The 139399-nt window shown below is 39.6% G+C and overlaps 3 protein-coding genes and 1 pseudogene across 7 annotated transcripts in view; 1 reads left to right on the top strand and 3 right to left on the bottom strand.

The window, feature by feature from the left end:
- Window positions 1–17820: 17820 nt before the first annotated feature.
- Window positions 17821–77298, bottom strand: Cdadc1 (cytidine and dCMP deaminase domain containing 1). Of its 4 annotated transcripts, none has more exons than XM_076872552.1 (10): window positions 77109–77298; window positions 76344–76441; window positions 63330–63404; window positions 59195–59372; window positions 53712–54281; window positions 48863–48912; window positions 43021–43190; window positions 40714–40903; window positions 36580–36640; window positions 17821–20265 (listed from the first exon to the last, which is right to left on the bottom strand). In XM_076872552.1, exons 1-10 carry the CDS (start codon window positions 77170–77172, stop codon window positions 20159–20161), a joined length of 1563 nt encoding a protein of 520 aa, XP_076728667.1. In that variant the 5' UTR covers window positions 77173–77298; the 3' UTR covers window positions 17821–20158. The 4 variants fall into 4 exon arrangements, with proteins under 4 accessions (XP_076728667.1, XP_076728670.1, XP_076728668.1 ...); XM_076872555.1 differs by having other exon boundaries at window positions 20204–20265; window positions 40821–40903; XM_076872553.1 differs by lacking the exon at window positions 17821–20265 and adding an exon at window positions 27899–28748.
- On the top strand, window positions 64784–65776 carry LOC143411768 (WW domain binding protein 1-like pseudogene; annotated as a pseudogene).
- A 15876-nt stretch (window positions 77299–93174) lies between the features above and the next one.
- Window positions 93175–95098, bottom strand: Mlnr (motilin receptor). The gene is made up of 2 exons (XM_076872668.1): window positions 94201–95098; window positions 93175–93509 (listed from the first exon to the last, which is right to left on the bottom strand). Exons 1-2 carry the CDS (start codon window positions 95096–95098, stop codon window positions 93175–93177), a joined length of 1233 nt encoding a protein of 410 aa, XP_076728783.1.
- Window positions 95099–106218: 11120 nt separating this feature from the next.
- Window positions 106219–139399, bottom strand: part of Fndc3a (fibronectin type III domain containing 3A) — a 159683-nt gene continuing 126502 nt past the window's right edge. For both annotated transcript variants that reach the window (XM_076872029.1, XM_076872030.1), the window contains 15 exons: window positions 139086–139210; window positions 137172–137346; window positions 134786–134872; window positions 129273–129411; window positions 127495–127563; window positions 126548–126666; window positions 124291–124396; window positions 124030–124205; window positions 121773–121886; window positions 120466–120615; window positions 120076–120359; window positions 119764–119976; window positions 117478–117644; window positions 116287–116414; window positions 106219–108727 (listed from right to left, as the gene is read on the bottom strand). In XM_076872029.1, the coding sequence (XP_076728144.1) occupies window positions 108413–108727; window positions 116287–116414; window positions 117478–117644; window positions 119764–119976; window positions 120076–120359; window positions 120466–120615; window positions 121773–121886; window positions 124030–124205; window positions 124291–124396; window positions 126548–126666; window positions 127495–127563; window positions 129273–129411; window positions 134786–134872; window positions 137172–137346; window positions 139086–139210 (2367 nt within the window). In that variant the 3' untranslated portion in view covers window positions 106219–108412. The remainder of the gene's footprint in view (window positions 108728–116286; window positions 116415–117477; window positions 117645–119763; window positions 119977–120075; window positions 120360–120465; window positions 120616–121772; window positions 121887–124029; window positions 124206–124290; window positions 124397–126547; window positions 126667–127494; window positions 127564–129272; window positions 129412–134785; window positions 134873–137171; window positions 137347–139085; window positions 139211–139399) is intronic.

Raw genomic sequence — 139399 nt, 5'->3', positions numbered from 1 at the left:
GTAGGGCAGAGGCATTTGATCTTGAATTTCTCCATCATTTTGAGCAATCCTTGTCCTCCACAGAGGCAGGCATTGATTTCAGACTGCAATCCTGCACTTGCTGTGTTTTCTTGGCTTGCTTCATCAGTTGGACATTACAGTAGCCTAGATTTCCTGATAGGACCGGTTGACTCCCGGTCAACCATTCCTCCATTTCATGTTCCTCAGTGACCCAGAGCCATGGGGCTGCCTGGAGGCTGAAGGTCATGATGAATGTACATCAGATTCCTCCCTGGGCCACCTCCTTCCCTCATCACTCCCTCCTCCGGAAGGAGGATGTGCAGTTACCTTAGAATAAAATCAACACAAACACAAAGTCACACCCTTTGCCACCAGTTAATTCAATGTAACATCATTTAATCACTGCATTGTGAGCCATCTGTGTTATTTTAAAATGCTGTGACCAGTGCTTACTTAGGCAATGCATATCCTTAAAAATTGGAAGGACACAGCTGTAGACACACAAGTGTAATCCCAGCAAGTCAGGAGACCAAGACAGGAGGATCATAAATTCAAGGACAGCCTTGGCAACTTAGTGAGGTTTTTGTCTCAAAACATAAGGAATGGGGATGTAGCACCCCTGGGTTCTGTGATACCAAAATTCATAAGGAAGATAAACACGGCTCCTGTGCAAAGATGACATGTAAATTTGCGAAGTGTTCCATATTTTTTTTCTCATGTGCAGAAGCTAGAGAGATCAAAGGAAAAAAGGGATCTCACAAAAACAGAAGAGAGACCAGAAGAGGAGGGCAATTGAGGAAAAGGAAGGAAAAGAGGAAAAGGGGAGGTTGGTACTAGGGAATTAAATCAATCAAATTATCGATTGCATGTGCGTATGCATGTACAAATATATATCACGATCCACTTTTATGAATGATTATACTGCACCAATTTAAAAATAGAAGGGAGACTAGTAGAATAGAAGATTGGGGGAAGGGAAGGGGGAGGTACTAGGAGAATTTTTTTTTTTTTAATAAAGCACTGTGATCATATGAGTCTTTTGGGAAAACATGTTGCAATAGACACTAATAGTTTGTCTTTTAGGGAAGGTTGGGAAAAAATAAAATTACCTAATTGTAGTTCTGAAATTCAAAACTTAAAAAAAAAAGTAGCCAAAATACTCAAACACAAATCTATTCATTCATCTAACACCAGTTGAACTCTTTCTCCCTACTGGTTAGGGATGTATCCAAGGAAAAGAGCCACTGAGTGACACTCTGGAGTTACTGTAGGGGGCAGATGTGGGGTGGTGGTGGGAGTGGAGCGGTCACTGGTGGCTGACCCATAGAACAGCAGCACCATTCTCTTCAAGGACCCCAGGTAGGCCTGGATTGGGAGAAGCTGAGAGAGCAGGTTGAGGGGAACAGGAAACCCTGTCCACAAAGGAACCCAGCAGGTCTGTGACAACATGGGCCAGCTGTGACCACAGCAGCCCCACCCCTCTTCTCCGCTCAGGTCTGACCTGACTTGCTCCATTACATTCAGAAGAGAGACTTCTGGAAATGTACTGCAGCTCAGCTAAACCAATGTGGTGGGAACCCACCACAGGTGCTCTGGGGAGAGAGGGGATGTTAGCATGTCCTCTTACTGTCCCTTTCCACTGCAAGGAATTCAGACCTTTTTTTTTTTCCTTTTCAGTAACATCTACTCATGAGACATTTATGCTAAGCAAACAGAATGGTTTGGACTTGGGCCACAGCCACACCCAGCCTTCAATCCTGGTTCCACTACTAGCTATTTGACCTCAAAAATCTCTGAGCTTCAGTTTTCTACCTGGAAAATAGGCGGGGGGAGGACCTGCCTCACAGGATTGTTGTGGGTGTTGGTAAAGATGGCGCCTGGAGTGCTTGCCTTCCGGGAGCTCAGGTCCATGACGCACTGAAGGTGCGAGAACCATCACCTCCAATCCCTGTGAATGGCGCGAACTTTGAATGGCGCACCTCCAATCCCTGAAGTGGCCCGAACTCTCAGCCAATGAAGAAGTAACAGCCCCCTCGCCTTGCTCCTCCTCATCCTGCGTTGAGCCTATAAATATCAATACCCTGGTCATGCTCTCTCTCTCTCTCTCCCTCCCTCTCCCTCCCTCCCCCCTCTCCCTCTCCTTCTCTTACTCTCTCTCCTCCCTCTCCCCTTTCTCTCCCCCCTCTCCTCTCTCTCTCCCCCTCTCCTCTCTCTCTCCCCGTCCTCTCTCTCTCTTCCCCCCTCCTCTCTCTCTTCCCCCCCTCTTCTCTCTCTTCCCCCTCTCCTCTCTCTCTCTTCTCCCCCCCTCTCTCCCCCCTTCTCTTCTGTGACTGGCCACTAAGATCCTGCTAATAAAATCTCGGACAGGTAAACGGTTGTTTTGGCTTGTTGAGTTTACGGAGCTTTTCCATCGTCCTTTACAGTGGGAGTCAAAGAGAATAAAGCCTGTGACAGGCCCGGCTCACAGCCCCTGTGCCTATGGCATCTCCCTCCCAGGAGGGAGAGAGTGAGCTCCGGAGCCATGTGAAGGTCACGGCTGTGAAGCATGTGGTGGCCAGGAAGGAGGTGTGAGCTTGGTGCAGGGCGTGCGGACACCTGGAGGGGCGGGGCGAGAGCCTTGAAAGCCAAGTTGAGGTTCTGATGGTGTCCTAACAGGCGTCCACTTCATGCTTTGAACGTAGCCCTTTCTGCTCTGCCCTGCGGCTGACTTTAAAACTGACAAAGGAGGGAGATCAGGTGGCAACAGGCGCTCCTGAGGTCAGTGCCTTCTGTGCAGTGTCGTCCTGTGTCCTTCTGCAAGGACCGAGCAGTACCTAGCCAGTTCAAAGGAGGTGCTCTTTGAAGGTCCCTGAGGAATCGGGGAACCCTCCACCATATCAGTGTTACCGCTGTTGACCGGTGAGGAGTCCTTGCTTCCCTGATGTTGAAGAATAACACCAGGGAGCACGCTGAGGCAAGGTCAGAGTAGAAATTAGAAGTTTATTAAAGGACAGCAGAAAAGACTTCTCCCAGAGGAAGAAGGGGACCCAAGAGGTGGAATCTGTGGAAGTGCGGTTGTCTCCCCTTTTTATAGTTCTTTCAGTGATGGAATGTAGGTGGGAAGGCCCGAGGGGTGGGACACAGGTGGGCCACGCAAGTAATCTGGGCAGGAAGGACTTCATTATCACTTCTTGGGATGGGCTATCTCCAAATCTGTTGGGCTGTTTCCTGGGTTCCATTAACATTTCTTTGGGGTGGACTTTGGCCTAGGGCCTTTCATTAACATTCCATGAGTTGTCCTGCGTTTCTGGGAATCATTGAAGCATGGCCTCCATTTTAGATCTTACTCGATATTAGACCCGATTTACCTAACTACACTGACTGCCTAACTTTAAATCTGGCTTCATCAGGACTGAAAGGAAAGTGAGGAATTGGGAATGGGGCCAGCGAGAAGCGAAAGACAAGACCAGGCAGAGACACACCAGAGTTTGTCAGAGCTGACAAATAGAGGCCATCTCTCCACAGACGGGGAGAGGTGATACAGGTTTGAGGTTCTGCAACTTCTATGGGGCAGGCTCAGGGATTAGAGCTGGGCGGGTCCTAATGTGGCTGGTGAAGGGTGGGGCAGTGAGACGGTGTGGTGAGCCTTTCTCAGAAAGGTCCTTGGGTGGGGAAGCCAAACTTTTTGTTAAGATGGTGGCTGTCACTTAAGATCGCCATCCAGATGTTAAGCCAGGACCTTACATTCCTCCCTTCTTTGTTTGTTATTGGGCCCTTAAAGAACAGGAGTAGATCAATCGTCTGGAGCTTCTTCCTACTGGGAAGAGGTGGTGTCTGGACCCTTGGTAGGGGCGCACTGTGTCATGGAGGCATTGGTGATGGTCAGGAGGTGCTGGACGATGCTGACTCTGGACGGCCCATTTTGGTGAGGGATTGGAAGTCCTGTAGCAGAAGTCATGGTTCTCAGAGACTGAAGGAAGATTGGGGATTCTGACCTTAGACAAACACAGCTAGAGAGGGCCTGTGGGTGTCACCTGCCCTACGAACTCCCTCCTGAAGGAAGGAGGAGCCATCTGTGAACCATGTGTGTGTTGCCTGGAGCAAGGGCCTTCCTGTATGTGGGAGGGATGTGGAAGAAACTCCTCCAGAGTTTCAATGCACGAATGGGTAAGAGGAGAAGAGATGGAAGAGTCCTGAGAAGCGGGGAGGAGAGGAGCAGGGTTTTAAGGTGAGCATGTGTGACAGGTAAGACTGGGCCTCCCACCAGGGACACCTGTAGAGACAAAAGGCGACGGAGGTAAGGAATGTAAGCCCGTGTAGGTGGCGAGTTCCTTTAGGTGATGGGGAGCCAGGATGGTGAGTGGGGCCCCAAAGGTGAGTTTCTTTGACTCGTTAATGAGTAGAGAGGCTCCGGCCAATGTTCTAGGCAAGAGGCCCATCCCCGACCAGGGGTAAAGGTTGGTCCCAGCATGCGGTCTGAGGACCCCTAGAGCAAATTCCTGCTTCTCAGCCCCTTAAAGGTGAAATGGGCGTGTGAGGTCAGGAAGATAGAGAAAGTTTTGAAGTCAGTCATTCTTCTGTGTTGTAGCCAAGGGAAAAGTTAAATTGCCACTTTTTTTTTATCTTTCTGAAAAACCAGCCTCTATCTCAGAGCAAAGCCTGTCCAAGGAAGGGACATGACCTTTGTCCTTGAAAAAACCCACAGAGCGCTCCTAGGCACATTCCCACCCTGCTAAGTTGTTTATCTACAGGAGAGATCTGCTGCGCCAGGTTTTCCTGACTCAGGCTAGGTGGGGACCCATAGCAGCCCCCTAGCAGCCACCAATCAGCATGAGACAGGGAAATACCTGGGATGCCAGATGACCCTCCCAGTAGTTTATGGTGTTGGGAAACCAAGTAGTTCAGCACTTACACCCCTCTTGCTTAAACCAATCAGTTCAAACGAATACCCCCTTTGTACTGACCAATCACCCCTAGACAACTTGTTCCCACCAGTGAATGTGCTAATCATGTTTTAGAGTTGTTATTTGATTTTCCCGCAGTATGTGATGATTTACTAAGGAATGCTATGATGTATGTAAAGTCCCTGCCCTTTCCGAAGAATGTATATAAACTCTGCTTAAATTGTTCTCGGGGCTTTTTGTTCTTTGCTCCTCTGAAGTGAGCTCAGAGCCCCAGCATGCTGGACCCCCAATAAACCCTTTGCTGTTGCATGAGACAGTCTCTTGGTGGTCTTTTCCTCCGACGTTCGCCCGAACTTTTCATTTCTTTTTTCCTTAGGCCTCCTATCAAGCCTGCTGAGTCTGTCCTCTGTATTTCAATGTTAGCTTCAGTGTGGCCTTGGCCAGGGAGATTGCAGCTAGGGCTTTACAAGGTAGGAGACTTCTGGGTCCCTTGTTTGTCTAGAAGTAGGGTCTCTGGAGGAATCCAGCACTTTAGTGGCAGGTAGAAGCTGGGCCGGGGATCAAGAGGAGCAAAGGAAAGCCTTCCTTAGAATGGAGAAAGGAGAAAGCCTGCACATAAGGGATTTTCCCCCATTTTCCTGAGCACTTGCAAAAGTTATGAAGATTGAAGGTTGACTTGTGAGGAGGAGAGGTGGGGAAGGGCGAAGTCACTTAAATGAGTGTCGGTGAAGAAGAGCACTAGGTGAATGGAAGAAGGTATGTGTCCTTGTCCTGGGCCCTCAGGCCAGGATCCCAAAGCAGCTTAAGTCCCCAGAGGGGAGAGCAAAGCTGATGGGAGAACTTGATCCAGTCACTGGCATCAATGAAACAAAAGTGGCACAGGACTGATCACACACCACCTGGGGTAAGAAGCGGGTTTATTGTCAGGAACCTGACGAGGCTGCTCTGCAAACAGAGAGGGACAAGCAGCAGCAAGGAGGGACAGCAGGTATTGTGATTGGGCCAGAAAATGGAGGGGGGTTTTGAGACGGATGCGAATGGGCTCCTGGTGTGAGACAATCCCACACAGTAGGGTCCATCTTGGAAGGGGGTAATGGGAAGGCTCTGGCAAACAGAATAAGGGATGATCTAAGGTAAGGGTGAGGATCAGGAGAGCAGCAGGCGAGTCTGAATGGAAGCTCACGTGAGGGGAGAAGGAAAGCGTGGCTCCCAACTGTGTGAGGATGTCCCTTCCCATAAGGGGATCGGGGCACTCTGGAATGACCAAAAAGGAGTGGGTGAAAACTAGAGAGCCAAAGGCACAAACGAGGCTAGGAATTTGCAAGGGTTGGAAAGGTTTGCCCTCTACCCTGACAATAGAGGTCACAGAACAAGTAGTGGGCCCCCAGAGCTCCTTGAGGACTGACTATGTAGCCCCGTGTCTAGGAGGAAGGAGACAGCCCTTCCTGACACATGCAGAGTGACCTTGGGTTCCCGTGGAGTGATGGTAGTGGTCGGGTGATGGGGACCTGGGCCTCATCAGTCCTCTGCAGCCAGTCCTGAGAGTTGGGAAGGGGAACCAGAAGAGCTGAATGGCCAGGGGTTGCTCTGGGCTCAGGGACAGTCAACAGCCCAGTATCTCTCCTGATGGCATTTAGGACAAGGGCTCAGAGACATTCAAGGCTTGGGACATGTACAAGCCCAGGGATCCATTGGACCACATTTAAAACAGGGTCTGGGCCATCCCAAGGGACCCTTCCTTGGGCCAGTGGAACCATGGACAGATGCTGATGGATGACTTGAGCAAGCATTTCTGCTTCCAAGCCTTCTCGTCTGTCCCATTATATACCTTAAAGACCACTCCCAGAACCTCAGCTTGGGGAGTTAGGGGCCCTCTCTTGAGGCACCTTAGTTTGGCCTTAAAATGGGGAAACTCTCGGAGAAAAAGTAGGTCATTAGTAGTTGTCTCCCATCTGGACTCTCAGGGTCCAGATTAATATATTGTAATAAAGCCTTGTCAGGCGGACTAAAAATGCTGAAGTGTTTTCATTCTTATCTTGGAAGATTTCCTGGAGCTTTTCATAATTGATAGCCTTATGGGCTGCCTTTCTAAGTCCTGCCATGAGGTTCCTACTAGTTACTCCTCCAGGTGAATTATAATCCCAGATGGGGTTCCAATCAGGGATGGCGTCAGTGCCAATCGAATGGGCAGGGGAGGTCTGATGTACCTCATCAGCATAATTTCTACCTTGTTCCCAAACTCGCCTGCACTCCTCTGGCAGGAGGGTGTTAGACAAGATCATATGGACATCATGGAAGGTCAAATCATATGAGTGAGTCACATATTGAAGCTCTTTGATCTATGTGGTGGGGCTTAAAGTATAGGACCCAAGCTGCTTTTCTATCTGTGAAAGATTTGACAAAGAGAAAGGCACATGAACCCGGATTACAGGATCTACCCCAGCCACCTCGGGTGGGCAGTGGCAGCCCGTGACAGTGTGGCAGGAGGAGAGAAGGGTGGAGGGGCCGAGAGGACAGTTGGTGGGGCAGCTTCATCAGAAAGAGAATCGTGGTATGGTGAGGGCTCATCCGCTGAGTTGGAGGAGGAAGAGTAGGATCTTCTGTCCCTTTGGAAACAGGCGTGGGGAGGTGAGAGCTGAGAAGACTTGTGCAGAAGAGCAAGAGTTGCAGAGAGAGGGCTTAGAATGTAGAGAGAAGGCCTGAACATATGCTAGCTCTTTCCATTTTTCCCAAATGCTCACAATAGTTGAAAAGATCCTGATAATATTGGGATGAGTCCAAAGGATATTGAGGCCAGATCTGATGGCACAAGGGGATAAGTTTTGGGTGGTTTAGGTCCAGGGTGAGAGAGAGAACCTAGTTTAGCCAGGAGGCAGCCTAGGGAACTATGGGAGGAAACGGAGGAGGAACCTCCCCTGGTGAGATGTAGGAGGTGGGCATCCCCCAGTCTCTAGTATCACCCAGTCAAGAGGACAGTTATGCTCAGGGGGTTGTCACCACTGCTGGGTAAGCCTAGGGGCAGGAGCCCATAGAGGCCCTTGGGCGCCCAGCAGAGACTACGCAGGGGCCGATGCCAAACAGATTAACCCAGGGCTGAGAGGTCTCACCAGAACAACTCCCAATCACCCTCAGTGGTTTTTCTCCAAACTCAGGATCCAAGTAAAAGACCACCTATAGACCCGGTTGACGGTGGGGATCAGCCATAGCTGTGAAAGCTGTGGCTGGGGGTACCCCCATAATATGGTAACCCTGGGAGTGCCGACAATTGATGGTCACTTCCCAGAACCTGTAGGTCATTTTGGTCACCGGGAGACAGGACTCTTACCTGAAATGTCTGGTGGTGGGTGCAGAGTGTTCGGCAGAATAGAGGGCTTGGTCCCACAATGGAATTGGATCAGGGCCTGGGGTCGCTCAGTGACCCTCAAAGAGGAGATCGGGCACCCAGGAGAACCCGATCCTGGGTTTCAGCACCCATGAAAGGAAAGCAAGGAACCAGGAGACGGGCGAGTGAGAAGTGAAAGTCAGAGAGCAGGCGGAGACACACACGAGAGTTTATTTGTCAAAGCTGAGGCCATCTCTCCAAAGGTGGAGAGAGACAACACAGGCTTGAGCTCCTCCACTCTTAGGGGGCAGGCTCAGGGATTAGAGCCAGGCGGGTCCTAGAGTAGGTGGTGAAGGGTGGGGCTGGTATGAGGGATTGGTGAGCCTATCTCAGAAAGCTCCTTGGGCAGGACAGCGAGAAACTTTTTCTTCAGATGGCAGTTGTCACTTAAGATGGCTGTCCAGATGCTAAGCAAGGACCTTACAGGGGCCCCATACCACCGTATCCCCAACCAATGGGGCCTATGGCAGGGCCCCACCCACCTCCTCAGGGTTACCCTACCCAGAATTTCCACAGTAAGCCTGGCAGGTGGGCCTCAGGAGCCTCCTAAGACCACAGTGTATGTGGCAGGAGACCAGAGAAGAGATGACCTGGGCGCATATCCACCTGCCTCACAGCCTGCTGGGCTGCTCTCTGTTACTGCTGCCTCTGGGACGCGCTTACCCGACCAGCCCAGCCCTCCTGCCCGACAGCTCTGCCGCCACCTCTCTTCTGATGGCTGTAAGAAGTGACTAGCTCCGCAGACACCTCTACCTTCAGCACTCTGCGAATCTAGATTAGTGAGGGTTGCTGCTGTTTAATTCAGTGACTTGATCTTTTTAATGTTCAAAATCCATTTCTTAGAGATCTTTAACAAATGTGCATAGACTCTCCTTTTATTTATTTATTTATTGGCCAAAAGCTTAATATGAAATATATTTATAATTTTTAAATTATATATTCAAGGTAGTGATGACATGTATTTAATACCATTGAATGATTTCTCAGATGACCCTGTATGTTTCAATAAATTTGTCCCAACCTAAAAAAATAAAAAACTGACATGTGGCATTTTGGTTTTATTTCGTTTTGTTGTTCCTTTCTCTTCTCTCTCTGCCCCTCTTTAACCTTGGGGAAAGCAAGGTAACCTTTCCTGCCGTCCTAGGTTCTGTATCTGTCCTTGAGCACACACCCAGGCTCCAGAGATGGCTCCGGAAGACCTAAGAAGCAGCCATCTCCCAAATCTACAAGTGAATTACGACCCCTGAACAAGGCACAGCTGGAATGGAACCTTAGTCTCTCCTCTTTAAAAGCCCTCTGTTCCCCCTGACTGTCAGAATCATAGCATTTGGGACAGAAGTCCCCTATGTTTCTCCTTTTTTTCTCTTTATCTCAAAACCACTTCCTCATTATTGGATTGACATCAGGGACAAGGACTGAGCTTTTGGTAACAGCTTCAGGGGCCCTTAAGCAGGAAGTGATAAAACACCAGCACGTGTGAGCCAGAAGGCTCTGGGGATGCAGGAAGGGGATGGGGGGATGAGGACCTTCTAGAAACAGCCAAAGTGGACTCCCTGCCTGTATCCGGCCCTGTGAGATGCTCAACAAGTATTGGATCCAGTCCCTGGGAGGCACATACTGTTATTATCCCAGTTTTATGGCTACAGATACACACACAGAGAGGGTCACTGGCTTAAGATTGCATAGTAAGGAGGGTTGATGTTGCAGGATTCAAACCCAGATCCAGAGGTGACAGTGTGAGTGTGTGTGAGGGCGGGGTGTTGACTGGTGACCAGTCCTTGCTTCCCCAATGTTGAAGAATAACACCAGAGAAGCATACGGAGGCAAGGTCAGAGTAGAAATTAGAAGTTTATTAAAGGATAGCAGAAAAGACTTCTCCCAGAGGAAGGAGGGGACCCAAGAGGTGGAATCCGTGGAAGTGTGGTTGTCTCTCCATTTTATAGTTTTCGGTGATGGAATGTAGGTTGGAAGACCCGAGGAGGGGGACACTGGTGGGCCAAAGAAGTAATCTGGGCAGGAAGGACTTCATTAACACTTCTGTGGGATGGGCTATCTTCAAATCTGCGGGGGCTGTTCATTAACATTTCTTTGGGATGGACTTTGGGCCTAGGGCTTTTCTTGGGACTTCATTAACATTTCAAGAGTTGTTCAACTTTTCTGGAAATTCATTCTCAACAAGGCCTCCATTTTAGATTTCACTCGATATTAGACCCGATTTACCTAACTACACTGACTGCCTAATTTTAAATCTGGCTTCAACTGCTGCACCATTTCTACAGGAGAGAGGCCTGTTGCTTGGAGTAACCTGCTCAACAGATAGGGAACTGCAGGTGTAGGCCCAAGGGAGTGTCCAGTGCCTGGGTACATCACGTGCAGATGTCCAGGTAGCTTTGGACAAATGAATCTGGACACAGGAAGGCAAATCAAGTGGTGTCAATTTTGGGGTCACCAAAATTGAGGAAGCTGGTCCATTCCTCACTGTTGAGCTCCAGCCAAGGCCTCACTATGTGTCCTAGCCCACCCTCTTCCTGATCAGGACCCCAGCATCAGGGACAGATGATGTTCTCACAATCCCAGGGCTGGGGGTGGGGGGGAAGGGGCAAGGCCCTTACTGCAGACTGTTGTCCCTTCTGTGAAAGGAAGACTGACTCGGGCTTTTCTCCAGATGCTGAGCATGACATTCACATGGTTGTGACCTGCCCTGCTGAATGAATGAGACTCTGTGCTGCCCAGGGTGTGGGAGGAAGGAGGAGGGCACCACCCACAGCTGCCCGGCAGTGTCTGGCAGCACCAGCTGTGCCCTTCACCTTGACCAGGACCCTTCCTTGGCTGATCGGTTTTATATGGTTGTCAATTTGCTGTGCCCATCTGAATCCAGGTGTAGCATTTGATTGGCAGCCAGGAAACACATCTACGAAGGCCAGGGCAGGGAGGGCTGGGGGACCCCCACCGTCACAGGAAAGCCTCGGATGGCCCTGACCCAGCAGTGCAGCCAAACTCCATCCCTGCAGTCTCAGCTCCTCCCAGGGCTGGATGGTGTCCCATTTTTCAAGGTCACAGGAGGGGAGGTCCTCTCTGGGGAATGGGAGGCAAATCAACAAGTCACCTTGCCATAAAATGAAGTGTCCACGGGACTCCTGCTTGGGGAGGTGCTGGGGGTGGCAGCAAGACCCCTGCCAGTGCTTGTGAAGGTCAAAAAGCTGCAGACAGGGGCTGGAGTTGTGGCTCAACGGTAGAGCGCTTGCCTCATACATGTGAGGCACTGGGTTCGATTCCCAGCACCACATATAAATAAGCAAATAAAATAAAGGTCCATCAACAACTAAAAAATAAATTATATAAAAAGCTGCAGACAACCAAGCAAACCCCGACACCCCAATGATGCCTGTGTGTCCAGCTTGCGAGTGTCCTCTCTTCTGAAGAGGCTGAGCCACCAAGGCCAGCTCCCAGGTCACTGAGATGAGGTCCAGATCTCCAACGGGTATGTTCTCTGACACTCAGGATCATTCACTCCCATCTCCTGAAGTGGACGGGGCAAGGGGCTCCCTGTCTGCTGCCTCCACCTGGGTACACAGTGAGGGCACGTCTTGCCTTGAGGGGTGCATTTGGCCCTGAGGTGCATCAGCACGCTCCTGCCCAAAGCCTGACCCTCCTAACCTTTCAGGACTAGGCTAGATATACCTCCTGCTTAATGCCATCAAAGTCTAATTCAGAGGGAAGTGCCTGCTGCAGAGAGAAAGGTCTGTGTTTCAGAGGAATAGCTCCACCCGAAGCCACAGAACATGACAAATGAGTTGTAGCTAGGACGATTTTGATGAGACAGCTCTTGGAGGTGTTAATATAACTTCGGTTTTGCTGATTTCCTTGCAAACATTTCATGGCCACACTCCTCCAAACCCTCAGCCCAACTGTTTTATATAATACTGCTGGTGGGCTGGGGGTGTAAGTCACTAGTAGAGCCCTTACCTAGCATGCTTAAGGGCCTGGGTTCCATCCTTAGCACTGCAGATTAATCAACGATTTAAAAAAAAAAAAACAATTCTTTTAGTTGTAGGTGGACACAAAACCTTTATTTTGTTTATTTGTATGTGGTGCCAGGATGGAACCCAGTGCCTCACACATGCTCATCAAGCACTCTGCCACTGAGCCACAATCCTGGCCCTAATTAACAATTTTTAGAAAATAGCCAGGCATGATGGTTCATGCCTGTAATCCCAGGGAGGCTGAGGCAGGAGGATTGAAAGTTTGAGGCCAGCCTCAGCAACTCAGCCAGGCCCTAAACAACTTAGCAAGACCCTGTCCCCAAATAAAAATAAAAAGGGCTAGGGATGTGGCCCAGTGGTTAATTGTCTCTGGGTTCAATCCCTGGTACCAAAAATAAAAAAATAAAAAATAAGAAGTGTTTTCCATACAACACTGTGGAGGTGGAGCCCACAGACACAATTCTCTTCCTCTTCCCTCTCCACACACACATGCAGCTTCTCTGCTTCTCTTCTCCAAGCTGGGAGAAGAGACACCCTCTTTTTCCAAGAGTAACCCAACTACCTTTGCCTTGAATATTTCTCCTTCATTTTTCTGGCAAATAAAAAACTTATTCTCCATAGATAAATGAATAAATAAAATGTGCTGTAGCCATACAATGAAATATGACGTAGCCATAAAAATAATTGAAGCTCTAATATGTATTACAATGCGGACGAATCTTGAGGTCTTGAGGACATGAGGCTGAGTGAAAGAATACAATCACAAAGTCTTGGTCTATTTTTCGTCACTGCAACTATATCTGAGATGGGGTAATTTATAATAAACAGGAATTTATTGGCTCATAGTTCTAGAGGCTGGAATGGTCACTATCAAGGTGCTGGCATCTGGTGAGGGCCTTCGTATCATCACATGACGAAAGGCAAGAAGGCAAGAGTTTCAGTAAGGGGACCGAACTGCCCTTTATAACAGCATCATTCCTACCCACAAGGCAGAGCCCTCATGACCTCCTTACGTTCCCACCTCTTAACAAGTTATATTGGCAATTAAATTTGGAGGGTGTCAACATTCAAATCAGAGCTACCACATATTACATGAACCCATCTATATGAAAAGTTAAGAAAAGGGAATTGAGAGATAGAAATATTAGTGGTTGCCTAGGGCTTGGGGACAGGGGGACAGGAACATGGGGAGTAACATAGTGGGTACAGTGCTTCTTTTTGAGGTGATAAAAATGTTTTGGAATTGGCTGGTGATGAGTGCACATACCTATGAATTAATGTAATAAAATCATTGAATCGTACATTAAATCATTGAATTGTACATTAAATCATTGCATTTTATATTTTTTGTTTGTTTTCTTTTTTAGTACTTGGGATTGAACCCAGGGGTACTCTACCACTGAGCTACATTCCCAACCTGTTTCTTTCTTTTCTTTTTTTTTTTTTGAGACAGGGTCTTGCTAAATTGCATAGGCTGGGCTTGAACTTGGATTCCTCCTGCTTCGGCCTCCTCAATCACAGGGATGATAGGCGTGTGCCACCACAGCTGGCTGGACTTCTCTTTTTCATACTTGACCATAATCCCAAACTCATGGTTTAATCCGAATGGGTTCACCCCAAACAGATTCCCCTCTGTTACACATACTGAGGCGAACTTTAATGCCTCCATCAAACCAACCGCTGAGGCCTGTTGACCTCCAGTGCCTCTGAGAGAACAAATCTGCCAGGAATTGAGCAGCCCGATGCCCCTGGCTGAAGGCTCTGCTTCTTTCAGGGGATGTGTATCCACCACAGGATACACATCCCCTCACCATGACTAGGCCTCTCCCAAACTCTGCTCTCCATGGAACCCACTGTCACCTGTCATTAAACACACACACAAAACAACAACTACAACAAACAAACAAACCACCTTTCCTTTATCAGCTAACCTGCCCAGCCCAGGCCCTGTGATGGCAAAACCTGCCCTGGTTGTGAAATGAAATTACAAAAATGTTATGGTAAGAAACCAAAGCCTGGGGCAGGGGCAGGTTCTCCAGCCCTCTCTCAGCCTTTCTCCAGGAAGCCTGATTGGCCCTGGGTCCCTATCTTTTGGAGCACAGATAATTCTGCAGGGGAGTCTGACTAGTCCCCTTTGAAGTGTGGAGGCTGGGCCCAAGGCTGGAGATTTACAGAAGGCCTGGTCAGAGGAGCCAGTCCCTCCCCTTATCACATTCTGCTTCTGTAAACATGCTTCCTGCTAGAAACCCCAGGCACAACTGTATCTTGGGTAGACTAGAAAATTTATGACTCTAGGCAGCCTATAAATGTTGTGAGAAGCTGTGGATGGAGCTCAGAACCTGCAGTCTTGATTTCCTCTGGGCACGCTGGCATAAAATAAAGTTTGGAGTTCTCCTCTCCGAGTGCTGCTTGCTGCTTCTCCACTGTCTGTTTCCTGCCCCAGCTCCACTCCCCTCCTCACCTCTGGAGCACCCCATGGCCTTCCTGCCTCCCCTGAGAACAATCTTCCCAGGACCTCCAAGGTCTCAGTGGTGCCAGACCCACGGGGCCATGTTCCATCCTCATCTGACTCGCCCTCGCAGCTACAGGCGGACAGACAGGCTGTGTCACCGCACTCCTCCCCAGCTCCCACGGAACTCACCCTCCTGGCCTTCCCCACAGGCCTTCGCCTCCATTTCCCCACACTGGGGATCAGGGTAGCCGGGCTCTGTCTCCTCCCCTCCGCTCTCCATCTCCCCCTCTTCGACGCTTTGCATCTAGAATCTGTGCTCATGCCTGTGACCTAGACCGCCTGGGCCCGTGTCCAAACTCATGATATCTCGCAGGCTCTCAAAGGCAGAGGCCAAAGTACACCTGTGCCTCCTGCCCTCGTGTATTTCTGTCCCCAACTCCACTCATGGGTCTGCTATCCCCCCAATTGTTCATGCCAGAAACCAGAAGTTGTGTGAGAACCTACTCTCTGCCTCCCCACAGGCCTAACCTATGGGCACTTCTGCTTTTGAGACATGCACCAGATCTGAGCTCTGCTCTGTGTTCACCCTGCTCTGACTGCACCCTATCTCCCCAGCACCCAAAGAGCTCTGTTCATAAGTCAGATCTGGCCATGGTTCCCTGCTGCCCCCAAATTTCCAGTGGCTTCCCTTGCCACTCAAAATCAAACCCACTGTCTTCAAAGCAGGGCCAGATCTGGCCCCCACCTTCCCTCCCTAGTGAGGCCCAGCAAGTCTAGCTGCTTTTCAGGCTCTCCCCTCTGCTATTCCTTCTCCCTGGAACTGTCTACCCAGCATTCTTTGTGTGGCTGTTTCTTGTTCTCATCTGTCCTCTGTCAGCTTAAATAGTCCTTGCTAGGCTTCCCCGACCCACCCACTTTACTGGCTGTCAACTGGGGTGCAAATCTCTTGCTGAAAGGGGGTTGGGAATCAGGGTCTGTTTTCATCAAGAACACATCCCCAGGGATGCTTTGATTGGCTGAGTGATTCATTCTGTATGAATTATGACCTCACTTACTTTCCCCCTTCACACCCTGCCTCCTACTTCCGGCCTCTCTGCTGCAGCCCCACCACTGCCCTGCACACTGCCCTGGGTGGCTCCTGCCAATCGTGACTCCACCCTCTTTCTGTTTGGTTCACTTATATGCTTCTGTCCCATCCTTTATTCTTCGAATGCCACCCTTGCATGGACCCGCATCGTTCCTCATTTTGAACCACCTGCCAGCCAGTGCTCCTCTTGCTCCCTTCACTTCACACTGATGGGCTGTCCACACTGATCCTGGGGTGGTAGTTTTAAGGTTCAAATATGATTGTGTCCTTCCTTTCTTTGCTTAAAACCATTGCTTCTAAGAAGTATTCCTGAGGCCCTCAGGATTTCCCAACCTACTCCTGCCTCTTGATGCTACATCATCTGCAGTTCCGGGCTGTGCAGTACTCAATCTCTGTCCCCTCCATTTCTCCTTCTCAATTTCTAAATCCCGTAGAATCCAGCAATGCACATTCCAGTTTCTCCAAGAGGCTCCTGCGTCTTTCTGGGATATGCTGCCCTCTGGTGGCTAAAACAAGTAATGGTCTTTATTATATTCTTCCTGCTGGGCCCATCTAGACCTGCCATTAGTGACAGATGGGGCAGAAGTAATGCACTGATCAAATGACTGAGTGACAGAGTCTGAGAGGGATGCCAAATTGGACATAACAAAATTAACAAGGAGCTACAGGCTGTACAACTGGGCTAAATCTAACCATAGATAACCGTGAAGTTCAAAAACAAAACTCCTGGGGCTGGGGGGATAGTGAGTGTAGAGTGCTCCCTTGGCCCTGGGTTGATCCCCAGCACCACAAAATAAAACCAAACCCACAACTCTGCAAGTAGAAGCACACGTGCTCTGAAAAGGGATTCTGGTGACCCTAATGATCGGTCCCCGTCATCCGCCAGGCTGTATCACCTCTTGCCTGGATTCTTGCATTACCCTCCTGACTGGGGCCCTGGTCGCACTCTGTCCTCCATGACAGTTCTTCCCTACCTAAAACCGTCAGGACCCCTGGGGAGCTACCAGGTGCACGTGAACCTATAGTGGGAACTGGGAAGAACGTAGTAGTGGAGATGTGGTCAGCACTTAAGTGGTCCTCAAGGTGATCCTCAAGGTCATGGGAGAGGATAAGTTTCCGAGAAAGGGAAGCAAATCAAGAGGCAAAGAAGGCACAAGAAGCTGGGCACATGGCTCGTGCCTTTAAATCCAGCAATTAGGGAGGCTGAGGCAAGAGGATCCAAGCACAAAGCTAGTCTCAGCAACTTAGCCAGGCCCTGTCTCAAAATAAAAATAAAAAGTCTGAGCCAGGTGTGGCGGTGTTCACCTGTAATCCCAGCCACTCAGGTGGCTGAGGCAGGAGGATCACAAATCCAAAGCCAGCCTCAGCACATTAGTGAGGGACTTAGCAACTTAATAAATAAATGAATAAATGTATGTCTGGGAGACTGCCTGTGGTTGAGCACTCCTGGGTTCAATCCCCAGCACCAAAAAACAAAACAACAACAAATAAACCCAACAACAACTGCACAGGAGAGACCCTGAGGAGGAAGGGAGAGCGGCAAGGTGCACCTGGGCTCAGCCCTTAGGGGTGGAAGCAGCTTCCCAAAGGAGACAGAAAGACAGTGTCATTTGTGGAATACATGTAAAATGAGGATACCAAGAGAGCCAGTACAGGTTTTCAAGTAAGGCAGGGAAAGCCGCACAGTGGGGAAAGGGGAGTGTAGGCAAAAATAACCAAAATGGTTTTGACACCATAATAAAAGCACAAATAACTGGGATGGGTGCAGACTTCATGGATCAGCTGTGCCTTTTATTCAGTAGCGGAGTTAATCATTGAAGGGGCCCACAGTCTAGGCAGAAAATGGTCCCCGATTATAGGAAAGGTATGGGTTTATATAGGTTGAGAGGTGACTCAGTCCTTGAAGACTTTTAATAGGATGTGGGCAAAAGGTTGCAAACATCTGAATTTGTTTTTTCTGGACACAGGTTTTCTTTTTATTTTTTTATTAGTTCTAATCAGTTATACATGACAGCAGAAAGCTTTTCAATTCATTGTATATAAGTGGAGCACAACTTTTCATTTCTCTGGTTGTACATGATGTAAAGTCGCACCACAAGTGCAGTCATACACGTACCTAGCGTAATGACGTCCATCTCATTCCACCATCTTTCCTACCCCCGTGTCCCCTCCCCTTTCCTCAGTTTTTATTAGGCAGTGTTTTTACAGGGCAGGGATGGAGGGTTCAGAGTTCGGGGTCCAGTGCTCCTCTGACCTCTAGGGGTCATTGTATTGACACAGGGAGAAGATTGATGTATACTTTCACTGTCACTAGGAGAGAATTTACTTGGGAAAGGATCCCTCTTTCCAGGGATTGCTATTTTCGGATTGATGGTTATCTCCTTTCCAGGGTTTTCCTGTCACTGGGAGATGATTGATTGAAAGATCAAAGTTTTGGCTTCTCTCGCCCTCCCTCCTCCCAGGTCACACACTCTCTGGGGGCATATCCTTTAGGGAGTCTGCTTTTTTAAAAGTTGGAGACACACATCACTTGGTGAATACTGGGTAGAAAGTTCCTGAAGCACAATAATGGAAAACCAATTACTTTTTCTCACAAGCCTGTGAGCGGCTGTGTCCACCTATCTAGGCAGGGCTGGCCAGGGTGGCTCTGCCCACATATTTATTTGGTGGTGGCAGAAACACAAAAGAACAAGTGGAAACACGGGCTCCTTAAGGCCTGATGTCAGAACTGGATGGAGGGCATTTCGGCTGTTTTTGCTGAACCCAAAGTCAAGGGTGGAGCAACACATTCTCTACCTGCTATCAGAGGAGCTTGCAAAGCCATTTGATGAAGGGTGGGAATAAAGAACAGGTGGAAAATTGGGGCCACTGAAACCTCTACCTTAGGAGACAAGCAAAGTTTTGGGATGGAAAGAAAGAAGATGTCAGAGGGGAAGTGATTGAACCATATTTAATGAGTATTGTGAAGATTATGAATTTGGAGCAAAATAAATTAATGTACCAGCTCCGCCAATGACTAGCAGTGCAGTTTTGGGTAAATCATTTAATTGGAGACTGTATCTCCTCATCTTTTTTGGAGGGGGGATACTGGGGATTGAACTCAGGGGCATTCAACCACCGAGCCACATCCCCAACCCTATTTTTGTATTTTTATTTAGAGACAGGGTCTGAGTTGCTTAGCGCTTTGCATTTGCTGAGGCTGGCTTTGAACCTGTGATCCTCCTGTCTCAGCCTCCCAAACCACTGGGATTATAGATGTGCACCACTGTGCCTGGCTCATCTCTTAATCTCTTATTGATTGAAGGATCAAAGTTTTGGCTTCTCTCGCCCTCCCTCCTACCAGGTCGAAATGATAATCTCTACTTTGTGGTGTGAAAAAGTAAATGAAGTAATGTGACAAGTGCTCTTCCACAGCATGCAAACCTCAATGACACGGGGACCGTGGGAGGCTGCCATGGACAGTGGGAACACAATGGCCACTTTCAAGCACTAAGGGCATTCATGTGGTGGCGGAGGATGAGACAAAGAAGTCTGTGTTATGAAAGGACCAGAGATGGAAATGAGCAGAGGGAGGGAAAGGGGTGGCCATAACAATAACATTTTAATAATGAAATCAGTTATGCCAATATGGCAATTTCTTCATTGCTGGGGTGTTAGCACCAAGGCTGGCTGACCTGCTCTTTAGAGAAAAGCTAAAGAAGAAATGTCCCTGAGGACAGGTGGCTGGATTGATCAGCAGGCTCTGGACCAAGGGCAGTCCACCATCCCAAACCCCCAGGGTGTGTTCCATTGTTCTCAGGTTTTCTGGGTGATTCAAAGACATTTGGTGTTAGCAGGCCAGAGATGCTGAACTCCAGTGATTCTCAGGACAATCCCAAACAGTGGGGAATGATTGCACTCAGCCTGCCTGTGGTGCCCCTGTGGATAAACACCAGATTAATGACTTCAGAGTTCCAGTTCCAGTGGGCCATGTCAAGCAGGGAGAGCAGGCTGGGCTGAGGCCCAGGGACAGAGTTGGAAGTTCAGTCACCTGTGGACCTTTTGTTGCATTCATCTGAAGGTGATGAACAGTTGGTGTGGGCCACTGAAGCCCATCTCAGAGTGCTTCTGTGTGGGTTTCAGCTGTGTTACATCTGGTGTGTCTGATAAACTCTCCGGCCTGGTTTTTCTAACATAGGTTTAATACACCTTAGGTGCTTTGATTTAATCCCATTAGTTCACAGGTGGTCATTTTTGTTAGTGCAAGTATTAGTTTGTGCCTGAAGGTTGTGCTGGGCAGATGGTGGTTGTTTATTTGGACAAAAAAAGGCGTAAAGTCATTCTGTCTCAGCAATTAAAGTCAAAAGGGAGAACTCATGTCAAACGACTGCTTTATAAAATGGAGTCACTCATGGTTAGGCTCAGTCTGAAAACTGCTGTTCTGTTCATCATCGAGTGACTCCGTACAGGGCACAGCCTGCTGTCCACAGCCATCCTAACTGGAAAGGAAATTGACTTCAGAAAAATCTTCGATATGACTAACACAAGAGCAAAACTTTATAATCTAAATAGTAAAATTATACTCGAAGTTTTATAAAATGACCATGAATACATTTGAGGATTGTATAAGTGTTATGAGAAGGTTGTCAGGAACATAAAATCATCAATTATTCTATCATGTAGAAAGAGCCTACTTGAAGACAGCACACGGGGCCGGTGGTAGAGTGCTTGCCTAGGACACTCAAGGCCCTGGGTTCCCTCTTCAGCACCACATAAAAGTAGCAGCACAGGCCTGTAATCCTGTAATCCCAGGGGTTCCAGAGGATGGTGAGTTCAAAGCCAGCCTCAACAAAAGTGAGGTGCTAAGCAACTCACTTAGAGACCTTGTCTCTAAATAAATAAAGTACAAAATAGGGCTGGGGATGTGGCTCAGTGGTTGAGTACCCCTGGGTTCAATCCCTAGAACCCACCCCCTTCAAAAAAAAATATAGTAACACAGCAAAACACCAAGTTCACTGAAAGGAAGAGCACACATTTACTCCAAAGGCTCTCTGGAGAAACCTGGCCAGGCAGTTGTACTACTGCCTTCCTATTTTGCCAGCAGCATTCACATTTTCTTGATTTGAGGGCTTGAGTAGTATAGTTCAGCAAATATCTGCTGCTGCTCTTAGTTTCTGACACATTTTTCAAAGGACACCTTGGCCCTGCACCCTCGTCACCCTGTTCCCTTTAGTTTATCCAGAACCAGCATCATCTGCAGGCAGGAGGAGGAAGTGGCCAGAGAAGGACTGGCGGGCCATTCAGTTTGCCTGCAGGTGTTGACCAATTACCAAACCACCAGCAATGGATCCTTAAAAAGATTCTCAGAATTTTTGGGAGAGTCCCTGATGGTGTCCGATTCTGGGTAATCCCCAGGAAACAGGTGGGCAGGAAGAAATGAGGTTTGTCACTTTGGCAGCAACGTTAGCCAAGAAAGGGAGAGCCTCCCTGGCTGGAAATTATCTGAATGTGTGAGCCTTCTACCCAACAACGGGGAGATGGGTTGAGCATTATTGGATTGGCTATCACAGTGGCTTCTCCTTGCATGTGAAGATAAAGCTCTAAACTTTCAGGAACACACACACTTTTGTAGCAAAACACACTTGCCTAAAACCTCTCAGATTTGCCACTTAAGATTTGGGTTTATGGATTAGAACTGCAACTTCTTAGGAAGCATCATCAAAGCTTCAAATTGAAGGTCCCTGGACTGTTATCTGTAAGAATAAGAAAGGTGAAAAGTTCCACGACAAGTGGTAGGTGGTCTTGGGGACAACCCATCACCACGTACCCCTCTCAGGAATCTTCTGAAAGACGTGCTTTGCCAAACTGAGAGAGGGAATCAGATGAAAGAGAAAGATGAAGGCTCTCCCCAGGGTGGTTGTGGAGAGAGCCCCATAAAACATGGGAACAGAAGGTTGATGGAGCCATAGGTTCAGACTGAAGGTAGTCAGAAGGGATTTCTTCTAGAAGGATTTTTGAGGATACCTAATAGGTTGGAACATACTGGGAAACTGTACAACTGAGAGAAGAATTTGGCTACAGATTTGTAATTAAATAGAAGACCAAGCAACTCCCACCACCAAAATCCAAATTTTTAATTCAGGAGAGGGAGTTTTACATGGAAAGAAAAAGTAATCATAGAATACAACATGACAAAGCTCTGACTAGTATTTACATAGTCACAACAGTGAATTTTGGGACAACCACAATAAAATTCTAACAGTATTGGGAGGATGGAAAAAGGGAAGTATATGGAGAGCGGGTGAGGTGAAACTAAACTTTTCCATGGTAGAAATTAAAAAGATAATGCCTAAAACCAAAGAATAAAATTATTAAGGGACAACATAGGCACGTGAGTTGGATATTTGGAAATGAATACCAAAAATATCAGTTTGGTTCAAGACCAATGACTCAAGTCTATAGTACCACCTATGTCAGAGGCTGAGGCAGGAGGATAGTGTAAGACCAGGAGTTCTAGGCTGGCCTGGGCAGCACATTGAGGCCTCATCTAAAGTAAATAAATAAGTAAATAAATAAGCAAGCCTCATGTCTTTGAGGAGGGGTGACCTATAGGACAGGGAGATTATCATTTCAAAGTTTCTGAATTATATTATTATATAGAAATACGATGTTCTTAAGATGTTGATGGACTTTTATTTTATTCATTTATTTATATGCAGTGCCGAGAATCAAACCCAGTGCCTCACACATGCTAGGCATGCACTCTACCACCGAGCCACAACCCAAGCCAATAGCCTCATTTTTAACTGGGCCTATTGCATATTAGTGGGTTTTGTTTTACTTAGGTGCAGAATATTCATAAATTGTCTTACATGACAGAAAATTTCTGCATGATATAAAATAAATTCATTGATTTTTAAAATATCTTTATTTATTTATTTATATGTGGTGCTGAGGATTGAACCCAGTGCCTCGCACGTGCTAGGTGAGCGCTCTACCACTGAGCCATAACCTCAGCCCTCATTGAATTTTTAATGGTGAAAAGTAATTGCACTAAAAACATACATGACTTTTACATGTCAGTGCTAATTCAAGCAATTAAAGGCTACCTGGCTAACCAATAAGATAAAATTATTCTGAACAATATATTCTATCCATGCTGCCTATGCCAACTAAGACCATGTGGCAGATATTTCAGGTTTCTATACTGGGAATCAACTATAATAAATTTAATTATTTTTTCCAGAGAGAAGTAAGTCAAGCTTGATTCTTTATATGATATCCCCATTATGACCAGAACCCCACCCAATTCAATTTAATTGAATTTCTGATTGATTGATGTAGTGATTAAGTATAGCAACTCCTTTGGTCTTCCATTGGTTGGAAAAATTATTGCAGTTTAGGAGTGTTTGCAAAATTGTCTGGCTTATTCATATACATCAGTAACTTGGAAAACAAGCAAAACAAGACAGAAACTAAGGTTATTACTACTCCCCTCCTAATTTAAAATTGGGGTCTGGGGCCGGGCTTGGTAGCACATGCCTGTAATCCCAGCTGCTCTGGAGGCTGAGGCAAAAGAATCGTGAGTTCAAAGCCAGCCTCAGCAAAAGCAAGGTGCTAAGCAACTCAGTGAGTCACTGTGTCTAAATAAAATACAAAAAAAATAGGAGTGGGGGGGCTGGAGTTGCACATATGCGAGGGTTCAATTCTCAGCACCACATAAAAATAAATAAAATAAATATATTTAAAAAAAGTTAAAAAAAATAGGGGTGGGGAGGTAGCTCAGTGGTTGAGTGCCCTGAGTTCAATCCCTGGTACCTCGTGTAGGGCACGTCACATCAGAGAAATAGAAACCTATGATGGAGAAAAGGAAACCTAACTTGCAGACTGATGCTCACTTCCCGGTCTTGGGGCCGAACATGGCCAAGACGGCACCTGATGATCAGCCAGAAGGCGTTGCCTGGGTTGTGAAGAAAAATCGGACCACCTCTAGGATAGGCTCAGAACCCTTCCACCCTCGTGGACAGGTGGACAGCTGGTGTCTCCCCTTCTTGCCTGTAGGATGGGTGTACACGTGAACTCTCCTCACCCTGCTGACCTTTACCCTGATTGGCTCCTGTGCCTTATATTAGCTGCATGTGCTTCCTCAATAAAGAGCTCCAGCCTTGACTGGTCTCCCTGACGGATCTGATTGTCTTCCTGCGAGGGAGGGCTGGGTGGGGCTGTCAGTCGGCCCTCTCCTTTCTTGGCTCATCCTGGACGGGGCATGCTCTCCCCAATCTCTCCAGCAGGTCAGGAGGGGCTAACAACCCCGACACCTCCCACCAAAAAAAAAAAAAAAAAAAAAAAACATTGGGGCTGTGGCTATAGCTCAGTGGCAGAGTGCTTGCTAGCATGTGTGAGGTGCTGGGTTCAATCCTCAGCACCACCTAAAAATAAACAAAATAAAGGCACTCTGTCCATCTACAACTATAAATTGGATGTGGTTGAGTGGTGGGGTACTTGACTAGTAGGCCCTGCATTCAATCCTTGGTACTGAAGGGGGAACAAAAGCAAAAATTGGAGAAAAGTACAAACTATTTTTTACCTACTCTGTAATAAATATAAATATATACACACACACACACATACACACACACACACACATATATGTGGGTGTGTATTTTTGTACTGGGGATTGAACACAAAAGTGCTTAACAAACTGAGCCACATCCCCAGCCCTTTTTATTTTTTACTTTGAGACAGGGTCTCACTAGTTTGCCTACAGCCTTGCTAAGTTACAATTCTCCTGCCTCAACACCCAAGCTACTAGGATTAAAGACACGTACCATAGCGCCCAGCATAAACATAATTTTTAAAAAGACTTTTAAAAGATGATTCTGAGGAATTGGTCATTCTCAGATTTTGATACCTGATGGTAAAAAGCCCCCAGTGCAATTATTATACTAAATGAGATGTTCTTAGACCTAACATGGGTTTTTGCAGTTATGTACAAACTTCTTTGTGTCAGTGGTTTTCACTGGGGGCCAGGGATGTGGCTAACATTCTACAATGCACAGAGCAGCTTCACAGAATATCAGAATCCCAAGTGTCAATTGTGCCAAGTCTGAGAAACCCTGGTCCAACTTGATTTCCTTGTGTTATAAAAACAAACTGTAGCAAAGCCAACACAACAATTCCAGGATATCAATAAAAGGTTTCAAAATTGAGAAAAAATTCTGAATAACTCATTGCTTTGTGTAAACTTCAGCAAAATTTTTTTTCAGAGTAGTCTATTAATGGATGAATCAAACTTTTCAAAATTCCATTTTGTGAATTAAGATTTATATTTTTTCTGTTTCAAAAAGTATCCAAAGCAAATTACACTTTTCATTTCAAGCTGAGAGCCTAGCGTAGGGTGCCCAGGAGTTGAATAAATAAATGATTCCAAACATCTAAATGTTAGCCAGAAACAGGAAGCCTGTGTTTCAGGGGCTGTAACTCAGAATCTCCTTCCCAGGTGGTAAGGCAGATCTCCTGATCCCAAGTGAGGACACTTCTGCCACCAGGTTCTGCTGCAGGCCAGGCGTACCTGGTAGGGGGTCTGCTCCACCAGAGGAGTCAGAAAACCTTGGCCCAGTAGACCTCCCCTACCTCACATAAGGGCAGCTGGTTTCCTCTTAGGAAAACTATCATAGAATTATTAGAGAATTAAGAAATCAGATGCAGAAAGACTACAAAGAATGTTTTAAAAGGAGGCTTAGGGGCTCCTAAGCTCAATGGTACAGTGCTTGCCTAGTATGTGTGAGGCACTGGATTCAATTCTCAGCACCACATATAAATAAAACAAAATAAAGGTCCATTGACAACTTAAAAAATTTTTTTAAAAAAGGAGACTTAATCTCAGCTGTCTAGGTAACAGTCCTTGGAGGCTCTAGGGCTGGATTTTAAAACCCTGCTGCCCTGCAGTGAGCATGAATGATCTTTCAGAAAACCACAATGTGCTCTAAGGAAATGTAGAAAAGATGCAAAGAAAGGTTCTACCTCAGCTCTCAAAACAGGACTAAACTCCCAAATGGTAACATATACTAATTCTGCATATTAGGTACATGAGTAAAGTATTTGTTACAACTATTTGTATTTTTTTATGTATCTGAAATATTTTATAATAATGATAGCAAAAGAGCAACAAGACTTCAGGGATGTTACACATGAAATAAAAATACTGCATTGATGTTTACTTTAGTTCTAAAACATACTAGCAATGTGCTCAGCTCATTGCCATGTGACCATTACAGGCAATACCAGGACTCTTAAGGAATACTCGAAAGTGTGTCAAAAATAGGTTGTTATGATCAATCCTAGGACGGACCCATTCATGAATAAAAAGAGGAAGCCTTATGAGTAAATGGCATATTTTCAAACTAAGTTGAGGTAGAAAAAATAGAAAGGCCAGATTAAAAAAGTTTTACCAGTAATACAATAAAAACACATAAACCTGTATCTACTCCCATTATAGACATGAAGTAAACCAGGTGAGTGCTTAGCCACCTCCAGTAGGGCTATTCTTTACTAAGTATGAATTTACCATTACCTTCTTCATCTTGCTAAGGGATGAAATCTCTTGCCTGGGAATTTGCAGAGCTGAGTCAACACTGCCACATATAGTTTCTGCAAACCCAGGTGGGTTCTGGGTCCAGCTCTGCAATGCTTGGGGGCAACCCAATCATCTTCCCTTACCCCTCACAGAGTGATCTCCACCTCCTCTGCTTTCTCTCAGTTCACCTCAACCCTGGTGTTTGGAGAATGAAACAGCTCAGCACTGTGACCTCTACAAGGCTCTTTCCATGAAATATCAATGTTTTATTTCCATAGTTTCCTGATTATATACTTTCCTTTCTGATATCCCACCCCAATACAAAAATCCATAATTCTGGCAGTATATATTTGACTTTTGAGTCTCACAAAATATTTGTTGATTGGTGTATAAACTACTCAGCACAGATGAACTAATAGTATAAAACAATAAATCAAAGAACTTATGCTTGTATTACAATAATAAAGCAATTTGGGAGATGAGCAATCTTAGAATTTTTTTTCTTGTGGTGCTAGGGATTAAATGGAGTTTTTATATTGATAAGTATTAAAGAATAGCTTAACCAGTGTTTTTCAAATTAGCATTAGTTGTCTTTAAAGGTACCCCCCCCACACACATACACACACTCCATCTTCCATGATCTATGTCTATGGAAAATGTTTTTGGCAGTTCTCAACTGTGTGGTATGATGACTTTGAATTCCCAGAGGACCTAAGCAGGCTGCTGTGCAAGCCAGGCATCTGGTTGACACTTGGATTGTCCTGTGCCTAACTCTGAAGAAGTGGTAGGAGGCCCCACGTGATGCTGTGGAAAGGAGGGGGACAAAAAAGGGCAAATCTCACCACCTCTTCCCAGTCCTCGAGCCTTCTCATGAAGTATCACTCCCCAGGCCTGTTGGCCTTCCTCCTAACACCAGGAAAGTCTAAAACATGATGATTCCTCAGACTAATTTTCTGAGTTTCTCAGCAAATAAAAATTGAAGAAATCAGCGAGGTACATTGACACCTATAATCCCTGCTACTTGGGAGGCTGAAGCAGGAGGATTACAAGTTTAAGGCCAGCCTGGGCAACTTAGCCAGATACTGTCTCAACATAAAATTTAAAAAGGGGCCAGGGAGGGACTGGGGATGTGGCTCAAGCGGTAGCGCGCTCGCCTGGCATGCGCGGGGCGCTGGGTTTGATCCTCAGCACCACATACAAATAAAATAAAGATGTTGAACTAAAAAAAAAAAAAGGAGGGGGGGCGGGGACCTGACTCACTGGTAGAGCACATGCTGAGCATGTTCAAGGCCCTGGAGTAAATCCTCAGCACTGCGAAAAAAGAAATCAGAGAGAAGAATTCAGAAGGGATGTTTACTTTTAAGGCTTTGAGTGCTCTTGAGGTTTGCAAATATTCCCAGCAGGCCTCCCTTTTGCAGTTAGACACTGTATTGGTCATATGGAGGGGAAAATTATATTGGGGAAAGCATTTATTAATGGAATTCTAAAAATGCTGGTTTCAATATCCCACATTCACATATTTTTCTATTTACATAATGACCAAATTTGAGACTTACTGCCAGTAATCTCAAGATTTAGTGACATCAAACAGCAACACTGTCTCAGAATAACATTCTTTTTCTATTGCTACCCAAAATTGTAGTGTAACTGGCCTCTAGTCCAACAATCACTGTGAAATAAAAATTTAGGAGAAATTAACATCTTATTTATTTATTTACTTTTGCAGTGCTGGGAATGTAACACAGGGCTTCATACATGCTGGCTAGTACTTTATCACTGAGCTAGACCTCCAGCCCAAGAGATTACTAATTTTAAAAATATAGTTTCAAAATGGAGACTTTAAGACAGTCCCAATTAAGTAATTTTTGAATGCTAGAATGATTTTAGGTATAAACATGACCCTTCTGGTTATCTATACATGGATTCTTAAAATATGAACAGATTGTCACTTATTTCCCTGGACAATTTACTAATTGTCACCCTTGTAATCCAAAGGAATTAATACTTCTCAAAAGATATGTAATTCCCTGTTGAGATATGACTCCAGTGAGCCAGCCCCTTTCAAACTGGCTGTATAAATAGAAACTGAGATAAACAGAAATCCATCCCTGTTGGTGATGACACTGATCTCATTAAAGCATTAAACACATTGCCATATTCTGAAAAATACACAAATAAGTCTAAAATAAAAATGTCCACGTCAACATAATTCATATCCTAACAAACTTTTCAATGGTTCACGAAATCCATCCTCATTTTCTGAGTTAACAAGGCTGAACTTTAGAGGTGCAACAACCAACTCCTGAGGCCGTCACTGCAGCGTGGAGAGGCCCTCCGAAGGCTTTCCCAGACATAGCTTCTTGCGGTGCTGCTCCTCACTCCCAGGCAGGGCTCTCAACACACCGTCTATCATGCAAGAACAACTTCATGTCAGAAAACATCACTTCAGACTCATGGGGACTTGCTTCAGGCACACAGGTTGGAAGAGCAAAACAATGCTTCAGGTAAAGGACCATTCATTTTACTTTACCTTCAAATTCTCAACTGCTTCAATATTCCACTTAAATTTTGTTTCTCCAATCAATACTGAATCTAGATAACTCAAAGGTAATACAATGTCTGGTGATTTTTTTAAAAACTGGATTCACTCCACAGTATACGGCAAATACTAAATACACCTTTTTTTGGGGGAAAGGCACTATTATTAGGCTGGAAGAAACAGAAATCAATCCCTGTTGGTGATTACACTGGTATCAAAGAATTTTTTTTTTTTTTTTTTACGTTAGTAGAAAATCTGTTCTTCCAGGGGATGACTGGTCCTTTCACTTTCTTTCTTTTTTATTTATTTAATCTTATGTGGTGCTGAGGATCGAAATCAGGACCTCGAAAATTAATGCACTTTCTTATCCTCCAGAGAGAGGAAGGCAGCACCTGTGGGGCAGGGAGTACAGGGGGACTCTCCCATTTCTATTCCTCTATGTACGGAAGGTGGCCTTATCCAACAGGGCAGGCTGAGAGAAGAGCCTGCCTTAACACCTTCCTGGATTTTCTTTTTACTAGCTTTGTTGATACCAAACAACCTCTTATGTGTTTAAAGTATACAATAAACTGAGCATATTTACAGTGTTCAGTTTGATGAGTTTGACATGGTACACATCTATGAAACCACCACCACAGTCAAGTCAATGAATACACCCGTCACCTGCAAGTCTCCTCCTGCCCTTTGCTTCTGTGCTCTTGAGGTATCTGCCTGCCCTCCAAGCCGATGTGTTCCGCTCTGCTGTTTCCCAGTCCCAAGGACACCTGGACCAGGTTCTGGCTTGCTTTCCAGAGTGGATCTGGAAGCCCCCCTCTCTCAATTGTCTTTTTATGTAATATTTGAAACATAAAAAAAGAGAATATATGTAATACAGAAGGGAGGTCTAAAGCCCAATAATAAAAAAAAACACTTAAGAACCTACTGCTCCAAATAATTATCTTGCTTAAATTTGCAGTAACTGTTTGCATAGAAGAGAAAAAATTAAAAGCTACTGTCCCAAATAATGGCTACAACATTATCAGTTGCCTTCCTTCTCTCTTCTCATCCCCTCTCCCCATTCAGATGTAACCACTATCTTGAATTTTGTGTTTATCTTTCTATTGCTTCTTAAAAAACAATTTTACCGTATACATTAAACAATATGCTATTTGCTTTCTTTTTAAACTTTATACAGAAATTCAAAAGATAGTCTTCTGCATTTTTTTGTTCAACATTATCTTTTTGAGAATCACCTGTGTCAAAGAATATAGCAATAGTTCACTTATTTTCACTGTTATGTTGTAGTTCATTGTGAGAATACACTATATTTTAAATGTAATCTCACAAGCTAAATATCTGTGTCATTTTCATTTTTTTTAAGAATAACATTGCAATGAATTTGTTATATTTTGGTCTTTTATACAAGATGCAAGATTTCTTAGAAGTTGAAATTGCTGGGTCATGGGATACATGCATGTTCAGCATTACAAAGATAATGTCTAATTATTTTCCAAGGTGGCTGTAAAATTTTCAATCTCCCTAGCAACATACAAAAATTTCTAATAATCCACATCCTCACTAGCAGTTAGTATTGGAAATTTGAATTGTATAAATCCAACGGGCATAAAAACATTTCTTCAATGTGATCTTAATTGGTCTTTCTCTGACCACTACTGAGTATGATCATCTTTCATGTGTTTATCAGACTTTTACATTTCTGCTGATGTAAATGCCAAAAAGTAACATTTTTCTATTAATTTTTATCCTTATAAGTTAGTAAATTTTTTTTTTTTTTACGTTAGTGGAAAATCTGTTCTTCCAGGGGATGACTGGTCCTTTCACTTTCTTTCTTTTTTATTTATTTAATCTTACGTGGTGCTGAGGATAGAAATCAGGACCTCGAAAGTACTGTACCGCTGAGCCACACCCCAGCCCCCTTTCATTAATGTCTTTTGGAGAAGATAAGCCCTTACCTGGAATGTATTCTATAATTTGTTTTTCTTTTATAGTCAGCATTATTTGTATTCTGCATAAGTTGTTCTTCCTATTTCAGGTCATAAAAAATTCTGTATTTTCTTCTAAAACTTGAAATTTGCTTTGTCTCTTTAATTCATATGGAATTTTGAATATTATGTAATGTAAAAATTCATTATCAGTTTTTCTACATGCATAAACCGTTTTCCAGCACTACATATTAAATAGTTTATCATCGTGCCTGTGATTTGCATGGCCCGCTCTGTTAGGGATGCTAAATGTCCCATAATCCATGGGGCAATGCCCCAAAGTAGAAAGCTTTATCAATCAAAATACCAACAGTGTGCCCTTTAGTAAACAGTGGCTTAACTCATCCACTGACTTTTTAAAAACTGTACTTTTTTTCAGTGTTATAAGAGAAGTCTGAGTATAACATGATATAGGAATGTGCAGGAGAGAGATCTCTTCCAGTTAAGAGAACCAGAGAAGGTTCTGATGTAGTTCCTTGGACCATGGTAACACAGATTCTTTCTTCCCCAAACTCCTTTCTGTGCAAGTGAAATATCTCTAGTCTCTTTACAAACATCCCTTGGGAGAGAGATGCTTGCCTCCTAAATGCCACCTCAATCAAAGTATTACACAGAGGGAGGGTACCCATCAATATTCCTCCTGTGACATCTTGTGCTCACATCTCCATGATGACAGGGAGTTTACTGCCTCATGAGGGAGGACAATTCTGGACAATCCAGACTATCATTGAGAGTTTTTCTCTTTGTCAAGCCATGATGTGTGTCGCTGTGGTTTCCACCACTGGTTCTACATTCTGCGGTTTGTTGACTCCCATGATCGCAACACATCAAGACACACTTCACACACTTCCTGGACACTTCTCCTCATCAAGGTAGACATTTCTAAATCTTCTTCCTGGTTTAAAGAGGTGGTATGACAAGGCAGAAGAGCATGGATTCTAGAAATAGACTACTGAGCTTTGAATTCTGGCTTTACCACTCATGGGCTGTAGATCTTTGGTCTAGTTACTTCACTTCAAGGAGCTTCAGCTTCTTTATTTGCCTAATGAAGATAATAACATCTATCATAGAGGGTTACTGCAGAGATAAATTGCAATAATCCACAAGAAGGTACTATCAGCATGCCTATGAAATGAGGATGCTTCCCCAAAGCATGAGATGATTCCATAGATGACTCTGGTAGACACGTTTCATAAAATGCTCTCCATGTAAATTATCACCAGGAACTTAGCAAGTGCACTTTACCTTCAATTTCAGGGTTTCTCTCTCTCTCCCCTGACACTTTATGCCAAGATATACCCATGGAAGTACTATATTGGTCCCAAAGATGATAATGCCTGTAAAATGGGACTCAAAGCAATTAATGGAAGAAAAAACAAGCCTCTCAACTTGATAGCAAGTGCCCAATCTTGAACTGCCTTTTCTTTAAATTCTAGATTACACTGGGGCAACCTGTTAGAAAGAACACTGAAAATCTTGGAAAACTGGACCTTCAGAAACTGACCTTGCGCAAGTCACTCTGCCCTCTCTGATTCTCTAATCACTTCTAACAAAGGGGCTAGACCAGGTAGTTATTAACAAAAAGCAATGTATAAGATGTACTTTCTAGAACCCAAGACCTGGCCTCAAATTTCAGTTCTGGTGGTTTAGAGCCTTGACTCTGTAAGTCTTGGCTCCTCATCTATGTAGCAGCATAGGGGGTTGGGGCTGTAGCTCAGTGGCAGAGCACTTGCCTGGCATGTGTGAAGCACTGGGTTCGATCCTCAGCACCACATAAAAATAAACAAATAAAGGTGTTCTGTTTATAACTACAAAAATAAGTACCTATATAATATGGCTGTCTGGATTTTTTTTCTCCAAATTCTATTAGATTCTTTTCAAAATTATCCACTCTGTACTAAACTTTTTTTTTTTTTTTTTTTTTTTTTTTTTAATGTTAGGGATTGAACACAGGAGCACTTAACCACTCAGTCACATCCCCAGTACTTTAAAAGAGTTTCATGTTAAGACAGGGTTTTACTAAATTTTTTAGGGCCTCAGTAAGTTGCTGAGGCTGACTTTGAACTTGTGATCCTCCTGGCTCAGGAGTCTCTGGAATTACAGGCAAGCGCTACCATGTCCAGCTCAGATTTGATTTTTTTAATGGCTTGTTTATTTTAGATTGTTTTTGAAAAAGTATATTTTCCTTCTTAAACATTTTATACTGTCTAGTTGATAACACCAGAACAGGAAGACCTCAGGAGTCTCACTATGCTGTTTGCCATTTCTGTTCAGTCTCGCTCATGGGGATATATCTTCTATTTGTTGACTTTTCAGTGATGAACTAATGGACTCATTATACCCTGTGGGCCTCAGCTGGGAAGGTTTTCCTCCTGACAGAATCTGCATTTGCTTCTGCCAGCAGTTAGGAGGTGCCGCTGAGAGGGGGTCTTTTGACTTCCTTTGAGGACTCCCAGCTTAATGTCGGAATCTGAGGTTCAGTGTGCAATCTTGCAGCAGACCCCCAACTTCCTCTCAAGAGCCCAGCTGCTATGGACATTGGCTTTTGTGTTTGCTTACTGTTGCTTTTTATGTTCGGGCAATTATTCCTCTTATCTCTCTTTATTACTATTTATGTTTGGAAGGGAGTATGCGTTCCTGGATAGTTCCTTCATTTCCTTGAAAGCCCAACAATTCTTTGCAAAGAAAGCCTGAGTTGTGTTATTTGGGTTCCAGCTCTCTAGCGGGGAGGACACCTGAGAGCCAGCAGTCCATCACACTGCTACTTGCCTTCGGCTTCCATTCCTGGTGCTGGCCTTGAGAGGACATGAGGCAGCAACCCCCACTGCCTCCAAGAGCAGGACACATTGATTTGGCCAAAGGTCAAGCTTCAGCCCAGCAATAAAGCTGGGATTTCAACTTTCATCTGTTTGACTCTTATGTCTGCTTCTCGACAGAATGAAAAACTGGAAAGGAGCCACATGCTGTATGATTCCATTTATATGAAATGGCCAGACTAGATGAATCCATAAAAACTTAAAGTAGACCAGTGGTTGCCTAGGGCTGGGGGAGAGCGACTGAAACGAGTACAAGGTTTCTTTTTAAGTCAATGAAAATGTTGTGAAATTGGTTTGTGGTGATGGCTGCACAATTCTGAACATAGAAAAATCGACAGAATTCTAGACTCTAAAAGGGGTGAATTTTTGATATATGAATATCTTAATAAAGCTGCTATATAATTGAAAAGGTGATAAGGATATTATTTACTAACATAAAACACTTTTTAAAAATGCATGAAAACATAAACATACAGTTTAATGAACTGTCAAAAAGTAACCATACATTTAGTCATTATCTAGGTCAATAAATAAAACATTGCCAGTGAACCAGATGCCTTCTTCTGTCCCCTTCTTCCAATCTCAGGACTTTTATCCTGGATAAAGGCCTATCATTGACTCTTAAGTAGTAAATACTTTCTATTTCATGCCGTGGATGGCATCTTCTGATGAAAAGATGCTTTTAACACAGACAATATAGTTCATCCTTCTGTTTCCTTTTCCTACCTTAGGAAATTTTTAATTGAGCTTCAAACAGTGTCATTAAAAATACTATCTTTTTTTTTTAACTTTTTATTTTTTATTTATTTATTTATTTATTTTTTAATTAATTTTTATTGTAGGTTGTTCAAAACATTACATAGTTCTTGATATATCATATTTCACACTTTGATTCAAGTGGGATATGAGCTCCCATTTTTACCCCATATACAGATTGCAGAATCACATCAGTTGCAGAACCATTGATTTACATATTGCCATTCTGGTGTCTGTTGTATTCTGCTGCCTTTCCTATCCTCTACTATCCCCCCTCCCCCCTCCCCTCCCCTCTTCTCTCTCTACCCCCTCTACTGTAGTTCATTTCTCCCCCTTATATTTTTCCTCCTTTCCCCTCACTTCCTCTTGTATGTAATTTTGTATACCCCTGAGGGTCTCCTTCCATTTACATGCAATTTCCCTTCTCTCTCCCTTTCCCTCCCACCTCTCATCCCTGTTTAATGTTAATCTTCTTCTCATGCTCTTCATCCCTACTCTGTTCTTAGTTACTCTCCTTATATCAAAGAAGACATTTGGCATTTGTTTTTAAGGGATTGGCTAGCTTCACTTAGCATAATCTGCTCTAATGCCATCCATTTCCCTCCAAATTCTATGATTTTGTCATTTCTTAATGCAGAGTAATACTCCATTGTGTATAAATGCCACATTTTTTTTATCCATTCGTCTATTGAAGGGCATCTAGGTTGGTTCCACAGTCTTGCTATTGTGAATTGTGCTGCTATGAACATGGATGTAGCAGTGTCCCTATAGTGTGCTCTTTTTAGGTCTTTAGGGAATAGACTGAGTAGGGGAATAGCTGGATCAAATGGTGGTTCCATTCCGAGCTTTCCAAGAAATCTCCATACTGCTTTCCAAATTGGCCGCACCAATTTGCAGTCCCACCAGCAATGTACAAGAGTACCCTTTTCCCCACATCCTCGCCAGCACTTGTTGCTGTTTGACTTCCTAATGGCTGCCAATCTTACTGGAGTGAGATGGTATCTTAGGGTGGTTTTGAAAAAATACTATCTTTAATCAGTTATATTTTCCTTTCTTTTTCCACTACTTTTTTTTCTTGATAATTTTTTAATTTTTTTATTTTATTTATTTATTTATTTATATATTTTAAAATATGTCTTTTTTTTAGAGAGAGAGAAAGAATTTTTAATATTTACTTTTAGTTCTCGGCGGACACAACATCTTTGTTTGTATGTGGTGCTGATGGAACCTGGGCCGCACGCATGCCAGGCAAGCACGCTACCACTTGAGCCACATCCCCAGCCCTTGATAATTTTTTAAAAAGAAAAAACAGTGAATATGTATTTTTTTCAGATTGCCAATAATAAATTTACTGTCTGAATAAAATAAAGCTAATTATTTTATTTGATTTATCTATTTGATTTTCAGAACACAGAAAATAAAAACATTCATATTTTCGTAGAGACCTTCATATTTCTTAATGTTTCAGGGTAATCAATCCATTGTTATCAAGAAAATTTATAGTACACTTCCATTTATCTAGACTCTACAATTATAACACAGCTACTATTTTTAAATTGGATCTCCTAAAGATTATATTACTATTATCAAAATAATTGTGTTAGTGTGCAAATAACAAAACTTTTAAGACTAGTAATCTACTTATGGTATCTCTGATGATTCTTAATCAGATTATTAAAATAACAGAACATGTCCATTCTCTGACCAACCTAAGCACCTGTGGCTTTACTCTTGAAGGATATATAAGTACTGCTGTCCTCATCATTTCTTCCTAGATCCATTTGCACTAATATATATATTTTTCATTTCTCACACCCAAGAAGCCTTTGTTTCGGTATAAACAAGAATTGTTCTTTACTGTTTCATATAAATTTATAAATTCAATTTATCATGATTATTTGTATTAAACTGCAGAACCTACAGGAATAATTATTGATAGGTACTTTCCCCAGCATCTTGCATATAGTAGATATGCAAATGTTTTTGAACAAATTGAAAGACAAACATCTAACCTGTATAAAGAATATGATCCATCTATTAACAAAACAACTCCGTCACTTGACCTTTGACATTCACCAAGTGCCCATTTTCCTCAGCAGCTGGCCTCCAGTAGTTAGCCTCCACAGAGGACTTGAGATACTTACTTTCTCTCCTTTCAGGCTCGTTTTGTTCAAGATCATAAGCTCCAGATGGATTCAGCTGCCACTGTAAGAGGGTACAAACACTTTATTTGTACATTTAAAAATGACTTAATAAAGAGCATTTCAGCACTTTGCTTTTAAATATCAAAACAACTTGATAAAAATACAAGAAAAAGGAGTTAGTGTGTCCATATCAACAAAGTCCTAGCAATACCACCTGAGTGATCCTAAATGGGATGACTTCTGGGGTCAGAATCAATACTCTTAGAGAAGATACTTTATAGTAATTTCATAAGTAAGACAGGGGGAGATTAGAGAATTGCTGTGATTTGTCTCAGGTTACAAAATAACTAAAGGCAGTGATGGGATTAGACCTAGGCCTGCCCAATGCCCAGAACCATGGAATTTCTACATTATATAATTTCTCTAGGACCTACTAAGTCTTATAATAGGTAGAGAAGACCTAGGTATTAAAGGCTAACAATATGGCCAATTTTACCTTGCCTTTTAATATAGTTAGATCATATAATCTATTATTTATTTTCTATCATATATAATATCAGATATCGTTCATCTCCTCTGGTTGTAGTATTCTATCTCAACCACTCAGAAAGAAATAGGGAAGATTGAAGATTCTGAGATATTTCAGAGAAGACTGAAATAGTAGAAAAGAAAATGGAATGTAATCGTTATCTCTAGGACAGCTCTTCCTTCCTTTCTTGCCTAATTGGAATCTCCATTGAATCACTAATGACTTAACCAAAAAGGCCCTGCTGGGCCACTGTCTCTGGAAAGTGTGAATTACCTGGCAGCCTCTTCCATAAGCACCAATTAGTTCATCAGATTAACTAGTTAACATCTTGAGCCTTGAGGGGGGATGAAATACAAGACAAACATTTTACATTAAAAGTCCTTAGACTTTTGGTCACTTATAGAGATGAGATGCCTAGAATTAGCGCCAAGAAAGAGAGAATTTATAAGGGGTGGGAAGTTATGTAAGGGGGGAAAAAAGAGTTATGTTTTGAAACATGTTAAACCACTAAAACCTATTTATTTATTTGGGCAGAGAAAGTAAAAACCAATAATTCTAATTTACACTTAAGAATATTCATGAAAAGTTTCTTTATAAATGTAAAAATTTAGAAATACTCTAGCTATCCAACAACAGGGAAATGGTTAAATAAAATAGGTCTCTAGGTTTGGAAGATTGTATAAATTGTCAAAAAATAATTTCTGAGGAATTTTTAACATAGAAAATACAGTAATGTTGACAGTGATATCTATGAGTTAAGGAATAATACATGTTCTTTTTTATTTTGCTACCTTCTACAATGAGCATATATTTCATAATAAAAAAGTAATACACCTTAATAAAGAAAAACTCACCTTCATTAGAAAAGAAAAAAATTTTTTTGAATAACAGCACATGAATGTACACTATATAAAATCTATTCTGGAGAAGAGTTTTACCCAGCTCTAACCTGTTTTTTTGACAACAACATAGAATAAAACAACTTATTTCAAGGTATATGGTTACATTTCAAAAAGAGAAGCAAATATGTTTCAAATAAAAATCAATTTACTTTAATCTTAAAACAAGTATCAAATTTATTGACACATCATACTTTTGACAATTGAGCAAATCAAATTATTGAAATTCAAATTTAGAACAAATACTAGTTCATGTTAATTACTGGTATTTTCAAAATTAGGTGTATAGCTAACCATTTATGCACAGATGAGGAAAGGATAAGGGAGTGGAGAGTTACTCTTCATGAAGAGAACAGAGAAAAACTGTGAGTTTCTTTATTCTCTGGAATGTGTTCCTGAGCAAAGGACCTCTTGGGTGGGAGTTCCCAGTTCTGTTGGGTTTCTCAGCTCTGCCCCTGGGCTTCCCTGTGTCTTTCTTTTCTGAGTTCTTCCTCTATTGCCCTTTTGATCTCTCCTTTCTCTTTACAATTCAAAATCTACTAAGATCTACCAGTAACCAAGATATTCCAGAGTTTGCTATAAGCCAACACTCACAGTCCCGAAGAGCTAGGTCACTTAATCTTTATGAAGAAAATTTGAAAAACCCATTTCTTTACCTCTCCAGGAGGAATAAAGAGACAATCAGTCAATCAATCAATCAATCAGAACTGGGGATTTCTTTGACTGATTGGACATAGGTTTTTATTTACAAGACAAGCACTTCTCATCTCTCTCTTTTTTTTGGCATGGCACTGCAGTTTTCTTTTCTTTTCCTTTCCCCTCCCTCCCTCCCTCCCTCCCTTCCTTCCTTGTGGGAGGGTACAAGGGATTGAACTCAGGGGCACTTAACCACAGAGCCACATTCCCAGCCCTATTTTGTATTTTATCTAGAGACAGGGTCTCACGGAGTTGCTTAGTGCCTTGCTAAGGCTGGCTTTGAACTCATATCCTCCTGCCCCAGCCTCCTGAGCTGCTGGGATTACAGGTATGCACCACTGTGCCAGGCGGCACTATGTTTTAAAACTGTTAAGCTTTAAATAAAATAATTAAAAATCAAAAATAAAAAATGGTAAACATTTGACACTTCATATACATACAGAAACTAGGTAGTATTTTCCTATGCTTAAAGTGTATGTACATGTATATACATATATACATGTATACACACACACATATATACATATGCACGCACAGAGAATACATTTATGTTCCAAGCACCCTGGACTGAAACTGATGTACATAACAGGAATGTAAAGTTCAAACTTATAAACAGTTCTATTTTATGCTTTTTATATCCATGAATTCTAGTATATAAATGTTATATTAAATGCAACGATTAAATCATTAGATGTCATAAAAAGCAATATGTTATTATTCCGGACAAAAGAATCATTTTTTGCTATGTAAAACATTATTGGAATAAGTTTGTTTGTTTGTTTTTTGGTTTTGTTAGCACCCTACCATCACACTATATCCCTGGCCACCTGTATCTCAGTGACTCAGAAGGCTGAGTATCACAAGTTCAAGGTCAGCCTGGGCAATTTAGCAAGATCTTGTCTCAAAAAATAAAAAGGTATTGGGATTTAGCTCAGTGGTAGAGTGCCTTTGGGTTCAGTCTCCAATACAAAAAAAAAAAAGAACATTCTTAGAACAATCAGTAAACCTTGATGAATGTATAGATTAACAGCAGTAATATATCAATGCTAATTTCCTGGTTTTTGTGGTTCTGTGATTATTCCTTGTTTGAAGAAACAGAATGATTTGGCAGGTCAGCAACTTCTGGGGAAAATTTTTCTTTGTAGAGCTTTTGTAACTTTTTGTTAGCACTTTTTCTTATGAGGAACGTGTGTGTGTGTGTGTGTGTGTGTGTGTGTGTGTGTGTGCATGTGTGTACAAGTGCATGCATCTTCCTGTCTTTCGGATAGTCTTCAACTACTTTCACCTCTATCTACCACTCCAAGCTGAAACAGGTGAGGGAAGAAGTGAGTCAGAGCTTTTCTATTAGCCACATGATGGCACCAGAGGTTTCCCTGCCTCAAGCTAACTCTAGGTCAACTTACAACTCTACGGAAATGTAAAATTCTCTCTCTCTTTTTTTTTTTTTTCATTTAAAAAATTATTTATTTTTAGTACCAGGGATTGAACCCAGGGATGCTTAACCACTGAGCCTCATCCCCAGACCTTTTAAAATATGTATGTTTTTTATTTATTTAGAGACAGGGTCTTGGTGAGTTGCTAAGGCTGGCTTTGAACTCTCAATCCTTGAGCCTCAGTCTCCTGAGCCATTGAGATTACAGGCCTATGCCATCGTGTCTTGCAGAACTGTAAAATTCTTATGGTAGAGATCCTTAGTGAACATTTTTTGGTATGTAAGTGCTTGCATGTAAAAAATAAACTCAATGTGGGCTGAGGTTGTGCCTCAGTGGTAGAGCGCTTGCCTAGCATGTGTGAGGCACTAGGTTTGATTCTCAACATGGCATATAAATTAAAAAATAAAGGTATTGTGTCAATCTACAACTAAAAAAATTAAAAAAAAATAAACTCAATGATAATAATTTGTTGAAACTCTTTAAAAGGATAGAAATCACTAATTTACAATACACAACAGGGTACCAAACAACATAACAGGAAATACAGTTTGAAGAAAAAATGTATCTATCTACTTACGGTAAATTTGCTAACACCCTCAAGTTCCCCAAACCTCATGTAAGAGATGTCTGCCTTCTTTTTTCCAACATCTACATCCCCTGCATAGATTTGTTTTATGCCAGCACCTTTAATTAAAGGTACACATTCATCACATGGGCATTTTGTCACAAAAATCATGCTTCTTTCTTCTGGTTTTATTTTTTGACACCTACAAAAAAATTTACAGAATATTACAAAGATAATTTCTGAAAGGGTAAGTTATTTCTTAAAGAGAAATCCTTAAATTTTAATATTGTTTTAAAAATAGATTCACATTATAAACAATAATCAAGCCTTACTCTTGTTAAATTAGTCAATCAATGTTCAAAATCTGTAAAAACCTGACAATCACTATAACTTAAATTCATTTAAGCTGTTGGCAAGGTGTTCAATATAAAATAAATAAAAACAGAAAAAGAAGGAGGGGGGAGAGGTAGGGAGGGAATAGAATGGAGAAAAGAGAGGATTAAAAAAAAGAAGAGAGAAAAAGAAGAAGAAAGCAGAGGAGGATGTAGCTCAGTGGTAGAGTGGTTGCCTAGCACTCATGGGGCCCTGGGTTTGATCCTCAGAACTACAAAAAAAAAGGAAAACCACATTTTCTACATAAGGGTCTCTTTAAAATATGGAAATTGGGGTTAAAACTAACTATTGTTTATTAAATATTAAATCATCAAGGCAGCTTAAAGACCTAGCCCCCTATTTCTAACTGGCACCTAAAGGACCCTTAGTAAATACTTACTAAATAAATAAATTAATATTAAATTTCTGTTTTGAGTTATAGTTCTCTTACCCCTTCCCTATCAAAGGATAATTCTATTTAAAAAACATTTGGAGCCCAGTGTGGTGCATGCCTGTAATCCTAGTGGCTCGGTAGATTGAGGCAGGAGGATTTTGAGTTCAAAGTCAGCCTCAGCAATTTAGCAAGGCCCTAAGTAACCAAGCGAGACCCTGTTTCAAAATAAAAAATAAAAAAGTAAAAATAGTTAAGGATGTGGCTCAGTGAATAAGTGTTCCTGGGCACTTAATCCCTGGTACAAAAAAAAAAAAAAAAAAAAAATGGCTATGTCATCTTCAGACCTCCATATAAAATGAAGCAAGTAACCTGTAATGAAGAGGACAGGGAAAAAAACTTGAGGAGGTTTTTGGTGAAACTGTATGCTGGGGGTAGTCTAGGACCAAGGACTGCTCTCACCTGAGGTCACAGAGATTGTAATTCTAGGTTCTATGGTTTACATTGCTCTGAACCAGCTGTTTTCAATTATACATCTTCCATATTCATCTCCCTAGTTGAAACTCATTTCTGCTCATCTGGACTAGGGCAACAGAATTCTACACATCTAGTCTGCTCAAACGATGCTTCTGCCACCTAAGCAGTCTATGGACTGTGGCTGTCGGTGCAATTCCATTTTCTGACTGCCTACCAAGTGGAGTCTAAACTTGAAGTCCTCTGTTGTCCAGGCCCAGCTAATCCTATGAGCTGCATTTACCATGTACCCAAACTCCAGCCTAACAGGAATATACATGTTCCTAAATGTGGGATGCATTTTTCCACTGCTAGACCGTACCTTGTGTTAGAAGCAAGAAAGGTCTTCCTTTCAAGGAATATCTCCTGCCAATCATTCAGAGCTCAGCTCTAATGAGAAGCTCGACTTCTTCCACACAGCTTTTCACTTACATCCCTATTTTTGTCCATAGCAGCTCCAGAACACTTTGTGCACTGTTTGCCTTTCCCACAGAATCCATTGCATTGAGTGTATGCATCTTAGATCTTAACGCTTACTGCATTAGAAGCTCCCAATGACAGGGGCCATGTCTTATTCAGTTTTTAATCCCCTAAACTCACCCCCTTAATGGTAAAAGCTGACAAGTGATTGTGGAAATCACCTAAATGAACATTAAAAGGACATGATGATAGTTGTTATTTCTAACATTTTTCAAAGCAGTTTGGTTCATCATAAAGTCTACACATTCATAAATCTATGTACTCAAAATTTAGAAAACAAAGGAGAAAACAAGAGGTTGTATTTTGGACAAATATTAAGGACAAATTTTAAGTCACTTCTTATTAGAGAGAGGGAAGAAAAACAAGACTTGCTCAATAAATTGGAAGGCCTGGATAATCTGGCAAAATGACCTCAGGTCCAGCAGGACCAATCTTTATCAAAACTATATTTCTGGAAAGAAGATTTTCTAGAAGTTGAAAATGGAAATAAGTCACAACTAAAAGAAAACTTATTTCAACTGACCTTTGCTACATTTTAAAGGCACAATAAAAAAATTTCCTACCTAAATGTCAAGGCATTTTGTTCAGCATGTATGATGTATCTGAATTTCCTTATTTCTCTGTCTTTCTGCTTGTCATCCATATGTGGGAAGTCAGCATACTCAGATCCAACAGGAAAGGCATTATAGCCACATCCTATGAAGTACATAGCTCCGGTTCCGTCACAGCTTCTCTACAAAAGCGAGCAGACCAATGGTTAATTTCAACATTCAGAAAAGGCACTTTGCAATGTGACTTTAAAGCTTGTTTTCAGGGGCTGGGGTTATAGCTCAATGGCAGAGCGCTTTCCTCGCACATGTGAGGCACTGGGTTGGATCCTCAGTACCACATAAAAATAAATAAGATAGATAAAGATATTAAAGAATCTTTTTAAACAAGCTTGCTTTCATATTTTATATAATGAATTTTCATTTCTTTTTTCTTATTTATTCATTTATACTAGGGATTGAGCCCCAACAGGCTTTACCCCTGAGCCACATCTCCAGTCCTTTTAATTTTTAATTTTGTGATAGGGTCTTGCTAAGTTGTTCAGGGCCTTGCTAAATTGCTGAGGCTGGCTTTGAATTTATGATCCTAGTGAGCTGCTGGGATTATGGGTATGCACCACCACAGTCATCTCATTCCATTTCTATGACAGAATGAACCATGAAACAAAAATAAAACAATACTTCTATTATATTATGGCCTTGCCAAAGTTTAATTTCAAGAAGTCCAGTCACCTCTCTAGTCTATAATCTCAAGATAGTCTTTGATTTTAGCAGTCAATTAAATACTATATTTAAAAAAAAAATTATTTAGGGCTGGGGATGTGGCTCAAGCCTGGCATGCACAGGGCGCTGGGTTCCATCCTCAGCACCACATAAAAATAAAAATGTTGTGTCCATCGAAAAACTGAAAAATAAATATTAAAAAATTTATTTATTTAAATTATGTATCTATGACAGCAGAATGCATTTTTATTCACTGTACACAATTGCAGCACAACTTTTCATTTCTCTGGTTGTACATGATGTAGCATCACACCATATATGCAGTAATACATATACCTAGGGTAATGATGTCCATATTATTCCACCATCTTTCCTGCCCCCATCTCTCTTCCCCATTAAATACTATCTTGTTTAACTCAAAAATTATTTTTCTTAACTCAGGCATTAAACTATAAAATTCTAGTAAAAAGAAACCACATTTTATACTTCTTTTCTATCCCGTAAGGTATACGTTAGATTGTTATGTATATAGCAGGCACTCAATGAGTGAGTGTTAATTTCTTACACTCTGTGTTGTGTTAACAGTCAGAAATTTAAAAAATACTTTGAAAAGCTGGGCCAGTAGTGAATGCCTATAATTCCAGCTAATTGGAGGCTGAGGTAGGAGGCTCATAAGTTCAAGACCAGTTTGGGTTACTCAGCAAGACCCTGTATCAAAATAAATAAAAAAGGGATGGGCAATGCAGTTCAGTTGTAAAGCACCTTTGGGTTCAATCCACAGTAAACACACACACACACACACACACACACACACACACACAAAACACAACACACACAAACACATACAATCTGAACTGAATATTTCTGTTGCTGAAAATGTGCTATTGTGATTTAGTTAGAAAATAAAAAATGTACTTCTTTTAATCTTGAATACTTTTTGAGACTTTGTTGTTATATATATAACCACAGAGTTTCTCACTTCAATAGTTCTTTCTTATTCCTTTCTTTTTTGGTACTTGGGATTGAACTCAGGGGCACTCAGTCACTGAGCCACATCTCCAGGCCTATTTTGTATTTTATTTAGAGACAGTGTCTCACTGAGTTGCTTAGCACCTTGCTTTTGCTGAGTCTGGCTTTGAACTCACGATCCTCCTGCCTTAGCCTCCTGAGCTGCTGGGATTATAAAGAAGTCAGACTTTGCCTGGCTTCTTTCTTATTCGTGACCAATGGCATATTAGCTGTTAATATGAATGTTTTACCAATTATTAGGATGATATTTTATCAATGGTAAGTGTTTATAACAGTTTGGAATATGCTATAAATCTTATTAAATTTCAATATATTATAACTACTCAAGTGATCATATCAACAATCTCATTCTCTAGAAAGCTTAATAAAAATCATTGTTATATTCAGCCAACAAAAAGATAAAAAAATCAGCTAACAAAAGCTTGAACATTAAATATTATCTCATTAATAAATTCTTATTGAACATTTACCAAATGTCAAACTGGTTTTATATAAATCATTCCATTGGCTCAATCCTTGAAAAAACCTAGAAAGTAATATTGTTATTATTCCAATTTTATAGATAAGGAAACTGAGGCCAAGAGATTAAATAATTTATGTGATGTTACAGAGCTAATAAAAACAACCAGAAGTTGAACCCAGGTTGCTTGACTCCAAGCCCGTGTCTTTATACTTCACCAAGCAGCCTGCTTACACTAGAGATAACTGGACTTAAATTCTCCACAAAGCAGTTGAGAACCAGATGTTTAAGTTAAAAGGCTGCTAAAGCATTCACATAATACAATGAGAATCTCAACCATAGGCTGGACCTGTATGAGGTGCTGATAGATGTAAACCAGGCAGGTCCCTGCCCTCATGAATCTTATAATCTGGAGAGGGTAAACAAGATGGGACACAACTGTAAGTGTGATGAATGTTACATACAAATTGTACAAAATGCTATTGGGATTTCTGGTTGAGATAAGTAGAGTTGAGAGGTACTTTGAAGATGGACTCCATAGCACTAACTTATACGTGTGAAGGACCAGGGAGTGAAATGGTAACCACTGGTGAAGGATCAGATTAGCAGGGAAGATACTGGATTTATTGGCTAGGTAGACCTTGAAGGGCTTAGAAAACACTGGAGCAAATAGTCAAATTGCTGTAAAGTCCACTGAAGCAAAACAGGCTAATATTTCAATCAGCTGTATATAGTTCCTAAATAAATCTAATTTCATGGCCCTCCTAACCCACCCCCCCCCATAATATCAAGTCCTCATTATCTCTTTTATATTAATCTATCTCCTATTTTCTATCTCACTCTACTTCATTCTTTTATAATGCAAATATGATCATATCATTTTCTCACTTAAAAGATTATTGGACTGTAAGTTCCAATATAGTAGCCATTGACTACATGTGGTTAGTCTAAACTGAAAGGTGTTATAAGTGTAAAATACAAAGATTTGTAAGATTTAATAGTGAAAGAAAATGCAGATTTTATTAGTAATTTTTTTTAAGGTACTAGGGATTGAACTCAGGGGCACTCTACCACTGAGCCACATCCCCAGGCCTATTTTGTATTTTATTTAGAGACAGGGTCTCATTGAGTTGCTTATCACCTTGGTATTGTTGAGGCTGGCTTTGAACTATTGAACCTCCTGTTTCAGCCTTCAGAGACACTGGGATTAAAGGTGTGAACCACTGGCTTATTAGTAATTTTTATATTGATTATATGTTAAAATAATATCTTTGGACATATTAGATTAAATATATTATTTATTTTTATTTTTTTTTAATATTTATTTTTTAGTTGTAGTTGGACACAATACCTTTATTTCATTTATTTATTTTTATGTGGTGCTGAGGATCGAACCCAGGGCCTCGTATGTGCTAGGTGAGCGCTCTACCGCTGAGCCAGTCACAGCCCCTTATTTTGTCTTTTAATATTTTAAACTGACATAAAAGTCAAATTTATAAACATTTCTGGGGTATTGTGATTTTTGATACATGTATACACTGTGTAATGTTTAATCAGATTAAACATATCTATCACTTTAAATATCTTTTTTTTTTTTTTTTTTTTTTTGAGTACCAGGGATTGAACTCAGGGGCTCTCAGCCACTGAATCACATCTTCAGCCCTATTTTGTATTTTATTTAGAGACAGGGTCTCACTGAGTTGCTTAGCAGCTCACTTTTGCTGAGGCTGGCTTAGAACTCACGATCCTCCTGCCTCAGCCTCTGAGCTGCTAGGATTACAGATATGCATCAAATATCTAACATTTTTTATGATGAAAATATTCAAACTCCTTTCAGGGCATGGTGGCACATGCCTATAATCCCAGTCGCTAGGGAGGCTGGGGCAGAAGGATCGTGAGTTCAAAGCCAGCCTCAGCAATTTAGCAAGGCCCTAAGGGTTAGTGAGACTCTGCTTCAAAATTAAAAATGAAAAAGGTGGGGATGTGGCTCAGTGGTCAAGCACCCATGGTTTCAATCTCCAGTACAAAAAAACAAACAAAACATTCAAACTCCTTTCTTCTAGCTTTTTGAAACACACAGTATATTATTGCTATCTATAGTCACCCTCCTGTGCATCAGCACACCAAAACTTCCTGCTCCTATCTAACTGTAACTTATTACCCATTGAGCGACCTTTCCCCATTGCTTCCACCACCTTTCCCCTCCCAGTCTCTAATAACCACCATTATAGTCTAAACTTCTATGAGATCAACATTCCACATATAAGTGAATTCATGCAGTACTTATCTTTCTGTGCCTGGTTTATTTCACTTAACATAATAATCTCCAGTTCCATCCATGTTGCTGAAAATGAGAATTTCATTCTATGGATGAATAGTATTACATTGTGTGTATATACTACATTTTCTTTATCCAGTCATCAGTAGATGGACATTTAGATTGTTTCCAATAAAATATATTCTTTACCTTACATCTATTTCTTTTCTTTGCCTGTTTACCTTAATTCACCTATTTTTAAAATTCACCACTCCCTAGAAAATTTCAAGATACATATGTGGCTTACATTTAATTTCTACTGATAAGTATTGTTCTAGGGGATGCACTAAAGTTCTAAAGTTCACAGACACCAGGCACGGTGGTGCACGCTTTTGTAATCCCAGCAGCTCAGGAGGTTGAGGCAGAAGAATCGAGTGTTCAAAGCCAGCCTCAGCAAAAGGGAGGTGCTAAGCAACTTAGTGAGACCCTGTCTCTAAATAAAATAGAAAATAAGGCTGGGGATGTGGCTCAGTGGCCAAGTGCCCCTGAGTTCAATCTCAGTACTACCCAAATTAAATAAATATTTGTTTATAAATATTTATAGATTTTAATATTTATTTATAAATATTTATAGATATTCACATAGTCTACAACATTCTTATGGTTCAGTCCAATTTTCTGCCCACTCTACAAAGGACTTTGGATTCCAAGTCACTTGCATTTTCCTATCTTCTCTTTCTAGCCCTCTACCTTTGCATGTTATCTTCCTGGTCCTTCTAACTTTTTCTGTTTGATGAACTCCTGCTCATTCAAGACTAATAGCATGCTACCACCTCCAAGAATCTCTCTCATTTCCCCTTGTTTCCTCAAGCATAGTAAAGGTCCGTCTCCATGTTCTCACAGTACTGATTATAATTACACATATATGCCAGTCTCTTTTTTTACCTCTCTGTCTCCATCATTAGCTATGAGGTCAAGAAAGGCAGAAAATGTGATCTTTAAATCCCTGATGTACACTGTGACACAGTGCTTAACTTATAGAAAGTGTTTAATAAATGTTAAATTGATGAGTCTAGAAAAATAATTGAGGGAATGAGCAAATGTTTACAGAATTTCACAATGCACCAATAGAAAAATATTAAGCTTAATAGGTCAATAAAATGTAGTGCACTGCCAGACACGGTGATGCATGCCTGTCGTGCCAGATACTCAGGAGGGTAAAAGGCTAAGCTAGAGCTCAGGAATTCAAGGCCAATCTGGAAAACATGGTGAGAGTCTGTCTCAGAAAGCAAAAGCAAAAACAAAACCGAAAATGCAATGCACTAAAGACTGAACTATGTTTAAACAAAATCCAGGTTAAATATTTAAAGATTTATTTCCATACTTACAGATTTCCCTTCTGCCCAAATGACTGCTCCAACTCCTGTTTTATGATCCTCTGAAAGACATGACATTGAACTCAGTAAAGATCAATGACTGTTAGTTTCAGAAATACACTTTCTAAAAATAATAAAAACATATATTTTGAAACATTCTTCATGATCATGCTAACAATTCTTGACATCTTTACTAATTACAGAGAAGTATTAAAGTAAATACTTGAAAGTATGAAATATGGGAGCTAGGTAGCAAAGAAATAGATTGGGTTATTACTCACCCAGTCACACATGATATACATGTGTAGACCACTAATATGGCAGTGGCCACAGTCAGATCACTTCAAAGCTACAACCAGAACTGAGCACAACTTCATTGATTCTCTACTAACAGGTCAGTTTCCAAATGACTACTTCTTTTTATTAGTGTATATTAATTGCACAGGATCTTGGGTTTCATATTTGTATTTATATATAACGTATTTTGATCAATTCTACTGTTACCCGCCCTTACCTTGCCCTCTCCCACTCTTCAACTAACAATCTCCTTTCTACATTCCTGTCTTTTTGTTGCTTTCTTTTCTAGATTCCACATGAGAGAAAACATGCTGTACTTGTCTTTCTTGCTTAACATGATGATCTCTAGTCCCATCAATTTTCCTGTGAATGACATGAATTTATGGCTGAATACTACTCCTTTGTATGTATGTGTGTGTGTGTGTGTGTGTGTGTGTACACCACATTTTCTTTATCCATTCATATGTTGACAGGTATCCAAGCAGATCTGTAGCTTGGGTATTCAGAATTGTGCATGATAAAAACAGGTATACAGGTATCTCCATGATATGCTGACTTTAATTCTTTTGGAATATACTAAGGAATTTTGGTATAATTGGATCATATGGTAATTCTAATTTTAGTTTTTTGAGGAACCTACATCCTTATTTCTACAGTGACCATGCTAATTTAATTCCCACCAACAGTGTACAATTGTTCCTAGTTCCCATATCCTCACTACCATTTATTATTATTTGTATTCTTGATGATTGCCATTCTAACTAGAGTAAGAGAATTTCTTTTTTTTTTTTGGATACTGGGTACTGAACCAGTATCAAAACTAACTACTAAGCCACACCCTCAGTTCTTTTTACTTCTCATTTTGAGAGGAGGTCTTGCTAAGTTGCTTAGGGCCTTGCTAAATTGCTGAGGCTGGCTTTGAACTTGTGATCCTCCCGCTTCAGCTCCCTGAGCCACTGGGATTACAGGTGTGCAATATTGTGCTGGGCATGAAATAGAATTTCAATGTAGTTTTATTTTTTTAAAATATTTATAGTTGTAAATGTACATGATACCTTTACTTTATTTATTTATTTTTATGTGGTATTGAGGATTAAACCCAGTACATCACACATGCTAGGCAAGTGCTCTAACACTGAGCTACAGCCTCAGACCATCGATGTAGTTTTGATTTGCATTTCCCTGATGGATTTGTATTTCCGTAAAGATGCTAAACTTTTTTCATATAACTATTGGCCATTTGTACTTATTTTGAGAACAGTCTGTTCAGCTCCTAAATGACTACTTCTAATAGATAATGTAACTGAGTAAAAAAGTAGTTTTTGATAATTGTGAGTACAATATCCACTCACAACAATCAAATGTGTCTTCTAGTTAAAACGTTCTAATCATGGAAAATATATTTTATGAAAGTGTTCTTGCTATGCAAAAAGTTCAAACTTCTAATAAAAAATAAAATCTTTATGAACTTTTATATCTGCATGTCTACATATTGGTGAAAGATACATGAAGAAAATTTTGATTTAAACAAAATATTGTCATTTTCTTGACCTGCATAGTTTAAGAGGGAAAAGAATGCTGTTAGTGATATTATGGTCATTTCTAAATCAAGTGGCAGAAGTTATAAACATAAAATTTTAATTCTCTTGCAGAACCAAAACTTTTGCAATAAGTGGTCCTTCTTAAAACCATTAATGTGAAACAAAAAATAAAAAACCAAAATAGAAATTGCACGTATTAGGGGGTTGGGGTTGTGGCTCCTCATTAGAGCCCTCGCCTAGCATGTGTGAGGTACTGGGTTCGATCTTCAGCACCACATAAAAATAAATAAGTAAAATAAAGGTATTGTGTCCAACTACAACTAAAAAAATATTAAAAGAAAGAAAGAAACTACACATATTAGGATCTACTTTCCTTCCACATGGGGTGAGTTTCAAATTCCTAAGACAAATATACACTAATTATGAAAACCATAGTATTTGTGAAAATCATAATAGAGGACTAATGTAGTTTGGATGATACACTTACATAGAAAAAATAAGAATTATCTGTAAACTTACCTAAGTTCATACTGATGAATGAAACTATGGCTTCCCCTTACAATTTCTTACAAGTTAAAATCCTTCCAATTAAAATATATACCTACTTTTTTTTCAGTAAAAGCACAAAGAAAATTTGTGCCACTTTATATTAAAAAACTAGGATGCCTTATAACTAATTTTTTAAAAGTTATGATATGCCAATAAAATTTCCCATCTCCAGTTCAAGTACTCCTGCTTTCAAAATCATACTACAAAGGATTTAAGTAATTTATGTTAAGCACTTTTTATTCACCATCTCATTTTTATCTAAAGATAAAAGTTGATTCCCTTCTGTAAGTAAGAAAACAGGCAGAGAAATTCAGTGAGTGAAGTTTGGCCCTTGTGACCCAATCTATTTGCCTTTCCTCCATCTCCCTCTTTGCCATTAAGAATTCCACAACAAAGGCTTCCATTTTGTGAGTGCCTGTGTTCCAAGTATGGTGAATGTTCCTCCAGCAACTCACAGCTGACTGGGCAGAGGCTTACTAAGGAAAGACATAGATGTGTGCTGTGCCCTGAAGATGAATGGGATACTGAGATCTAGAAGATGTCTGGTGACTGGCTTCTACAGTGTGGAGGAAAAGGAGATTATGGCATAAACAAAATTTTGTTTCTTCCTAGACCTTTACATGACCTAGACCTTAACATGAGGAAAAAAGATATAAATCAATGGCTTTATGCTCATTTCTGAGGCAAGTGGACAATATTATAAACATAAGATTATATTTGCAAGCAAAAACAAAATCTTGACTGTTAAGTTCTATTAATATGTACATAAATCAGAAGTAAAAAATGAAAAATTAAAACAAAAATTCTTCATTTTAAGAGTCTTCTTTTCCTATCAACATTTTTTTTTCATGTTATGTTTTTTAATCTCAGGATCCACATTTTCTGTTCAGTCTTGGGATAGACTAAACCTTGTTAGGAGGGGGAAAGATGTGATTTTTTTCATCAGCATGCAGTTCTGCTGCCTTGCAAAGGTCAATTACACCAAGAGAATATTCTTTACTACGTGTGTTTTCCAATAGGATAAGTTTTCATCCATATAAAAATGGTTTTGGAAAACACTTTTTCTAGGACACAAAAGGAGATCACAACTCAACACTTAAACCGGGTAAATAACATGAGATGCCTTTTACTCTTTCCCCCCATGAGTCTGAACACATTTTGTCACTTTTTGCTACTCTAATATCCAAGAAGCATTCATTTAACAACACCTCTGTGGATCCTCATTGTTAATCATTTAAAAAGCAATTATTAACCCCCCACTTGCGATTTGTTTTAGAACTTCGGAGGTTTTGGAATTCATTTTCATCATGTCTTTTTTTGAACCCAGAGGCACTTTACTCTTGAGCTACACACACAGCCCTTTTTATTCTTTTTTAAAACTTTGAGACAGGGTCTTGCCAAGTTGCCCAGACTGGCCTTGAACTTATGATCCTCCTGCCTCAGTCTCCCAAGTAGTTGGGATTACAGGATTGTGCCACCATCCCTGGCTCCTTGAAGAAGTTTTTAAAAACAGACCTAGGTCACACTTGGTTAGGGCAATTGTTGAACAAGGTCTGGGGAGGAGTCTGAGCATATGTACTTTTTATTAAAGTTTCTGTGGTGATTCTGCACAACATGCTGTCAGTTGAGTTCCTCCATTCTACTGAATTTATTTCAATCTGACCAATAGCATTGGCATGGACCTTTTCTGATTTTCCTTCTTTTCTCCTTTTTGGGATAATTTAAAATTCCTATTAAAGTCCACTCCACAAACTAATCTTACTCTACTGTTTTCCCTGCCTGCATTTTTCCCACTTATTTTCAAGTTGCATTTTTTCAAGTGGTCATGATTCTCTTTCAAAAAATACTACATCTAGTAATTCTTGAAAATACTGCTCCATAATTGGAAATACAGATACATTTTATCACAATAAAGAATATTCTCAAGTAATATTTTCCTTCTCCACATACACAACATAATAAAGTAAAAATGTTTAATTTCTCAGTTTTCTGGTTAAAGACATACCAGCAACTGAGAAAATGTGCAATAACCAACATTCCTTTACTTTCATTGTATTAGTTATTTTGAATTCATAGTTTTAATTTTACAGATTTCCAAGTTTTCATCAAATACTCAATACAAACAATATTGAAGAGTTAACAAGAGTGATTTTAGTTTTCTCTTTTTCTCTTTGTCCCATTTTTAGTGGAAGGCTTGATAAACAGAAATTATAAATGCAAGGAGAAAGATGAATTAGATAATTTGGTCCTGAATTATAAATGTAGTGCTGAATAAAGGCCCACAAGGAAGTCCCAAACTGCTCATAGGAAGAGTTGTCTACACAAGGGTCTCATGAACTTCAGCATGAACAGCCAAACTTTAATATCTAGGAGCAAATGAACTCTGCCATAGATAAGATGCATACCACTTTACTTCTGAGACAAATACAACCAAACCAATTTGCCCCAACTTATGAACTAAGCATTTAACTCACCAGTCCGATATGCCAATAACCTGGCCTGAACCATGCAGTGCCTTGCAATTTCTTGTGGCAAACTTTGATTGTGAATTTCATTAATCTGTTCTGGATTACTACAATAAAATCCAAACTGTTTAAAGATGGGCACACTGGAAGCTACCGTGGCCAAGATTAGGATAAGGTCTTTCATGTTTTGCCTCAGATTGCTAAAGTAGGGATTTTCACATAGGTTCTCCAGACCTATAGTCATCAGGATTTGCTTATGCATGTCTTCATTTGAAATCAAAAATATCATTTCATATTCTTTTATTCTTTCTTGTTTACATTCAGAATAAAAGTCAATGTTAGCATCTGGTACTGTCTTTGTAATTTTTTGAATAAAGTCACATTTGTAAGAAGTCTCTTCTACAAACTGCACCATATAACACACCAAAGGTTGAAGTAAGACACACACATGGGCCCGACTGTTTGACTTCAGTCTTTCCACAGCTTTGGCATCTAACTTTGCATCTTCAGAACTAGAAGCCTCAGTAAGCAAACTTATTTCTGGATCAGCAGGCCAATATGAAATTCGATTAACTCCAGCTGAAATACAAAATATGAAAGATAATTATCTGATACATGCTGAATATACATTTTCTTGATAAACCCATCCTAGCAATGCAGTAGATCAAGAAGGCCCAATAAATGTCTACCATGAAGTCACCTATTAATCCATCTGAGGTTTGGCAAATAATTATCCATAGGCCAAATCTGGTCTATTGAGAATTTTTGTACAGCTCACAGGTTAACTAATTTGAAAAAAACACAAGACTATATCATAACACAAAATTAGACACATTGATTCATTTATACAATCTTTGGCTGCCTTTGCATGGCAGAGTTGAGTAGCTGTGACAGATATGACATTGCCTATAAACTTAAAATATTTAAATATTTGCCTTTTTGAGACAAAGCTAATTGACCCCAAACAGAGCCCAGGGGAAGGATTTGTGGATTCACTGATTTTACTGAGTATGGTCCCAAAGCCCAGCACTGCGACTGTATACCAGCACCTTCCACAGTGCCATGGCTGCTTTTAGAAATGTTACAAATAGCATTTGGTCATATCTAAAGTTTTGTATTTAGAAATCAACAATTCATCAATGCATTACAAATGATTCTTTCTTGGACTCAGAATTCTTCTGGAAAGAAAAATTCATGTATACACAGTTAATGCAGCATTCTTTAAAACATTAAAAATGTTAAAAATAATAGACAACCAACATAGGGAATGGTTAGACAAATCATATATTCCTCATAGTTATAAAAAAGTGTCCACATAGAATTCATAACATGAAAATTACTTATGTGATGCTAGAGTAGTGGTGTGTCAGCAATATTAATTTATTTAAGCCACAACACTGAAGACAAAACAAGAAAATAAAGGAACATTTTTCAATCAATGAGGCAGAGGAAAGATTGGTAATCTTTAATACACAGAAAAGACTTTAAATCATTGAGAGTACATATGAATTGACAAAAAGAATGAGATCTCAAGAGAGACAAAAGATATGAAAAATTTACAAAAGAGAAAATATAACTAGATAACAAACATATGAAAAAATATCTTAATTTGTATCTGAACTTGAACAATGAAGGTACCTTATACACAAATACCCAAATATTTGTCAATTAACGAATAGTTTACAACAAAGACTTTTTTCTTGCTGGTAGTCTCATGTAATTTCAGCTTGGAGAGACATTTTTTATGATTGTGCCCAGAAGTGAATAGACAGATAGCCCTCTGGTGTCCCATCTTTCAAAGTAATAGATGAGCTAAAAAATAAACAGATGTGTATTTCTGCCTATTCTCTGCTATTCCTAACTCACTGTGGTTTGAGCTGCAAAGCAATTTCAAAGGCCTCACAGCTCAGATATAGTCTTTCCCCTTGCTGCATTTCATCTTCCCTGTTCAAGTTCTCATAATCCATTTCCTGATTAGCATCGATGGTAAAACGTTCATCTATGAATCTTAGTTGCTCCTAGTAATCCCAATCCAAGAAGGGAAGATGAATCACCTTTAAAATGTTCAATATTACTGGTAAGTGCTATAGCAGAGGTTCTCAAATTTTTTGATCTTAGGATCCCTTTATTGAGGACCCCAAAGAGTTTTTGTTTGTATGGATAGCATCTTTTGATATTTATTTTATTAAAAATTAAAAAATATTTATTAATTCATTTAAAATAACACAAAGAGTCATTAATATACATAAAGTTTTATGATAAGAAACTATTTTCCAAGTTAACCAAAGTTAGTGAGAAAAATGGCATTGAATTTTTTTTTTATTTTTTTTGAGAGAGAGAGAGAGAGAGAGAGAGAGAAACTTTTAATATTTATTTTCTTTAGTTTTCGGCGGACACAACATCTTTGTTTGTATGTGGTGCTGAGGATTGAACCTTGGCCGCACGCATGCCAGGTGAGCGCGCTACCGCTTGAGCCACATCCCCAGCCCGGCATTGAATTTTTACAAATGTATTTAGTATTTGGCTTAATAGAAAGACAGCTGGATTCTCAAATTCACTTCTGTTTTCAATCTGTTGCCAACAGGTTGTTTATACTGAAGTATATTAAAATTATTCTGCCTCAAACAGACATGTAGTTGAAAAAGGAGTATTTGAACAGCCATGTTAGATAATTGTAAACATTCCTTTTTGACACTACTGTAAATATTTGACAAGAAATAGTTTCTTAAAGACTAGTTACAAACCAGGCACTGTGACCCATGTCTGTAATCCCAGGTAATGGCTTAGGAGGCTGAGGCAGGAGGATTGTGAGTTCAAAGCTAGCCTCAGTAACTTTGTGAGGTTCTAAGCAACTTAGTGTGACCCTGTCTCAAAATTAAAAAATATATAAAGAGTAGGGATGTGTCTCAGTGGTTAGGTGGCCCTGGGTTCAATCCCTGATGCCTGCACCATCACCACCACCAAAAAAAAAAAGATTAGAATGTGAAATCTGAAACCATATCAACAAACTTTTTGTATCTATACCCTGGTCTGTCTTGTACTTAGAATGGCTGTTTTACTCATGCATGATTCTGTAGTTTTGTGCACTGGTCATTTGGAAAATGTGATATTGATTTTACAATACTCAAAGAAAGTCCATTACTGTCACCACCAATCTCATCCTAAGAGTATAAATATCAGGAAGTTGTCAAGCTCAAAATGGTGGACATGGTTTTCCAAAATTCTAATTTTCACTTTGAATGCTCAAATTTTATGATTAGCAGCAAATAATGTCAATTGTTTCCTGAAAGTGACAGGTTCACTTCATTTTTTAGGCAAAATAGCTAATAACCATAGTCTGTCAAATTATGGTGTTTCATGAAAAAAGTGAATCATTTTAGTTTGCAACTCAAAACAGTCACATAAGTGGTTTTCCTTAAGGCAACCTTCACATTAGGTTTGTAATAAAAGTATTTTATAACAAAGTCCTCTTTCCTTACACAGAATATTAAAAAGATGTGTATTCAGGATTAGAATTTAATGAAATTAATGACTCTTACTGTTTCATAAAAGCCCTTCTTATGTGAAACTATTTCTTTGTGCAGTGAAGAGCATAAGGACTGCTAGGGCAGTTTGCTTCGTCTATAGCAACAGTGGTTTTACTCACCACTGTTTTGGTCACTTTAGTGTGAATGTAGCATTACTGTGAAAACATGTTGACCTTGTAGACCATCAGGAGAATCACCATGCTAGGAAATGACTGCTTTGGTTTAACCAGAAGTAACAGTGATAGGAACTAAAGGAGTTTAGCTACAGCATAAGTTCAACCATGCCGCCTTCCCAAGATAACTAATATGTAAACTTAAACCAACAGAGCAATTTTATTTACTTATGGGTCTATCACCAGCATAAATGCATCCTAGGTCTCTTTCCACACTTTATTCTCTCTCTTGGCAGACTGAAGCTGCGATTCTAAGCCTTAGCTCTGAGGTGATCTGGGGTGCTTTTAGCACAGGCAGTTCTTTTATTCATTCTTCTCCCTTGACTCTAGAACACATCAGTCAACATATTTTGGTTCTTTTACATTCTTTCCTTTCTATATCAATGTCACCATCTGAACTAATCAGTCGGCTAAGCAAGCTAACTTCTCCCTGATCCAATTCTGTAAAAACAACAAAAATTTAATCATGTTTCATCTTGCTCAAAAACCTTTAATAGCTGCATATCATCTATAATGGGAATCATAAGTCAACTGAACATAAATGATTAAATGAATGTCCAATTTGCCTGGTTAACTGGGCAAAGGAGGAAAAAAAGCCACAACCACTGTGATACCTATCTTCTCTATTAGGAACTACAGTGGAGAGACTACAGAGTCACTCTTACCATACCTGAAGGTTTGCAATACTTGTTGCAGGCCAGGAAGCTCCTAACCACATGACCTTTCTCCTGGAAGTTTTTCCTTGTGTCGTTCAAGGCACCAACCTCAACATAGATCTGATCAGTATTTATAAGACTTGGATGTACATAAAAACAGTTAAAAAACAGGTCCTGGAATTCTGTCCCATAAGATAAAGCTCAGAGGCTATGTAATTTTTCAAGGTTCTCCACTAAAGCCCCAATCTACCATTATAAGCCATCTGTCACTATTTTCTTAGGAATAATCTTTCATTTCAAATACTGGACTTTTCTTCTTACAACTGAGTGATGCTACAAAGACTGCTGTTCCTGATCACCCATGAGTTCCCCTTCCTGTATGAGTGACCTATCAGGATCCAGTTTAAGCCCCAAACTTTCATAACATGACAACCTACAGGGATCAGTTTCACCTCTGAGATCATTTTATCACTTACAGCATATATCAATCATTGGACACTAGATGATGTATTCATTAAATTGTTATTTTGGTCTCCAAGTAACACCCTGAGGGAAAGGATTAGGAGCCATATTAGTTATTTGTTTTTAAAACCTTTTTTTTTTTCATTTTGGTGGTGCTGGGGATTGAACTGAGTCTTGTGCATACTGTGCAAACATTATACAACTGAGTTGTACCCCCAGACATTCCTGAGGCCTGTGCTTTTAAAAGCAGTTATGCCTTCTCTACTCTTTCCTTCCTCTTCTGGCTTCAGAGGACTCAAAGCCCCAGGTATGACAACAGTTGTAAGATGGAAGATGCCTAGGCCTGTGAATCAACTACACAGAGAAAAGCTGCCTGTTGCTCAGCAACACGTGGGCTATGACAGGAGTGATGTCTAATATATTAAACCACTGAGATCTTAGGGTTTCTTAGAGATAGTAGCACTAGTCTACTAATTCACTGAGGGTCATTAGGCTGACTAGTGGACAGAGTTGAGGACAGCATCTTTGTTTTCTGAGTCTTTGCACAGTGTCTCAAACTGTCTTCAGACATACATCAGTATTTCCAAATGATCTCTGTGAGATTTAGGCAATTTGTTCCCTTTTTTGCTCTCAGATCTATTCCTAATCCCCAACAAAGCCTTATCTGCACTTACCATTTACAATCATTTTCAAACAAGCAGAACATGGTTTTCTGGAAAAATAAAGATCACAGTTTTTCAGCCTTGACCCATGTTTAATAAGAGCAATTTGCCCAGCATGCAGATCTTCACTAGAACAATGGAGACCAATAATTTTCATGTTTTTCACCACCACGAGACCAGTTTTCTTCACCTACAGTGAGATACAAAATAAGAAGTTATTAATTATAACTCATGATTATCATAATACTTGATTTATTAATAAAATGAAAATTTTGATTAGTTCTTTATCTGAACATAGTTTGTACAAAAGTACATTTTGCATTAGGTCCAAAACAATTTCTGAAATTTTATGTTTACTTTAGATCAGAAATTTTTAAAACTGAGGCTCTACTAACCAAACAATTAAATGTGCAAATTATCACTATTTTATTCTAGTGAAAGATGAATACAATTTAACCTAGTAAAGGGCAGGAACCAAGTTGGTTTCACTTGGTTTTTACACCATCCAGTCTAGGACTATTAGGTATTAAGCTTCTAGATGTTAAAAAGGAAAGATTTGGAAACCCCTCTCATTTTACACATGGATAAATCAAGCCCAGAGAACTTTCCAAAAGAATTCACAGATAGTAAAAAGCAGAATGAAAGAGAGGTCATCACTGAAAAAAAAGAAAATTCTCAACATCCTAAAAACTGGCTGAAGATTTTTCAACACTATGACAGTCTAGACTCATGTATCTGGGTCCCTCACTAATAAAGACAATTCTATAGTAAGGAATGTAAACTTGATCCTTGGGTTTGGGAATGTAGTCATGACATGAGAGGAACTTGGGCTGAAGATAGGGTGTCCCTTATTCCCCACCTCCTTCCAAAAGGATTTTACTCTATATTGATTCCCTATCAGAACATATTTGAAATCACTTTAAGGATAAGACCAAAGTACTATAAAACAAAACAGTCAAGTGTCAGTTGATTTATTAGTATAAACGTTCGGAATTAGGAAGGATATTTTGTGAAATGCCTGGAAAAAAGGAATAGAGATTTCATGAAATTCCCTTTCTGAGCTAACCAACCATCTCCTAAACTACAAAGACATTTATAAAACCTACATCTAAGAATACACCTAAAATATGAAAGATTTGTCTGTATTAGCATTTAAAATGAGCTTCAAATTTACCTTTCCATATTATTTTAGAATCTTATGTTCCTTAAATACAAAGTATGTTATCGTCTACTTCTGAATACTTCCATCAAGTTTGTTTAAAAACTGGTCACTTTAGAAAACAACTGATGATGCCTTATTAAAAAATCTTAGCACCAACCAGGCATGGTGTCCCATGCCTGTAATTCTAGCTACTCAGGAGGCTGAGGAAGGAAACTTGCAAATTCAAAGCCAGCCTTAGCAACTTAGTGAGATCCTGTCTCAAAAAACTAAAAGGGCTGGGGATGCAGTTCAGTGGTAAAGTGCCCCAGTACTGTCCCCAGTTCTTGGTACCAGAGCCCATGTTGTTTAACCAAATTAACACAATCAGTGGGAGTGGCTGCAACTGAATTGAATGATGTTAACTTTAAATTGTCAAGTAGTTACAATTAGACAGAAATAAAACCAGAAATTCTGACCACAAAAGATGTTTTTAAAAATTGTTACTTAAGTAAAGGGAAGCATATTCATCAAGTTATTTTTTATCAGAACAATCTTTTCTGCCAAGTTTACCACCTTTTTTCCCCCCTAGAATTCTTTGTACCTCCAGAAGGAATGAACATATATTTCATTTTGCTTCTAGTTGAGGCCAAAATATTCAAGTTTGAGGCAAAGATTTTTTCCATCCCAAACTTAACAAAAACAAAACAAATAAAAGCCTAAGTTGCATTCCATTTGGACACTTCCACTTACTGCAACTCCCAGAAGACTGAATCTTTTCAGTGAATCACTGTTCTGGATCTTGATTTTGCTTCACTTCACTAACATCTTGGCAAGTCGACTATGTAATCCTAGTCACAGAGTTTTACATTAAAACATGGGCAAAAGAGAACAGTGTGTTTTATATATTTACTACATTTACTTAAAATAGTGATTCACTATTTTTTCCTTTATGTTTCTCAAACATCTAAATATTCTGAGAAATTATTTCTATATTCTTTTTGGGTATTTTAGAGACTCACTCAAAGAACAAATTGGGAAATCTTATCCAGAATGTACACCGGAATCACCCAGGCAATTCTTTTCAGCATATACATGCTTAGTCTCTATTCCACACCAATGAATCAGAATCTCTGGGAAACTTAAAAATAAAGTAAAAAGAAAATACTAAGAAATATTAGAAAGAACAAGGTTTATGTTTCAAGTTTAGCCTTTGATTTTAATCTGCTTACCAACTAATATGTTAACCTATTATTCTTTCATATATACTCTTAGAAGACATGAAACTCTTGGGTCAGAAAGAAAGGATTTTACTATTCACAATACTGCAGTATGAGCATCTTATTTGTGATGGTATCTTGCCCTCAAGTCCCATGGGAGGCGATGCAGATAGCTGCCAGTTTGTGTTATAGGATGGGGACACTGAGCCTGGGGATTCTGATGTTTTACAGCCAACAGTAATCCGATCTGCTCTTTGCCCCTGAGAGGGACATTACCTAAACCCTCAATTTTGCTTGCTGCAAACACAACTCTAAGAAATGACCTACATAAAGAGCAATCGATGCCTTGCATTTTTGACACAACCACCAAGATATATAGGCACTTGAGAGAACCACAGGAGAATGTTTTTCAACATATTTCTATGAATTAATGTTAGACGGTATTAAGAGTTACATTTGTAATTTTGTATACCCCTGAGGGTCTCCTTCCATTTACATGCAATTTCCCTTCTCTCTCCCTTTCCCTCCCACCTCTCATCCCTGTTTAATGTTAATCTTCTTCTCATGCTCTTCGTCCCTACTCTGTTCTTAGTTACTCTCCTTATATCAAAGAAGACATTTGGCATTTGTTTTTAAGGGATTGGCTAGCTTCACTTAGCATAATCTGCTCTAATGCCATCCATTTCCCTCCAAATTCTATGATTTTGTCATTTTTTAATGCAGAGTAATACTCCATTGTGTATAAATGCCACACTTTTTTTATCCATTCGTCTATTGAAGGGCATCTAGGTTGGTTCCACAGTCTTGCTATTGTGAATTGTGCTGCTATGAACATGGATGTAGCAGTGTCCCTATAGTGTGCTCTTTTTAGGTCTTTAGGGAATAGACTGAGTAGGGGAATAGCTGGATCAAATTACATACAAATTACATACAATAGGAAGTGAGGGGAAAGGGGGAAAAATAGAAGGGGGAGAAATAAATTACAGTAGAGGGGGTAGAGAGAGAAGAGGGGAGGGGAGGGGGGAGGGGGAGGGGGGATAGTAGAGGACAGGAAAGGCAGCAGAATACAACAGACACCAGAATGGCAATATGTAAATCAATGGTTGTGCAACTGATGTGATTCTGCAATCTGTATACGGGGTAAAAATGGGAGTTCATATCCCACTTGAATCAAAGTGTGAAATATGATATATCAAGAACTATGTAATGTTTTGAACAACCAACAACCAACAATAAAAATTAATTAAAAAAAAAAAAAAAACAACCCAGGGAACTTACCACCATGTCAGTCTTTGGGACCCAAGGTTCTAAGTTGACTGACCTTCTTCTCTCCACCTCTCAGACACCCATCGGGCCAAGGGATTAGTAGTATCCCCTGAACCGAAGACTCCTAAAGGCTGAGGTGTTGTCTATTTTATCTACGTAAAATAGATAATCTCTAATACTGTCTTGTGGATTTCAAATGTCTAAAGGAAATAAATAGTCTGAATGCTTCAGACTAATGTGAAACAAAAATAAATCCTTACTTTTCTATCTGAAAAAAAAAGAGTTACATTTGAAAAAATTTAAAAAGCAAGATATAGAAGCATATCACAAATTTGACTTTTTAAAAATAGGACAGACATATAGGTTTGTATATGCACATATTTTTAGAAGAGTATTAAGAAACTCCCTTGGAAGTAGAAATGGCGAACTTAAGTGTAAGAGGGTCTTTTATCCTTCTTTATATTATTCCTTTTGTTTTGTTATTATGAACAATTTTTTTTTTGTAACAGTGGTAATGGTTTACCTGTTTTTTGTCAGTAGATTCTCTGGCCATCTCTTTATCATCTCCTAAGGGTCCACATTTGTCTTCTTCATTTTCCTAATTAAAATCAGATTAAGAGGGAAAAATTAATATGATTAATCCAATATTTCCATATTTAAAAGGTGGTTTCCTTGACTTTAGACCATTCATTTGTTTTCTCTTTGATGAAACTCTGCACTGACTTCTCACTTTGTTCAGGATCAAATCCAGACTACACTTAACATAGTAAATAAGGCCTATATAATCTCCCCTGGCTATTTTTATATAATATTAGAAATTGTGACTAGAAAGAAAAATTCTATAGTTTAAGATTTCAGAATTGAGGCACTTTTGAGCAATGGAAAAGTCCAAAGGGTGGCCCATGGCTATGAAGGACTAAGTTGGAATAGAGGTAGGTCATTAGAGTTGAGAAGATAAGGAAATATGTAGCAAAGGTATTATATATGGATTATAGTAGACAGAGTAATGGCTCCTGAAGATCTTTTGTCCCACTCCCTGGAGCCTGTGACTATATTATGTTTTATGATAAAAGAGAATAAAGGTTACAGATGTAATGAAAGCTGCCAATCATTTATCATGAGATGGGGAGATAATCCTGTAGGTCCAAGGTTATTAAAAGGTCTTAGTAAGCAGATGAGGCAAGCAGGGAAGGCAAAGTGAGACAACTCAGAGTCAACTGGCCAATGCTCATTTTGAAGATGGAAGGGGCCATGGGCCAAGGAATACAGGTAGTATCCAAAGTTACAAGAGGCAAGGAAATAGACTTCCTCTAGAGCCTCCAGAAGGAATTCAGCCCTGCTGACATTTTGATTTTACAATGAGACCCATTTTGGACTTCTGACCTCCGGAACTGTACAATAATAAATTTTTGTTTTAGTTAACTTTGTGGTAATTCATTACAGCATCAATAAAAACCTAATACAGAGATGTCCTTAAGTCTCCTCTAAAAGTGAAAATTAAAGGTGAAACAAAGTTTTGAGGCAGGATCTAAAGACTTTAGATAAAGGTCAACCATAGACCTACTTGCTCAAGATGCAACCCTCATAGAACTTATGATTTATAAACACAGACAAGATGACATAGTAGAATTCAGTGAGTCAAAAAAATGGGATAGATAACAAATTGGGGGAAATTTTTGAGGTAGGAACGGGAACTTGATGAATGCTGACCTTGGCCTTGTGAAACAAGTACTGGATGATAGAAATGGAACAATCCCAATAAGTTTATAAAACAAAAACTATGTCCTTCTGGGTGTGGTGGCACACACCTATAATCCCAGCTACTCAGAAGGCTGAGATAGGAAGATCACAAGTTCAAGGCCAGTGTGGGCAACTTAGTGAGATCCCATCTCAAAACAAAATATAAAAAGGGGGAAGAAGAGAAGGAGGAGGAGGGAGGTGGCAGCGCTGTGGCGGAGGAGCAGGAGCAGGAGAGGGATGGAGAGAAGGCTCCTGGGTGGCATGGTGCTCCTACTCCTCCAGGCACTGCCCAGGCCCCTGTCAGTCAGGGCTGAACCCCTGCAGGATAAGGAAGCCTGTGTGGGTACCAACAATCAAAGCTACATCTGTGACACAGAACACTGCTGTGGACAGTCTCAGTGCTGCAACTACTACTATGAACTCTGGTGGTTCTGGCTGGTGTGGACCATCATCATCATCATCCTGAGCTGCTGCTGTGTCTGCCACTACCGCCGAGCCAAGCACCGCCATCAGGCCCAGCAGCGGCAACATGAAATCAACCTGATTGCCTACCAGGAAGCCCACAATTACTCAGCGCTGCCATTTTATTTCAGGTTTTTGCCAAACTATTTACTACCTCCTTATGAGGAAGTGGTGAACCGACCTCCAACTCCTCCCCCGCCGTACAGTGCCTTCCAGCTACAGCAGCAGCAGCAGCCTCCTCCTCAGTGTGGCCCTGCAGGTGGCAGCCCTCCGGGTGCTGATCCTACCAGGGGCTCCCAGGAGGCACAGAGCAGCCCCTTTTCTGTGCCCAGCAGAAGCAGCACAAGACCCCCAAGCATTGCTGATCCTGAGCCCTCTGACGTGCCAGCTGACCGAGCAGCCACCAAAGCCCCTGGAATGGAGCCCAGTGGCTCAGTGGCCGGCCTGGGGGAGTTAGACCCAGCGGCCTTCCTGGACAAGGATTCAGAATGTAAGGAGGAGCTACTGAAAGATTCCAGCTCTGAACATGGCAGTGTGCTCCCCGATAGCAAAGACAAGACACCTGGCAGACATCACCACTTCATAGGTGACTCAGGCATTGAGGTGTGTGTTTTCAACCGGGGCCATCATGACGGTGACTTCAAAGAGTTCACCACACTCATTGATGATGCTCTGGATGGGCCCCTGGACTTCTGTGACGGCTGCCATGTGAGGCCTCCTGGTGATGAGGAGGAAGGGGTCTGCCAGCCCTCTGAGGAGCAGGCTTGAGAGCCTGGACATCTCACCTGCCTCGGCCGCCTGCGTGCCTGCTGCTCAACATCATCAATGAGCAGGACTCGCCAAACTCCCAGAGCAGCAGCTCCCCCAGCTAGAGTAGACTCTGCCTGTGCCCGGAAACTTGGCAAAGCAACCAGGGTAAGGGAGACTCACAAGAGAAGCATTAAGTGACTTTCAGAGGAAGTGGTACAGCCACTTTTTTTTCCCTTCTCTCCTGCTTTTTCCTACGTCTCCAAGTACAGTTTGGGGTGTGGGTGCCTCTCCCTCACAAAAGCCCAGTATTGTGGAGTGCTGAGAGCCATAGCCAAGTAAGAATGACGCATGGCATTTTTGGTTGAAAGGTGACCCTGCTCAGGGATTAGGGTGGCTCCAGGTTTAGGGTGGATCCTGCTGGATTACAGTGACTCCGGGTTTAGGGTGGATCCTGCTAGATTAGGGTGGCTCCAGGTTTAGGGTGGATCCTGCTGGGAATAGGGCGTATCCTGCTGCCTCAGGCGCCCGCGCGGGGTTCTGAGAGTATTGGTACGCAGAGCTCGGTGGAGGGAGTGTATTTTCCGAGAACGTGCTTGTAGAGTGCCGGTGAGAGTTTGGGAATAAAGAGTTGCTGTTTGAATCTACAAGGAGGTGTGGTGGCTCGGTTATTTTGTGCCCAGACAGACTGCGGCAGTGGAGGGCTGAGAAGTTGGTTCCATGACTCATTCCTCATCCCCTTCTTCCCCCCTTTCAACTCATATCTCACCTACCTGCTTTGGTCAGAGAGATGTGTTTTAAAGCCCCCAAAGAAGGGGACTGGGACTGTGTCCTGTGAAGATTCTTGGTGATGTAGTGGATTTATGCTCTGGTTTTAGTTTAAGAGGACTTCGTTGTGTCTCAGTTCAGCAGAAGCAACCCTTCTTAGCCCTGGTTGAAGAAGGAAGCCACAGAGGCCTAGGGATTGTCAGCTGTGGCTGCCAGTGTCTGCACAGCCAGAGTTGAGCTGATTCTGTGGGAGGATGAGAGCTGGTGGACAGGTTGGTAGGAGGCTTGTTGATCTCTCAAATTCCAGGTGACAAGAAAATGTACCACTGTGCATGCTGGAGGGGCCCCTTCTTCCCAGCAGGCTCAGGTGTAGAAGAGTAGACTGCCTTTTCTTTGTTAAAAAAAAAAAAAACATACAACAAAAGCCAGCTAGAAACAAGAACCTTACCAGTGGGCTTGCAAGAATTCTCTTCTGGACAAGGGAAGTTTGTGCTTTCCCAGGTTAGCCTTCCACGAATGTGGCTGCAGTTAAGCCAGGGGGAGATGTTTGTGTGTGGGCTTGGAGTGGGTTAGCTCTGAGCAGTAGGCCCTAAATCTGGGAGTGGAGAGAAGTGCAGCTTCCTGCATCTCTGCCCTTTGGTCTGTGCCCACAGGTGACCAGTGTCCTTGTCCATCCCTAGCACATGGTCTGCAGGACTTTGTATCTCCTTGTACTCTTATGAACAGAGGGTCTGAGGAAGCTGTGGGTCCTGGGAAAAGCAGCCCTGTAGTCCGGTTCTCACACAGTATTTTCTCTTTGATTTTGAATAAGTCTCTTGTTGTTGTGTGTTTGTTTGTTTTAAACTGACCACTTGGAAGAAATCCCTTGGTTATCTGTGGTTCTCATGCTCTCTCCCTGTCCCTAGCCCATTGGGGTCAGATGACTCACTTTTCTGTAACCTATGTAAGGAGTTTTGGTGGCCTAGGTGGGAGGTGGAGGCAGCCTCCAGAAGGACCACAGGATCCTTATTACTGTCATCTGGTTTTGGACAACCAGTTGAGCTTTGATAGGAAAACTCTGAAAGGAGAAAGCAATCAGCTGAAACTAACATTCCCCATCCATCCCTGTTCATATGAAAAGTTTGGTTCTTCTCCCACTTTTGAATGATGGTATTCAGGCTAAGCATTGATGTTATAGTAAAAAAGGAACAACAACAACAACAACAAATATATATATATATATATATATATATATATATATATATATATATATATATATATATAGAGAGAGAGAGAGAGAGAGAGAGAGAGAGAGAGAGAGAGAGAGAGAAATCCAAGGATGTGAGGTGAATGAGTGTCTGTTTGGATTCCACAGAACCAAAATTCATGTCGAACAAAGTGAAGTCTGTAGATGATGACTTTGAATGACCTGTAGTGTGTGTGTGTCTCGTGTGTGTAAGCCCCACACCCCGTGTTCCTGTGAAGATACTTTGAATGGCAGCCATCCTGCTCACGTTAACCACACGTCTGAAGCAAACATGGCCCTCTCAAGGTAATTTATTTTATGCATTTACTGTTTACCGAACAAACGTCTGACTGTGTACGCGAGTGTATTTGGCAGCATTGTCGACGGCGCCCCCCTGTGTTTGCCTGAAATACTGTGCTCGAGGTAGAGGTTCCACTCTGGTCATCACTGCAATTTGCACATTGCTCCGTGGACGCTCAGAGGCCGTGTCCTGTCCCTGTTAATAGAAGCGTGCTCTGAACCTGTCTGCCTCCCTCCGCTACTCCTTGCCTTCAGTCTCAGCCCCCAGAGGGTGTCCACAACCATTTGGGACAGAAGGCAAAAGTGGAATTCCAGACAGAAGCTTGATTGGTTATTCAGTGACAAGCTTGGCCTTGCTGTGGCCCAGACATCAGCCTGCCCAGAATTGCCAGGAGGCTTTGGCAGACTCCACGGTGCCACAGCCCAGTCCTTCCTTTGCTGAGTTCAGTGGACACAGGCGGACTGGCGTGTGGCCAGAGGGGTGCCACAGCACAGCAGCCCTCAGATGCCTACCTTCCACCTTCCTTTGGAAATCACAGACAACTCACTGAAGTGTCTCCAAGGAGAACAAGTTTTACCAAAATGAATCCTTCTGCATTTAACTGATCAAATGGATGAATCAGACCCTCTAGGTTTCTTTCCCCAGCGGGGAGCTGGTCTGAGTATTGACTGTTGGCTTCACTGAAGCATCTTACCCTGAAGGCCTGAGAAGAAGCACAGTGGCCAAGCTGGGTTTAACTAGTAAGCTGCGGTTGGCCACGGCTGCTGGAGGCTTCCTGCTCAGAGAAGGAGAGAGGGAACTGAAGGAATAGTCAGGGGGTCAGAGAGACTAGGTTGAGCCTGGTTTTCCAGATGAATGAGAAGGAAAGGATTGGTGGAGGGTTTGGTGCTACAGTCAGAAGATTTGCAAATGCTAACACATTCCTTTTTTTTTATATTTATTTTTCAGTTCTTGGCGGACACAACATCTTTGTTTGTATGTGGTGCTGAGGATCGAACCCGGGCCACACGCATGTCAGGCGAGCGCGCTACCGCTTGAGCCACATCCCCAGCCCGCTAACACATTCCTGTGTGAGGCACATCACCATTTATCAGTTATTGTGAATATGTGTATTTTAAGCAATAAGATTCAGCTGGTCAGATTTTTCTGGGCAGTCTCAGTGACGCATTTCCTGTGCTGTGACTGTTTTGAAGACAGAGTGGCTCTAACCACTGTGAGAAGCCCAAATAAAAATTCATCCCCCCCCCAAAAAAAAATATAAAAAGGGTTAGGGGCCAGTCATTGTAGCACATGCCTGTAATTCCAGTGGCTGGGGAGGCTGAAGCAGGAGGATGGAGATCTCAAAGCCAGCCTCAGCAAGACTCTGTCTCTAAATAAAAAAAAGGGGCTAGGAATGTGATTCAGTAGTTAAACATCCCTAGGTACCAAAAAAAAAAAAAAAAAAAAAAAAGATGAGGGTGGCTAGGAATATAGTTCAGTGGTAGAGCACCGCTGGGTTCAATATGCCATACCACCAAAATACAAGTCCTGGGAATAAGTTTTCTGTTTAAGCAAAACAGGAAGCAGAGGAAGTGATGGGGCTGGAAGTGAATTGTGGGCTGGGGCTGATAGTAGCAGTGATAAAAATGTAAGTGATAATAAGGGTACCAAACATCTACTGAGTATTCACCATGTACTAGTCTCTAAATTTTTTCATTTAATTCTCTCAACTTTACAAATGAGGAAATTGTGGCTGAGAGATTAAATAAGTCAACTCCAGTCACATAGTTAATAAAGGGGTAAGCCAGAATCTAGCCCCAAACCCACTATCTTATCTATAATGCTATACTGACTCTGTCCTGTTCTGGAAAAGTATTTTTTAGCATAAAAATAACAGACCAAAGGACACAATGGAAAGAGCTGGGAGAGAGAAATATGAAATATATAGGGAAAAAATGAGAAAACAATGTAATCATTCTATTTCTTATTTATTTATTTTTATGGTACTGAAGATTGAACTCAGGTTTGATTTACCACTAAGCTACATCCACAGCCCTTTTTATATTTATTTTTTTAAAATTTTGAAACAGGATCTTACTAAGTTGGGGAGGCTTGCCTTGTGTGATCTTTCTGCCTCAACCTCCTAATTGCTGGGATTATAGGTGTGTGACAACTGCAGCTGGCTGCAGTCATTCTAATTCTTTCTTTTTTTTTTCTTTCCAAAGAGAGAGAGAAAGTTATTTGAGAATAAAAGTGAAAGCTTTTTCATACTTCATACCTGACAAGGTAACTTTGTTCTGATAACATGCCATCCACATTCAGCTCCACCAATAGCATAATGGACATATTTCTTCTTACAAAGAGATGGGCATAAATAAAGAACTATGACTAAAAAGAGTCAATGGAAAGGTAAAGCCCAAAATCTGAGAGTAATTCATAGCATTTATTCTAATTCTTATACTTAAGGTAATCTTCAATAATTTAGATAAGTATAACTTAAACTAAAATGAAAAATTATGAACCAGTGAGAGAAATAATTACTTTTATATAATAGCCATTTTTAGAGTGTTTGATTTCTACTACATAATTTTTAATTGTGTTACCCTCATATAACTCATAAACAATTACTTTCCCTCCCAATCACTTCTTAATTTGGACTGGAATCTTAAACAAAACAAAACAAAAAAACCAACTAAGTAACTATTGTTGTACTTCTGGTAATTTTTAAAAAAATTTTTTTAGTTGTAGATAGACACAATACCTTTATATTATTTATTTTTATGTGATGCTAAGGACTAAACCTGCTGAGAGCCATAGCCAAGTAGGAATGACACATGGCATTTTGGGTTGAAAGGTGACCCTGCTCAGGGATTAGGGTGGCTGGGGGGGGGGGGGGGGTTTAGGGTGGATCCTGCTGGGAATAGGGTGGCTCCAGGATTAGGGTGGATCCTGCTGGGATTAGGGTGTATCCTGCTGCCTCAGGGGCCTGCTCCTTTGGAGTTCCCATGGGGTTCTGAGAGAATTGGGGCAAGGAGCCGGGTGGAGGCAGTGTGTTCACGGGAAGTGTGGGTAGAGTGTCGGTGAGAGTTCGGGAATAAAGAGTGGCTGTTTGAATCTACAAGGCTGTGTGGTGGCTCGGTTATTTTGTGCCCAGCCAGAGTGCAGCACAAACCCAGTACCTCACACGTGCTAGGCAAGTGCTCTACCACTGAGCCACAATCGCAGCCCATAATTCTTAGTTTTTATACTCAATGTTTATCTCAATAAATAATTCTTAAGGAGTACCCCCATAAATGGTGTAAATATCTGACAACAAAGAAAAACTCAGACGCCAGTTATGTGTGGAAATGGTTGTAAGTTAATACACTAAGGCTGGAAAAATTTATAACTGACATGCAATTTATCAAAATCATAATAAAAACATATAGTACATAACATAATATGTACCGAGCACTAAAAGCTTTACACTGGACTACTGAGAATGAACTACCTCATTCATTTCCCATACAAACCCCAAATAGTATGTATTAAGTACCATTCCACTTTATAGATGAGGAAAGTAAAACAGCTTATCCAAAGACACAACTAGCATGAAATGGAGCCAGGATCTGGACCAGGCATGCTGGCTACAAAAGCCTTGGCTACTCTTAAAAATATTAGACATGGTTGCTGCCCCAATGCAATATTACACATATTTTCCTACATTAAATGAAAAGGGAAAAATCCAGAACTAAATGATTTCAAATGAATAAAGGAAACAGAAAAGATTGAGAAGCAGAAAACGAAAACAAACAAACAAAAAGTTAGAAGTCTTTAGGTGGTAGAACTGTGAGGAACTGTTTTTGCTTCTGCCCATTTTATAATATAATGAACATATATTACTTTGGTAACTCATAAGAACACTTTTTTTAAAAAGACAAAAGGCTGGTAGAAGTGTCAAAAACAGTATTTCTAATACAATCACATGTCAAATTGTATCTTGGAGCTTCTGTAACTTACTTTATATGGCAAAAGTGAAACACAGAATATTATTTTAGCTTAAAGAATATCTTTTTTTCTCAATAGTTCTTACTCAACCCTATAAAGACTATGGGCAATTCAGATGGATAAAATATACTATAGTAATTGGTAAAGAAGTATCAGGTGTGCTGGCTGTGGTGGTGCACGCCTATAATCTGCTTGGGAAGCTGAGGCAGGAGGATCGCAGGTTCAAAGTCAGCCTCAGCAATTTAGCAAGGCCCTAAGCAAATACAAAATAAAAAAGGGATATGTATGGCTCAGTGGTTAAGTGACCCTGGATTCAATCCCAGGTATAAATAAATACATAAGGCAAAAAAATGGGTATCATTCTACAAGTATAAATATGATGGTAACATTCATGATATATAAACTTCAGCTATATTCCTATTGTTTCAATATTATGATTTTCTGCTGTGCTTGGTGGTATGTACTACTTGGAAGGCTGAGGCAGGAACGCAAGACTAAAACCAGTCTCAGCAACTGACTGAGACCTTGTCTTAAAATAAAAAATAAAAAGGACTGGGTGTGTAGCTAAGTGGTAAAGCACTCCTGGATTCAAATCCCAGTACCAAAAAAAAAAAAAAAAAAAAAAAAAAAGCATGATTTAAAATTTTTTTTATGTAGATTAAGACTTAAGTTTATATTTATACAATTAAAAAAAAAGAGTGGAGCACAATGTACTCCCTTTCATTTCACCCCTTCTCCATGCTGTCATTCTTGCTTCTTTGCAATGGTCATGACATTAGAACTAATGAAATTACTATACACCTCTACTTTATTGATATTAGATGAACAAATAGTTGACAACCAACCAAAATGATTTTCTAAACATTTGGTAAATTTGCTTCTCTGAAATTTAAGACACATTTTCTTAAATAAATAATGTTAAAAATGACAGTCAAGTTCCCAAGCTAACATACAAAAGCTTATTTAACCCAAACTATCACTGCTAGAATAATCCTAAGGATGTCTTAGTTTAAGTACCTGAGTCCCTAAGCCTGTAGGCGAGGAATAGAAGTGGAGGCCACCTCAACAGCTGTGGGTCAAGGAGACACAGGTGCTAGAGCACAGCTGGGAAGACACTAATGTAGTGAATAGTCACAGGGCAGGGTCAGAATGAGGATGTAAGACTGATGACCTTTCTAATGTTCAAGTCAACTCTATTTTAGGTCAGCTGGAATTCTTAAAGCATGAGTTTTGTTTTATTGGATGCCAATGCCCTTTGTACTTATTCCTATGTCTGACCTTTGATTTAAAAACCTTAAATAGATTAGGTGTTTGTTCGAGTCGGTTTTCTAAACAAGACTCCAAATAAAATAGTTAAAAGACTGATTTCTTTCCTTTAAAAAACTCCCATGGTGCAGATGAAAGAAGAAGTCATAACTTTTAGGGGAAACATGGAAATATAAATTCGATCCTTTTTTAAGATATAAAGTTATATAAAACCCTGTACTAATGAAGTTCCTTAAGTCTAAAATTTAATTATTACTATTTTTTTTTTTTACCAACATGCTAACTGAAAGCCTTATCTCAGTTATTTTCTTAGGCTTCACAGCTAAGAAATGGTAGAGTGTACATTATTTGCAAACAAAGTTTGGTAATTAGTTGGCCAATGACTTCCTTCCTAATAGAAATATAAATATCATTATTCACTAATTTAATAAAACTGTGCTTGTCTGTTGAAAAAGAACTTAATTTCAGCACAGGATATATTTTGGGGCGTATGTATGTGTAAACAGAATTAAAATCAAATCAAATCTGGATATTATTTTTTTTTTTAAAAGCTTCTTTAAAATTACTATTCAACCTCTAACAAGTCCAGTTTTTAAAATGTACCTTTTTATTTTGTTTTGTTTTGCAATACAGGGGATCCTATCACTGAGCTACATCCTCAGCCCTTTTTATTTTCATCTTGAGATGGGGCCTTCCTGAGTTGCTGAGGCTGGCCTTGAACTTGCAATTCTTCTGCCTCAACCTTCCTGAGTTGCTGGGATTTCAGGTGTGTGCCACTATGCTCAGCTAAAATGTGCTGTTTAAAGTCTTCAAGCTCTAAACATTTGCTTCTAATATTGTGGCTCTTGAATACAAATTTTATCTGCAAAAAAGATCTAAAACAGTATGGGAATCTTCTATATCTATAAAATAATATTAAGCTGTAAACAAGTAGAAAAAATAAAGGAATTTCCAAATTCATGAAGGAAATGAAGAACTTTCTCAAAACCATTAATAAAATCAGGGTGGGTATTGGATGGTGTTAAGAAATAGAGAATAACAATGTATAACATTTTAAATACTGTTTTACTATTTATAAAATATTTCCCATAAGAATGGGGGGAAAGCACAATTTTATCATGAGATGAATTTCCTTACTTCCTATTAAAATTCCTAAATACAATCCTGATACTGACAGAATAAAATCTAAACTCCTCTGCAATGCCTACATCTTTAAAAAAAAAAAAAATTCTTAGTTGTAGATGGACATAATACCTTTATTTTATGTGTTGCTGAGGATTGAACCCAGTGTCTCACACATGGTAGGCAAGTGTTCTATCACTGAGCCCCAGCCACAGCCCCAGCCCAATGCATAGATTTTTTACAACATGATTCCCACCTACCTTCCCAAGCTTATTTATAGTCTCATCCTCCACTCAACTTCACTCTCAGGCTGAGGACCACAAATTCATTCCTCTAAACTTACTTACATGGTAACCTCCAATTTGAGCAAATGCCTACTCATTCTTTATGTCTCAGTATAAATCCTACCTTCATTGTGGAATCCTTCCTTTACTGCCTCATGTTGTGCCTGGTTCTAAACCTTGATAGCATCTTCGTTTATATTTTGTACTTGGCTCCATCATATAACTGTATCTTAATATTTAAATGCCTGATTATTCTCCACATTAGAAAATAAGGACCATATCTTTTCTTCTTTTTTAAACATTTTTTTAGTTCTCGATGGACCTTTATTTTATTTATTTATATGTGGTGCTGAGAATCAAACCCAGTGCCTCACATGTTAGGCAAACACTCTACCACTGAGCCACAACCCCAGCCCCTTTTTTCTTCTTTTTATCTCTAGCATTAACCACACAACTTCAGCCACAATAAAGAAGGCAATCAAAACAAAAAATAAAAAGCTGGTGTTAAATGGCCTCTTAAGCGTAAAGTGGAAATTTAAGTATTTATAGCTTTTCTGTAAAAAAAAAAAATCTAGAGCAAATTTTCAGCAGAATTATTGGCAACTTGAAAATCTCAATGCAGAAAATAATCACAATTTTATAAGAGTAGAAAACAATCTTATGCTTAAAAAAAGATTGGAAGAAAGTATCCAAATGTTAACAGTATCAAAGTGTTAACAGTGGGGTTAGGGTTGTGGCTCAGTGGCAGAGCACTAGCCTTGCACATGTGAAGCACTGGGTTTGATCCTCACCACTACATAAAAATAAATGAATAAAATAAAGGTATTGTGTCCATCTACAACTAAAATAATATTGAAAAAAAAGAGAAATGTCAACAGTGATGTTTTTAGAATGGTGAGAAGATAGAGGCAATCCCTTTCTCCCCCTGCCCTTTTTAACTGCTTTCTAAAAATTCTTAAAATGTTTAACTTAACATAAAATTGTTTTTATAAGTTGGCTTTAGCCTTCTAAAAAATTAATGACAACACTAAACATCAAAAATTACCAAACCAAATAGTGAGAATTTACCACCACACCACTCCAAGCATGGAGACAAATGATGAGAATCTAGAACCTTGTTATCCCAAAAGAAGTAAAAGGAAATGAATGATATAGGCTGTACTAGCTTCCAATATATTGGATTTTATGATTATTCTTACTATATTTTCCTATCCTACTTTGATCATCTCTCAAAATCCAAAAAAGAGACTTACATGAAACAATAAACTATGCATTAACAGATTAACAACTAAAGGAGATGCCAAGTAAAATTAGATATGGGCTCCATCTTTAAGCAATTTACAGTTTGGTGGGAGAAAACTAGCCAAAACACTAAAAGGATATGACTGGGTGATAATTTATGTATTATAGACAAAATATTGGTAAAACCAACATATAAATGTTATTACCTGATAAACAAGGCACAGTCTGAGAGAGTATTTTGTTTTCAGATCAGAAAGATGAACTGCTTCCACTATGAATTACAAGTATCAAACTATCATGAAGTTTTAAAGGCTTACTTTTGGTTTCAAGCGTGACAGCAACTGGAGCAATAAAATCCAATTTGAGACGGTCACTTTTCTAAGGGTAAAAACTATCTACAGAAACAAATTATACCTGAGATTTTTGCTTTTGGGCTTCTACTCCTGGGAAGAGCTCCATCCAGAGACTGAGCAGAGTGAAAAGGTTGACTTTAGAAAGTCTTGGCATTTGACCTACAAAGCAGAGGGCAAACACTTCAGAATTTTACTAAAGATGAAAATAGGAACAAAGCTCAAAGCCACTTAGATACAGCAGCATTCGCTCAGTAGCTTTAGCAGGGGTTTAGCGGACAAGAGGAGAGCTTTTATATGGCAGGAGTCGCTACAACCTCACTTGAGGCGACCTCCCAAGACACTTTCCAAAGTTGGACCCATTCTCTTCTTCCCTCGCCCGGCAGAAATAAGTAATACAACAGATACACGTAGTTATGGGAACAATCCAAAAAAAGTTGGGGCAAGTCCTTGCTTGTGATGGTGGAGCGGGCTGTTCTCTGGACAGTGATGAGGGGTGGCTTCAAGAGCAGTGAGCAGAACACTGCACTAAAAATGGCAAAGCGTCACGCGCGGCTATTTTGGGAATCAAAATAAAAACGTCGGGCTTTTCAGCCCCTGGAGTCCTCGCTCTTGGTCCTTCGAGGAAAACAAGGCTGGACGCGGGAAATGAGCGCGACTTAGAATTTGTTTGCTCTGAGAAGCCGGAGCGGCCGATCCGGAGGGGACGAGACACCCGGGAGCGGCGGGGCAGGCGAGCAGCGGAGGCAGGGAACCGGAGTTCAATCCGGGCAGGGACGCAAGGCAAAGCCAAAGGCGGGGTGGCAGAAGCAGGGACCCCGGCACTCACCGGTCATGCTGCCAGTCTGGGTGCTGACTGACCGCCCGGCCCCCGCGCTCTCCAGATTTTGCATCTGCCCTGCTTCTTTCACCCCAAGCCCACCAGCCTCTGCTGCCCGGGAAAGCTCTCCCTGTTAGGCATGATCCTGACCCAGCAGCTTCCCTCTAGCCTCCTCCCAGCAACTGGTAAGCAGCGATCTTATTCGGCGCAACCGGGTGACGTCTCCAGCCTGACGGCTACTTCCGGGCGCCTTGATGACGTCAGGGCGAGGCCCGCGACTGCGCTGGGCTGCGGGTCGGACGGGAACCGCGGGTGGGATTGAAGCGCCGGGCTGCAAAGTGTTTGTAGTCTCTTTTTGGTTTTCGTTTTTTTGATTTTGCCGAAATAAAGTCAGTCGAGGATTTCTTGGCCTGAGGTCCCAGGCTGCGCAGACCGATGAGGCGACTGGCTGTGCAGAGTTGAAAATTTGGCTCAGAGAGCCAAGGAGCGTTGAAGTGGAAACCAGCCCACTCTTGTCATGGTCATGGTTTTTGAGAACCTGAGCGGGTGAAAAGGGGTTAGGAGTTGGGCGTCCCAGGAGGTTGTTCTGATCAGAGATTGGCGGGCCTTGGGGACTGTAGGGCCACGGAACACAGCGGGGACGTTCTGTTTCTTATCCAGAACATGAAGACGAGAGGAACTTCAACTGGGAAAAAAATGTGAAGGGAGGAGGGAGAAACGAGTGGTCTCTGGAAAATCTGAGGAGTAGCCTGGCATTGTGGCTTTATGCCGAAACATTCTAGTGCCCTAGACGTGACTCAGAATTAGGCCCCTTTCTTTACAGTGACTCAGAGCCCAGTTTCTGTCAACATCTCGCATTATACAATTTGAAATACGGATGTGTAGCAAGACACAAATAAACTTGAGTTCAAACTATGAAAGCAAAAGTTAAACATTATGAAAATCCATCATTCTGAAAGAACTAAAGTGAGAATCTTTTTCAGTGTTGAGGATGTGGCTGTGGTTCATTGATTTTTCACTACTATATAGTATCACCATTTATTTGAGTGGAGGAACATTTGGACCAGCTCCTTGCTTCAACAACTTGTTGTAAACAAACAAGAAAATGTTTCATGTTTATATGCAAGAGTTTCTTTAGGGACCACATTTGGAAGCAGAACTCTTGGGTGGTTACTGTCCAGTTTATTAGAAAATGTTCAAGTGTTTTCCAGAGGAGCCTATTACATAATTCTTTTTTTTTTTTCCATCTATTCTTGGTACCACCAGACTTTAAATGTTTATCAGTCTGAGCCATGTGTGGTGGTTCAGGTCTTTAATTCCAGCTACTGAGGAGACTGAGGCAGGAGAATCTTGTTTGAGGCCAGAATGGGCAACATAGCAAGACCCTGTCTTAAAATAGAAAGATGGAAGAAAGGCAAGACATATAAACGTGTACCTATCTGGATGATTTATTTTATTTTTTGTTGATTTTATTATTTTTTAAATACACAACAACAGTGAGAATGCATTACAACTCTTATTACACATATAGAGCACAATTTTTTGTATCTGTATATAAAGTATGTTCACGCCAATTTATGCCATTACACATGTACTTTGTTTTTTTTTGCATTACAATTCTTAATACACATATATACCACAATTTTTCATATCTTTGTATATAAGGTATGTTGACACCCAATTCAAGTCTTCATACATGTACTTTGTATAATAGTGACCATCATATTCCACCAACCTTGCTAATCCCCTGCCTCCTTCTTTTCCCTCCCACCCTTCTTCCCTATCTAGAATTAATCTAATCCTACCATACTCTCCCTCTCTATCCCACTATGAGTCACCCCCCTTGTATCAGAGAAAACATTTTGCATTTGCTTTTTTGGGATTGGCTAACTTCACTTAGCATTATCTTCTCCAACACCATCATTTACCTACAAATGCCATGATTTTGTTCTTTTTTAATGCTGAGTAAAATTCAATTGTATATATGTGCCACATTTTTTATCCATTCGTCCCCTGAAGGACATCTATAGATTGGCTCCACATTTTAGCTATTGTGAATTGTGCTGCTATAAACATTGATGTGGCTGTGTCCCTGTAGTATGCTGTTTTTAGGTCCTTTGGATATAGTCCGAGAAGAGGAATAGCTGGGTCAAATGGTGGTTCCATTCCCAGATTTCCAAGGAATCTCCATACTGCTTTCTAAATTGGCTGCACCTATCTGGTTGATTTAAAGTAGTATCTTATGGTTTTATTTTCCCTGATTTCTATTTAGATTGAACATCTTGTCATATGTTGAGTAGTCATACATATTTCTTTTCTATGAAATACCCATTAACTGTCCTATCTAATTTTTATTATTATTGATTAGTAAGCATTCCTTATTATTCTGGATATTCATTATCAGTTGGGTATTTATCTGGTAAAAGTCTTCCTCCCTTTTGACTTGTTTTTACACTTTATGATGTCTTTCAGAGCACAGTTCTTTATTTTAATGTGTCAAACATACCAATAATTTTATTTAATGATATTTTATCTATGTGTCTTTTTAAAATATTTTTTCCTGCTCAAGGTTATATGTTCTTTTATATCTTCCTTTAAAAGTCATAAGTTGTTGATTTCACATTTCAGCCTCGTGAATGTAGAATTCATTTCTGTGTGTTGTGTTATAGTGTAAGGATGGCTTTAGGCCTTAGCCTAAGCAACTCCATTTTAAAACTCCATCTTAAAATAAACCTGCAGTCTTACCGGGCAAACCACAGAGTCCTTCAATATGCCAATTAGGTATAGCCTGATAAAAACAAGTCACTTTCCACAACCATGGTAAGAGTCAGGGTGAAGTCATGTCATTTGTCATAACTGATAAGAGTCAGAAGGGTATCAGGGCAGAAACCACCAGACCATATGTCCTGTCTAAGATGTAAGATGTCACTGAGAAACCTGGTAACAACTGATAGGGACCCAAAGGGCAAGCAGAAGCTCCCCAAATTTAATAAAAATATTGGAGCAAATGAACAGACATTCACCAGCTGACACTGATGCACACAAGCCTGAGAGGCTGATGAGGACCTAGTCTGACATCCAACTCTTCTCATCATCTGCCTAATCCTCTGCATTGTCCTCATCATTCTCAAACCAGCCTTTTGAGCCTGGTAAGAATGGAAATGTCTCCTTACCAGCTGTCACCTCCACAGCAGAAGAAGCCTTTATCAGTTCCTGAGCGGATTGCTGCAGTCTGAGTAAGTATGCATCTGCTGGACTTAAGATCTAAGTCTTAAGACTTTAAATCTAGCACATAAGTTTAGCATGCAAAGGGAATGTCTGTAATAAGTCTGTTATGATTAAGAGTGTTTGCAGTGCTTAGAGTTAACTTAGAATTTGTTTGCTTTGAATTAGTTGTATTTATTGCTTGTATCAGTCTGGATTATTGTTTTTGTAGTGCCCAGCATTAAGTATTGTAATTTTCTTGATTAAGAAGTAAAATTATATTAAGTGATTTCAGTGAATAAAACATTGAAAAGGGCAGAAGTGTGTGGACATTCTTTATTTCTCCCCCTTGACTGCATAAGTCACACCTTTGCCCATCGTGACATATAGGGGCCAAATTTTATTTTCCATTTGTATAATCAATTATCCTAACACTATTTCATCATCGATCTGCACTGAAACTTCTGCCATATGTCAAATTTCTATGTATATGAGTTTGTTTCTGGGCTTACTTATATTCCCCCCCAAAAAAACCCCACTTATTCTTCAAAAATGTCTTCAATATTCTTGGACCTTTAATTTCCCATGCAAGTTTTAGAATCCTATTGTTCACATTCTTCAAAAAATTTTATTTGCATATTGATTGCAAGTATATTGAATTTATAGGTAAGTGTGAGATAGTTTTCCACTTCACAAACATGGTATATCTATATGAACATGATTTTCAAAAAGGTTTATAACTTTTCTCCAAAAATATATATGTAGGCATGTTTTTAAAATTTTATTATTATTTTTTGGTGCCAGGAATTGAAACCAGGGCCACTTAACCAGTACTGAGCCACATCCCAGTATTTTTTATGTTTTGAGACAGGGTCTTGCTAAGTTACCCAGGCTGGTCTCCAATTTGGAATTCTTCCTTAGCCTCTCGAGTAGCTGGGATTACAAGTGTGCACCACTGTACCTGGCAAAAGAAATTATTTTAATAATCAACTTTCAATTATGATTTTTGTTGTAGGGTATTCATACCTGTCTTTACCAAAGTTCTTTTTATAAATCAGATGTTGAATTATAGCAAATGCTCATGGTCAATGGCTTTTATCAATTTAACAAAAGTTAAGTGCTGGCCTACTGGAATTATTGTCATGATAAATATTGAATTTTATCAAATACAATCTCTGAATCTATTAAGATGTCTCAATCATATGTTTGAGACAACTTTTTCGCCACTGGGACCAAAAGATCTCACAAGAATCATTTTAGAGGTGGAAAGGTTTATTTGGGGCTCGCAGTTTCAGAGGTTTCAGTCCACAGTAGGCTGTCTCCTGCCGGGTTTCTGTTCTTGAGACTAAAGGCTCAGGGGTTGCTCCAGTTGAACTGGGCTAACTGGGCTGCGCAAAATAACCACACAAAAGACACAAATACTTTTTTATTTGGGGTGGCTCCTCTGACCTTAAGGGTCTGCAGGAAGAGAGAGAGAGCAGCGCTGACTCCTTTTGTTGAGGAGAAGCTATTCAAATGAGGCAAGGGGTCAGGTTTCAGGGGGCTGAGTCTATCTTCATGATGTCCACTGTCAGCAGGTTGACTGACACCTGGGTAGGCCACACCCAAGGGCACAGTAAGAGAAAGGGACACACACAAGGCACTTCCATGGAAGATTCTATCCTAAACAGGGCAAGGAGTTATATTACAAAGAAACAGGTGAGCGTAGCTTCACCCACGGGGCTGTAGCAAGACACACCCATGCTCCAGACACCAACCCTCGCACCCAGGAAGGGTGCCACATTTCTGTGACTGAGAGCCTCAGCACCCAGCCAGGGAGTGTCCCCCAGTCACCTGCAAGGTTGGTCTCCCACAGTCTCCATTGCTCTGGGCCCACGGTGAGGCAGAACATCATGGAAAAAGAGTGTAGTGGAGGAAAGCAACTCAGGACATAACCACCAGGAAGCAGAGAAAGAGAAAGCTCTGCTCATCAGGGACAAAATATATACCCCAAAGACAAACCTCCAGTGACTTACCTCCTTCAGCCACACCCTACCTGTCTATGGTCACCAATCAGTTAATCCATTCAGGTAGATTAATGCACTGATTAGGTCAAGGTTCCCATAACCCAATTATTTTATCTCTGAGCTTTCTTGCATTGTCTAACACATTAGCCTTTGAGGGATACCTCATATCTAAACCATAACACTGTAGTTTTTCTCTTTAATAAGATAATGTGGTACATCATACTAATAGATTGCTTAATGGTAAGTCACCCTGGTATTCCTGTGATAGACTCATCTTGATCATAATGTATTATTAATTGCTGGATTAAATTTGATAAATTTTATTTTAAGATTTTTGGATCTATGTTCATGAGTGAATTTGACATATAATATATCATGGTCTCCTTGGTATTGATGTCTTGATTAGCCCAGTCTTAGAAATGAGTTAGGAAGCGTTTCCTATTTTTCTTTTCTCAGAAAAGAATTTATGAAGAATTGAAATTACTTATTTCCTTGAATATTTATTAAAACTTGCTTGGGAAAACATTTAATGCTCTTTAAAGTTTCCACTTTTCATTATGAATCACATTCCTTTATTGATAAAAAGGCTATTCAAACTCTTACTTTTTCTTCGTCAATTTTTAGTAAAATATGTTTTTCTAAAATTTGTTTATGTAGGCTTTAAAATTAATTGACATATGTTTGTTCAAAATGTTCTTTTACTGTCTTTTAATCCTATTGCTTTTAAAATGCAAATATTATTTGTTTTAGACTTCTTTTTGTTTATGGGCAAATTTTGCCAGATGTTTATCAATTTTATTAGTCTTTTCATAAAATGATCTTTTTTCCTTAATGAACCTATGATAGTTTTTTCTGTTTTATACATTTTGTTTATTTTTTTCTTCACTCTCTTTGCATTTATTTTATCATCATAACATCTTCATTTGACTATTTAGCTTCTTAATTTTTAGAGTTATTATTTGCATAGGCATTTCAGGATAAAATTTCCATCTAAGTAGGATTTCATAAGTTCATTATCCATCAGTATTAATGTATTAAATGTCCCAGTGATTTCTTTGACTTATGAGTTATTTGGAAATGTTTTTTTAAAAAGATTTCAGATGTAAAGTGGGCATTTTTTTTTCAAAAACAGTTACTGTTATTGCTTTCTAATGTAAAGTTTATGACCAGAGAATATGATCTGTATGACACCAGTTATTTGAAATTTGTTCAGACATGTTTTATGGCCTAGATCAACACTGCTCAACAGAACTGTGCCATGAAGGAAATGTTCTGTGATATGCACTTTCCAGGATGGAAGCCACCAGCATATGTGGCTACTGAGAACCTGAAAGTAGTTGTGTAACTGAGGAACTGAATTTTTAACTTTATCTAGTTTTAACTAATTTAATTTAAATCACTACATGTTCCATTAAATTATCCTCCTAGAACTCTAATTAGATGTAGCTTAACCATCTGAGTTAAGAAATTTTCCATTTCTTTGTTTCTTTGAGCTACATCCTGGTCAACATCTTCAGATCTATTTTTCAACTTGCTACTTATTTCTTTGGCTGTGTAGAATTTTTTTTTAAGAGTTTGCCTATTCTGAGGGTAAAGGTCTTCAGATAAACTGACTATATCGGGTACTTCATTTTGACTCTGCACCTTTCTTGGAGTCTGGCTTTTCTTTACAGTTCCTTCATGGCCGTTTACACCATGCTTTTAAAAACAAGCCATGGGCTAGGAGAAATATTTACAAATCACATATACAATAAAGGACTCATTGTATCCCCAATATGTAAAGAACTCTGTACTCAACAGTAAATCAATAAACAGTTCAATTAGAAAAATAGATAAAAGACTTAAATAGTCACTTCATCAAAGATTTTTAAAATGGCAAATAAGTACAGGAAAAGATGTTCACTGTCATTAGCCATTAGGGAAATGCATTTAAAAACCATGATGAGACCCTGCTACATACCTAGTAGTGTCGGTAGCTGCCACATAGGGACTGAGTTCCCCTTATCCTTGAGTGATGAGAATGTGGAGATGTGGCAAGCCAGCCAGTGTGAATGATGAGCATTGAGGGCACAGAGTGGACTGAACCAACGTTGCCCCACTGTTTGGGCGAGCCTTGCTGAGGTCTTTTCACTTGCTCTACCATGATCCCCACACAGCTCATGAGATGGGCATGGCCTTCATAGATGTTAGTCAATCTGCTGACATCAGACATCATGAAGCTAGACTTAGCCCCCTGAAACCTGACCCCTTGCCTCATTTGAATGGCTTCTCCCCCAAAAAAAGGGATCAGCTCGCTCGCTCTCTCTCTCTCTCTCTCTCTCTCTCTCTCTCCCTCTCTCTCTCCACAGACCCCTAAGGTCAGAGGAGCCATCACAGGACCCAAAGAAAAAAGTATTTCTGTCTCTGTGTGATTATTACATGCATCCCAATTCACCTGGAGTGACCCTGAGTGTTTTAATCCTGGAATGCGACATATTAGAATGGATAAAATCAAAAGTATAGACAGTATCAAATGCTAGAAAGGAAGCAGAGCAATTGGATGTCTCATTCATTACTGGTGATCAAATTAAATGGCACAGCCACTCTAGATAACAGTTTGACAGTTTCTAGTTAAATATACTTATTTTACCACACAGAAATTACACTGCTGGTTATTTATCCTAGAAAAATAAGAACATGTTCACACAAGACTATACATGAATATCAGAGTTATTTCATTTGTCGTAGTCAAAAACTGTACAGCCAAACAGTTTTCAGTGAGTGAATGGGGAACATTGCAATTGAACACTATTAAGCAATAAAAAGAAATGTGCTATCAATCCAGGCAACAACTTGGATGAATCTCAAGTGCATTGTGCCAAGTGTAAAAAGCCAACTTGAAAGTGTTACATTCTGTCTGAATCTATGTACAAATCATTCCCTAAGTAAATAAAAAAATTATGATTGATTGCTGGGAGCCATCAGCCAAGTAGGTATGACAAATTCCTTGCCAGCTACTCCCACGCTGTCTAGTGGAAGGACTCTTGAAAGGTGACCTTGCTCAAGGACCAGGGCGGATCCGTGTTTAGGGTGTCCCTGGTTTAGCATAATAGGAGATTAGGGTGTTCCCCCTTTAGAATAGGGCTTATCCTGCTGCTGAGTTCCTCTTGAGTTCTTAGGGTCAGACAGTATATTTGGGAGACAGAAGCCCAGGAGTAGTGGATTTGGGCAGAGTGTGGATTTGGGCAGAGAACGTGGATTTCCCCAGAATGTGTTTGTAGACGGCCGGTGTGAGTTAGGGAATAAAGAATTGCTGTTTGAATCTACAAGCTGTGTGGAGACTCATGATTTGTGCCCAGCCAGAGACTGCGGCAATTGATAAAGTTCAAATCTGTGATCATAAATATTATGGGTGGGAAAAGGTATGGCTATTAAGAAAAATAAGAGGTAGTTTCTTTGAGTTGATGGTGACTTCTACACATATGTGATAAAATTTCATAGAACTATTTACAATTGAAACCAAAAAAAGTTCATTAAAACTATTGAAATCCAAGCAGGGTGTGGTGCCATACCTGTAATCCCAGAGACTCAGGAGGCTGATGCAGGAGAACCATGAGTTCAAAAGCCAGCCTCAGAAAACTAGGGAGACCCTATCTCTAAATAAAATATTAAAAAGGGCTGGGGATGTGGCTCAGTGGTAAAGTGCCCCTGGGTTCAATCCTTGGTACCCAAAACAAAACAAAACAAAACAAACAAACAAAAACTATCAAAATCCAAATAAGATCTATATCTGAATTAATAGTATTGTACTAATGTCATTTTCCTGGGTTTTCCCACTATATGAAGATGATGTAAGATATGATTCCAGAAGCTATGGAAGAGTGCACAGGAACGTATTATTTTGAAACTTACTTTTGAGTCTTAAACTTTCAAAATAAAAAGATATTGGGGCTGGGGTTGTAGTTCAGTGGTAGAGTGCTTGCCTAGCACGTGTGAGGCCTTGGGTTTGTTCCTTAGCACCACAAAAAGATAAATAAATAAGGATCATCAGCACACGCGCAGAACTTTTGGACACCCACCCCAGCAGAAATCAAGGACGCCACTCCCATGCAGGACACCTGACAGCTTCCCACACACTGGAACTCTGGCTGCCACTCCTATGTGGACCCCCCATCTACCAATGTGGGGCTCCAAGATGGCAGCAGCTGAGATAGTCCCCTAGTGCAGTAGCTTGCCTGTACCTGAATGATTGGTGGCCAGTTCAACCACAATAACAGGAGACTGACCTCAATTTGGTTCTTTCGGGCAAAATTGTGACCATAAACAGCATCCTGAATCCAGAAATGAAGACTTCCTAAACAACTCTCAGAAGGCAGTTCCTGGCAGCACTTAATCCTGAGGAAGCAGAGAAGCCTGGAACAAACTCCAGATGCCCTGCAGGGAACAGGTACTTTGTTATGGAGGGCAGTGCTGCCTGAGAGAAATGACTACTCAGGCTTTCCATATATTGTCCCAAATGGTGTCCTCAGAAAAGTAAACAAGGTGCCACATAGATTAATGTGCTGCAGAGTAAGAATGTCCAGGGCATGTTTTTGCTCCTATGAGGTAGGAAGGCCTGACAAGCCCAATTCCCCAAGCTCTTCCAGCCTCTTAGTCCCAGAATGCCTAGAGGCAGATGGGCCTGGGCAGCACAGTCATGGCCAAGCTCCTTTCGGGTTCCCATGTATGTGGTTTCCCCTGTGTTTAGTTATTTAAAAGAAAAAAAAAAGTGTTGCTTATTGGAAATTTAACTTCGTGCTCTGTAGTTTGCCTAGAAACCTTACTTTGTTCTCTTTGTGTTCTTGGTCATTGCTGATCTGGAATCAAGTACCAGATGGCCCCCAAACCTGCTTGAGACTCTGTTTGGATTGCATTCCATACATTCCTTTTCATTCTGTGCTTCTTCTGCCTGCTTAGCAACTTCTGTAGCCAGCCTGGGATCATTAGAGTGTGTCCCTAAGCCTTGCCTTTTATCTCTGTAAGTGTTCTCCTTGTTGGAATCACCTCCTCCTAACACCTCAATGGGTGGTTCTCAAAGCATGGTCCCAAATTGAATGTGATGGCACATACCTAATAATACCTGTAATCCTAGCGACTGGGGAAGCTGAATCAGGAGGATGGCAAGTTCAAGGCAAGCCTGGGCAATTTAGCCAGACCAGCGTCTACAAACTGAAAATCTGCATATTAACATGCTCCCAGAAGATGCTAATGCCTCATGGGACTCCATGTTCTGCAGCAAGAATCTATCCTACAGGCTCTCAAACCATCAGAATCAGCATCACCTGGAAGGGAACTTGATAGAAATGCAAATTCTTGGTCTCACTCCAGACCTACTGCATCAGAAATTCTGGGAGAAGCCCTGAAGTCTGAGCTTTAACAAGTCTTCCAGGTGATTCTGATGTGAACTGAAGTTTGAGAACTGCTGATCTAGTGAATGAGGGTGAGGAATAAAAAGCCTGAGAGGGGCTGGCATTGAGAGTCACTATAAAGACAAAATAATGAACTATTTGTGGAAGAAGACACTAAGAAGAAAGATCAGGGTTAGTCTTATTTATGTTCCAATTATGAGTGGGCATAATTGTTACAGTGATTTTTTTTTTCTTTTCTTGTTCTCCCCAAGATTGAATCCAAGTCTTCAGCATGCTAGACAAGTGCTCTACCACAGAGCCGCATCCCCAGCCTCTGAAACTTTTAAAAGACTTGTTACAACTTTGAATGTATTAGCTTTTAAAAATATTTTAAAAAATTATTTTTTGTAGATATAGATGGACAGCTTGCCTTTATTTTATTTGTTTCATTTTTATGTGGTGCTAGGGATAGAACCAAGTGCCTCACACATTCTAGGCAAGTGCTCTGCCACTGAGCTACAGTCCCAGCCCCTAAAATATTTTTAAAATTGTCAATGATCTTTATTTTTATTTATTTATATGTGGTGCTGAGAGTTGAACCCAGTGCCTCACACATGGTAGGCAAGTGCTCTACCACCGAGCCATAACCCCAGCCTATAGGTATTAGCTTTTGAAAAATTTTAAAATCTTATTTATTTCCCTTATCACAACAAGTAGTAGAAATTCATAGAACATTTCAGACTTGCATGCACACTGTAGAGCTGAAAGAAAGGAAATGCAAAACCATGGTCCTTTCCTTGAAGGGCCTAGCTGGGCCTTGGATGGGGAGGGGGCTTGTAGGTGGTACAGAGGTTCAGGTGGGAGGCACTGGAACATCTTGGGCTGCATAAGGATGGGGAAAGGGCTTTGGGAGGTGCTGAAGCTGTAAAAGTGAAAATCCAGCTTTGCTCCACCCCACAAGTGTCCTAGACCCTGGTTGTGGGCAAGTGGCTAGTTGAAACTGGTCTCCCGGCCCCAGCCTCCCGTCACCTGCTGCTCCCATTTAATCAGTGCATTCTCCTTCCTCTCCTCCTCTCTGGAGGCCTTTCCTTGGTACCACGCAGCAGTTCTGGCTCCTCCTGTGTGCTGGGTCACTCCTGTCTTACCCTTTTATTTGTGCTGTCCGATGGCTCACAACAAAGGCCGCAGTTATCTGTTCATTTACTCTATTCATCCACTGAGGTGAAGACCTCGTTCTCTCACTAGCAGTTGAGTTCAGTGCAAGTTATTCACCTCAACAAGAGAGGCAGACTGGAAAAGAACACCTGGCCTTTGTCTTTTGGGATCATTACCAGTGAAAACAGTCACCTGCAAGGAAACCTGTTAAGTGGGTAAGAAGGACCATAGACCATCACCCTGACTGCCCAGGCTCAGTTCTTCTGATCTAGCTGATGAGTTTCAGCTCTTTTCACATAGGTGCCTAATCTATCTATCTATCATCTATCTATCTACCTATCATCTACCTATCTCTATCAAACCCAGAGCCTCACACATGCTAGGCAAGTGCTCTATCACTGAGCTACATCCTCAGCCCTTATAAAATTTTATTTGAAACAAGGTCTTGCTAAATTTCTCAGGTTGTCCTCCAACTTGCTATCCTCTGGCCTCAGCCTCCTGAGTGGCTGGGATTATAGCATTCAGCTAGGTGTCTGATCTTCTTTAAAAAGTATCCCAGCCCATGTGTCATGGGCTGGGATTGTGGCTCAGTGGTAGATGCTTGCCTAGTGTGTGCAAGATTCTGGGTTTGATCTTCAGCACAGAAAAATAAAAGTGAATTGTTTTTCTAAGGAAGTGATGAGAAGAGCCTTGTTCTCTTACCTCCTCTGTAACTTACACAGGGTGAGGGACGGGTGAGTAGTTGCCCACACAGCATTCCCATAGGGCTCAATGAGCACAAATATTCTTATGCTCTTGGGAAAGGAAATGTTGGGTTTTGAAGACTGCTTAGGGCTGAGCGGGGGCTCTGTAGTGTATAGAGTTTGGGATCTTTAGAAAGTGCATTCCCAATTAAAAACTGCATAGCATCTGTGTTTAAGTAAAGCCCTTTTAAACCTCTACACTTGTGCAACCACTGACACTTAATTACAAAACACTTCCATACACTGGCAAATGTTATGACATGAGTAGAAAGGGTCAGGAGAGGGCATGTTCAAACTTTCAAACACCATTCACACATGGCTTCTGCGACTTCTTGTGAACCTGTCACAGGGGTCCCTTGGATGCGAGGAGGTGTTGTACAATAGCTCTGAGAACATTTCCTGCAGAAGTGCAAATGTCTTCTATGTGAAAGAGGTGGAACCTGATTATTCTGCTTCCATCCGATGTAAGTGCTTTTATTAATCTGCAAGCTGAATCTGTGTTTAGTCTAGGTGACACAATGACACATTTCAAACAAAAAAATGCCATTAAAAAGTTGATTGATTTTGATACCATGGCAAGGACTAATTTTTCTAGAGTATTTTGTCCTACACATCTGGCACTTAGCAGTTGCTTGGTAAATATTTGCCTGCGAATGAATGAAATAACAAACTCTCCCACAAGGGTTGACAGTTCTCCTAACAAAAAATGGTTTGGCCTATAGAAGGGAAAGGGGCTCAGATAAGTTGCTGGAATGCCAGCACAGATCTCAGTCAGGGTGGAGGGAGTAGTCAGGGCACAGCTTCCATGACGTGCCCAGGGAGGAGAAGGAGGACCAGGACAGTAATCCACAGCTTCATTGTCTCTCTCCAGTGACCCTTGACTTGACCACTCTGGGTCTTCCCAATACCTTCCTTTTATTGACAGTTGTCAGTGCAAGAACAGACCCTCTGCCAGGGTGGAGAACAATTTTAGATCTCAAAACAACTTTTCAAACAAATTTTTGACCATGACTTATAATAAAGATATGTTTTATTTTGTGAACCAGGAAAGAAACCAACCAACATGTGATGCATTGATATTTTCTATTCTGTTCTTATTCACTCTGTTGTTTTGCAGAAAAAGTGACCATTACAAATGATTTCAAATTTCATGAACAAGCTGAGACCAGACAGGGACCCTGCAGGAAAGATAGGCTTCTAGTTCTCCTGGACAGGGACTGTGCAGTGCAGGTAACGGTGACCCTCCCCATACCCATACCTGGGAACATACTTAGGTCTCAGAAGAATGTGATATAAATCGCTGCTTTCTAGAATTTGAACAAGAAAGCTCAAAGGAAAAGTCTTTGCTTCTGTATCTACAATATTTTTTGATTATCTTTAAGGTTCTTCATTGTGATCTCTCCTGGGGAAAAGTCAGCTTTTGACTGCTCCAGAGAGGGATTCCTGTGAGCAGAGAGCTCCAGCTCATCCTGACTCAGGGCTATCACGCGGACAGTGGTAGCAGCACAGGCTGGCTCTCTGCCATGAGATCCCCAAATCCAAGCCTGGCTCCCCAATACTGTGCCTCATTCTGTGAGGTTTCAATAGGTGTTCCTGGAAAGGAAAGTGGGGAGTTGGCTCTGTGATAAAATAAGTGAAGGAGGGCTGGGGGCTGTAGGTCAGTGGTAGAGTGCTTACCTCACATGTATGAGGCACTGGGTTCCATCCTCAGCACCACATAGAAATAAATACATAAAAAGATATTGTCCATCCATTTACAACTAAAAAATACAAATAAAATAAATGAAGGAAATCCTGAGTCTTTGACTCACTATGGCATATTGTCACTTGGGGAGAGTTGGTGGAGGGGTTGCTTCCTCACTAGCTGGGATCAAAGGCAGGGAAGAGGCTTCACTCCTGCACACACTGAGGACAGGCCAGGGGGTCAGGGTGCTGAGCTTGTGTTTGGCTAATTAAAACGAAAAAGCAACAGAACTTTGTCAGCATGTCAAGAAGACCCTGGCTGTTTATGTATTCATCATTTGTAGTTGTAACTATTCAAAACAGACCATACCGATTTGTGGGACCTGAAGCAATTTAGAAATGGAGGCTGCCCAAACTGTGAGCTGTGAAGCAAAGTCCCCAAGTTAGTGAGTAAACTGAGCTAACTCTCCAGCTTCTGAATCCCATCGAGACCTTACTTCTGTTTGTCACTATAACCGATGAAGTTCTATTTTACCGTATTCGACACTCTTTTGATATTTGTGGATTTGAAGGTTCATGAACATCTCAATAAAAATTTGTAATAAGTATCAACAATCTACGTAATTTAGGGATGAACTTTATCAACCCCAAAAGGAACCCAAGTACAATTGAGCAAGTCAGGCTTTGCCCACTTACAGGGCGCCATTCATATAGACTGAGGCTGATGAGGCCCTGTCTGTGTGACACAGCAGCAGACTTCTGAAAACACAGTTATTTAGGTACTGGGAATTGAACCCAGGGGCACTTAACCACTGAGCCACATGAGTCCCTTTTAAATATTTTATTTAGAGATAGGGTCTCGTTGAGTTGCTTAGGGCCTCCCTGAATTGCTGAAGCTAGCTTTGAACTTGTGATCCTCCTGCCTCATCCTCCAGAGCTGCTGGGAACATTTATGTTTTAAACTGTAAAAAACAAGACAAAGTTTCAGAACTGTATGTTTTTCAACAATTATAATCTCATTGAGAGTGGGTGGGTATTTTAAAGTCTGGATTCAGACTCAAGCCTTCCTAGTTCCTGTCTGAGAAATCTAAGAGTCAGTTCTGTCACTAGTAAAACAGGGATGATGACAATTCTCATCTAAATAGGCTGAGGCAAAGGAAGGTAGATTAAAGTTCTTTTCAAAGCTCATCAGTAGTCATCTCAGAAGGCCGAGCTCTCTGTCCTCTTGTTTCTGTGCCCAACTTTGCTACTTCAAGGCTAGTGGCAATAGTACAACCCCATAGGCAGTTCCAGGGAAAAGTGGGTTGCACTGGTTTTATTCATAGCAGTTCTCAAAGAGCACATTTAGCCAAAACTTTATTTGCTCCCAGTCTGTTGAGGGGTGGGACTCCTGAACATTGGAGTCTACCTGAAATTCATACTTCTAAAAGTTTTTCACAAAGTCATATATAGGTATTAAAAATATACCATATTTAGGTATTAAATAATTCTTGGATCCAAACTCATCATCCTGTTTCCTTGTATATGTATATTTATATCCCAAACAGAACAAAATACACCCCTGATCTCAGAGGTGACAATTTTTAGGCAGCATTGCTCTATCACTTAACTATAAAATGATTGATCTTATTCCCAGAGTAGAATTAATGAAGACTTGGAAAACCTCTTCCAGACACACTGTAGATGTGGGATTTTCATGATCCTAAAGTGAATACAGATACATGAAAGGGAAACTGTAATAACTGGTACAGATACATTTTATACTTTGGTTTTAAAAAAATCATGCCAACAATTTCTAACCAGCTTGCAAAATTTCAACAACTCTCATTCTTAAACAGCATTCATACCCCACTTTCTGTCTTTATTTCTCTACAGACCTGTTGTCTCCAAAGTCTTGTAATTGGCTCAGCTGTGCTGGTTAAGCCATTGTCTTTGTGTTAGCACTGGTCTCTGTGTAGCCAACTGTAACTCCAGTGTCTCCCCCAGGGTCCCCCCCAGTGTCCTTGCTTCTGCAGAAACCTCTTGGTTTGGACCGTTTTGCCAGCAGCAGTTTACGGGCGGCTGCTCTGTACTTCTTGGAAATGAGGTTGTAGAGGATTGGGTTGATGGATGCACTCAGATAGAATAGTTGCAGGGCGACAATGTTGAAGTACTGAGAGAAGTACATCATCCGGGAATCTTCGGTGTTTATGTAAATGATTCTGCCAACGTGGAAAGGCAACCAGCAAACTACAAATGCCAAAACCACCACCACTGCAAAACAAGACACAGACACATTAGCAAAAGCATTAAAAAAATCAAATACCCACGACTCGCCCCGCAAAAAAAAAAAAAAAAAAATCCACCTCAGTAGTATAGCAACAAAATAAATTAGATAGAACTTTCACCTAACAAAATCTGCATGCAAGGACAAAAACCAACCAGGTATTTAACTGCATCGATATTTGCTTTAAAACCTCATGTTAGGTTCATGTATGTGTTATCAAGACTGGGCATAAGCCAGAAAAAACAATTGCTCCCAACAAGCTGTTTTGGCAGCCTTCCTTTTTCAAACCCGCTTAAGAGGCAGATTATCTTGGGGGAAAAAATCTGCAACAGGTCTGCGCATCTTTGACTTTTTGATATGGGCATGGTTCACCTCAGTCTTTGGGATAACTTAACACTAAATGAAATTTTAGTTTAATGCAATCTACCCGTCTTCTCAAAGGGTACTGTGATTAACCCACAGCTGCGGTTTCTAACAGAGGCGGGCCAGCTACCCATCCTGGATCTCCGCAGCACTGGGAAGTCATTGCTCTTGACTAGATCCGAGCCCTGGGTTCCTCAGAACCCTGGGGGACTAGAGATGGTTTTCTCTGGAGGCAGAGGGCGAGCAGTTTGCCTGTTCCCACTTGCGGTGCTGACCAAGGACTGGCGAGTTTGGAAGAGAGGTGGCAGGACTTACGCAGGACGCGGACTGTCTGCCGGTGGCTCCTCTCCCGCCCCAAGGCAGCAGGACCTTGCAGCGGATCTCGGTTCTTCCACAGCTCTCGCCCGATGAGCCCGTAGAGGACACTGAGGCACAGGAAGGGCAGGAAGAAGTAGGCAGTGGTAACCCACAGCATGACCCGCAATGTACCCAACCGTGCGCGGCTTGGCCTGCACTCGCGGCTGAACAGCGCCGCGGCCGCTGCAGCCTCAGGTCCAGAGAGCAGGGACGGCAGTGGCGCCCGCGAGGGCAAGAGGGGCGGCGGCACGCTGGACAAGAAGGTGTGTTGCTCAGTGCCGTTAAGGTCCACGATCGGGTAGATGCTGGGGTCCTGCTCGACGTCCACCAGAAAAAAGAAGGGCCCCGCGGAGAGCAGGGCCACCGCCCAGAGAGCACCGATGAGCGCGCGGACGCGGCGCCGGGTGATGAGGACGCGGGCACGCAGCGGACGGCAGATGGCCAGGTAGCGCTCGACGCTGAGGGCTGTCATGTGCAGCAGAGTGGCGTAGGTGCAGCCCTCGCCCAGGTACAGGGACAGGCGGCAGAGCAGCGACCCGAACACCCAGGGCCGTGAGCGCCAGAGGCGGTACAGGTCGAAGGGGAGCCCGAGAAGGATGAGCAGGTCGGACACGGCCATGCTGCCCAGGTACAAGTTAGTGGTGGTCCGCATGTCCCGGTAGCGCCCGATCAGCAACACGGTCACCACGTTCCCGCTCACCCCGACGGCGAACAGGCCCAGGCACACGGCGGTCACCAGCACCAGCGTCCTCAGGGGGAAGGTGGAGCAGCGGCGCTCGTCGCACGGCGGCAGCGAGGCCCAAGGAGGCTCCCGCGCGCCCTCGGGGCCATCGCTGCCGTTCCAGGGGCTACCCATGGCAGCACCGCGCGGCCGCTCAGCCCGGGTGGCGCAGGAGGCCCGGGCGTGGCCCCCGTCGGGGAGCGCTTCTTCTCCCTGCCTTCCGCAGGGCGCGCCCGGCCCGACGGCGGAGCGCAGCGACTCTGCGAGCCCAGTGGAACCCTGCCGCTCCTGGCGCGGGAATGAGGCTCTGAGGGTTCGCTGCCCGGCGCTCGGGAGCCAGCGGCGCGCAGTCTCCGCCCCCGGCCCTCGCCCGCCCGGGTACCGCTCCCCGCGTCCTCCCAGCCCCTGGGTAAACCAAGGCGCTTCCCTGGCGGCCAATTGGTACTCACGGCGGCCGCAGGGCGGGAGCCCTACCCACTCCCGGTAAGCGATTCCTTAACCTCGGAGAGGTTGGTATTGGCCCCTGCGCGCTGCGAGCACTTTTTGTAAGTCAAGAACACAGGGGGCTTTCTGGGGGATGTCTGCTTGTGTCCGGAAGGGGAATGCCCCCCATGACCACTAGGAAGCTACACCCCTAAACAGAAGAGCAGTCAAGACTAGAATTCAGAGCCACTAGTCCTGGCTACCAGGATTGAGTTGCTGTGTGATCTTGGCCCAGTCTTGTCCTGTCAAGGCCACTACTCTGAATTCCAAATGGTGGTGGAAGGAGCTGACTAAGTAATTCCAAGGATCCCTGGAATCTCCAAACAGGGGCACAGTTGCTCATCATAAAGAATGAGACTTAAGGGCTGGGGCTGTAGCTCAGTGGCACAGCACCTGCCTTGCACATGTGAAGCACTGGGTTCCATCCTCAGCACCATATAAAAATAAATAAATAAGATATTATGTTCATCTACAACTAAAAAAAATATTTTTTAAAAAAGAATGATATGTAAATGTTGAAATGTATGCTTGAATACTGTTACATGTGAGGCATTGTTTTTATGTACAGAGTGTTTTATAAATTTCAAAAAACAGACTCTGCCAACACCCGAAACAACATAAATTCAGGACATGGATGAAAAATGATGTTTGAGTCAGCTCATAGGGATCAAAATGACAATAGCTGACGCTTACTGAGTGCCTAGGTTGTGTCTGGCCCTGTGCTTTCAGTTTAATCCTCATGCCCCTGAGGAGCTGCTTCCTGGTGGACAAACAGGGTTTCCCTTGAGATCAAACAGGCAGAGTTGGGACTAGGATTTGGAGAACGTCTAGCCTAACACCTGAGCCTGCAAGCCTGAGGACCAGCCACATGGCCCAGCCCCAGCCCGGAAATCTGTCTCCCATTCCCTCTATCCTCACCCAAGCTTCCTATACTGCTCTGGAACTTTTTTTTAATATTTGTTTTTTTTTTTTAAATTGTAGTTGGACACAATACCTTTATTTTATTTATTGATCTTTATGTGGTGTGGAGGATCAAACCCAGGGCCTCGTATGTGCTAGGCGTGTGCTCTACCCCTGAGCCACAACCCCAACCCCACTGCTCTGGAGCTTCTGCCAGCTCCTTTATGTGGATGAATGCCTGTCTAGCTTTTTTTTTTTTTTTTTTTTTTTAACGCATCTTGTTAAAAATTTTCAACCTTTTCTCCCAAGTTCCCTTCTCTTTTTTTGGATCTGAAACCTGGCTTCATCTTAGGAACATGCTTCCCTTACAAGTTTTCTCTCACATGCAGGAATCTGGGGTTCGTGGAAGGTAATTGTCACTTCCCTTACCCTTGTTGAGTCTGAATTCATCACATTCCACCCTGTGCAGCCCCAAGCCATCACTCATCCTCGTTGCCCGAGGATCGGGTGCCTCATCTTGTCTCTCAAGCACTGCATCTGATGAAATACACACCCACTCACATGTGCCTGATCTTGGGGTTCGTTGACCCCCTTTCTATCAGTGATCCTGTCTGGCACCCCATCTCTGCCAGCTGCTTTTGTGAGCATACCTTACATCTTATCATTACCAGGACCCCAGAGCCCTCTTCCATCTCCACTTCGGACCTCTGTCTGCTCTCTTTCTGCTCACATTCCTTCCTGCCTCTGGTCCCTGAAATCCTCACTCCTCAGGATCCTCTCATCGGTTGCTCCTCCTGCCTTTTCCTTGTTCCTTACATGCCTGATATCCTTACTTTCTTACAACCTAAACTCCATGAGTGGCCACAGTCATCCCAAAGACTCATCCTCAGTGGTTTTGCTCTTTGCTCCATTGTCATACCTGTCTACTCCACCAGAGCAGAGCGGGCAGCCTGGCCCATGCATCTTTCCGCTTGGCTGCAGAGTTGTTTCTTTGGAAATGCACAGCCTCTAGCAGCGTGCTTAGCTTTTTCTGCCATCAGAATACTTACCCTACCTCATTCAATTTCCTGCCCTTCGGACTCTGATGATATATTCTCCTGTCTCCCTAAACCCTAGCCCCAGCATCCCAATGCCTGAGTGGAGATCATGCACCATGTTTCTCTGAAAGAAAGTTAAAGCAAAGTGAAAAAAGCTTCTATACCCTTTCTCCCACTCCCACACCCCCACCATTGTCCCCGCTGGGGAAGTGAATAAGTTGGTGGCACTGGTAGCTGGAGTCAGCTCAGCACCTGAAGCATTCCATTGCCCTCCTTAAGGGTATTACTATCAAATCCCTCTCTCCTAGGTCATCAGATTTTTTTTCTCTTCTAGGTCACTTCTATGTTTTCAGCAAAACTCAAAATTTTGAGTTTCTGTAGCTACTGTCTTCACTTTCTCCCTCCCTCTTGCTTCATCCTAGGCAGAGAAAATGTAATTTCTTCATGTATAGTTGATCTGATTTCCTCCAAGCTCTCAGCTCCTGGGCAGCAGGAGAAAATAAATGATGTAGCCTGAGCAAAGCATAATCCAGTTTGATCAGTGATACAGACCCTCTAGATAAGTAGTCAGTTCTCAAATAAGGTCATTCCCTAAGGTGATCCTAGTGTAATAGGAGGGAGGCCCAGTGGGCTTAAAGGTCTTCGGGTGGCTATTCAAAGGGAGGGGCACCTAACTTTGTGCTGGTTCCTGGGGTGCCCAGGCTGGCATTTGCTCAACTCCAGTTCCACATTTTCTTCTTGCCTGGCCACCAACTTTCTGCTAGCCGAGGTCTGTGGCTCATGAATGGGCTTCGACTCAAGGGAACACTTGGCCCTCAGAGGCTGCAAATCCCTGAGGCTCTTTCTTGTCTTCCATTCTGTTCCCTGGTTTAACAGGCTACCCCAATCTCTAATGAAGGCTCTTTACTCCTTTCCCCAGCCATCAGGGGGATTCCAAAGTGGGCTGATTGGGTCTCAAGCCAGCATCCATGCCAGCAGTACCCTGTCCCTTTCTGACTATACCATGTCACACACCCTCCCTTCATACACTCCTTTTCTTGATTTTATTTTCTCTCTGTTACTTACAACCACCCGACACACTATTTAATTTACTTAGCCGTTTGTTAATTATCCACCTCTCTCCATCTTTCAACATCATGTGTGCCAGAAATCAGGGCTTTAATCTATTTTGTTTATTGCTCTTTCCCTGGTGCCTGGATCCGTACCTGGCACAAAGCGAGAGTCTAATAAATATTTGCCATCTCTGGAAATGAAAAGCTTCTGCAGAGCCAGGGAGCTTTATTTCTTCACAATTCTCAATGCTAGAATACTGCTATGGTGTCTGTGGGTGCTCAGCTGGAGTTCCTTGATAACCTAGTTCAAGATAGAGCACTGATATGCAATAACAAGATGAGAGAGCCCACAGATTGGGAGAAACTGTTTACCACACGCACCTCAGATAGAGCACTGATTTCCAGGATATATAAAGAACTCAGAAAACCTAACACCAAAACAAAAACAAACAAACAAACAACAACAACAATAAAAATAATCAATAAGGGGCCAAGGAACTGAGCAGACATTTCACAGAATAAGAAATACAATCGATCAACAAACACACAAAAAAATGTTCATCATCTTTTTGAGTTTCTGTAACAATTAGATAAATGCAAATCACTCCAGTCAGAATGGCAAATATCAAGAATACAAGCAATAATAAGTGTTGGCAAGGATGTGGGGGAAAAAAGTACACTCATACACTGCTGGTGGGACTGCAAATTGGTGCAACCACTATGGAAAGCAGTATGTAGGTACCCCAGAAAACTTGGAATGGAACCACCATTTGACCCAGCTGTCCCACTCCTCGGTTTATACCAAAGGACTTAAAATCAATATACTACAGTGACGCAGCCACATCAATCTTTATAGGAGCTCAAGTCACGATAGCTAAACTGTGTAATCAAACTAGATGCCCTTCAAGATGAATGGATAAAGAAAATGTGGTACACTTACACAGTGGAATATTATTTAGCCTTAAAGAAGAATGAAATCATGACATTTGCAGGTAAATGAATGGAGTTAAAGAATGTCATGCTAAGTGAAATAGGCCAATCCCCCAAAACCAAAAGCCGAATGTTTTCTCTGATAAGTGGATGCTGATCCATAGTGGGGCGAGTGGTAGGGAGGAATGAAGGAACTTTGGTTTGTGTAGAGGGGAGGGGTGGGGCAGTGGGGATGGGAAGGATAGTAGAGACGGACATATTACCCTATGTACTATATAATTACTCTAGTGGATGACTCTGTACCTTGTACAGCCAGAGGAATGAGAAGTTGTGCTCCATTTGTGTATAATATATCAAAATGCACTCTACTGTCACGTACAACTAATGAGAATAACCACCACCAAAAAGAGCACTGATTTGGAGAGATGGACCCACAGCAGGCCCTTCTAACTACATTGCTTTGGTGAGGTTCAAGCACGACTTGGCCCCTAGGTAGCTGAACCCTTATGATAATGGCTTGGCATTCCATGTTCTAGGAAGAAAGGGGGCCAGGGATCTGAGAACTGACTAAATCTGGTTTCTACTTTGTAGCTCTGTCGTCATTCACCGGCTTCTGCACTTCACAGTTCATCTGAGGAGAGGGAGTTAGGGAGTTCTCCATGGACCAGGAGTGCGGTCCTCTCTTTATTTCACCCTATGAAGCTTGTGTGGGTCAAGAGTGAGTCTAGGACTTGCCTGATTATGGCCCTGTGTACCTGGAAGCAATAGGTTGGTGTCACAAGTAGACTTTTGGCTCCTGGCTGGAGGCCTTACAGGTTGGCCTTTGGCAGGCTGGGATATCCTGGGTAAAAATAAGTTTATACTTGCTCTATGTAAGCTGCTGTTCCAAGTTCCTAGTGTGTGTGTGTGTGTGTGTGTGTGTGTGTGTGTGTGTGTTTAATTGTTTAGTTGTGTGGATGGACCTTTATTTATTCATTTATTTATATGTGGTGCTGAGAATCAAACCCAGTGCCTCACACATGTGAGGCAGGCTCTCTACTACTGAGCCACAACCCCAGCCTTAGTACTTGTATATTTTATGTCAGTCTTTCAACAACGTTATGGGGGTGGGATCCTCTTGATCTCCCCATGTTATAGATGAGAAGACTAAAGCATAAAGAAATTATCCCAGGTTGCTGGGGCAGCCAGAAAGGACAGTGTTGTTCAACCCACCACTAGAGTCCATGGAGAAATGGACTGGATCCAACAAACTGTGCTGTGTGGCCTCTGGCTGTATAGACCACAGTGCTATCAGATGTAGGGAGAGCTGCCTATGACCCACTCTGCTAGAAAAGTGTCTTCCAGAAACCAGATTTTGTAGGCAAATGGAAAGAAATGGAAAGCTTCATGGAGCTTTAGGATATATCTGTAACTTAGCTTACCTGTGGAAACTTATGAAAACCCCATCGGTTTTATTTTTCTTTTCTCCACGAGAGCAATGCTTGAGACAAAGTTTGGAAAGCAAGCACCCATTGCAACTGACACACAGTTTGTAAATTTTCATGATTTTCCCTCACTCCCTATCTTCCTTTGTGTTGGAGGTCAAGTGCACAGCTTTTCACCTGCTAAGCCCACACTTCACCACTGAGCTACATTCTTGGCCCACATATCATATTTGAAGTCAACCTTTTGCATTTGGAAATGTCACGTAAAGTTCTTGATTTTCAGCATATCCTGCAAAATGGGAAGATGTGATAGGTCTGGGTCCTTGTCCCCCAAAGGCTAACATCTGTATTTGGATACCTACTATGCATGTACCTTGCTCATAGCACTTACTTCTCCCACAGTGACTGTGCTTCACACCAAGGCCCTTTCTCATCTAAATGACCTGCAGGTTCCATTGGACCCCAGGCACCAGGAAATTGCATCTTATTTAATAAAAAGGCAGAGGTGGTAAAGCCAGCCCAGGAAGGGGGCTCCCCAGCAGAGAAGACCAAGGGCTAGCTCTTTCCCAACTTCACCATGAGGAATCCGACCAGCACATGAACCTGGGCCCAGGCTTTCTGAGGTTTCTCTGCACAGCAGGGAAATGGCAGGATAGATTCAGGCAAGACTTGGTGACTTGACAGATTCCTGTTACTCTGCAGCTGTTGCTTTAGCAATTTTCTGTTGGTTCTAGTTTCTCCTGAGAGTCAGGCTCAGTGTGGCCAGGATTATTAAATGGGGTGGTGGAAAGAGGAGACCCCGTGAAAGTGGTGAGAAGAGGGTACAGGTTTTATCCTGCTACATATGGACATTCTTACTATTTAGCAGCTACCACTGGTAAACTGAAACTGTAAAAAGTTAGTTTCTCTAAGACCACTGGGTCATCCTAGAAATATTAAAAATGGGACAGAGCTGATAAGTTAGGCCTGGGTAGGCCAAAACACTTAATGGCTAACTAGTGAGGATATTCTATATAAAAAAAATTTTGGTTCCCCATCATGTAGATGTAAGGGTGAGAACACTTAGAGAGATGAGGGAGTTTGAATTGAGAAGTGTCTGGCATGGTGGCAAACACCCGTATCCTAGAGATTTGAGAGGCTGAGATGGGAGGATTTCAAGTCCGAGGCCCACCTTAGCAATTTAGCTAGGTTCTCAGTAACTTAGTGAGACCCTGTCTTGAAATTTAAAAAAGGGCTGGGGATGGAGCTCAGTGGTTAAAGGTCCCTGGGTTCAATCTCCAGTACTCCCCACTACCCTATGCTGGGAAAAGAAAAGTGAGAAGTTAGCAAGATGAACTCATCAACTAGGTCAGTTTTACTGACTTGCTGATGCCCAGTGTTTAGTGTCTTTTATTTATTTATTTATTTTGATACTGAGGATTGGATCTGGGGATGCTTAACCACTGAGCCACATCCCAAGCCCTTTTTAAAAATTTGAGACAGGGTCTCATTAAGTTGCTTAGGGCCTCGCTAAATTGATGAGGCTGGCTTTGAACTTGGAATCCTGCCTCAGACCCCTAAGCCATGGGATTACAGGCATGTGCCACTGTACCTGGAAGGATTTTCTAATCTTATGTTGATTAATTTTGTCTTTTCTTTTTTTAAAAAGTTGGGGTAAAATGTGGGGGAAAAAAGTTGAAGTGAAATTCACAGAATGTAATATCAACTATTCGAAAGTTAATGATTCAGTTCTGTTTAGTGCATTTACAAGCTGTGCAATCAGTACCTTTGCCTGGTACCAAAATACTTTCACCACCCCCAAATAAAACCCCATATGATGAAGCAGTTACTTGCCATTTTTTCCTCCCTCCAGCCCCTAACAACCACTAACCTCCTTTCTGTCTCTGGATTTACTTATTTTGGATATGTTTTTTTCATATAAATCAGTCCCATTTTATTCACATACATTTCATAAACATGAAATGAAAATATATTGCTAAGGAGTCTTTTAGAATAGAGTGCCAGGACACATACTTTATTTTCTTTCATATTTTCCCCCCAAATTCCCACTTAATGTCTGTTTTTAAAATTATTTATTTTGATTTGTTATATATGATGGCAGAATGCAATTCATTTCATATTACACACGTAGAGCACAACTTTTCAAGTCACTGGTTGTACACAAAGTATTTTCACACCACTCATGTCTGCATACATGTACCTAAGGTAATGATGTCTAACTCATTCCACTGTCTTTCCTACCCCCTTGCCCCCTCCCTCCCCTTTGCCCTATCTTAAATTCCTCCATTCCTCCCGTGCTCCAACCCCCTCATCACCATTATGAGTTAGTATCCTCATATCAAAGAAAACATTCAGCCTTTGGTTTTTTGAGATTGGCTTACTTCACTTAGCATTATCTTCTCTAACTCCATCCATTTACTTGTAAATGCCATGATTTTATTCCTTTAATGCTGAGTAATATTCCATTGTGTATATATACCACAGTTTCTTTATCCATTCACCCACTGAAGGGCATCTGGGTTGGTTCCACAATTTAGCTATTGTGAATTGTGCTGCTATAACCATTGATGTGGCTGTGTCCCTGAAGTATGATGTTTTTAAGTCCTTTGGGTATAGACAGAGGAGTGGGATAGCTGAGTCAAACGGTGGTTCCATTCCAAGTTTTCCAAGGAATCTCCATACTACTTTCCAGATTGGCTGCACCAATTTTTTTTCTTTTAGTTATAGATGGACAGAATACCTTTGTTTTATTTATTTTTAAGTGGTGCTGAGGCTTGAACTCAGTACCTCACATGTGCTAGGCAAGCACTCTACCACTGAGCCACAACCCCAGCCCCCTATTCTGAATATTTTATATAAATGGATTCCTATAACATATAACCTTCTGTGTCTGACTTCTTGGGCATAATTTTTGAAATCCATCCATTCAGTATCTCAACTCCTTTTTTGAATACACCAGCTTGTTTTATTTGGGAGCAATAAAGATACCCTCATTCTCAGGTGAATTTAAAAAAAATATTTAGTTGCCAATGGACCTTTATTTTACTTATTTATATCAGTACTGAGAATTGAACCCAGTTTCTCACCTGTGTTAGGCAAGTGCTCTACCACTGACAACCTCAGCCCTATCAGATGAATATTTAAGAAGATGGTTTATTCAGGGCTGAGAGTGGACTCAACATGGGAATTAGAGGGTTTCTCATTTAAGTCCAACACCCTGTGCCAAGTTGTCTAGTTTTCTTCTGTTTAGTCCTTAGAGGGCTGTGGGTTATTTTAAATGAGGAAATGCTTAGGCACAGTGCCTGACATACAGGTAGTATTTATTACTCTTATAAATGCGATGTTCAAAGTCAATATTAATTCTGATTTCTTCTTAGAATTGAGGGCTCTGGGGCAGACAGTAGAGGACAGTGGTGAAGTGTAGGTAAACTAGATCAATCACTTGATTTTAATCCTGGCTCCGGCGTTTATTAGCTATTCAACTTTTGGAAGACAGCTTGACTTCTCTGTGATATGTTTTCCACTTAACAGAACCACTGGGAAGATTAAATTACCAAATTAAAGCCCTGAACACAAAGCCTAGGACACATTAAGTGGTGGTGTTTCACGCCTGTAATCCTAGAGATTGGGATGCTGAGGCAGGAGGATTGAGTTTGAGGCCAGCCTCAGCAATTTAGTGAGGCACTAAGCAACTTACAGACTCTGTCAAAATAAAAAATAAAATCAGGCTGGGGATGTGGCTCAGTGGTAAAGTGCCCCTGGGTTCAATCTCCAATACAAAAAAAAATAACATCTACCACCACCACAAAACCCAAAAAACAAAAACAAACCAACAAAACAAGAAACAAACAAAATAACAAAAAAAACAGGAGATATTAGTCTTTGATTTGAATCAGTCACACATCTTCAAAATATCCTTTTTGAAATCTTTTTCTTGGCAACTTTTCCATAGTAAATAGAAATGGCAAAATCATACTATTTATTTTGAAATAAATAGAAAAGTAGTTATTATAGCATCTAAACATTTGAAGGCATAACTCCAAACATTGAGGACTTGATGACCACAATTAAAATCTTGTTTCTTTTGTTAACTTTTTTTCTCCTCTGAGGTGTTTCTCCTTCTTAAAGAACACTGGGGAGAAAAGTGATGAATAACGGCTCTGGCCCCTTTGGTGGTACTAGGGATCAAACCCAGGGGTGCTCTTTAAGTTTTGGGACAGGATCTCCCTATGTTGCTGAGGCCAGCCTTGAATTTGCAATCCTCCAACCTCAGCCTCCTGAGTTGGTGGGATTATAGGCATGTATCACCATGCCTGGCAAGACACACTGGAAGGTACATAATATTATTTGAAAACAGAATTTAAGAACCTTAAAAAATGAGGCACATCATCACCTTTTATGATAGTGGAGGTTGCATTGAAGAACCACTGCTTGTTCTGGTTTACTTTTTAAAAGTCTGTGGGCTGGGGTTTTGGCTCAGTGGTAGACGCTTGCCTAGCATGTATGAGGCACTTAGGTTCAATTCTCAGCACCACATATAAATCAATAAAGGTCCATCAACAACTATAAAAATAAAAAAAAATTAAATAAAAGGTCTGTTTGCCTCCTTGAGCCTCTGTACACATGGATTCTCCTGCAGAAAGATACCTATCCATAATAATGAAAAACAAGATGCTTGTGTTGGAAACCAACCCATGGAATGCTCAACAGGATGGGCAAAATTCTTACATCCAATCTATGGAAAAACAGAGGTGACAGGGTATCATAGCCCTTAAAGGCTGAATTCCTCCTTAATTGTTTCTATGCAGTGATGCTTCCCCAGCCTTACACTTTAAATTTTATTGTGATTATCTGCACTTGTGGCAGAGATCCAGTTGGATTTTAAAAGTAAGGAATGTACAAGAGGTAACCCATGGGACGGAAATTTTAATAGGGGATGAGAGAGGACAAGGTGAATTTTCTGGGGGAAGGCAGACCTAGCAACACAGACAGTAGGAAAGTCATGGGCTCCTAGGAGTGGGAGAATTGTACTAGAAAACAGGTGAGGAATGCAGAAAAGGGGAAGTCAGACATTTTCTTCCCAATGGGTAAACTTATTTAGAGGTAGGATCTTGCTATGCTGCCCAGACTGGCCTCCAGCTCCCAGGCTGAAATGATACTCTCATGTAGCTGGGACTAAAGGCATGTGCCATTTACCCCAGGCTTTTATTTACTTCAGACTTATCTTATTCTTTATATATGTAAAGCAATTAAGATAATGAATTGCATAAAATCAAGTTTCTGGGATAAAATTTCTAATTTCATTCATGTTTAAGATTTAAATAGGGCTGGGAAAACTGTTTTAAGCCTACTAGAAGAGGGAAAGCCTTATTTTATTTTCTCAAATAGGTAGCAAGTAATTAAATGTGTATGAATACAATAAACATATCTCAAAAAAGAATGATACAACTTTTATTTTCCATGGATTTTAAAGATACTTTTGCTACACAGTTTATGTATTCTTATGAGATTATATTTTACCATTTTTATGAAGTTTAATCTTGTACAATTTTAAGGTGATATGTTTGGTAGTGTATCTATAACCTTTAAAAAGTTTAGAGTTTTGGAATGTACAGTATATGAGGTAAAATCAAGATTACATTAAAAATTGTTTTCTCCTCTGCACTAATTTTGCAGTGAGGCTCAAATGGCAAGTACACTATTAAATGACATTTACTATCAAAAATAGGAGTTCATTTGAATTACTATGAAAAACATAAGCCACTGTAACTTGTCACAGTGGCACATTTTACCATTTTAGACATTCAACTATATAGAAATCTCTGGGCTCTTACACTCAAACTCATTTGTACTGCCAAATGTGGCACTTTAAAGAATAAGTTTCTAGAAAACAATCGCAATCGCTGTTGTTTTGGGGGAAGGTTATCACCCTATACATAAGAGATTAAATAAAATGTAAACATACAGTATATTATAGTGACAGATCATTCTTACCACTCGGAAAGGCCAAGTTTATCCGTTTCTTTTTTGAACAAAGGTTAATGTTTTTTTTTCTACAGCACAGATCATTTGACATAAAACAATTACAATACATGCCCATTCTATTAAGGGAAATTCTTCAGAGATCTTCAAAGCACAAAACATATGTTCCTTTTTTCCAAGACTGACAGAAGTGCTTAGTTATCACTAAAATGCTAACTTCAGCAACTAAAAATTAGTGATTCACTATCCTAAAACTCAAATAATAAATTAAAAAAGCTAGTTACAGGTGTTTTACAGATAACAGATGTGATAAAACAAGAATTTTAGATAGTTTCATTACAAACTGTATTATTACTGGCAGTCGTCAACATCTAAGCAAGATGTACAATGTGATACTCGACAAGATTCAATCTGATCATCCAATAACTCACAAATGCAAGCTCACAAAACATTAATGAATTATGCAATTGCAAAGTGCTCTAATGCAACATTAACCACATGCAATCAACAATTTGGAACAGTATCTGAACAGACATTACACATTAAACATTAGTTTTTCAAGAAAGAAAGCAGCTTGAAGTTTACTGGTGCAAATTAATTTTGTCTTCAGATTTGGTGCCCCAAACAAAAAAGGTTAGGTTTGATTATGAATTTTGATGGTGATGGCAGTAGTTATAGGAGAAGCAGCAAAGTTTATGGGAGTTCTTCAAAATTAGCCTATACCAGAGAGGTGGAGTAGATGTGTGTATGTATATATTCCTACACTAGGTATGTATAGTTTATATATATGTCATATATGTATGTGTGTGCCCTTACAAACATACATATAGTCCAAAGGCTCACAAAACAAGCCAAGTAGGTTTGAAATTCAGAGTTGGTTTTATGATGATTTTTTTAAAAAGTTACTATCTAAAAGTCTCTGTTTTTCCATGTTCTCAAGACCCTAAGAGGTACTTTTGGAGTAAACATTGAAATATTTTTAGGCCAAGTAAACTGCCTGTGCTTTCTTTGACTTATCTGTGAATCCATGAATATATACTTGTAATGAAGAACTCCACATTTATCAAACAAGAAGGTTCTTTTTCACATATGTTCTTTCATCCAGTTTTTGCTAAGCCCCTCCAGTTATTCATCATAATCCCACTTACCAAATAATTAAGACAAATGAGGAGGTAGAAATATAGCACTAGATTGCTTTCACAGCATCAAAGACTTTAACATTTTTATATAGCACATTAGTGTAAATTCTAGTCATTCTGAATTTTCACTTGGTAATAATCTTTATCAGGTCATCACTGTTTCACTCATGGTGACTGGTCAAAATTATCAAAATTGTTGTCTCTTAAAAAGTTTGTTCTACAAGAAGACATGTCAAAAAAAAAAAATAAATAAAAGAGAGAGAGACAGAAAGTCAAAAGTACCAACCAAAAAACCCTCCCCAAAATTGATATTTCTGTGGCTTGCATTCTAATAAAGTGCCAGCCTCTACCTAACAATATGAGCACTGAAAATGGCAAAAAATGATGTGCTATAGTCTCAATGCCAGTGCTAAATGCCATCGTTTTTGTAAAAGCGTTACAGAAATAATTTTAGTACATGACAAAATAAAATGTAATACAGTGTTAAAATAAAGTTATATTTTCACTTGATTACAAAGTACTGAATGATAAAGGCAATCAAAATGGAAAAAAAAGCAAACAGCACAAGGATGACAGCAGCACACTGCTCGTCACTTAGCGTGCGCCGGGTCCGGGTGCTTTCCACAGTGTCTCTGTTAGTGCTGGCTGGCGGTTCTGTCCTCTGAGAGATGAAGAGCACTGTGGTGCTGTAGGGACCGACTAGGTCCTGGTGCCCCAAAGGATCTTGGCACTGGCGAATGGCACACACTCTGAAGCGATATTCACAGTTCAGTTGGAGGCTGGAATACCGGAAGGAAGAGTCGGGACCTTTGTAAATCTGTCAATGAAAGATTAAAAGGAAGAATCGTGTGTAGAGTCTAGTCAGAAAATGTGTTAACAATGACTAGTTTTAGAATTATATTTTGACACGAAAGCTAGTAAATATCATCAATTTTATTTTCTGCAATACTGAGGATTGAACCCAGGGGCACTTTACCACTGAACCATGTACTCAGTCCTATTTTTATACTTGGAGACAGGGTCTTGCTAATTTGCCAAGACCCTGTCTCAAAATAATAAATAAAAAGTACCAGGAATGTAGCTCAGTGGTAAATTGCTCCTGGGTTCAATCCCCAGTACCAAACTAACAAAGCACACACAAAATAAAACAAAACACAAAAAACCCCTGAACACCCCTATCCATTAAAGTACTTATCTGTCTGCTGTATAAGGGCAGGAGAAATTTGACAAGTGAGGATGGAAGACCTAGCCTCACAGCTTACAAACCAGTTAAGGAGTGAAGATGTGCCCTAAAGCGGCAAGAGAACAGCAAGTCAGCCAGCTCTCAGGCACTTCCCAGCTTTCCTCACATGTAGGAAGTCATTTTTGGTGACTTCATTCCGTGTGAGGAGAAAGACTATAATCTTGTCTCCCCACCACCCCCACTTTTGGCTAACTAGTAACTTTCCATAAAAATTTAAACATAACCAGTTGAATGAAAAACAGGAATTTTCTATAGGTACCTGTGGTAAATCACTATAAACGTCAAAGGCTCCTCTACCATGTCTCAGGATGGAGGGAGGGAGGAAGGGGAGCAGAAAGAGAGAGAAAACAAGAGTTGCATGGATTTTTAAGGAAGTGTGCTACTCAACAGGAAGATGGAATTGGTTACCCAGTGGTCCAAGCTCTGTTCCACCACCTCCCACTCCAGTAAATTTAGATCAATTACCTCAGTACAATACGCATAACAGTACTTAACTTGTATGGTAATTATGAGGATGAGATGAGCTAATAGCATACCAAGAGTGTTCAAAAGTGAAGGTAACCAACGAGTCCCTCTTCTCACTTTATTAACGAGAAAACCAAGACCCACAGGGTAGAATCATTCACCAATTGGCTTGCTCCCACTAGCTGTTGGGCTACAAATTACATCAACCAATACCTGAGCTAGCATTCTTTTAAACACTTTTAGCATACGGGCTTGCTCCTGAAGAAAATCTCTGTTTCATTTTTTGTGTCTCCAGAATCTAGTAGGTACTTAATAAAAGCCCTCTGTGAATTATTAACTTTAAATAAAAATGTAGATTCTGGTAAGATAGATAAAGGAACTTTTATTCATCCTAAGATGAATCTTACAGAAAATAGTTTTTATATATTAGTTTGGAGAACACAGATGAACATCTCAGGGAATAGGAATGTAAAACTGATCCATATATGAGAGATGGTAATAAATTAAATGATTTTGGGCTCAGGTTATGGCTCAGTGGTAGAGTGCTTGCCTAGCATGTATAAGGCACTGGGTTCGATTCTCAGCACTGTATATAAATAAATAAAATAAAGGTCCATCAACAACTAAAATTAAAAAATAAATAATTTTATTATTAGAAATCAGTATTAAAATTTACACATAAGATAAAGCCAACTTGGTAAAAATTAAAAAGTGTATTTTTTATGAATATAAAGACTGATTTTAATTTTTGTCTTTAAGCTTTATTTTCCATGTCTCCAAATGAGCATGGCAATGTATGGTTAGGGGAAAAAACTGTCAACAAATGGCATGAACATGACAAAAGAAGAGGAGATCTGGCAAAGACATCTGGCTGGGGAGGTAGTTCAGTAGTTAAGCGTTTGTCTAGCATATACAAGGTCCTGATATCTAGTACCTCAAAAAAAAAAAAAAAAAAAAAAAAGTTCAGAGATCTGTCAGAGAGAGGAGGAATACATTAATTTTTCTAGTTTAGAAATTTAGGTATATTTAACATAAGAGGGGCCATTTTAGGGTATCACTTTAAGTAGTATTAAAGGAACCCTGATCATGTTGTGTGAGGGACTGAAGGGAGGTGGACAGGACACTCTTGCTGAATAAGGCTATTGAGGTCCTGATGTAGTCTCCCTTTTCTGGTACTGGGGATAGAACCCAGGGGTGCTTTAACACAGAACCACATCCCCAGCCCTTTTAATTTTTTATTTTGAGGCAGGGTCTTGCTAAGTTGTTTAGGTTAGTCTCAAACTTGCCTTCCTCTTGCCTCAGTCTTCTCATTAACTGGGATTACAGGCATGTGCTACTGATGTATTTTTTTTTTTTTTTTTATGAACCTAGAAATGACTTTTGAAAGAGCTGGTAGGAAAGAAAAAAAATTTACTGGAATCTTTTTTTAAATAGTTGTAGATGGACACAACACCTTTATTTATTTTTATGTGGTGCTGGGGATGGAACCTGGTGCCTCACACATGTTAAGCATGTGCTCTACCACTGAGCTACAACTGCAGCCCCAGGACCATGATGATCTTGATGCCCATGATACTAATGAAGTTAGGAAGAAGTTGGAAAGATGATGATATCAAATTTTCTCAATTTTATGTTTCAAATGTTGGAAGAATCTGAAGGGGTACATCTTATAGATAGTTAAAATTATTTTGGTCTTTGCTACTATTCAGATAAAATTACATATTATTTAAACAAAATAGCCCTTTATATTTGCTACAAATGAATTATCTATTCATAGACAGGCAAATGTCAATATAGATTTACAGTTAAGAGATTACTATTTTAACTTTGCATTTTAATAGGGAACTGCAGATTAAAAATGTAAGCTTGTGAAGTTTTTAATGTGTCTAGTTAGCCAAGAGATTTGAAACAGTATGGCAACTGCAACAGGACTTTACACGGAAACCTTCAAAGAAATTTAAAGTTTCATAAATTGATATCTGTCCTTAATTTAATATTATGAATATTTTGTACCATGGAGAAAATAACAATTGGAGAATTATGATCAAGAAAAATGAATAAATGAATCTGGTATCTTATCTGATTTTATCTCTACATTCTCAAAACCCATTTGGTTGGCTAGATAAACTTCATCTACCAAGTACTCCTACTAAAATTCAAAATAGTTATTTCTGAGGACAAGTGTACATTCAAAGGTATCAACTTTTGAGGCAGTTTAAAAAACAAAAAACAAAGGAATAGATTTTAACTATCACTACTTCTTGTGTGTATTACATAACCATAATCTGGTTTTGCAGTGGATCATATGCACAATAAATATTATAGTTAAATACAATAATTTTAGCAATACACTATTTTTGAATTGAGTACAAACAACTTAAGTCATTCCTTAACATATCATGTATTTGATAATGAGCAATACATTGAGAACAGTAAAGCCTCTCAAAAACAACTAAATATAAATAAATAACCAGCAGCTCATCTATCTTCTATCTACTTTTTATTACTGATAAGGGAGTTATAGGTGGAATTTTCTGAGCAGTTATTAAATTTACTGTGCATGATTTCTAAAAATTTTTATTCATAGGAATCATTTGGAACTTTAAAACAAAACAGCACTGTGCACTGGATTAGACGAAGGGGAATGAAGGGAAGGGAAAAGGGATGGGAATAGAAAAGACAGTTCATATGAATACATGACCAGTCTGACTCCACATCATGTACAACCACAAGAATGGGAAGTTATACTCCATGTGTATATGATATGTCAAAATACCCTCTACTGTCATGTATACCTGAAAAGAACAAATAAAAAATTAAGAAAACAAAAAAACCCTATAGAATTGTGGGCCCTATCCTCAGATATTTGGGTTCATTAGGTCTGGAAGGCACTCTGAGGACCCAGGTCTTGAGAATCTGAATTCAGAAGCTTATGAAAGGAAGTAGATTCTATATGAATCCACTGTCTCAACAATTGTTCCTACTATGATGGTATGTGTTGACTGGGCTAAGGGGATGCCCAGATAGTAGGTAAAACACTGCAGCAAAGTATGTCTGTGAGGGCTTTTCTGGAATAGATTAGGCTATGAATTGGCTCAGTGAGTAAAGAAGATAATCCCCACCACGGTGATTGGCATCATCGAATCTTTGAATAGAACAAAAAGGCAGAGGAAGGGCAAGTTTTCTTTGCTTAGCTGGAACACCATTTTGTCCTGTTCTTGGGACTCTGATGTCCACAATCCTTGGGCCTTTGGATCCTCACAGACTTGAACCATTGGCACTTCTGGTTCTTAGGAGTTAGGGTTTGGACTTCAACTATACCACTTGCTTTCCTCAGCCCCAGACTTACAGATGACAGACTATGGATCTCAGCAGCCTCCATAATTCAGCAGACAGATCCATCAAAATAAATAATTTCCTAGATTCTTCTATCTGTAAGGCCTGTTGGTACTGTTTCTGTTTAGCACCCTTATCTGTCACTATCACAAGTGCTCTAATTTTTAGATGAGGTGTCAAACCCTCTCCACTACCCAGTCCATGTATTAGGAGAGGCTGGCCTCACTCTTAGCTTTCAGGGTAGGCTCTGCTTGGTTAAGCCCTAGCACAGACATTGGTCTTTGAAATCTAGTGCTTTCTTTAAGTGAATGAGTCAAATTCTCTACTGCTAGGTGAAGACTCTGAAGGCAGTGAGAGAAACCAAGTCCCAGATGATTTCATTCAGCTATTGGACCAACCAAGTCCACCTACCTTCAGGTTTTTCCCTGAGAGGATTTACACTTAATTTCTCAAAAGCCAATTCTGAGTTTTCCTGGTACTTGGGAAACTCCCAGGGGGTTGATCTGCTTTGAAAGTGGCTTAACTGCCCTCCAAATTTTCCACACCACTTTGTTATACCATCTAAAATGCGATTTTTGGTTAGAAAGCATTTGTTTTTAAAAATGTATACACTTATGAGAGGCTTAAAGAGTCAGTAGACATTTGACAGATAACTTTCCCAAATAAAGTATGTTTCTCCTAATACCTAGTAAGGTCAGCTATCTATTGAGGAAGTTAGCATGTATGTTAGAGAGGAAGGTAAAAATAGAGACTTTAGAGAACGAGGGCAACTCCATATTTAAGTGCTATTGAGAGGCACAGGGCAAGACAACACCAAAAGTTTAGAGAAAGCCATTGATGAAAAATGAATAAAGAAAAGTAAGAAAGTAAAGCAATCAATTTGTTCCTAATACTTGGCTCATAGATACTTGCTGCCAGGCTAATTTCTCCTTCTTAAATATATCAACAATTCCTACTGCTAAAGAATGAAGACCCACCCATACCTGGCTTTTCCACAACATATTCCATTCTTGAACCTTGCTGAAGTCACACTTGAGAGTTCATGGTTCCCTGTTAAGTACTCCAGCCCCTGAAGTATTAGTTATATGACACTCCTTTTGAAAATATTCCAAAGTCCAGCTGAAATTAATCATTCTTCTTTATAAAAAGGTTTTATATTTATGACCTTTTATGGTTATGTAAAATGTTATTGTATAATTTCTGCTTGCTTGCTAGAATCTAAACAATTTTCTTAAAATTAGAATAGTTAATATAGTATCCCTATAATTCTCTTTACATAATGTGTGTTGAATGTCAAGTAAATTATAAATAAAAAGCTAAATTCTATGAAAGAAATTGACTTCTTAAAAGGCCTTCAAACTTTTGGAATACAATTTGTAAGTTGTAAAATTTTATAACTTTTTAAGAGATTTAGATGAGCATCTATAGGATGAAGTTCTAAAGATATCATAATTTTAAGTTTTACCATGTATAATCTAAAATAAGTATAAGTGATAAAAGGATTAATTTAATTTTGAAGATATATTAGAACTAGCAGTGGTGTTTCATGTAGTGACATTAACTTATTAAAATTCATATACTACTCAAAAGTGGGGTCCCTATTTCCTTTAAACACGCTAATACAATTATATTTTCTTTAATATTAATTTTGCTTCCTCCTTGGAAGGAAACCTGCTTATCTGCAAATTACATTTCAAATCTAATTATCGTGTAAATTTGCAGATGGCTTAATAAAGAAAAACAATCATGGCTAAATTTAATCTAACTCTTCGAATCTTTTGAAATTTTAGTTATTTGTCACATGTCTATATTTAACACAACATGAAAGAAAAATATATATTAAAAATTCTATCAATAATTAGAATAGCACAAGGATGGAATAAAACAGATGACTGATTTTCTAGTGGGAAAAGAAAATGTAAGATACAGTACAATTAAAACAGCCCAGATTGAGTCTTCAAAAATAAAGAAGGTTGACAGGAAGAAGGAAATTAAGACGAAATGCTTACAGATATTTTCTGAGTCATATATATGTATGTATGTATGTGTGTGTGTGTGTGTGTATACACACACACCTCTCTCTATATATTTTAAATAACTTAATTTTTTTTTTTTGTAGTTGTAGGTGGACAGGATGCCTTTATTTATTTTTATGTGGTGCTAAGGATCGAACTCAGTGCCTCACCCACACATGCTAGGCAAGTGCTCTGCCACTAAGCTACAGCCCCAGTAGGTGAATCATATATTTATAATAAACACTGACCACTCTCCACTCTACATGACCATTACTCATTCTTTACCAGGAAGCTATCTTTGAAATTTCTCTGCTAAGGTGGCGATACTTCCTTTGGATTTCCATAACAATTGTTTTATTGTTATATTTAAGCACTATATAATATTTGTGATTATTACTATTATTGTAAAAGCCTCCTTATTGGTCTCTTTGCTTTTGCCCCTCTGTCCAGTGTTTCAACACTGTAACCAAAATGACCTGTGTCAGATTATGTGACTATTCTGGTCAAAATACTCCACTGGCTTCTGAAATCACAAGCAGTTAAGTATAGTAGTATACCTTTTAATGTCCTATATGACATTCTTATCATCTTCATATCACATTGGCTCCCTTAATGTTTTTTCCAAAAGGAATGTCATTTAACTGACTCTAGAGATTGAATATGCTTAGGGGGAACCCCGAATTCTTAAGTGTGGCTTCAGTCAGGTTCAAGAAAGAAATGTGTAACTGAGGAGGCCAAGTATTGGTAAGTCTTTATTCTCTAGCAGCAGCAAAATTGTTAGCTGCTACCATACTTCATCAACAAGTCTCTCTAGGGTTCCCTCTGTCTCACTCATATTGGCCTTCTTATTGTTCAAATTTAACATACATGTTCCTATCTCATGAGGAGAAAAATGTTCTAAGAAGCAGTCCTATCACTTCCCTTGGGTCCTTTTCCCTCTGGTACAATTTTTTTAACCCCATTTAATTTTCTCTCCAATGCACTTAGAACTGTCATACTATATACCGATGTGTTTATTTGCCTTTAATATATCTTTTTCCAACAGAATGTAAACTCCATGGACTAAATACTTTTTGTTTAGTGATATATATTGACTGCCTAGCATAGAGTTTAATGAATAATTGTCAAGTGAAAATAATCTGTGTTAGTGTAGTTCATGCCCCAAATATTTTGAATCCTAAGATCTCTGGAACATATTCTATATTGAACAGTGTTTCTAAATCAAAATGGTAAAGATGGTCAAATCTTGTACTGAAAATACTGAAAAATGAAAGAAAGATAAAATAGATATCCATAAAATTACATCTTGGCACATACCTGTTTGAAATCTGAATCTTTTCCCATCATAACTTGAAGACTGTAAATAACTGGATCACCTTTCATTGGCTGTAAACATTCCCATGTAATTTCACAAATGTGATCATTTAATTTCTCTATTTTGGGGGCTAGAGGGAAGAAATATAAGATATGCTGCTCCATTTGATTTTTAACTTCATACACCATACTTGCTTTTATAAACATAAACAAACCTATAAAACTTAATAAACTTAAATATCAGTGAATTTTTGATATCTGCATACAAAGAAGTTAAGAAAATCAATAATCTTTTTTTTTCTTTTTTGTGGTACTGCAGTTTTAAACCAGTTCAGTTTACCACTGAACTACACCCCCAGCCCTTTTTATACATTTATTTTGAGGCAGGATCTTGCTAGATTGCTGAGGTTGGCCTTGAACTTGCAATCCTTCTGCCTTAGCCTCCTGAGTTGCTGGGATTATAGGCATGCACCACAAAACTTGGCTATAAATCAACAATATTCTTAAGGCCAAGAGACACTAAACTGGATGAGGGAACAGAATAATGTTCTCAGTGAAACTCATCAACATTATTGGAAAGACTATTCAAGAAGAGTCCCACAAATTCTAGATCTGCTTAACAAATGAGCCATTCAAGCTCTTGATCCAGGATACTATCCTAGAAGTCTTTGTGATGAGTCCTTGGAGTTCAAAGAACTTAAGCATTTTGGCTAAATGCATAAAGTGCAATCCTTACAAGGCTCATTTTAAAAAAGTACTTCATGTTTGTGTATAAATATGATTGAAAAATCCAGGTTAAGCAAGTAAAAATTTGTTTTACTTAGCAGAAGACTTGGCTCTCCCCCTGAATGAATGAAAAAACAATGATTTAAAACATAAAACAATCAGATTTTATGCTTTTTTCCTTTAAGTAACAATAGCAGAAACAGCAAATGATCCAATTAGAAAAGTAGCCTATCTATTCAATTTAGCATTTTTAATTGTTAAAATGACCACTGACAAACCCAATACTTGTATGAGTATTAACATGCCAGATAAAATAGCTTTTATTACTTAAGGAAACTCCAGTAGGTAGGCTTGTCTGTGTTGGACATATATTCAGTACTAAGTTTTAATGAAAGCAAACAAAACACTTTATTAAAATGTAAAATTGATTTATTATTAAAGAAAAGAACTGCAAGATGTATAACCTACCTTTCAAGGCAGCTGGGACAGATTTTGGAGTAGTGAAAATATATTCTTGGGAGAAGGGGCCTTCCCCAGCTTCATTACAAGCTTGAATACAGAATTTATACGATGTTGACTCATTAAGTCTTTGTACTTTATATGTATGACATGGTCCTCTGTACAAGGATACAAACCTAAAATAGAAATAACTCTGTATTAAATAAACCTTAGACTATTTATAAAAAATGTTTTCAAAATTACTAAATTACAAAAATTTCAGAATTACAAAATTACATATATTATCTTTTTGTTTTTCATCATTAGATGATGAAAATTACAGATGTGATAAGATTCCCAATTTGACTTGGTATCCTGAAAATCTTACTGAATTTCGTGTCCAACTATTCTTTTTTTTGGTACTGGGGATTGAATCCAGGGATGCTTAACCACTGAGCCACATTCCCAAACATTCCCCCCCACCCCTGTTCCCCAGCTTTTTTTTTTTTTTAAAGGATTAAAAAAAATTTTTTTGGGGGTAGTTGTAGATGGACAGAATGCCTTTATTTTATTTGTTCATTTTTATGTGATGCTGAGGATTGAACCCAGTGCACCACACATGCAAGCACTCCTGTCACTGAGCCTCAGCCCTTTTTATTTTGTATTTTGAGACGGGGTCTTGCTAAGTTGCTCAGGGCCTCCCTAAGTTGATGAGGGTGGCCTGAACTTGTGATCCTCCTGCCTTAGCCTCCTGAGTGGCTGGGATTACCAGCGTGTACCACTGTGCCCAGCGGTGTCCAACCATTCTAAGTTGGGTTTTCCTTAGGCTTCTGGTAACCATGGCTTTGCTTCTGATTGTAGTCTTCTAATATATATTTGCATAGTAGGTTTCTATTTTTGTATTTCTTGCCTTTAACTGGGAAACAGAACTCTTAATTTCTAGGCAAAATTTTAGCCAATGCATGTTTTCTGGAAATTTACAACAGTATGAGAAAAATATGAAATTTCAAATAAATTATACACTTGAACTGTGTGATGGAAGTTTAATATTATATATTCTAATATTTTATCTATAAGCTAGCTAAGTGTTTCCCAGTATTTTTGATTGGCTATTTGTAAATAGTTTTTGGAACAAATAATGAATGCTCTTATAGTGCTAACAGTATGAACTGTAGTCAAGTTAAAAAAATGAAGAAATATTTAATGACCTGAAGTAACAGTATTTCCAAGAAGCAATTATTAGATAAGCCTTGCTTTTTTTTTCTTTTTTAAAGAGCACTGGCATTTTTTCTTCTTGTTTAATGTGGAACTTAGAATGTCCAGTTTCATGACTGGACATTCATCTTGCCAAAACAACAAATTAGCTACACTGCCATACTGCCAGCTTTTTAACCACAATTTATATATGCTTCATTTTTCTATCTTTGTCTCAATTCTTTTCTAAATTTTAGCACTTTGCTTTTAGAGCAAAATGTAAGTGTTTGCTTTTTTTCTTTTACAGCACTTACACCAGTAAGATTACAGTTAATAACCTTTTAAAAAAATGAAAAATTTCAGATAAAATGCTTCAGATAAACTGGGCATGGTGGCGCATGCCTGTAATCCCAGTGGCTTGAGAGGTTGAAGCAGGAGGGCTGCAAGTTCAAAGCCAGCCTCAGCAATTCAGTGAAGCTCTAAGCAACTTAGTGAGACCCTGTCTCTAAATAAAATATATTTAAAAAGAGCTGGGGATGTAGCTCAATGATAGAGAACTCCTGGGTTCAATCCCCAGTACCAAAAAGAGACAAAATTCCAATAAATTAGAGTAAAAAGTAAAAAAACCAAAATTTAAAAATCTTAAAATATTATAATAACTGTGCAGGTATATGACATTATTTGTATGGGATTAAACATGAACAAACAGCCCTAAATTGGCATTTGAATAGCTAACATTACAAATATTTTCAATAACACTGTAACTGAAATGCAGGGTTTAGCTGGGCAGTATATATGGAATGGTATACAGAAATAGTGAAATTATGCCCTGCTGAAAATAAACACTTTAGAATTATTTTGTAGCCAAGATTACATTTCATAAAGAGAGTAAATGGATTGGAGAAGAGATCCAAAGAATAGCCCACTTAATTTTTTTCCTTTAGCATTCCACTCAAATTGTAAACAGTGTCTTCTGATATTCTGAATCCAGTACACTTAAAGATCATTTCTTATGATAACTGCAACTATTTTTGCAAACTTATTTTTACTTCTATAATTTATAATATTTATGTATACTTAAAACCTATTAAAACTATATAAAAAAGCAAGTAAACAACCTACCTTCCATTCTTATCCTCCATCTGAAGGTGATACTGGATAGAATCTGTTGACAGTGTCTTTGGGGTACCATCTCCCCATTTCAGCTTAAGGTTCTGGTGGTTAAAGGCAACACATTCCAGACGAGGTGGGTCAGGAGGGAGGGGCTTAGTTTTTAATTTTATCATATGGCTGAAAGGACCAGCTCCAAGGCTATTCAAGGCTTGAATTCGTATTCTAAGTTCCACATTAAAAGAAAAAAAAATTTTAGTTTATGATCATTTTAGTTAGAGTGTTTCTCCTGTCTAGGAAAAATTAACATCTTTTACAGTATACCTGTATGTTGTATCTGGTTGCAAATTGTCTATTATATAGCTTGTAATCTTTCCCACTGTTAAGGGCTGTTTATCTCCAAAGTCTATGCTGTAGGCAAGGATTTCTGAACCATGGTCACAAGGCTTTTCCCAGCTTATTGCAAGGGATGTAGAAGGTGAATAATGGAGATTTTCTATGTCATCATCACTTATTTCTTGAAGACAAGTCACAATGGCAGGAACTGATGGTGGAGTCACACAGGCTACTACTTCACTGAAAGGGCCTGCACCCACAACACTCAGAGCCTACAAAGTAACAAAGCCTCCAAGTTAACAAAGACACAACCATGAAAATGCTCACAACAGAGAGAACTCTGGACAGAGTACATGACAAGGAACCAATCACCTTTACCTGGACTCTGCAATAATAGGTAGTTGCTGGTGAAAGTCCCTTTAATTCATAACTGAGGCTAGGCCCACAATAACACATCTGCATACTTCCTTCAACTCCTCCCCACTCCAATCGATACTCGGTGACATCAGTTCCATTACTCAAAGGAATCTTTAAGAAAAAGTATAAAGTTCTTAGTTTTTGTATTGACTAAATAGCTTTTGGGCAAATATGTTCTTTCACTACGTATATTAAAAACTCGATTATTTTTCAACTTTTTTATACTTTAAAAAATTTTCTAATTAATTATATATGACAATAGCATTAAAAATATTTTTAGTTGTAGATGGACACAATCCCTTTATTTAATTTACTTTTATATGTGGTGCTAAGGAACAAACCCAGTGCCTCACACATTATAGGCAAGCACTCTACCACTGAGCCACAACTCCAGCCCAGTAGAATGCATTTTGACACATCATACATAAATGGAATATAACTTCTCATTCTTCTGGTTGTATATGATGTACAGTTACACTGGTCGTGTAATCGAACAAGTACATAGTAGAATGAATCAAACATTATTATCCTATCATTTATTTTTTGATTTCTTTGAAACATTTAAATAAAATCAAACTTTTTTTAATGTTTTATTTTTTTATAATTGTAGTTGGACACAATACCTTCACTTTATTTATTTATTTATATGTGGTGCTGAGGATAGAACCCAGGGCCTAGCATGTGCGAGGTGAGTGCTCTACCGGAGCCATAACCCCAGCCCCTCAAAAATACAACTTTTGAATTAGAGGTAGAAATATGACCAGGAGTCACTTCAGAAAGAATATTTTAAGGTAAATATATTTTGAATAATTCTATTAGGTAATATAAAATGTTAAACCATACAAGAACATTTTCCTTGTTAAATTTCAAAGGAAACTGAAAATATGATTATCATTACTGATTAATCCTGTGTACAATAAATACACCAGGGATAACAAATACAAGAGAAATAGTATTATAGTAATTCCTTATGAATGTTTGTTCTGAACATTAAGTTCACTATTGGCTGAACTAGGAGTTCAGCACTGAGACAAAGCCTTTGATAAAAACATAAAGCACATCATGAACAAGAACTTGAAATAAGATATACCTTACTCAAATGTCTCAAAGAGGAAACAAAATTCACTTTGTACCATATAAATTTAACTAGGACTTACTCGAAGTGTAATAATTTAGGAGGCAAAAAAGAAAAGTATCTATTCTTTTATATAAACTATTAATTCCAGTCACTTAAGAAAGTAAACATACGCCAATAGAAATTACAATACCTCCCAATTCACTTGTGCACAAGTTGCAGATCTGCATGTCACTTGTGGGGGTTTGCATTGATCCGGTGGCCCAGGGGCTGTAGTAATATCACATTTTTCTGAAAATGGTCCAAACTAGAAAAACAACATAATCAGCATTTTCATTTTTCACCCTTTATAAATAAAGCCTACTGATTGCACAGAATTCCATATTTAAGGATTCATTAATAATTAAGAAGTTCATCTTCCCTGTCTTTCAAGATTACTTTGGTCAGAAAATCTATAAGTAATCACAGAAAAGAAAAAGGTTTAATAATTATGAAGTAAACGAGTGGGGAATTTTACAGTTTCATTTACCGTGCTTTCTTCTCCTGTACTTTATTCCTTTCATATTTTTTTTTCCTTTATTTTATTATTTTTTATGTGGTGCTGATGCAAGTGCCTTACCACTGAGCCACAACCCCAGTCCCTCATGAATTGTTTTTCGTAAGAAGTGCAAGGCATTAGGGAATTCAGTAGGTGAAGTAAGAAGGAATTATGTGCCGGGTGCGGTGGCGCATGCATATTATCCCAGTGGCTTGGGAGGCTGAGGCAGGAGGATCATAAGTTCAAGGCCAGTCTCAGCAAAAGCGAGGCACTATGCAACTCAGTGAGACTCTGTCTCTAAAAAGGGCTGGGGATGCAGCTCAGTGGATAAATGCCCCTGAGTTTCAGTCCCCGGCAGTGCTCCACAAAAACAAAAAAACAAAAAAAGGAAGGAATTATGTAAAGACTGAAGAAATGGATACCAATTAAAGGCATGGGGGATGGCAAGCATAAATTACACCTTAAAAATGTGGAATAGCTCTAGATGGATCAAAAATGTATATTCTTTGGAAATACAGAAAACAAATATTTAAGGTCATTTTGACAAGCTGTCTCAGACCTGAAAACATAAATTAAGATATTAGTATTAAACATGCTATCACATGATGCCCTTCCTGTAGAAAAGGATGACATTAAGGATTGCCCACAAAAGCCTATAAATTTGTCATAAAAGAAATTTAAAAATGAGTTAACAGATATAAATACAGAACTTAGCTGGAGATAAGATATGAAAGGTAGAACAGCCACTAAAATCTGAAATCGGGAAAAAGAGACTTGTCATTAAGTTTTAATTATTGAACAGTTCACAAAAACAAAGTGTCACTCAAATGAAGTAAGAAATTGCTTTGTCCTTAGGGAAACTACCTTAATGAAGAGAGATAAGAGGTGCCATACTTTTTTTTTTTTTGTATTGGGGATTGAACCCAAGGACATTTTACCACAGAGCTACTTTGAGACAGGGTCTCACCAAAGTTTCTTAGGGCCTTGCTACTTTGCTGAGGCTGGCCTTGAACTTGTGATCCTCCTATCTCAGTCTCCCACGTTGCTGGGGTTACAGGTGTGCGCCACTGTGCCTGGTAAGAAGAGTTATACTTGAGTGGAAAGAACTTTGGTTCTGGAGTCTGACAAGTCTGGGTTTGTGGCTCACCCTATCATTTATTAGTGTATGTGATTATGAATATGGGAAAGGCACTTCTGAGCTGCCACTTTTTTCCATTTCATAAAACTTTATAGACACATAGGTAATATTTTAAAAATAACTCATACAAAACTAGAAATGCTTAAAATATAAGACCCCATCCTTAGGCAAAATATAAATTACAACTGTTTTCAATGGGAAGTAAATGCTGTGTACAATCAGCCTACAGATTTAAGTAAAATAAATAGCACCACCAAAGTCCCAAATATCACAAATTCTTTTTTAAAAACAAAACAAAAACAAAAAACCCCTTTATTTACTATTATTATTATTTATGTGGTGCTGAGGATTGAACCCTGTGCCTCATATGTGCTAGTCAAGTACTCTACCACTGAGCCCTAGCCCCAGCCCCTCAAGTGTCACAAATTCTTTAAAAAAAATTTTTTTAGTTATACACGGACACAATATCTTTGTTTATTTTTATGTCGTGCTGAAGATCAAATCCAGTGCCTCACCTGTGCGAGGCAAGTACTCTGCCACTGAGCCACAACTCAGTCCCCAAGTGTCACAAATTCTAAGTGAAGTTTGAAAATAATGATTCCCTAACACGTTATAGGACATACTAACTTTTTCTTGTTATCGATATAATATTATTAATAATTGTAAAATCTGGAGTCATGTGTTGAAATTGAAATTGCCAAATAATGAGTGGGTTTATACATGATAAAATGAAACACCATTATAATTAGGATTCAGTAAGCATGCTCTTCTCACCCCCATTTTGTTAGCTGCACGCAGTCTGAAGCTGTACATCTTTCCAGGAAGAAGGCCGCTCACTGTACATTCCAATTCAGAGCCTTGGTATACTTCTCTGGGTTCATCTTTTTCTGGAGGAGACATTTCTACACCATAACAGGAAATAGGTGATCCACCATCAGCTAGCGGGGGTCCTAAGTGTGGAAAGATTTTTGTGATTTAACAAGATGAACATGTTCATTTCTAATAATTAAAATTTATTACTAAAATGAAAATTACCCCATCGTAACTGTATTTCTTTTGCTTTGGGTCTACCCTGTAATCTGGGAGGGAGGCATGGGCCAGGAGGTACAGCTGGAGTCTGCACAAGTAAAGATTCAGAGACCTGCCAAAACAAAAGCAAAAACAAAACAAACAAACAAAAAAATGCCACAAACCAAATAACCAGAGTGCTTTTGGTAAAGGAAAAGAACAAAACATAAAGACTATACCAATAACTTGAAATTACACTCGACTATCAACTAAAAAGGACTAAAGTTCTGCATAAAATAAAAATCTAATGACTAATATCACTAAAACAAAATTTTTATATACAAACAAAGACATGTATCATGTGACTATGATACACAAAGAAGTTAGTGGAAAAAGAACCCCCAATAAACCTTTCCTTTCTTTGTGTAGTTAAAAAAACAGTAGGGTGTGATGGCACATGCTATAATTCCAGTTACTCTGGAGATTGAAGTAAGAGAGTCTCAAGTTTGAGGTCAGTGTTAGCAGGATCCTGACTCAAAATAAAAAATAAAAAGGGTTGGAGATGCAACATAGTGGCACAGCACTTGCCTACTATGTTTGAGGTGCTGGGTTTAATCCCTAGTACTGCAAAGAAAAACAAAAACAAACATACAAAACCAACAAGATCAATCTACCCCGTAAAACAAAACAAAATTCAACATGATATAATAAATAATATAATAGTTTTTATTCTGTCGGGAGGCTGAGACAGGAGGATCTCGAGTTCAAAGCCAGCATCATCAAAAGTGAGGCGCTAAGCAACTCAGTAAGACCCTGTCTCTAAATAAAATACAAAAAAGGTCTGGGGGACAAGTGCTCCTGAGTTCAATCCATAGTACGAAAAAAAAAAAAAAAGTTTTTATTCTGTCCAAAGGGATTCACAAAATCTCTTCTGAGAAGGGATGTTTTAACATTCTTTAAATGCTGCCTGTCTTATTTTCAAAAGGTTTAGACTCTTTTAGCTACTATATTTTAAACCTAAATATAAGCTTATTTATTAAAACAAAACGAAATTTTCCTCCTTTATTTCCTCCTAAAAATATTTCAAAATCAGGTAAAATGTATCTAGCTATCTGGCACCTTTCTAGGTATTTGGTATTGCATTTAGTTTCTACGCCATATGTATTTTTAAAAGTCTTAGTTTTAAAAAGACTGATATAAATTCAATGCCACATTCCTTACTTCTACCATATTAAAGTTTACACTTAACATTGTTTTTAAATACAAAATATTTGATCATCACTTTATTAAAAAAGTTATCCTTACAATAAGAATGATAGAATACTATATTAGCATAACAGGATTTACCGTGTATATATTTTTGTAAACCTAAGGAGATTTTCTTTTTCTTTCTTTTTTACCTTTGCAGAGCTGGGGATTGAACCCAGGGTCACAAGCATGCTATGCAAGTGCTCTGCCATTGAGCTACACCTCCAGCCCCAGGGAGATTTTCTTACTGGATAAAATGAAGCAACTGGATCACTGGTCACAAGCCTATTGGGCAGGACTTACACTCAATTTCACAATACTCACATTTAATTTCTTTAGTCTTTTTTTTTTTGTTTTTTTTTTGGGGGGGTGGGGTGGGTGGAGTGGTACTGGGAATTGAATCCAGGGGTGCTCTACCACTGAGCTACATTCCCAGATCTTTTCATTTTTTTATTGAGACAAGATCTTGCTAAATTTCATAGGCTGGCCTTGAAATTAAGATCCTTTTGCCTCAATCTCTGGAGTTCCTGGAATCATTGGCATGTGCCACTGCACCCCTGCTTACAATATTCACATTTTCAACAAATTGATTATAATTCATTTTTTTAGAAGAGCACTTCATGTTAAATTCCATTTGAAAAATAATAATTATAAATGCTCCAAGAAATCATTCTTGGGTAAATTCGTTTAAAAACTCAAGTCTTATATAAAAAATTTACCCCTCCAGAATATTATAAATTTCTAATATATTATCAATGTACATTTAAATCCACTTTGGTTATTGAGTCTCTAATAACAGAATGGTCAACTTTTCTGAAATAAGAAAACGTTTTAACATTTAATATAACAACATTAAATGATACTTTATGGTTTCCCCTGACACACATAGTTTATAGGGCTGTAAATCAGTGTACAATTATTTTATTTCTATTTCTGCTTGGTATGGTTACTGAGCATCATCCTAAAATTTAGCTTTACAAAATTTCCTTTAGTGTTTGCATAGCTAAACACCAGAGAGACAGTACATAAGCATTACCGCACTCTGTCCTCCATCACTAATGCAGTAAACTCGTAAACGATAGTAACAGCCTGGATTCAGTCGATCACAAAGATGTTCTCTTGTAGCACCACTGTATATCATATCCCATTTGTTTCCTGTAAGAAGAAAAATTGTGTTCACACACCTACAAGGTAATGTTTAACGTTTTGTTATCATGGACATGGCAGGTATCCTAGTTTCACTAAATAAGTGTTTATGCAATTTGACAGAAACAACTTAAGCTCGTACAAATTTCCTGGAAATGATCTAATTGTCTTTATGTGTGCAGCTTCCTAGACAAATATGTGTAGCTTTGTTGAAGTGAAATATCTCTGTAACTCTGTACAGACTTGACTTAGATTGATAATTTGCTTTTAATTGAACATTTTAAATGTGTTTACTGGTCCAGTAATAACATTATAACAAAGCGTAGAAAGAATCAATATCATAGGAAGTTTAGTCTGAATTAAAATATATTCTCATTTTGGGCAGGAAATAGATCATTTCATAGAAGTAAAAACTGCTAAGTGTGTGATTCAAGAAAACTAAAAAAATGTGAGTTCAATTTTAGAAGAAAAATTTTCTCTGGTACATATGGTTGTAAATTTAACTGAACTACCTTTAGAAGACGTCATAGTATCTAATGACTTAGTCTGGGTATTCTGGGACTGAGCAATGTAAACAAATGAAGAAAAAATGTAAGAAAACGTAAACATAATAATATAGGTAATACAGCAGTCTCACATTTGATTTACTGTATTTCTGGAGATCACAATTTGAAGTTGGTTAATTAACATACAAAATCCTAACTGCTACCAACAAGCAACAAACAATCAAGGACAGTCCATAGTGATGCAAGTATCTTTTCAAGGTTCAAATGAAGAGCAAAGATATAAAATGTAAAATCATTAGAATAAATATCAAATTTTAACAGCTATTCTTACCATTAGAACCTTCTGCCATCTCCACTACATACTTATTGATGGGTGCCCCTCCATTGTCTTTTGGTGGATCTATCCAAAGAAACAAGTGGTGTCAGGCAAAGTTCATACAATGTAAAAATGATAAAAAATCCTAATAAACAGAATATCAAACTCAGGTTGTTTAAAAAGAAAAAAAAATCACAACAATTATTAATGCCTATACCTTATTACTGCATGCTATTGTCACCTGCTTTTCAGTTAATTTACCATATTTTCCCCATGACTATAAATATGGTTCCCTCTAAGAATTTTAATATACTATTTATTTATTTTGTGGTACTAGAGATTAAATGAAGGGGCACTTTGCCCCCAAGAGACATCCTCAGTCCATTTTATTTTTTGAGACAGGGTCTTGCTAAGTTGCCCAGGCTGGACTTGAATTTGTGATCCTCCTGTTTTAGCATGCACCACCACACCCAGTTACAAAAACAATTTTTAATGACAACAAAATATTCATTCACCTTTCATTCTATGGTGGTTTGAAATATGAGGATATTTTATAATTACCACTGAAGTCTTTTTTATTGGTCTGCATTCTCTGGCCAGAGATGAAGTTTCTATATCTTTGCTTTCCCCTTTAACTAGTATATAAGAGGATGTTCAAGAAATGTCTGTTTTAAATGAATAAGTGCTTTCTATTTCTCCTGAGAGCCATTATGACCAAGTTAACTTTGTCTGCAAATTCAGTCATATTTCATCTCACAGTGTTACCTTGCCAATAATCTGATCCCCAGTTCCTCTTGTATCAAAATTGAGTGTACACAGCTTTCCACAAAAAAGATGCTCAACGAATGACTCACATTTCTTACTGCTAATTTGGGCTAACAAGTTTACTGGAGTATCTTTTTTTCCCCTATAATCACAAAGCCTTACTGAAAAACTGATACCAAAACAGGAGATCACTGTATACTATAAAAAACCAAACATATAACACTGATTTGGTAGATTATATCATATGATTAGACTGTGAGAAAATAAATTCAGGAAGTTGTGTAGATTTATAAGTGTTGTTTTCTTCTATTATTATTCTTGTTATTGTTAGTATTTGCAGTGCTGGGGATCAAAAACAGGAAAATGTGAATGACAGGTAAGTGCTACCACTAAGCTACTTTGCTAGTTCTTAGTGTTGCTTTCTTCTTTTTTTTTTAGAATGTAAAAGTGTTTTTATTAAAATATTTTTTACTGGTACATTATAATCATGCATATTAGAAGGCTTTGTTGTTTCATATTTATACATGCACACATCATAATTTGGTCAATTTCATTTCCCAAGTGTTGCTTTCTTCTAAATGAACAACATTCTGAGTCTGGCCTTTCCTCTTATAGGTTGACGCAACACTGTTAAACCACACAAAGAACAGAGTCTGAGCATGGCTGAAAATCATGGTCATCTTGTGGCATTATACATCTATAGCCTAAAAATTTGTGTTTTTATTTTATCTCTAGCCAAAGTCATGGTGATTCCTTCACAAGCCCAACCCATCTAAATCACCTTCAAATATCTTACAAACTATCTTCATATTAAAATTATTTTATTCAAATATAAAAGTAATAATGTGGGGCTGGGGTTGTGGCTCGGTGGTAGAGCGCTTGCCTAGCACGTGTGAGGTGCTGGGTTCAATCCTCAGCACCACATAAAAATAAATAAGTAAATAAATAAAATGAAGATATTGTGTCCAACTACAACTAAAAAAATAAAAAAATAAAGTAATAATATACAAATATTAATAACATCTTACCCCAAGTTATTTTAAAACTGTGTGAATGTATCTTTCCTTTAACTGAAGGTTTTACAGGTACTCCTGGTTTATCAGGGCAGGTAGTAAATTCTACTACTTCACTCGGATTACTTTTACCTTCTGAGTTATAAGCAATAACCTGTGACGAGAAAACAAAGACTTAAAATGATATGTTTGGTATCTAATGAAACTGGCTTAATGAACAACAAACATAATGAAGAAAAATAGTTTCCATTAAATGATAAAACACATTTTCAGAATGTGATAGCTTGTCCCTTTGAGAATTGATTGTTTTCAATAGGGACTTGACATACATACAGAATATGCAAAGTACTTGCCTTTTAGAGTCAGTATTGGGAATACAAGTGCAAGTTTAACATTGACACTTCAGTCAGAATGGCAGCTACAATAAGCTACAATAAGTGTTGGTGAGGATGTGGGGAAAAAGGCACAGTCATACATTGTTGGTGGGACTGCAAATTGGTGCAACCAATCTGGAAAGCAGGATGGACATTCCATGTAAAACTTAGAATGGAACCACCATTTGACCCAGCAATCCCACTCCTTGGTTTATATACAAAGGAATTAAAAACAGCATACTGTAGTGATGCAGCCACATCAATATATATAGCAGCACAATTCACAATAGTTAAATTTGTTGAGTCAAACTAGATGCCCTTCAATAGATGAATGGATTTAAAAACTGTGGTATATACACAATGGAATATTACTCTTTTGAGAATAAAATCATGGTATTTGCAGGTAAATGAATGGGGTTGGAGAATATCACGCTAAGTGAAGTTAAGCCAATCCCCAAAACTAAAGGTCAAATGTTTTCTCTGATATGTGGATGCTGATCCATAATGGGGGTGGGGGTGGGGAGTATGGGAGGAATGGAGGAATGAAGGAACTTTAGATAGGGCGGAGGGGAAGGGAGGGGGCATGGGAGTAAGAAAGATGGTGGAATAAGATGGACATTATTATCCCTAAGTCATGTATGAAGACACGAATGGTGTGAATATACTTTGTGTACAACCAGAGATATGAAAAATTGTGCTCTATATGTATACTATAAATTGAAACACATTCTGCTGTCATGTATAATAAATGAGAATGAATGAATGAATGAATGAATGAATGAATAAACCATTCTGACACGAAACAACGGTCATCAAAGGAACAAGCTATAACCGGATGATTCTTAAAGTGCTTTAGGCATGCTGTACTTATTTTCTGGTGCTTTAAAAAGATGTCCACAAATTCTTTCAATCTTCTTTCTTCAAAAGATGAAAGCTCATTCCCTTTCCCTTGGGTGTGAGGAGTCCTTACTGACTCCCTCTAACAAACAGAATGTAGGAGAAATGACAGCGTGCCTTTACATGACTATAACCCCAGTCACATCTTAACTACAACCTGGTGGACATTAGACACTCAACTAAACTGGTCCTGAATTCCTGGCCTGTAGAAATCAAGATAATAAAAGCAATATTCATTTTTGTCAAGTTATGGGGTAATTTGTTATATAGTAATAGTGAAAGGTAATTAACATCTAGATTTCAATTTATATGGTTTTAGAAATTCATTTATACTTATATTTTTACCTCATCATAGACAGGAACTATGATAGTATACACTAGAGATGAGGATTTATTTAGTAAACCTACCACTCCAAATAATTTGTGCAGCCCAAGAGAACTCAGTAAAATTTAAAATTTAGTTCAATTTTTCGATTTTGCTTAGGCCTCGAGGCTTCAGTCCTTTCACATGGTCAGATGGATTTTTCAGGATCTATTTTCTTACTGTTCTGCTTTATAAATGAGACTAAATAGACTAAAGAGGTTTAAAACAGTGTCTATTTAAAATAATTTAAACTTTAAAGAACAATGTCCCTAAAAGCCATAAAGATTCATACAACTATTTTTAAAGTCTCTCTATATATTTCATCATTGCCCCTTTTATTATAGAGCACCTTTTTCAATTAGCCACAAAGGTAATTAAAGGCAAGAAATCGAAATTTTTTTTTCTCTCCCTAATTTTACAAATAATCAAAAGATTTATTTAGTGCTTACCACATGGGGAGCACTTTGCAACAAATTCTACATGTGATGTAGTCCTTACCTTTAATGAGTTGAGAATAATTTTTTTTTCTTCATTTTTTTGAGAGAGTGGTCTTGCTATGTTGCCCAGTCTGGCCTCAAACTCCTGGGCTTCAGTGATCCTCTTGCCTCAGCCTCTAGAGCATTGGGACTACTGGTGTGAGTCACTCACTGTACCTGGCTCTGCTTTAACTTTTTGACTATTATGAATAATGCTATGAATATCTGTGTACTTTTAAAATTTTTCTTCCAGTGCTGGTGACTGAATCAAGGGCCTTGCACCTACTAGTCAAGTCCTACCCTAGCTAAAGAGTCTAGAGATCTTATGCAGAAGATAGGCAATATACATATTAAAATTAATGGGAAGAGAATGGATTGTCAAGGCCTAAAATAGTTCATGAGGTGCTCAAGGGCAATAGCAATGAAAGAGAAAGTTTGGGTAATAGAGAACAGAAAGCCCCTAGCATAAGAGCAGAAGAGAATGGTAAACAGTGAGGTCTACTCAGGGAAGGATGAGTAAGTAGTTCTAATCAATTTGGTCCAAGTAAGAATGAAAGCAGTAAGTTTTAATACTGGATAGATAATTTTATGTTACACTAAGGAAATTGTTTCTTAGAGTAAAAGCTATTTTTCAGAAAGATTAATCTAGGTATAGAATAAAACTATGAATGGAAGGTGAGAGAAGTACTGAAAGTAGTTACATATGGAAAATGTTTGGAGATTCAGTATTCCTCAGGACAGAAGTCACAGCTGATATAAGGCAAAGAGATGATCATGAAAGTGAGAAATAGTTATACCAGTGAAAGTTAAAGCCTTAGCTGGGAGCATACTTGAATTGGGGCAGAGAAAAAAGGAAGAGATTATAAACTGACCCCAGACAAGATAAGAATGAGAAAAGGAACATCATTACATATTGTCACACATGTTGACATACATAGGACTGGCCACTTGCCTCAAAAGCCTTTAATGCTTTGTAAATGTACATTTTATAATGGTATTCTTCAAGCCTTTTTATTTTCCTTTATAAATGAGACATTAATGGGGGGAGGGAGTGAAAAGCAAGCCTTTCCTGCTTTTTAAACAAATTTGGATACCAGGTCCCCGTTCAACTTCTAGTGTATCATTTGATAATAAGAATTGTTTATCACTCTCAATTTTAGGAATTCTGATTGCTTTGTTATATTTTAAAATTGTATTTTCATTTTCCTTTTGGTCTTAGATTTTTTCACTGTCCTAATTTTGTTTTAGTATTTTGAGTGTTCTAGGGTTACCTTCAGTGTAGAACCCTGAACTCTTAACATTTGCCTAATAGGAGAAATTTCTTTTATGTTAATCATATTCTTATTGTTTCTTAGGAATAATAATATGCTATGTAGCCATTACTTCCGGGAGTATATTTCTAATATTTCTGCTTAAGAGTTTTAAGATTTTTATATTTAAATTGTATTTTGATTGATGGCTTGAAAGATTCTGCAATGCCAAGCTAAAAATGGAAGACTGAGACATGACAATGGGATTTAATGATTCAAAGCTACCTCAGCAGAGTCCTTAGCACATGGCTGAGCTCTAAATAAATGTCTGAACTCCCAGAACTTTATAAAGGTATCATTTCCTATTTTCTGCACCCCCCACCCCAGATCAGTGGATCTCAAATTTTAGCAAGCACCAGAATTACCTAGAAGGTCTCCTATAACACAGATTGATAGGCCTCTAAAATTGCTTATTTAGTTGGTGGCAATGAGGACTTGAGATCTTAAAACTTCTAACAAGTTCCCAGATAAGCTCTACAGACCATTCCATCAGTATTATCACTATTTTAGTTTGTTTGTTACTTAATAAGCCTGTACAAAACACCTTTTTATAATTAAGTGATTTGTAAAGAGGTGGCTTATAGATGTGTATTTCCACTCCTGATCCCCATTACTGATCCTGTTATTTGGGAGCAGCCTATTAGAACTGCTGACTGTCTCCTTGGAGATTGTTTGCATACTCCCTCTCCTTGCAATTTGAGATTGACTTCTATAGTGCAAATTTCTATTGTGAGTCAGTAAAAGTGACACATATTTATATGTGTTTATTCAGTATGTGTGTGGATTCAGTGGAAATAACATCTTGGTGTCACATGGTAGTAGAATTCTAAGTTTAATAAACTTGACAAATTTAAAAAAGACACAAATTCCTCGATAGAAGACCTGTTGGCATGATAACTATTACTGAGCAAAAATACAATTTAACATCACCATAAAAACTAGACTGAAAGTGTGTATTCCCCAGTTATTTTATGAATTTTGTAAATATAAAAACTGTATTTGGAAATTAAAATGAGCTAGTCATCAGAAGTCTTTAAAATGAAGCTATATCTAAAACATAATGACTGTGATTATCATGCACCAATGTAATCAAGTTTCTCATTATTATTAAGGTTTATTTGTAAGATTCTTAAGGGGTACTAAAATTTAACTTTGCTTTTTAATAACAAAAATAATTTAGTGGTCTCTATTATTTAAAAGGATAAGTAATTTTAAGGAAAGTTTAAATGTTGAATTCGTCAACTGATAAGCATCCTATTATATTCTTGGGAAAACTTCTGTATAATATTTAGGCTCGCTTATATTATCTTATATATTAACTAGTTCAAGCACTGGCTGCCAAGAAATAGCAATGTATATACACATCACATTGCTAATACCCCAGAATGATGCTATAGTAGCAAAGATAAATTTTGGAAGTCTCCACAATAGAATCTTCAAAGCTTGTCACTGCCTCAAATGAGCAAGAATAATATGTACATGGAATGATAAAATTAAAAAATCATTACTTGGAACCATCAATTATAGTGATTACTAATTAAGACAGGACCATCAATGGGTACTAAAACTAATATGAAAATTTAATAAGGAGTAAGACGTTTACAATAGTACATAGTACTTACAAACTTATTTATTACAAAGGGAAGAAACATGGTAGATATTGTTTCCCTCAAATGATTATCAGATGGGACAACCTGAAATTGTGAACTACTCCATATGATGCACTGAGAAAAATAAGCATTACCTTTTGATATCACTGTCCAAAAAGCACACTGAGCATGTTTAAGAAAATTTGTATTTTAAAAGACATTTTTTTACATTATGCATGTAAGAGTCCCCCAAAACATTAAACTGGTTTTGAATTTAAATATATAAAGTTTGAAAAGTATCATGATGTAATACAAAAGTAAAACTAAAAAGCTTGTTAGAATAGATCAATTACTTATGACTTAAAAACCAAAGAAATGAAGTATGTACTTAAAACAAGAACAATTAATACAAAAAACAAATATTTTAAGGGCTTTCAAAGCTTACCTTAAGTGCAAACTTGCCACAATGAAATCCATTATTCTGTATAATTAATATGCACTTACTAAAAAAAGCCTACCTTAAATTTATACTTTGTACTACGTCTGAGATTTTTCACAGTGTAAGCAAGATCTTCTCCATCATACTTAGGCTTAAAACCATAACCCTGAAAAGGAAAAAAAAAAAAAAAATCTTCATTAGATGTTTAACAGCAGAAATACAGGGAATAATGAACATATGCAAAGACCCAGGTTTCTCCTCTTCATCTCCTTTTAGGTGCAATGTAATTAATACTCTGTTGAGTGTTATTCTCATGTTGATGCTTCTATCCCGAGTGTATGGACCCAGAAATGCTAGTGAACCGTTGTAGAATGATGAAGGAGATTACTTATTTTCAATAAATATAGCAGCCAAGAGAAGATCCTTGTGTTGAGTGAAGAAAAGGGGTCAAAGGCAACATCTCCATCAGTTACCTATCCCAAGAACTAAAGGGAAATTCCCAGATGTTACACAAAAGCTAATCAGTGTGTAACTATTTAATAGTTTAATTTGTCCTGAATGTGTTGTATTCAGGTGAATAAAGCAATGGCTGGTTGTACTGGCAGGTGAGGATACTGCTCAGGCTTGAGACTGCTATTTATAGTTCCAATGACAATGCTTTACTGTTTTACCAATGCTATCATTTAAAAAATTTTAAAAGTTTAATTTGTCCTCAATGTGCTGTGTTCAGGTGAATAAATCAATGGTTGGGTGTACTGGCAGGTGAGGATACTGCTCAGGTTTGAGCCATTCTTTACAGTTCTAGTGACAATGCTTTACTGTTTCCCTAATGTTATCATGTTTAAAATTTTTAAAAACTGACATACAATTCATACATAAAATTCCACTGTTTCATAGTAATATAATTCAAAGGTGCACAAGACTGTGTAGCCATCACCCAAACCCTAATTCCAGAATGAAGCCTGTCCTTTTTTGGTTAGCAGTTACTTTCCCCTCTTTTCATCCATTTTCTGCTTCCATCAATTGTCAATTTGTACAAGCGGAATCACACAATATTTGGTCTTTTGTGACTGGTTTTCTTACTTAGTACAATGATGTGAAGATTCATTCATGTTCTGGCATGTTATCAGTATTCCCTTTTTATGGCTGAATGATATTTCACTGTATAAGGTATACCACATTTTGTTTATTCATTTATCCACTGATGGACATGAGTTACTTCTACTTTTTATTTTTTGAGATAGGGTCTTGCTACATTGTCCAGTGCATGCTAGGCAAGTGCTTTAGCACTGAGCTACATCCCCAGATGGGACTCAAGCAAAACACCTGCCTCACCCTTGGACTCTTGGACTCAAGCAAAACACCTGCCTCACCCTCCAGAGTAGCCAGGACTATAGGTATGAGCCACTGTTCCTTGGTCTGCTTCAGTTTTTGGCTAGCATGAAAAATGCTATTATGAACATTAGTGTATTTTTTTTTTTTTTTTTAGCAATGATGAGGATAAAACCCAGGGCCTTGTGCATACTAGGCATTAACTCTACTGCTGTGCTATATATCTTATCCTCTGTTCAAATTTTAATCAATATATGTTTTCAGACTATTGCTATTTTGACCCATATTGTTTCAAAGTGGTTTTGAAAAACTATGGAACTACAAAGATGCTATGTCCACCGAAAAGTAAAAAATAAACATTAAAAAATTCAAAAAAAAAAAAAAAAAAAAAAAGAAAAAGAAAAAGAAAAGAAAAGAAAAACTATGGAACTAAAGAAAGAAATAACAGAATATACCCTCTTATTCGGCTAGGTTCTAGCTCACAGAAGATGAGCAACAAGTATCCATTCAGGCTACACTACGTCTCATGTAAGACTCTTTTTTTTTTTTTTAAAGAGATAGATAGAGGAGAGAATTTTAATATTTATTTTTTAGTTTTCGGCGGACACAACATCTTTGTTTGTATGTGGTGCTGAGGATGCACGCATGCCAGGCGAGCGCGCCACTGCTTGAGCCACATCCCCAGCCCTCACGTAAGACTCTTAAATCTTCTGTGACACTTTGAGAAGTAGCATATAATTATAGTTGGAGAAGGCAGACTTTTCCTCACCTTTAAAGGTGCTTTGCCTAGTAGGAGGCTGTGATCTTCTCCCTCCCCAAAAGGATATATTTTCTTATTCTGCAGTGCATGCTAGGCAAGTGCTTTAGCACTGAGCTACATCCCCAGATGTTAAATGAATACATTTAAAGTATAATCTATGTACATATACACTCAAAAAATAAATGACTTTTTTACATTTGAGGAAAACAAAAGATTGAGTTCTTCCTCATTCCCAACTCCTCCCAAATAATAATAAAAAGGCCTGAAGGGACTTGGGGAAGGAGCTAACTATTGTGGCAATATTTATTTATCTGAAGTAATGCTACACTAAAATGTTTTCAATACCCTATTTAAAATACATATTCATACTTACTGAAGTTTCTTCTTCCATCTCTAAAATATAAGAAATTCCTTCATCTGACGGTGTTCCTGAGGGTTTACTCCACTGTAAGGACAACCAAGTAACTCCGGCCTTTGCTAATACAGGACTTGCTGGCATAGAAGGGGCACAGCCTGAGGTGTAATATAAGACTTCTTCACTAAAACCACTGTTGAAACAAACAAGTTTTAAAGAGGAATAACAAGAATTATTTTTACAGCTAAGGAACAAATTTTTGACTAATATTATTTTTTTTGAAAATGAAAATTTTTATTTTTGCAGTATGGAGGGGTCAAACCCAGAGCCCTGAACATACTAGGCAAGCGCCCTGTCACTGTCACTGAGCTACATCACCAACCCCAGAAAATGAAAACTTTAGATGGTTATTACAATCCAAATAATTTATCTTGGATTTGATAATATCTTCAAAGTTAACCAGGCTAAATATCAAAAAGTGAATTAGTATTCTTTAAAAAATGTAGTGTTAGAGCTGGTTGTGGTGATGCATGCCTGTAATTCCAGCAACTTGGGAGGATGAAGATGGAGGATCCCAAGTTTTTTTTTTAAGAGACAGAGAATTTTTTAATATTTATTTTTTAGTTTTCAGTGGACATAACATCTTTATTTTATTTTTATGTGGTACTGAGGATCAAACCCAGTGCCCCATGCCAGGCGAGTGCACTATTGCTTGAGCCACATCCCCAGCCCCCAAGTTTTTTTTTAAAATATTTTTTTAGTTGTAGATGGACACAATACCTTTATTTTTATGTGGTGCCGAGGATTGAACCCGGTGCTTCACACGTGCAAGGCACAACCCCAGCCCCAAAATATTCCAAGTTTGAGATGAGCCTCAGCAACTTAGTGAGGCCCTAAGCAACTTAGCAAGACCCTCTCTCAAAATAAAAAATAAAAAGAGCTGGGATGTGGCTCAGTGGTAAAGTGTCTGTGAGTTCAATCCCCGTTAATAAGGGTGGGGGAGGCAATGTTAGCTGCGAATGCTGGTATAAACTATAATTCCAGCTATTTGGGAGGCTGAAACAAGAGAATCTAAAGTTCAAGCAGCCTGGGTAACTTAGTGAGACACAGACTTAGAATAAAAGGATGGGGTTATGGCTCAGTGTTTGTCTTGTGTGAGGCCTTGGGTTCAATTTCAGGTACTATCAAAAACAAAAACAACAACAACAACAACAAAAACAAAGTAATAACAAAATGAAACAAACAAACAAACAAAACCCACCCAAACAAACAAAAACCAACAACAAACTGCAGTACTGTTCAACTTTCCTATCTTTTTTTGTTTTTGTTTTTTGTGGTGTTAGGGATTTGAACTCAGGGGTCTCAGTATGCTAGGCAAGCACTCTACTGCTGGGTTATATGCCCAAATCAAGACTTTATATTTTAATTACCTAGTCAGTGAAGAAATACACAAATTACCTTATATGAAAGGTGTGAACACAGTAACAGACTTCTATTGGTATAAACATACTTTCATATAATGCCATTTATATGAAACAGAAAATGCAAATTCTTGATTAGATAATTAAATACACCTGCCCTCATAAAGGTAAGTAGGGTTATCTCTAAAATACAAATAATTTCAATATGATTCTCTTGGAATTTAACAGACTTAAACAAAACGATGAAAGCACATATGCTGAGAATTAATACAAAACTTCTTAGTCACAGGTGAATGTTTTAATTTATATTTGAAATTGGAAAAGTTGCTAACTTTATACTTACCTGTGGCACTCACAAAACTAAAAAATTTTCTTACAGCTTTTGTTAAAATTGTAACTATGTCAACAAAATAGAGCAGAATTTCTAGTGGATAATTTGAACTGAATAAGCATGCATCTGAATGAAGTTGACTAGATATCTCCAATATTTATTTTATAAAATATGTCTTACCTTGTACCATAGTCATTTTTGGCTGATAGTCTAAATTTACAACCCATTGCTGGTGACAGTTTAGTAATTTTAAATTGCTTCTGTAAGCCCGTGTAACACTGACAAAATTCTCCATTTCCTTTTCCCTAAAAGAAATGGTTACATCATGCACATTGTTTTAAAAAAAGGCAAATCCACATCAATTCCTTCTTGATATTAGCTAGTATACATTAAAAATCATTTGTTACATGTAAATCATGGATCTTAAGAAAAGTATGTGACATATATATGTATGTGTATATATGTGTATGTGTATATATATAATACTTCATCAA

This window comes from Callospermophilus lateralis, chromosome 12 (genome assembly GCF_048772815.1).
Source record: "Callospermophilus lateralis isolate mCalLat2 chromosome 12, mCalLat2.hap1, whole genome shotgun sequence".
Lineage (NCBI taxonomy): Eukaryota > Metazoa > Chordata > Mammalia > Rodentia > Sciuridae > Callospermophilus > Callospermophilus lateralis.
The sequence above is the reverse complement of the archived record's forward strand: the minus strand, read 5'-3'. Positions and strand labels throughout refer to the sequence as shown.

What these genes read in the sequence shown, in the direction of transcription:
- Cdadc1 (XM_076872552.1), bottom strand. Translation starts at nt 77,172, where the DNA reads ATGCAAAATCTGGAGAGCGCGGGGGCCGGGCGGTCAGTCAGCACCCAG. An exon ending in CCCAAAAGCAAAAATCTCAG is followed by an intron (nt 63,405 to 76,343) that starts GTATAATTTGTT and finishes GATTTTAATTAG; the next exon opens with GAAAATGAAGAAGACAAATG. An exon ending in AATCTACTGACAAAAAACAG is followed by an intron (nt 59,373 to 63,329) that starts GTAAACCATTAC and finishes ATCTCACTGTAG; the next exon opens with GTGAAGAAAACTGGTCTCGT.
- Mlnr (XM_076872668.1), bottom strand. Translation starts at nt 95,098, where the DNA reads ATGGGTAGCCCCTGGAACGGCAGCGATGGCCCCGAGGGCGCGCGGGAG. An exon ending in GCAGACAGTCCGCGTCCTGC is followed by an intron (nt 93,510 to 94,200) that starts GTAAGTCCTGCC and finishes CTTGTTTTGCAG; the next exon opens with TGGTGGTGGTTTTGGCATTT.